Genomic DNA, 144,179 nt, shown 5'->3' with positions numbered 1-144,179 from the left:
CCCTGGCAAAAGTAACGATGTTTCTCGTAAGATACACAACTAGTGGCGTATCGCTTCAGGCACACTGGAAACAGTATCTAAAAAATGTGTATTTTGGTGAGCAACTGGCACGAAACACTGTGTCTCTCTTAGGGTAACCAATAGCTCGTCACCAGTATAATCACATCTTCAAAGTCAAGAAACCGCTGGCAAGAGTAACGATGTTTCTCTTAAGATACACAACTAGTGGCGTATTGCTTCAGGCAGACTGGCCACAGTATCTCAAAATGTGTATTTGGGTGAGCAACTGGCAGGAAGCACTATGACTCTCTTAAGGTAGCCAATGCCTCGTCACCAACATAATCCCATCACCAACTTCAAGAAACCGCTTGCAAATGTAACGAAGCTTCTCATAAGATACACAGCTAGTGGGGTGTCACTTGAGGCAGACTGGCCAAAGTATCAAAAAAATGTGTATTTGGGTGAGCAACTAGCAGGAATCACTATGACACTCATAGGGTAGCCAATGCCTCGTCACCAGCATAATCTCATCAGCAACTTAAAGAAACCGCTTGCAAATGTAACGAAGCTTCTCATAAGATACACAGCTAGTGGGGTGTCACTTGAGGCAGACTGGCCACAGTATCAAAAAAATGTGTATTTGGGTGAGCAACTAGCAGGAATCACTATGACATTCATAGGGTAGCCAATGCCTCGTCACCAGCATAATCACATCAGCAACTTCAAGAAACCCCTGGCAAAAGTTACAATGACTCTTAAGATACACAACTAGTGGCGTAGCTATCAGGCAGACTGGAAAGAGAACCAAAAAAATGTGTATTTGGGTGAAGAACTGGCAGGAATCTCTATGACTCTCTTGAGGTAGCCAATGCCTCGTCACCAGCAGAATCAAATCAGCAACTTCTAGAAACCCCTGGCAAAAGTAACGATGTTTCTCTTAAGATACACAACTAGTGGCGTATCGCTTCAGGCACACTGGAAACAGTATCTAAAAAATGTGTATTTTGGTGAGCAACTGGCACGAAACACTGTGTCTCTCTTAGGGTAACCAATAGCTCGTCACCAGTATAATCACATCTTCAAAGTCAAGAAACCGCTGGCAAGAGTAACGATGTTTCTCTTAAGATACACAACTAGTGGCGTATTGCTTCAGGCAGACTGGCCACAGTATCTCAAAATGTGTATTTGGGTGAGCAACTGGCAGGAAGCACTATGACTCTCTTAAGGTAGCCAATGCCTCGTCACCAACATAATCCCATCACCAACTTCAAGAAACCGCTTGCAAAGGTAACGAAGCTTCTCATAAGATACACAGCTAGTGGGGTGTCACTTGAGGCAGACTGGCCAAAGTATCAAAAAAATGTGTATTTGGGTGAGCAACTAGCAGGAATCACTATGACACTCATAGGGTAGCCAATGCCTCGTGACCAGCATAATCACATCAGCAACTTCAAGAAACCCCCGGCAAAAGTTACAATGACTCTTAAGATACACAACTAGTGGCGTAGCTATCAGGCAGACTGGAAAGAGTATCTAAAAAATGTGTATTTGGGTGAAGAACTGGTAGGAATCTCTATGACTCTCTTGAGGTAGCCAATGCCTCGTCACCAGCAGAATCAAATCAGCAACTTCTAGAAACCCCTGGCAAAAGTAACGATGTTTCTCTTAAGATACACAACTAGTGGCGTATCGCTTCAGGCACACTGGAAACAGTATCTAAAAAATGTGTATTTGGGTGAGCAACTGGCACGAAACACTGTGACTCTCTTAGGGTAGCCAATATCTCGTCTCCAGTGTAATCACATCTTCAAAGTCAAGAAACCGCTGGCAAGAGTAACGATGTTTCTCTTAAGATACACAACTAGTGGCGTATCGCTTCAGGCAGACTGGCCACAGTATCTCAAAATGTGTATTTGGGTGAGCAACTGGCAGGAAGCACTATGACTCTCTTAAGGTAGCCAATGCCTCGTCACCAACATAATCCCATCACCAACTTCAAGAAACCGCTTGCAAATGTAACGAAGCTTCTCATAAGATACACAGCTAGTGGGGTGTCACTTGAGGCAGACTGGCCAAAGTATCAAAAAAATGTGTATTTGGGTGAGCAACTAGCAGGAATCACTATGACACTCATAGGGTAGCCAATGCCTCGTCACCAGCATAATCTCATCAGCAACTTAAAGAAACCGCTTGCAAATGTAACGAAGCTTCTCATAAGATACACAGCTAGTGGGGTGTCACTTGAGGCAGACTGGCCACAGTATCAAAAAAATGTGTATTTGGGTGAGCAACTAGCAGGAATCACTATGACATTCATAGGGTAGCCAATGCCTCGTCACCAGCATAATCACATCAGCAACTTCAAGAAACCCCTGGCAAAAGTTACAATGACTCTTAAGATACACAACTAGTGGCGTAGCTATCAGGCAGACTGGAAAGAGAACCAAAAAAATGTGTATTTGGGTGAAGAACTGGCAGGAATCTCTATGACTCTCTTGAGGTAGCCAATGCCTCGTCACCAGCAGAATCAAATCAGCAACTTCTAGAAACCCCTGGCAAAAGTAACGATGTTTCTCTTAAGATACACAACTAGTGGCGTATCGCTTCAGGCACACTGGAAACAGTATCTAAAAAATGTGTATTTTGGTGAGCAACTGGCACGAAACACTGTGTCTCTCTTAGGGTAACCAATAGCTCGTCACCAGTATAATCACATCTTCAAAGTCAAGAAACCGCTGGCAAGAGTAACGATGATTCTCTTAAGATACACAACTAGTGGCGTATTGCTTCAGGCAGACTGGCCACAGTATCTCAAAATGTGTATTTGGGTGAGCAACTGGCAGGAAGCACTATGACTCTCTTAAGGTAGCCAATGCCTCATCACCAACATAATCCCATCACCAACTTCAAGAAACCGCTTGCAAAGGTAACGAAGCTTCTCATAAGATACACAGCAAGTGGGGTGTCACTTGAGGCAGACTGGCCACAGTATCTCAAAATGTGTATTTGGGTGAGCAACTGGCAGGAATCACTATGACACTCATAGGGTAGCCAATGCCTCGTCACCAGCATAATCACATCAGCAACTTCAAGAAACCCCTGGAAAAAGTTACAGTGACTCTTAAGATACACAACTAGTGGCGTAGCTATCAGGCAGACTGGAAAGGGTATCTAAAAAATGTGTATTTGGGTGAAGAACTGGCAGGAATCTCTATGACTCTCTTGAGGTAGCCAATGCCTCGTCACCAGCAGAATCAAATCAGCAACTTCTAGAAACCCCTGGCAAAAGTAACGATGTTTCTCTTAAGATACACAACTAGTGGCGTATCGCTTTCTGGCACACTGGAACAGTATCTAAAAAATGTGTATTTGGGTGAGCAACTGGCACGAAACACTGTGACTCTATTAGGGTAGCCAATATCTCGTCACCAGTATAATCACAGCTTCAAAGTCAAGAAACCGCTGGCAAGAGTAACGATGTTTCTCTTAAGATACACAACTAGTGGCGTATCGCTTCAGGCAGACTGGCCACAGTATCTCAAAATGTGTATTTGGGTGAGCAATTGGCAGGAAGCACTATGACTCTCTTAAGGTAGCCAATGCCTCGTCACCAACATAATCCCATCACCAACTTCAAGAAAACGCTTGCAAAGGTAACGAAGCTTCTCATAAGATACACAGCTAGTGGGGTGTCACTTGAGGCAGACTGGCCAAAGTATCAAAAAAATGTGTATTTGGGTGAGCAACTAGCAGGAATCACTATGACACTCTTAGGGTAGCCAATGCCTCGTCACCAGCATAATCACATCAGCAACTTCAAGAAACCCCTGGCAAAAGTTACAATGACTCTTAAGATACACAACTAGTGGCGTAGCTATCAGGCAGACTGGAAAGAGTATCTAAAAAATGTGTATTTGGGTGAAGAACTGGCAGGAATCTCTATGACTCTCTTGAGGTAGCCAATGCCTCGTCACCAGCAGAATCAAATCAGCAACTTCTAGAAACCCCTGGCAAAAGTAACGATGTTTCTCTTAAGATACACAACTAGTGGCGTGTCGCTTCAGGCACACTGGAAACAGTATCTAAAAAATGTGTATTTGGGTGAGCAACTGGCACGAAACACTGTGACTCTCTTAGGGTAACCAATATCTCGTCACCAGTATAATCACATCTTCAAAGTCAAGAAACCGCTGGCAAGAGTAACGATGTTTCTCTTAAGATACACAACTAGTGGCGTGTGGCTTCAGGCAGACTGGCCACAGTATCTCAAAATGTGTATTTGGGTGAGCAACTGGCAGGAAGCACTATGACTCTCTTATGGTAGCCAATGCCTCGTTACCAACATAATCCCATCGCCAACTTCAAGAAACCGCTTGCAAATGTAACGAAGCTTCTCATAAGATACATAGCTAGTGGGGTGTCACTTGAGGCAGACTGGCCAAAGTATCAAAAAAATGTGTATTTGGGTGAGCAACTAGCAGGAATCACTATGACACTCATAGGGTAGCCAATGCCTCGTCACCAGCATAATCACATCAGCAACTTCAAGAAACCCCTGGCAAAAGTTACAATGACTCTTAAGATACACAACTAGTGGCGTAGCTATCCGGCAGACTGGGAAGAGTATCTAAAAAATGTGTATTTGGGTGAAGAACTGGCAGGAATCTCTATGACTCTCTTGAGGTAGCCAATGCCTCGTCATCAGCTGAATCAAATCAGCAACTTCTAGAAACCCCTTTCAAAAGTAACGATGTTTCTCTTAAGATACACAACTAGTGGCGTATCGCTTCAGGCACACTGGAAACAGTATCTAAAAAATGTGTATTTGGGTGAGCAACTGGCACGAAATACTGTGACTCTCTTAGGGTAACCAATATCTCGTCACCAGTATAATCACAGCTTCAAAGTCAAGAAACCGCTGGCAAGAGTTACGATGTTTCTCTTAAGATACACAACTAGTGGCGTATGGCTTCAGGCAGACTGGCCACAGTATCTCAAAATGTGTATTTGGGTGAGCAACTGGCAGGAAGCACTATGACTCTCTTAAGGTAGCCAATGCCTCGTCACCAACATAATCCCATCACCAACTTCAAGAAACCGCTTGCAAAGGTAACGAAGCTTCTCATAAGATACACAGCTAGTGGGGTGTCACTTGAGGCAGACTGGCCAAAGTATCAAAAAAATGTGTATTTGGGTGAGCAACTAGCAGGAATCACTATGACACTCTTAGGGTAGCCAATGCCTCGTCACCAGCATAATCACATCAGCAACTTCAAGAAACCCCTGGCAAAAGTTACAATGACTCTTAAGATACACAACTAGTGGCGTAGCTATCAGGCAGACTGGAAAGAGTATCTAAAAAATGTGTATTTGGGTGAAGAACTGGCAGGAATCTCTATGACTCTATTGAGGTAGCCAATGCCTCGTCACCAGCAGAATCAAATCAGCAATTTCTAGAAACCCCTGGCAAAAGTAACGATGTTTCTCTTAAGATACACAACTAGTGGCGTATCGCTTCAGGCACACTGGAAACAGTATCTAAAAAATGTGTATTTGGGTGAGCAACCTGCACGAAACACTGTGACTCTCTTAGGGTAACCAATATCTCGTCACCAGTATAATCACATCTTCAAAGTCAAGAAACCGCTAGCAAGAGTAACGATGTTTCTCTTAAGATACACAGCTAGTGGCGTATCGCTTCAGGCAGACTGGCCACAGTATCTCAAAATGTGTATTTGGGTGAGCAACTAGCAGGAATCACTATGACACTCATAGGGTAGCCAATGCCTCGTCACCAGCATAATCACATCAGCAACTTCAAGAAACCCCTGGCAAAAGTTACAATGACTCTTAAGATACACAACTAGTGGCGTAGCTATCCGGCAGACTGGAAAGAGTATCTAAAAAATGTGTATTTGGGTGAAGAACCGGCAACAATCTCTATGACTCTCTTGAGGTAGCCAATGCCTCGTCACCAGCAGAATCAAATCAGCAACTTCTAGAAACCCCTGGCAAAAGTAACGATGTTTCTCTTAAGATACACAACTAGTGGCGTATCGCTTCAGGCACACTGGAAACAGTATCTAAAAAATGTGTATTTGGGTGAGCAACTGGCACGAAACACTGTGACTCTCTTAGGGTAACCAATATCTCGTCACCAGTATAATCACATCTTTAAAGTCAAGAAACCGCTGGCAAGAGTAACGATGTTTCTCTTAAGATACACAACTAGTGGCGTATCGCTTTCAGGCAGACTGGCCACAGTATCTCAAAATGTGTATTAGGGTGAGCAACTGGCAGGAAGCACTATGACTCTCTTAAGGTAGCCAATGCCTCGTCACCAACATAATCCCATCACCAACTTCAAGAAACCGCTTGCAAATGTAACGAAGCTTCTCATAAGATACACAGCTAGTGGGGTGTCACTTGAGGCAGACTGGCCAAAGTATCAAAAAAATGTGTATTTGGGTGAGCAACTAGCAGGAATCACTATGACACTCATAGGTAGCCAATGCCTCGTCACCAGCATAATCACATCAGCAACTTCAAGAAACCCCTGGCAAAAGTTACAATGACTCTTAAGATACACAACTAGTGGCGTAGCTATCAGGCAGACTGGAAAGAGTATCTACAAAATGTGTATTTGGGTGAAGAACTGGCAGGAATCTCTATGACTCTCTTGAGGTAGCCAATGCCTCGTCATCAGCAGAATCAAATCAGCAACTTCTAGAAACCCCTGGCAAAAGTAACAATGATTCTCTTAAGATACACAACTAGTGGCGTATCGCTTCAGGCACACTGGAAACAGTATCTAAAAAATGTGTATTTGGGTGAGCAACTGGCACGAAACACTGTGACTCTCTTAGGGTAACCAATATCTCGTCACCAGTATAATCACATCTTCAAAGTCAAGAAACCGCTGGCAAGAGTAACGATGTTTCTCTTAAGATACACAACTAGTGGCGTATCGCTTCAGGCAGACTGGCCACAGTATCTCAAAATGTGTATTTGGGTGAGCAACTGGCAGGAAGCACTATGACTCTCTTAAGGTATCCAATGCCTCGTCACCAACATAATCCCATCATCAACTTCAAGAAACCGGTTGCAAATGTAACGAAGCTTCTCATAAGATACACAGCTAGTGGGGTGTCACTTGAGGCAGACTGGCCAAAGTATCAAAAAAATGTGTATTTGGGTGAGCAACTAACAGGAATCACTATGACACTCATAGGGTAGCCAATGCCTCGTCACCAGCATAATCACATCAGCAACTTCAAGAAACCCCTGGCAAAAGTTACAATGACTCTTAAGATACACAACTAGTGGCGTAGCTATCCGGCAGACTGGAAAGAGTATCTAAAAAATGTGTATTTGGGTGAAGAACTGGCAACAATCTCTATGACTCTCTTGAGGTAGCCAATGCCTCGTCACCAGCAGAATCAAATCAGCAACTTCTAGAAACCCCTGGCAAAAGTAACGATGTTTCTCTTAAGATACACAACTAGTGGCGTATCGCTTCAGGCACACTGGAAACAGTATCAAAAAAATGTGTATTTGGGTGAGCAACTGGCACGAAACACTGTGACTCTCTTAGGGTAACCAATATCTCGTCACCAGTATAATCACATCTTCAAAGTCAAGAAACCGCTGGCAAGAGTAACGATGTTTCTCTTAAGATACACAACTAGTGGCGTATCGCTTTCAGGCAGACTGGCCACAGTATCTCAAAATGTGTATTTGGGTGAGCAACTGGCAGGAAGCACTATGACTCTCTTAAGGTAGCCAATGCCTCGTCACCAACATAATCCCATCACCAACTTCAAGAAACCGCTTGCAAATGTAACGAAGCTTCTCATAAGATAATAGCTAGTGGGGTGTCACTTGAGGCAGACTGGCCAAAGTATCAAAAAAATGTGTATTTGGGTGAGCAACTAGCAGGAATCACTATGACACTCATAGGGTAGCCAATGCCTCGTCACCAGCATAATCACATCGGCAACTTCAAGAAACCCCTGGCAAAAGTTACAATGACTCTTAAGATACACAACTAGTGGCGTAGCTATCAGGCAGACTGGAAAGAGTATCTAAAAAATGTGTATTTGGGTGAAGAACTGGCAGGATTCTCTATGACTCTCTTGAGGTAGCCAATGCCTCGTCATCAGCAGAATCAAATCAGCAACTTCTAGAAACCCCTGGCAAAAGTAACAATGTTTCTCTTAAGATACACAACTAGTGGCGTATCGCTTCAGGCACACTGGAAACAGTATCTAAAAAATGTGTATTTGGGTGAGCAACTGGCACGAAACACTGTGACTCTCTTAGGGTAACCAATATCTCGTCACCAGTATAATCACATCTTCAAAGTCAAGAAACCGCTGGCAAGAGTAACGATGTTTCTCTTAAGATACACAACTAGTGGCGTATCGCTTCAGGCAGACTGGCCACAGTATCTCAAAATGTGTATTTGGGTGAGCAACTGGCAGGAAGCACTATGACTCTCTTAAGGTAGCCAATGCATCGTCACCAACATAATCCCATCGCCAACTTCAAGAAACCGCTTGCAAATGTAACGAAGCTTCTCATAAGATACACAGCTAGTTGGGTGTCACTTGAGGCAGACTGGCCAAAGTATCAAAAAAATGTGTATTTGGGTGAGCAACTAGCAGGAATCACTATGACACTCATAGGGTAGCCAATGACTCGTCACCAGCATAATCACATCAGCAACTTCAAGAAACCCCTGGCAAAAGTTACAATGACTCTTAAGATACACAACTAGTGGCGTAGCTATCCGGCAGACTGGAAAGAGTATCTAAAAAATGTGTATTTGGGTGAAGAACTGACAACAATCTCTATGACTCTCTTGAGGTAGCCAATGCCTCGTCACCAGCAGAATCAAATCAGCAACTTCTAGAAACCCCTGGCAAAAGTAACGATGTTTCTCTTAAGATACACAACTAGTGGCGTATCGCTTCAGGCACACTGGAAACAGTATCTAAAAAATGTGTATTTGGGTGAGCAACTGGCACGAAACACTGTGACTCTCTTAGGGTAACCAATATCTCGTCACCAGTATAATCACATCTTCAAAGTCAAGAAACCGCTGGCAAGAGTAACGATGTTTCTCTTAAGATACACAACTAGTGGCGTGTGGCTTCAGGCAGACTGGCCACAGTATCTCAAAATGTGTATTTGGGTGAGCAACTGGCAGGAAGCACTATGACTCTCTTAAGGTAGCCAATGCCTCGTTACCAACATAATCCCATCGCCAACTTCAAGAAACCGCTTGCAAATGTAACGAAGCTTCTCATAAGATACACAGCTAGTGGGGTGTCACTTGAGGCAGACTGGCCAAAGTATCAAAAAAATGTGTATTTGGGTGAGCAACTAGCAGGAATCACTATGACACTCATAGGGTAGCCAATGCCTCGTCACCAGCATAATCACATCAGCAACTTCAAGAAACCCCTGGCAAAAGTTACAATGACTCTTAAGATACACAACTAGTGGCGTAGCTATCCGGCAGACTGGAAAGAGTATCTAAAAAATGTGTATTTGGGTGAAGAACTGGCAACAATCTCTATGACTCTCTTGAGGTAGCCAATGCCTCGTCACCAGCAGAATCAAATCAGCAACTTCTAGAAACCCCTGGCAAAAGTAACGATGTTTCTCTTAAGATACACAACTAGTGGCGTATCGCTTCAGGCACACTGGAAACAGTATCAAAAAAATGTGTATTTGGGTGAGCAACTGGCACGAAACACTGTGACTCTCTTAGGGTAACCAATATCTCGTCACCAGTATAATCACATCTTCAAAGTCAAGAAACCGCTGGCAAGAGTAACGATGTTTCTCTTAAGATACACAACTAGTGGCGTATCGCTTTCAGGCAGACTGGCCACAGTATCTCAAAATGTGTATTTGGGTGAGCAACTGGCAGGAAGCACTATGACTCTCTTAAGGTAGCCAATGCCTCGTCACCAACATAATCCCATCACCAACTTCAAGAAACCGCTTGCAAATGTAACGAAGCTTCTCATAAGATAATAGCTAGTGGGGTGTCACTTGAGGCAGACTGGCCAAAGTATCAAAAAAATGTGTATTTGGGTGAGCAACTAGCAGGAATCACTATGACACTCATAGGGTAGCCAATGCCTCGTCACCAGCATAATCACATCGGCAACTTCAAGAAACCCCTGGCAAAAGTTACAATGACTCTTAAGATACACAACTAGTGGCGTAGCTATCAGGCAGACTGGAAAGAGTATCTAAAAAATGTGTATTTGGGTGAAGAACTGGCAGGATTCTCTATGACTCTCTTGAGGTAGCCAATGCCTCGTCATCAGCAGAATCAAATCAGCAACTTCTAGAAACCCCTGGCAAAAGTAACAATGTTTCTCTTAAGATACACAACTAGTGGCGTATCGCTTCAGGCACACTGGAAACAGTATCTAAAAAATGTGTATTTGGGTGAGCAACTGGCACGAAACACTGTGACTCTCTTAGGGTAACCAATATCTCGTCACCAGTATAATCACATCTTCAAAGTCAAGAAACCGCTGGCAAGAGTAACGATGTTTCTCTTAAGATACACAACTAGTGGCGTATCGCTTCAGGCAGACTGGCCACAGTATCTCAAAATGTGTATTTGGGTGAGCAACTGGCAGGAAGCACTATGACTCTCTTAAGGTAGCCAATGCATCGTCACCAACATAATCCCATCGCCAACTTCAAGAAACCGCTTGCAAATGTAACGAAGCTTCTCATAAGATACACAGCTAGTTGGGTGTCACTTGAGGCAGACTGGCCAAAGTATCAAAAAAATGTGTATTTGGGTGAGCAACTAGCAGGAATCACTATGACACTCATAGGGTAGCCAATGACTCGTCACCAGCATAATCACATCAGCAACTTCAAGAAACCCCTGGCAAAAGTTACAATGACTCTTAAGATACACAACTAGTGGCGTAGCTATCCGGCAGACTGGAAAGAGTATCTAAAAAATAGTATTTGGGTGAAGAACTGGCAACAATCTCTATGACTCTCTTGAGGTAGCCAATGCCTCGTCACCAGCAGAATCAAATCAGCAACTTCTAGAAACCCCTGGCAAAAGTAACGATGTTTCTCTTAAGATACACAACTAGTGGCGTATCGCTTCAGGCACACTGGAAACAGTATCTAAAAAATGTGTATTTGGGTGAGCAACTGGCACGAAACACTGTGACTCTCTTAGGGTAACCAATATCTCGTCACCAGTATAATCACATCTTCAAAGTCAAGAAACCGCTGGCAAGAGTAACGATGTTTCTCTTAAGATACACAACTAGTGGCGTGTGGCTTCAGGCAGACTGGCCACAGTATCTCAAAATGTGTATTTGGGTGAGCAACTGGCAGGAAGCACTATGACTCTCTTAAGGTAGCCAATGCCTCGTTACCAACATAATCCCATCGCCAACTTCAAGAAACCGCTTGCAAATGTAACGAAGCTTCTCATAAGATACACAGCTAGTGGGGTGTCACTTGAGGCAGACTGGCCAAAGTATCAAAAAAATGTGTATTTGGGTGAGCAACTAGCAGGAATCACTATGACACTCATAGGGTAGCCAATGCCTCGTCACCAGCATAATCACATCAGCAACTTCAAGAAACCCCTGGCAAAAGTTACAATGACTCTTAAGATACACAACTAGTGGCGTAGCTATCCGGCAGACTGGAAAGAGTATCTAAAAAATGTGTATTTGGGTGAAGAACTGGCAGCAATCTCTATGACTCTCTTGAGGTAGCCAATGCCTCGTCACCAGCAGAATCAAATCAGCAACTTCTAGAAACCCCTGGCAAAAGTAACGATGTTTCTCTTAAGATACACAACTAGTGGCGTATCGCTTCAGGCACACTGGAAACAGTATCTAAAAAATGTGTATTTTGGTGAGCAACTGGCACGAAACACTGTGTCTCTCTTAGGGTAACCAATAGCTCGTCACCAGTATAATCACATCTTCAAAGTCAAGAAACCGCTGGCAAGAGTAACGATGTCTCTCTTAAGATACACAACTAGTGGCGTATCGCTTTCAGGCAGACTGGCCACAGTATCTCAAAATGTGTATTTGGGTGAGCAACTGGCAGGAAGCACTATGACTCTCTTAAGGTAGCCAATGCCTCGTTACCAACATAATCCCATCGCCAACTTCAAGAAACCGCTTGCAAATGTAACGAAGCTTCTCATAAGATACACAGCTAGTGGGGTGTCACTTGAGGCAGACTGGCCAAAGTATCAAAAAAATGTGTATTTGGGTGAGCAACTAGCAGGAATCACTATGACACTCATAGGGTAGCCAATGCCTCGTCACCAGCATAATCACATCAGCAACTTCAAGAAACCCCTGGCAAAAGTTACAATGACTCTTAAGATACACAACTAGTGGCGTAGCTATCCGGCAGACTGGAAAGAGTATCTAAAAAATGTGTATTTGGGTGAAGAACTGGCAGCAATCTCTATGACTCTCTTGAGGTAGCCAATGCCTCGTCACCAGCAGAATCAAATCAGCAACTTCTAGAAACCCCTGGCAAAAGTAACGATGTTTCTCTTAAGATACACAACTAGTGGCGTATCGCTTCAGGCACACTGGAAACAGTATCTAAAAAATGTGTATTTTGGTGAGCAACTGGCACGAAACACTGTGTCTCTCTTAGGGTAACCAATAGCTCGTCACCAGTATAATCACATCTTCAAAGTCAAGAAACCGCTGGCATGAGTAACGATGTTTCTCTTAAGATACACAACTAGTGGCGTATTGCTTCAGGCAGACTGGCCACAGTATCTCAAAATGTGTATTTGGGTGAGCAACTGGCAGGAAGCACTATGACTCTCTTAAGGTAGCCAATGCCTCGTCACCAACATAATCCCATCACCAACTTCAAGAAACCGCTTGCAAAGGTAACGAAGCTTCTCATAAGATACACAGCTAGTGGGGTGTCACTTGAGGCAGACTGGCCAAAGTATGAAAAAAATGTGTATTTGGGTGAGCAACTAGCAGGAATCACTATGACACTCATAGGGTAGCCAATGCCTCGTCACCAGCATAATCACATCAGCAACTTCAAGAAACCCCTGGCAAAAGTTACAATGACTCTTAAGATACACAACTAGTGGCGTAGCTATCCGGCAGACTGGAAAGAGTATCTAAAAAATGTGTATTTGGGTGAAGAACTGGCAGCAATCTCTATGACTCTCTTGAGGTAGCCAATGCCTCGTCACCAGCAGAATCAAATCAGCAACTTCTAGAAACCCCTGGCAAAAGTAACGATGTTTCTCTTAAGATACACAACTAGTGGCGTATCGCTTCAGGCACACTGGAAACAGTATCTAAAAAATGTGTATTTTGGTGAGCAACTGGCACGAAACACTGTGTCTCTCTTAGGGTAACCAATAGCTCGTCACCAGTATAATCACATCTTCAAAGTCAAGAAACCGCTGGCATGAGTAACGATGTTTCTCTTAAGATACACAACTAGTGGCGTATTGCTTCAGGCAGACTGGCCACAGTATCTCAAAATGTGTATTTGGGTGAGCAACTGGCAGGAAGCACTATGACTCTCTTAAGGTAGCCAATGCCTCGTCACCAACATAATCCCATCACCAACTTCAAGAAACCGCTTGCAAAGGTAACGAAGCTTCTCATAAGATACACAGCTAGTGGGGTGTCACTTGAGGCAGACTGGCCAAAGTATGAAAAAAATGTGTATTTGGGTGAGCAACTAGCAGGAATCACTATGACACTCATAGGGTAGCCAATGCCTCGTCACCAGCATAATCACATCAGCAACTTTAAGAAACGCCTGGCAAAAGTTACAATGACTCTTAAGATACACAACTAGTGGCGTAGCTATCAGGCAGACTGGAAAGAGTATCTAAAAAATGTGTATTTGGGTGAAGAACTGGCAGGATCTCTATGACTCTCTTGAGGTAGCCAATGCCTCGTCACCAGCAGAATCAAATCAGCAACTTCTAGAAACCCCTGGCAAAAGTAACGATGTTTCTCTTAAGATACACAACTAGTGGCGTATCGCTTCAGGCACACTGGAAACAGTATCTAAAAAATGTGTATTTGGGTGAGCAACTGGCACGAAACACTGTGACTCTCTTAGGGTAACCAATATCTCGTCACCAGTATAATCACATCTTCAAAGTCAAGAAACCGCTGGCAAGAGTAACGATGTTTCTCTTAAGATACACAGCTAGTGGCGTATCGCTTCAGGCAGACTGGCCACAGTATCTCAAAATGTGTATTTGGGTGAGCAACTGGCAGGAATCACTATGACACTCATAGGGTAGCCAATGCCTCGTCACCAGCATAATCACATCAGCAACTTCAAGAAACCCCTGGAAAAAGTTACAGTGACTCTTAAGATACACAACTAGTGGCGTAGCTATCAGGCAGACTGGAAAGGGTATCTAAAAAATGTGTATTTGGGTGAAGAACTGGCAGGAATCTCTATGACTCTCTTGAGGTAGCCAATGCCTCGTCACCAGCAGAATCAAATCAGCAACTTCTAGAAACCCCTGGCAAAAGTAACGATGTTTCTCTTAAGATACACAACTAGTGGCGTATCGCTTTCTGGCACACTGGAAACAGTATCTAAAAAATGTGTATTTGGGTGAGCAACTGGCACGAAACACTGTGACTCTCTTAGGGTAGCCAATATCTCGTCACCAGTATAATCACAGCTTCAAAGTCAAGAAACCGCTGGCAAGAGTAACGATGTTTCTCTTAAGATACACAACTAGTGGCGTATCGCTTCAGGCAGACTGGCCACAGTATCTCAAAATGTGTATTTGGGTGAGCAATTGGCAGGAAGCACTATGACTCTCTTAAGGTAGCCAATGCCTCGTCACCAACATAATCCCATCACCAACTTCAAGAAAACGCTTGCAAAGGTAACGAAGCTTCTCATAAGATACACAGCTAGTGGGGTGTCACTTGAGGCAGACTGGCCAAAGTATCAAAAAAATGTGTATTTGGGTGAGCAACTAGCAGGAATCACTATGACACTCATAGGGTAGCCAATGCCTCGTCACCAGCATAATCACATCAGCAACTTCAAGAAACCCCTGGCAAAAGTTACAATGACTCTTAAGATACACAACTAGTGGCGTAGCTATCCGGCAGACTGGAAAGAGTATCTAAAAAATGTGTATTTGGGTGAAGAACTGGCAGCAATCTCTATGACTCTCTTGAGGTAGCCAATGCCTCGTCACCAGCAGAATCAAATCAGCAACTTCTAGAAACCCCTGGAAAAAGTAACGATGTTTCTCTTAAGATACACAACTAGTGGCGTATCGCTTCAGGCACACTGGAAACAGTATCTAAAAAATGTGTATTTGGGTGAGCAACTGGCACGAAACACTGTGACTCTCTTAGGGTAACCAATATCTCGTCACCAGTATAATCACATCTTCAAAGTCAAGAAACCGCTGGCAAGAGTAACGATGTCTCTCTTAAGATACACAACTAGTGGCGTATCGCTTCAGGCAGACTGGCCACAGTATCTCAAAATGTGTATTTGGGTGAGCAACTGGCAGGAAGCACTATGACTCTCTTAAGGTAGCCAATGCCTCGTCACCAACATAATCCTATCACCAACTTCAAGAAACCGCTTGCAAATGTAACGAAGCTTCTCATAAGATACATAGCTAGTGGGGTGTCACTTGAGGCAGACTGGCCAAAGTATCAAAAAAATGTGTATTTGGGTGAGCAACTAGCAGGAATCACTATGACACTCATAGGGTAGCCAATGCCTCGTCACCAGCATAATCACATCAGCAACTTCAAGAAACCCCTGGCAAAAGTTACAATGACTCTTAAGATACACAACTAGTGGCGTAGCTATCAGGCAGACTGGAAAGAGTATCTAAAAAATGTGTATTTGGGTGAAGAACTGGCAGGAATCTCTATGACTCTCTTGAGGTAGCCAATGCCTCGTCATCAGCAAAATCAAATCAGCAACTTCTAGAAACCCCTTTCAAAAGTAACGATGTTTCTCTTAAGATACACAACTAGTGGCGTATCGCTTCAGGCACACTGGAAACAGTATCTAAAAAATGTGTATTTGGGTGAGCAACTGGCACGAAATACTGTGACTCTCTTAGGGTAACCAATATCTCGTCACCAGTATAATCACAGCTTCAAAGTCAAGAAACCGCTGGCAAGAGTTACGATGTTTCTCTTAAGATACACAACTAGTGGCGTATGGCTTCAGGCAGACTGGCCACAGTATCTCAAAATGTGTATTTGGGTGAGCAACTGGCAGGAAGCACTATGACTCTCTTAAGGTAGCCAATGCCTCGCCACCAACATAATCCCATCACCAACTTCAAGAAACCGCTAGCAAAGGTAACGAAGCTTCTCATAAGATACACAGCTAGTGGGGTGTCACTTGAGGCAGACTGGCCAAAGTATCAAAAAAATGTGTATTTGGGTGAGCAACTAGCAGGAATCACTATGACACTCTTAGGGTAGCCAATGCCTCGTCACCAGCATAATCACATCAGCAACTTCAAGAAACCCCTGGCAAAAGTTAAAATGACTCTTAAGATACACAACTAGTGGCGTAGCTATCAGGCAGACTGGAAAGAGTATCTAAAAAATGTGTATTTGGGTGAAGAACTGGCAGGAATCTCTATGACTCTCTTGAGGTAGCCAATGCCTCGTCACCAGCAGAATCAAATCAGCAATTTCTAGAAACCCCTGGCAAAAGTAACGATGTTTCTCTTAAGATTCACAACTAGTGGCGTATCGCTTCAGGCACACTGGAAACAGTATCTAAAAAATGTGTATTTGGGTGACCAACCTGCACGAAACACTGTGACTCTCTTAGGGTAACCAATATCTCGTCACGAGTATAATCACATCTTCAAAGTCAAGAAACCGCTGGCAAGAGTAACGATGTTTCTCTTAAGATACACAGCTAGTGGCGTATCGCTTCAGGCAGACTGGCCACAGTATCTCAAAATGTGTATTTGGGTGAGCAACTAGCAGGAATCACTATGACACTCATAGGGTAGCCAATGCCTCGTCACCAGCATAATCACATCAGCAACTTCAAGAAACCCCTGGCAAAAGTTACAGTGACTCTTAAGATACACAACTAGTGGCGTAGCTATCAGGCAGACTGGAAAGAGTATCTAAAAAATGTGTATTTGGGTGAAGAACTGGCAGCAATCTCTATGACTCTCTTGAGGTAGCCAATGCCTCGTCACCAGCAGAATCAAATCAGCAACTTCTGGAAACCCCTGGCAAAAGTAACGATGTTTCTCTTAAGATACACCACTAGTGGCGTATCGCTTCAGGCACACTGGAAACAGTATCTAAAAAATGTGTATTTGGGTGAGCAACTAGCACGAAACACTGTGACTCTCTTAGGGTAACCAATATCTCGTCACCAGTATAATCACATCTTCAAAGTCAAGAAACCGCTGGCAAGAGTAACGATGTTTCTCTTAAGATACACAACTAGTGGCGTATCGCTTCAGGCAGACTGGCCACAGTATCTCAAAATGTGTATTTGGGTGAGCAACTGGCAGGAAGCACTATGACTCTCTTAAGGTAGCCAATGCCTCGTCACCAACATAATCCCATCACCAACTTCAAGAAACCGCTTGCAAATGTAACGAAGCTTCTCATAAGATACACAGCTAGTTGGGTGTCACTTGAGGCAGACTGGCCAAAGTATCAAAAAAATGTGTATTTGGGTGAGCAACTAGCAGGAATCACTATGACACTCATAGGGTAGCCAATGCCTCGTCACCAGCATAATCACATCAGCAACTTCAAGAAACCCCTGGCAAAAGTTACAATGACTCTTAAGATACACAACTAGTGGCGTAGCTATCCGGCAGACTGGAAAGAGTATCTAAAAAATGTGTATTTGGGTGAAGAACTGGCAGCAATCTCTATGACTCTCTTGAGGTAGCCAATGCCTCGTCACCAGCAGAATCAAATCAGCAACTTCTAGAAACCCCTGGAAAAAGTAACGATGTTTCTCTTAAGATACACAACTAGTGGCGTATCGCTTCAGGCACACTGGAAACAGTATCTAAAAAATGTGTATTTGGGTGAGCAACTGGCACGAAACACTGTGACTCTCTTAGGGTAACCAATATCTCGTCACCAGTATAATCACATCTTCAAAGTCAAGAAACCGCTGGCAAGAGTAACGATGTCTCTCTTAAGATACACAACTAGTGGCGTATCGCTTCAGGCAGACTGGCCACAGTATCTCAAAATGTGTATTTGGGTGAGCAACTGGCAGGAAGCACTATGACTCTCTTAAGGTAGCCAATGCCTCGTCACCAACATAATCCTATCACCAACTTCAAGAAACCGCTTGCAAATGTAACGAAGCTTCTCATAAGATACATAGCTAGTGGGGTGTCACTTGAGGCAGACTGGCCAAAGTATCAAAAAAATGTGTATTTGGGTGAGCAACTAGCAGGAATCACTATGACACTCATAGGGTAGCCAATGCCTCGTCACCAGCATAATCACATCAGCAACTTCAAGAAACCCCTGGCAAAAGTTACAATGACTCTTAAGATACACAACTAGTGGCGTAGCTATCAGGCAGACTGGAAAGAGTATCTAAAAAATGTGTATTTGGGTGAAGAACTGGCAGGAATCTCTATGACTCTCTTGAGGTAGCCAATGCCTCGTCATCAGCAAAATCAAATCAGCAACTTCTAGAAACCCCTTTCAAAAGTAACGATGTTTCTCTTAAGATACACAACTAGTGGCGTATCGCTTCAGGCACACTGGAAACAGTATCTAAAAAATGTGTATTTGGGTGAGCAACTGGCACGAAATACTGTGACTCTCTTAGGGTAACCAATATCTCGTCACCAGTATAATCACAGCTTCAAAGTCAAGAAACCGCTGGCAAGAGTTACGATGTTTCTCTTAAGATACACAACTAGTGGCGTATGGCTTCAGGCAGACTGGCCACAGTATCTCAAAATGTGTATTTGGGTGAGCAACTGGCAGGAAGCACTATGACTCTCTTAAGGTAGCCAATGCCTCGCCACCAACATAATCCCATCACCAACTTCAAGAAACCGCTAGCAAAGGTAACGAAGCTTCTCATAAGATACACAGCTAGTGGGGTGTCACTTGAGGCAGACTGGCCAAAGTATCAAAAAAATGTGTATTTGGGTGAGCAACTAGCAGGAATCACTATGACACTCTTAGGGTAGCCAATGCCTCGTCACCAGCATAATCACATCAGCAACTTCAAGAAACCCCTGGCAAAAGTTAAAATGACTCTTAAGATACACAACTAGTGGCGTAGCTATCAGGCAGACTGGAAAGAGTATCTAAAAAATGTGTATTTGGGTGAAGAACTGGCAGGAATCTCTATGACTCTCTTGAGGTAGCCAATGCCTCGTCACCAGCAGAATCAAATCAGCAATTTCTAGAAACCCCTGGCAAAAGTAACGATGTTTCTCTTAAGATTCACAACTAGTGGCGTATCGCTTCAGGCACACTGGAAACAGTATCTAAAAAATGTGTATTTGGGTGACCAACCTGCACGAAACACTGTGACTCTCTTAGGGTAACCAATATCTCGTCACCAGTATAATCACATCTTCAAAGTCAAGAAACCGCTGGCAAGAGTAACGATGTTTCTCTTAAGATACACAGCTAGTGGCGTATCGCTTCAGGCAGACTGGCCACAGTATCTCAAAATGTGTATTTGGGTGAGCAACTAGCAGGAATCACTATGACACTCATAGGGTAGCCAATGCCTCGTCACCAGCATAATCACATCAGCAACTTCAAGAAACCCCTGGCAAAAGTTACAGTGACTCTTAAGATACACAACTAGTGGCGTAGCTATCAGGCAGACTGGAAAGAGTATCTAAAAAATGTGTATTTGGGTGAAGAACTGGCAGCAATCTCTATGACTCTCTTGAGGTAGCCAATGCCTCGTCACCAGCAGAATCAAATCAGCAACTTCTGGAAACCCCTGGCAAAAGTAACGATGTTTCTCTTAAGATACACCACTAGTGGCGTATCGCTTCAGGCACACTGGAAACAGTATCTAAAAAATGTGTATTTGGGTGAGCAACTAGCACGAAACACTGTGACTCTCTTAGGGTAACCAATATCTCGTCACCAGTATAATCACATCTTCAAAGTCAAGAAACCGCTGGCAAGAGTAACGATGTTTCTCTTAAGATACACAACTAGTGGCGTATCGCTTCAGGCAGACTGGCCACAGTATCTCAAAATGTGTATTTGGGTGAGCAACTGGCAGGAAGCACTATGACTCTCTTAAGGTAGCCAATGCCTCGTCACCAACATAATCCCATCACCAACTTCAAGAAACCGCTTGCAAATGTAACGAAGCTTCTCATAAGATACACAGCTAGTTGGGTGTCACTTGAGGCAGACTGGCCAAAGTATCAAAAAAATGTGTATTTGGGTGAGCAACTAGCAGGAATCACTATGACACTCATAGGGTAGCCAATGCCTCGTCACCAGCATAATCACATCAGCAACTTCAAGAAACCCCTGGCAAAAGTTACAATGACTCTTAAGATACACAACTAGTGGCGTAGCTATCCGGCAGACTGGAAAGAGTATCTAAAAAATGTGTATTTGGGTGAAGAACCGGCAACAATCTCTATGACTCTCTTGAGGTAGCCAATGCCTCGTCACCAGCAGAATCAAATCAGCAACTTCTAGAAACCCCTGGCAAAAGTAACGATGTTTCTCTTAAGATACACAACTAGTGGCGTATCGCTTCAGGTACACTGGAAACAGTATCTAAAAAATGTGTATTTGGGTGAGCAACTGGCACGAAACACTGTGACTCTCTTAGGGTAACCAATATCTCGTCACCAGTATAATCACATCTTCAAAGTCAAGAAACCGCTGGCAAGAGTAACGATGTTTCTCTTAAGATACACAACTAGTGGCGTATCGCTTTCAGGCAGACTGGCCACAGTATCTCAAAATGTGTATTAGGGTGAGCAACTGGCAGGAAGCACTATGACTCTCTTAAGGTAGCCAATGCCTCGTCACCAACATAATCCCATCACCAACTTCAAGAAACCGCTTGCAAATGTAACGAAGCTTCTCATAAGATACACAGCTAGTGGGGTGTCACTTGAGGCAGACTGGCCAAAGTATCAAAAAAATGTGTATTTGGGTGAGCAACTAGCAGGAATCACTATGACACTCATAGGTAGCCAATGCCTCGTCACCAGCATAATCACATCAGCAACTTCAAGAAACCCCTTGCAAAAGTTACAATGACTCTTAAGATACACAACTAGTGGCGTAGCTATCAGGCAGACTGGAAAGAGTATCTACAAAATGTGTATTTGGGTGAAGAACTGGCAGGAATCTCTATGACTCTCTTGAGGTAGCCAATGCCTCGTCATCAGCAGAATCAAATCAGCAACTTCTAGAAACCCCTATCAAAAGTAACAATGTTTCTCTTAAGATACACAACTAGTGGCGTATCGCTTCAGGCACACTGGAAACAGTATCTAAAAAATGTGTATTTGGGTGAGCAACTGGCACGAAACACTGTGACTCTCTTAGGGTAACAAATATCTCGTCACCAGTATAATCACATCTTCAAAGTCAAGAAACCGCTGGCAAGAGTAACGATGTTTCTCTTAAGATACACAACTAGTGGCGTATCGCTTTCAGGCAGACTGGCCACAGTATCTCAAAATGTGTATTTGGGTGAGCAACTGGCAGGAAGCACTATGACTCTCTTAAGGTAGCCAATGCCTCGTCACCAACATAATCCCATCACCAACTTCAAGAAACCGCTTGCAAATGTAACGAAGCTTCTCATAAGATAATAGCTAGTGGGGTGTCACTTGAGGCAGACTGGCCAAAGTATCAAAAAAATGTGTATTTGGGTGAGCAACTAGCAGGAATCACTATGACACTCATAGGGTAGCCAATGCCTCGTCACCAGCATAATCACATCGGCAACTTCAAGAAACCCCTGGCAAAAGTTACAATGACTCTTAAGATACACAACTAGTGGCGTAGCTATCAGGCAGACTGGAAAGAGTATCTAAAAAATGTGTATTTGGGTGAAGAACTGGCAGGATTCTCTATGACTCTCTTGAGGTAGCCAATGCCTCGTCATCAGCAGAATCAAATCAGCAACTTCTAGAAACCCCTGGCAAAAGTAACAATGTTTCTCTTAAGATACACAACTAGTGGCGTATCGCTTCAGGCACACTGGAAACAGTATCTAAAAAATGTGTATTTGGGTGAGCAACTGGCACGAAACACTGTGACTCTCTTAGGGTAACCAATATCTCGTCACCAGTATAATCACATCTTCAAAGTCAAGAAACCGCTGGCAAGAGTAACGATGTTTCTCTTAAGATACACAACTAGTGGCGTATCGCTTCAGGCAGACTGGCCACAGTATCTCAAAATGTGTATTTGGGTGAGCAACTGGCAGGAAGCACTATGACTCTCTTAAGGTAGCCAATGCATCGTCACCAACATAATCCCATCGCCAACTTCAAGAAACCGCTTGCAAATGTAACGAAGCTTCTCATAAGATACACAGCTAGTGGGGTGTCACTTGAGGCAGACTGGCCAAAGTATCAAAAAAATGTGTATTTGGGTGAGCAACTAGCAGGAATCACTATGACACTCATAGGGTAGCCAATGACTCGTCACCAGCATAATCACATCAGCAACTTCAAGAAACCCCTGGCAAAAGTTACAATGACTCTTAAGATACACAACTAGTGGCGTAGCTATCCGGCAGACTGGAAAGAGTATCTAAAAAATGTGTATTTGGGTGAAGAACTGGCAACAATCTCTATGACTCTCTTGAGGTAGCCAATGCCTCGTCACCAGCAGAATCAAATCAGCAACTTCTAGAAACCCCTGGCAAAAGTAACGATGTTTCTCTTAAGATACACAACTAGTGGCGTATCGCTTCAGGCACACTGGAAACAGTATCTAAAAAATGTGTATTTGGGTGAGCAACTGGCACGAAACACTGTGACTCTCTTAGGGTAACCAATATCTCGTCACCAGTATAATCACATCTTCAAAGTCAAGAAACCGCTGGCAAGAGTAACGATGTTTCTCTTAAGATACACAACTAGTGGCGTATCGCTTTCAGGCAGACTGGCCACAGTATCTCAAAATGTGTATTTGGGTGAGCAACTGGCAGGAAGCACTATGACTCCCTTAAGGTAGCCAATGCCGCGTCACCAACATAATCCCATCACCAACTTCAAGAAACCGCTTGCAAATGTAACGAAGCTTCTCATAAGATAATAGCTAGTGGGGTGTCACTTGAGGCAGACTGGCCAAAGTATCAAAAAAATGTGTATTTGGGTGAGCAACTAGCAGGAATCACTATGACACTCATAGGGTAGCCAATGCCTCGTCACCAGCATAATCACATCAGCAACTTCAAGAAACCCCTGGCAAAAGTAACAATGTTTCTCTTAAGATACACAACTAGTGGCGTATCGCTTCAGGCACACTGGAAACAGTATCTAAAAAATGTGTATTTGGGTGAGCAACTGGCACGAAACACTGTGACTCTCTTAGGGTAACCAATATCTCGTCACCAGTATAATCACATCTTCAAAGTCAAGAAACCGCTGGCAAGAGTAACGATGTTTCTCTTAAGATACACAACTAGTGGCGTATGGCTTCAGGCAGACTGGCCACAGTATCTCAAAATGTGTATTTGGGTGAGCAACTGGCAGGAAGCACTATGACTCTCTTAAGGTAGCCAATGCCTCGTCACCAACATAATCCCGTCTCCACCTTCAGGAAACCGCTTGCAAAGGTAACGAAGCTTCTCATAAGATACACAGCTAGTGGGGTGTCACTTGAGGTAGACTGGCCAAAGTATCAAAAAAATGTGTATTTGGGTGAGCAACTAGCAGGAATCACTATGACACTCATAGGGTAACCAATGCCTCGTCACCAGCGTAATCACATCAGCAACTTCAAGAAACCCCTGGCAAAAGTTACAATGACTCTTAAGATACACAACTAGTGGCGTAGCTATCAGGCAGACTGGAAAGAGTATATAAAAAATGTGTATTTGGGTGAAGAACTGGCAGGAATCTCTGTGACTCTCTTGAGGTAGCCAATTACTCGTCACCAGCAGAATAAAATCAGCAACTTCTAGAAACCCCTGGCAAAAGTAACGATGTTTCTCTTAAGATACACAACTAGTGGCGTATCGCTTCAGGCACACTGGAAACAGTATCTAAAAAATGTGTATTTTGGTGAGCAACTGGCACGAAACACTGTGACTCTCTTAGGGTAACCAATATCTCGTCACCAGTATAATCACATCTTCAAAGTCAAGAAACCGCTGGCAAGAGTAACGATGTTTCTCTTAAGATACACAACTAGTGGCGTATGGCTTCAGGCAGACTGGCCACAGTATCTCAAAATGTGTATTTGGGTGAGCAACTGGCAGGAAGCACTATGACTCTCTTAAGGTAGCCAATGCCTCGTCACCAACATAATCCCCTCACGAACTTCAGGAAACCGCTTGCAAAGGTAACGAAGCTTCTCATAAGATACACAGCTAGTGGGGTGTCACTTGAGGCAGACTGGCCAAAGTATCAAAAAAATGTGTATTTGGGTGAGCAACTAGCAGGAATCACTATGACACTCGTAGGGTAGCCAATGCCTCGTCACCAGCATAATCACATCAGCAACTTCAAGAAACCCCTGGCAAAAGTTACAATGACTCTTAAGATACACAACTAGTGGCGTAGCTATCAGGCAGACTGTAAAGAGTATCTAAAAAATGTGTATTTGGGTGAAGAACTGGCAGGAAACTCTGTGACTCTCTTGAGGTAGCCAATTACTCGTCACCAGCAGAATCAAATCAGCAACTTCTAGAAACCCCTGGCAAAAGTAACGATGTTTCTCTTAAGATACACAACTAGTGGCGTATCGCTTCAGGCACACTGGAAACAGTTTCTAAAAAATGTGTATTTTGGTGAGCAACTGGCACGAAACACTGTGACTCTCTTAGGGTAACCAATATCTCGTCACCAGTATAATCACATCTTCAAAGTCAAGAAACCGCTGGCAAGAGTAACGATGTTTCTCTTAAGATACACAACTAGTGGCGTATGGCTTCAGGCAGACTGGCCACACTATCTCAAAATGTGTATTTAGGTGAGCAACTGGAAGGAAGCACTATGACTCTCTTAAGGTAGCCAATGCCTCGTCACCAACATAATCCCGTCACAAACTTCAGGAAACCGCTTGCAAAGGTAACGAAGCTTCTCATAAGATACACAGCTAGTGGGGTGTCACTTGAGGCAGACTGGCCAAAGTATCAAAAAAATGTGTATTTGGGTGAGCAACTAGCAGGAATCACTATGACACTCATAGGGTAGCCAATGCCTCGTCACCAGCATAATCACATCAGCAACTTCAAGAAATCCCTGGCAAAAGTTACAATGACTCTTAAGATACACAACTAGTGGCGTAGCTATCAGGCAGACTGGAAAGAGTATCTAAAAAATGTGTATTTGGGTGAAGAACTGGCATGAATCTCTGTGACTCTCTTGAGGTAGCCAATGCCTCGTCACCAGCAGAATCAAATCAGCAACTTCTAGAAACCCCTGGCAAAAGTAACGATGTTTCTCTTAAGATACACAACTAGTGGCGTATCGCTTCAGGCACACTGGAAAAAGTATCTAAAAAATGTGTACTTTGGTGAGCAACTGGCACGAAACACTGTGACTCTCTTAGGGTAACCAATATCTCGTCACCAGTATAATCACATCTTCAGAGTCAAGAAACCGCTGGCAAGAGTAACGATGTTTCTCTTAAGATACACAACTAGTGGCGTATGGCTTCAGGCAGACTGGCCACAGTATCTCAAAATGTGTATTTGGGTGAGCAACTGGCAGGAAGCACTATGTCTCTCTTAAGGTAGCCAATGCCTCGTCACCAACATAATCCCGTCACGAACTTCAGGAAACCGCTTGCAAAGGTAACGAAGCTTCTCATAAGATACACAGCTAGTGGGGTGTCACTTGAGGCAGACTGGCCAAAGTATCAAAAAAATGTGTATTTGGGTGAGCAACTAGCAGGAATCACTATGACACTCATAGGGTAGCCAATGCCTCGTCACCAGCATAATCACATCAGCAACTTCAAGAAACCCCTGGTAAAAGTTACAATGACTCTTAAGATACACAACTAGTGGCGTAGCTATCAGGCAGACTGGAAAGAGTATCTAAAAAATGTGTATTTGGGTGTAGAACTGGCAGGAATCTCTGTGACTCTCTTGAGGTAGCCAATGACTCGTCACCAGCAGAATCAAATCAGCAACTTCTAGAAGCCCCTGGCAAAAGTAACGATGTTTCTCTTAAGATACACAACTAGTGGCGTATCGCTTCAGGCACACTGGAAACAGTATCTAAAAAATGTGTATTTGGGTGAGCAACTGGCACGAAACACTGTGACTCTCTTAGGGTAACCAATATCTCGTCACCAGTATAATCACATCTACAAAGTCAAGAAACCGCTGGCAAGAGTAACGATGTTTCTCTTAAGATACACAACTAGTGGCGTATCGCTTTCAGGCAGACTGGCCACAGTATCTCAAAATGTGTATTTGGGTGAGCAACTGGCAGGAAGCACTATGACTCTCTTAAGGTAGGCAATGCCTCGTCACCAACATAATCCCATCACCAACTTCAAGAAACCGCTTGCAAATGTAACGAAGCTTCTCATAAGATACACAGCTAGTGGGGTGTCACTTGAGGCAGACTGGCCAAAGTATCAAAAAAATGTGTATTTGGCTCAGCAACTAGCAGGAATCACTATGAAACTCATAGGGTAGCCAATGAATCGTCACCAGCATAATCACATCAGCAACTTCAAGAAACCCCTGGCAAAAGTTACAATGACTCTTACGATACACAACTAGTGGCGTAGCTATCAGGCAGACTGGAAAGAGTATCTAAAAAATGTGTATTTGGGTGAAGAACTGGCAGGAATCTCTATGACTCTCTTGAGGTAGCCAATGCTTCGTCACCAGCAGAATCAAATCAGCAACTTCTAGAAACCCCTTTCAAATGTAACGATGTTTCTCTTAAGATACACAACTAGTGGCGTATCGCTTCAGGCACACTGGAAACAGTATCTAAAAAATGTGTATTTGGGTGAGCAACTGGCACGAAACACTGTGACTCCCTTAGGGTAGCCAATATCTCGTCACCAGTATAATCACATCTTCAAAGTCAAGAAACCGCTGGCAAGAGTAACGATGTTTCTCTTAAGATACACAACTAGTGGCGTATCGCTTTCAGGCAGACTGGCCACAGTATCTCAAAATGTGTATTTGGGTGAGCAACTGGCAGGAAGCACTATGACTCTCTTAAGGTAGCCAATGCCTCGTCATTAACATAATCCCATCACCAACTTCAAGAAACCGCTTGCAAATGTAACGAAGCTTCTCATAAGATACATAGCTAGTGGGTTGTCACTTGAGGCAGACTGGCCAAAGTATCAAAAAAAATGTGTATTTGGGTGAGCAACTAGCAGGAATCACTATGACACTCATAGGGTAGCCAATGCCTCGTCACCAGCATAATCACATCAGCAACTTCAAGAAACCCCTGGCAAAAGTTACAATGACTCTTAAGATACACAACTAGTGGCGTAGCTATCAGGCAGACTGGAAAGAGTATCTAAAAAATGTGTATTTGGGTGAAGAACTGGCAGGTATCTCTATGACTCTCTTGAGGTAGCCAATGCCTCGTCACCAGCAGAATCTAATCAGCAACTTCTAGAAAGCCCTGGCAAAAGTAACGATGTTTCTCTTAAGATACACAACTGGTGGCGTATCGCTTCAGGCACACTGGAAACAGTATCTAAAAATGTGTATTTGGGTGAGCAACTGGCACGAAACACTGTGACTCTCTTAGGGTAACCAATATCTCGTCACCAGTATAATCACATCTTCAAAGTCAAGAAACTGCTGGCAAGAGTAACGATGTTTCTCTTAAGATACACAACTAGTGGCGTATGGCTTCAGACAGACTGGCCACAGTATCTCAAAATGTGTATTTGGGTGAGCAACTGGCAGGAAGCACTATGACTCTCTTAAGGTAGCCAATGCCTCGTCACCAACATAATCCCATCACCAACTTCCGGAAACCGCTTGCAAAGGTAACGAAGCTTCTCATAAGATACACAGCTAGTGGGGTGTCACTTGAGGCAGACTGGCCAAAGTATCAAAAAAATGTGTATTTGGGTGAGCAACTAGCAGGAATCACTATGACACTCATAGGGTAGCCAATGCCTCGTCACCAGCATAATCACATCAACAACTTCAAGAAACCCCTGGCAAAAGTTACAATGACTCTTAAGATACACAACTAGTGGCGTAGCTATCAGGCAGACTGGAAAGAGTATCTAAAAAATGTGTATTTGGATGAGCAACTGGCAGGAATCTCTGTGACTCTCTTGAGGTAGCCAATGCCTCGTCACCAGCAGAATCAAATCAGCAACTTCTAGAAACCCCTGGAAAAAGTAACGATGTTTCTCTTAAGATACACAACTAGTGGCGTATCGCTTCAGGCACACTGGAAACAGTATCTAAAAAATGTGTATTTGGGTGAGCAACTGGCACGAAACACTGTGACTCTCTTAGGGTAACCAATATCTCGTCACCAGTATAATCACATCTTCAAAGTCAAGAAACCGCTGGCAAGAGTAACGATGTTTCTCTTAAGATACACAACTAGTGGCGTATCGCTTCAGGCAGACTGGCCACAGTATCTCAAAATGTGTATTTGGGTGAGCAACTGGCAGGAAGCACTATGACTCTCTTAAGGTAGCCAATGCATCGTCACCAACATAATCCCGTCTCCACCTTCAGGAAACCGCTTGCAAAGGTAACGAAGCTTCTCATAAGATACACAGCTAGTGGGGTGTCACTTGAGGTAGACTGGCCAAAGTATCAAAAAAATGTGTATTTGGGTGAGCAACTAGCAGGAATCACTATGACACTCATAGGGTAACCAATGCCTCGTCACCAGCATAATCACATCAGCAACTTCAAGAAACCCCTGGCAAAAGTTACAATGACTCTTAAGATACACAACTAGTGGCGTAGCTATCAGGCAGACTGGAAAGAGTATATAAAAAATGTGTATTTGGGTGAGGAACTGGCAGGAATCTCTGTGACTCTCTTGAGGTAGCCAATTACTCGTCACCAGCAGAATAAAATCAGCAGCTTCTAGAAACCCCTGGCAAAAGGAACGATGTTTCTCTTAAGATACACAACTAGTGGCGTATCGCTTCAGGCACACTGGAAACAGTATCTAAAAAATGTGTATTTTGGTGAGCAACTGGCACGAAACACTGTGACTCTCTTAGGGTAACCAATATCTCGTCACCAGTATAATCACATCTTCAAAGTCAAGAAACCGCTGGCAAGAGTAACGATGTTTCTCTTAAGATACACAACTAGTGGCGTATGGCTTCAGGCAGACTGGCCACAGTATCTCAAAATGTGTATTTGGGTGAGCAACTGGCAGGAAGCACTATGACTCTCTTAAGGTAGCCAATGCCTCGTCACCAACATAATCCCCTCACGAACTTCAGGAAACCGCTTGCAAAGGTAACGAAGCTTCTCATAAGATACACAGCTAGTGGGGTGTCACTTGAGGCAGACTGGCCAAAGTATCAAAAAAATGTGTATTTGGGTGAGCAACTAGCAGGAATCACTATGACACTCATAGGGTAGCCAATGCCTCGTCACCAGCATAATCACATCAGCAACTTCAAGAAACCCCTGGCAAAAGTTACAATGACTCTTAAGATACACAACTAGTGGCGTAGCTATCAGGCAGACTGTAAAGAGTATCTAAAAAATGTGTATTTGGGTGAAGAACTGGCAGGAATCTCTGTGACTCTGTTGAGGTAGCCAATTACTCGTCACCAGCAGAATCATATCAGCAACTTCTAGAAACCCCTGGAAAAAGTAACGATGTTTCTCTTAAGATACACAACTAGTGGCGTATCGCTTCAGGCACACTGGAAACAGTATCTAAAAAATGTGTATTTGGGTGAGCAACTGGCACGAAACACTGTGACTCTCTTAGGGTAACCAATATTTCGTCACCAGTATAATCACATCTACAAAGTCAAGAAACCGCTGGCAAGAGTAACGATGTTTCTCTTAAGATACACAACTAGTGGCGTATCGCTTTCAGGCAGACTGGCCACAGTATCTCAAAATGTGTATTTGGGTGAGCAACTGGCAGGAAGCACTATGACTCTCTTAAGGTAGGCAATGCCTCGTCACCAACATAATCCCATCACCAACTTCAAGAAACCGCTTGCAAATGTAACGAAGCTTCTCATAAGATACACAGCTAGTGGGGTGTCACTTGAGGCAGACTGGCCAAAGTATCAAAAAAATGTGTATTTGGGTCAGCAACTAGCAGGAATCACTATGAAACTCATAGGGTAGCCAATGAATCGTCACCAGCATAATCACATCAGCAACTTCAAGAAACCCCTGGCAAAAGTTACAATGACTCTTACGATACACAACTAGTGGCGTAGCTATCAGGCAGACTGGAAAGAGTATCTAAAAAATGTGTATTTGGGTGAAGAACTGGCAGGAATCTCTATGACTCTCTTGAGGTAGCCAATGCTTCGTCACCAGCAGAATCAAATCAGCAACTTCTAGAAACCCCTTTCAAATGTAACGATGTTTCTCTTAAGATACACAACTAGTGGCGTATCGCTTCAGGCACACTGGAAACAGTATCTAAAAAATGTGTATTTGGGTGAGCAACTGGCACGAAACACTGTGACTCCCTTAGGGTAGCCAATATCTCGTCACCAGTATAATCACATCTTCAAAGTCAAGAAACCGCTGGCAAGAGTAACGATGTTTCTCTTAAGATACACAACTAGTGGCGTATCGCTTTCAGGCAGACTGGCCACAGTATCTCAAAATGTGTATTTGGGTGAGCAACTGGCAGGAAGCACTATGACGCTCTTAAGGTAGCCAATGCCTCGTCACCAACATAATCCCATCACCAACTTCAAGAAACCGCTTGCAAATGTAACGAAGCTTCTCATAAGATACATAGCTAGTGGGGTGTCACTTGAGGCAGACTGGCCAAAGTATCAAAAAAAATGTGTATTTGGGTGAGCAACTAGCAGGAATCACTATGACACTCATAGGGTAGCCAATGCCTCGTCACCAGCATAATCACATCAGCAACTTCAAGAAACCCCTGGCAAAAGTTACAATGACTCTTAAGATACACAACTAGTGGCGTAGCTATCAGGCAGACTGGAAAGAGTATCTATAAAATGTGTATTTGGGTGAAGAACTGGCAGGTATCTCTATGACTCTCTTGAGGTAGCCAATGCCTCGTCACCAGCAGAATCAAATCAGCAACTTCTAGAAAGCCCTGGCAAAAGTAACGATGTTTCTCTTAAGATACACAACTGGTGGCGTATCGCTTCAGGCACACTGGAAACAGTATCTAAAAATGTGTATTTGGGTGAGCAACTGGCACGAAACACTGTGACTCTCTTAGGGTAACCAATATCTCGTCACCAGTATAATCACATCTTCAAAGTCAAGAAACTGCTGGCAAGAGTAACGATGTTTCTCTTAAGATACACAACTAGTGGCGTATGGCTTCAGACAGACTGGCCACAGTATCTCAAAATGTGTATTTGGGTGAGCAACTGGCAGGAAGCACTATGACTCTCTTAAGGTAGCCAATGCCTCGTCACCAACATAATCCCATCACCAACTTCCGGAAACCGCTTGCAAAGGTAACGAAGCTTCTCATAAGATACACAGCTAGTGGGGTGTCACTTGAGGCAGACTGGCCAAAGTATCAAAAAAATGTGTATTTGGGTGAGCAACTAGCAGGAATCACTATGACACTCATAGGGTAGCCAATGCCTCGTCACCAGCATAATCACATCAACAACTTCAAGAAACCCCTGGCAAAAGTTACAATGACTCTTAAGATACACAACTAGTGGCGTAGCTATCAGGCAGACTGGAAAGAGTATCTAAAAAATGTGTATTTGGATGAGCAACTGGCAGGAATCTCTGTGACTCTCTTGAGGTAGCCAATGCCTCGTCACCAGCAGAATCAAATCAGCAACTTCTAGAAACCCCTGGAAAAAGTAACGATCTTTCTCTTAAGATACACAACTAGTGGCGTATCGCTTCAGGCACACTGGAAACAGTATCTAAAAAATGTGTATTTGGGTGAGCAACTGGCACGAAACACTGTGACTCCCTTAGGGTAGCCAATATCTCGTCACCAGTATAATCACATCTTCAAAGTCAAGAAACCGCTGGCAAGAGTAACGATGTTTCTCTTAAGATACACAACTCGTGGCGTATCGCTTCAGGCAGACTGGCCACAGTATCTCAAAATGTGTATTTGGGTGAGCAACTGGCAGGAAGCACTATGACTCTCTTAAGGTAGCCAATGCCTCGTCACCAACGTAATCCCATCACCAACTTCAAGAAACCGCTTGCAAATGTAACGAAGCTTCTCATAAGATACACAGCTAGTGGGGTGTCACTTGAGGCAGACTGGCCAAAGTATCAAAAAAATGTGTATTTCGGTGAGCAACTAGCAGGAATAACTATGACACTCATAGGGTAGCCAATGCCTCGTCACCAGCATAATCACATCAGCAACTTCAAGAAACCCCTGGCAAAAGTTGCAATGACTCTTAAGATACACAACTAGTGGCGTAGCTATCAGGCAGACTTGAAAGAGTATCTAAAAAATGTGTATTTGGGTGAAGAACTGGCAGGAATCTCTATGACACTCTTGAGGTAGCCATTGCTTCGTCACCAGCAGAATCAAATCAGCAACTTCTAGAAACCCCTTTCAAAAGTAACGATGTTTCTCTTAAGATACACAACTAGTGGCGTATCGCTTCTGGCACACTGGAAACAGTATCTAAAAAATGTGTATTTGGGTGAGCAACTGGCACGAAACACTGTGACTCTCTTAGGGTAGCCAATATCTCGTCACCAGTATAATCACATCTTCAAAGTCAAGAAACTGCTGGCAAGAGTAACGATGTTTCTCTTAAGATACACAACTAGTGGCGTATGGCTTCAGACAGACTGGCCACAGTATCTCAAAATGTGTATTTGGGTGAGCAACTGGCAGGAAGCACTATGACTCTCTTGAGGTAGCCAATGCCTCGTCACCAGCAGAATCAAATCAGCAACTTCTAGAAAGCCCTGGCAAAAGTAACGATGTTTCTCTTAAGATACACAACTGGTGGCGTATCGCTTCAGGCACACTGGAAACAGTATCTAAAAATGTGTATTTGGGTGAGCAACTGGCACGAAACACTGTGACTCTCTTAGGGTAACCAATATCTCGTCACCAGTATAATCACATCTTCAAAGTCAAGAAACTGCTGGCAAGAGTAACGATGTTTCTCTTAAGATACACAACTAGTGGCGTATGGCTTCAGACAGACTGGCCACAGTATCTCAAAATGTGTATTTGGGTGAGCAACTGGCAGGAAGCACTATGACTCTCTTAAGGTAGCCAATGCCTCGTCACCAACATAATCCCATCACCAACTTCCGGAAACCGCTTGCAAAGGTAACGAAGCTTCTCATAAGATACACAGCTAGTGGGGTGTCACTTGAGGCAGACTGGCCAAAGTATCAAAAAAATGTGTATTTGGGTGAGCAACTAGCAGGAATCACTATGACACTCATAGGGTAGCCAATGCCTCGTCACCAGCATAATCACATCAACAACTTCAAGAAACCACTGGCAAAAGTTACAATGACTCTTAAGATACACAACTAGTGGCGTAGCTATCAGGCAGACTGTAAAGAGTATCTAAAAAATGTGTATTTGGATGAGCAACTGGCAGGAATCTCTGTGACTCTCTTGAGGTAGCCAATGCCTCGTCACCAGCAGAATCAAATCAGCAACTTCTAGAAACCCCTGGAAAAAGTAACGATGTTTCTCTTAAGATACACAACTAGTGGCGTATCGCTTCAGGCACACTGGAAACAGTATCTAAAAAATGTGTATTTGGGTGAGCAACTGGCACGAAACACTGTGACTCTCTTAGGGTAACCAATATCTCGTCACCAGTATAATCACATCTTCAAAGTCAAGAAACGGCTGGCAAGAGTAACGATGTTTCTCTTAAGATACACAACTAGTGGCGTATCGCTTTCAGGCAGACTGGCCACAGTATCTCAAAATGTGTATTTGGGTGAGCAACTGGCAGGAAGCACTATGACTCTCTTAAGGTAGGCAATGCCTCGTCACCAACATAATCCCATCACCAACTTCAAGAAACCGCTTGCAAATGTAACGAAGCTTCTCATAAGATACACAGCTAGTGGGGTGTCACTTGAGGCAGACTGGCCAAAGTATCAAAAAAATGTGTATTTGGGTCAGCAACTAGCAGGGATCACTATGAAACTCATAGGGTAGCCAATGAATCGTCACCAGCATAATCACATCAGCAACTTCAAGAAACCCCATGGCAAAAGTTACAATGACTCTTACGATACACAACTAGTGGCGTAGCTATCAGGCAGACTGGAAAGAGTATCTAAAAAATGTGTATTTGGGTGAAGAACTGGCAGGAATCTCTATGACTCTCTTGAGGTAGCCAATGCTTCGTCACCAGCAGAATCAAATCAGCAACTTCTAGAAACCCCTTTCAAATGTAACGATGTTTCTCTTAAGATACACAACTAGTGGCGTATCGCTTCAGGCACACTGGAAACAGTATCTAAAAAATGTGTATTTGGGTGAGCAACTGGCACGAAACACTGTGACTCCCTTAGGGTAGCCAATATCTCGTCACCAGTATAATCACATCTTCAAAGTCAAGAAACCGCTGGCAAGAGTAACGATGTTTCTCTTAAGATACACAACTCGTGGCGTATCGCTTCAGGCAGACTGGCCACAGTATCTCAAAATGTGTATTTGGGTGAGCAACTGGCAGGAAGCACTATGACTCTCTTAAGGTAGCCAATGCCTCGTCACCAACGTAATCCCATCACCAACTTCAAGAAACCGCTTGCAAATGTAACGAAGCTTCTCATAAGATACACAGCTAGTGGGGTGTCACTTGAGGCAGACTGGCCAAAGTATCAAAAAAATGTGTATTTGGGTGAGCAACTAGCAGGAATAACTATGACACTCATAGGGTAGCCAATGCCTCGTCACCAGCATAATCACATCAGCAACTTCAAGAAACCCCTGGCAAAAGTTGCAATGACTCTTAAGATACACAACTAGTGGCGTAGCTATCAGGCAGACTTGAAAGAGTATCTAAAAAATGTGTATTTGGGTGAAGAACTGGCAGGAATCTCTATGACACTCTTGAGGTAGCCATTGCTTCGTCACCAGCAGAATCAAATCAGCAACTTCTAGAAACCCCTTTCAAAAGTAACGATGTTTCTCTTAAGATACACAACTTGTGGCGTATCGCTTCAGGCACACTGGAAACAGTATCTAAAAAATGTGTATTTGGGTGAGCAACTGGCACGAAACACTGTGACTCTCTTAGGGTAGCCAATATCTCGTCACCAGTATAATCACATCTTCAAAGTCAAGAAACCGCTGGCAAGAGTAACGATGTTTCTCTTAAGATACACAACTAGTGGCGTATCGCTTTCAGGCAGACTGGCCACAGTATCTCAAAATGTGTATTTGGGTGAGCAACTGGCAGGAAGCACTATGACTCTCTTAAGGTGGCCAATGCCTCGTCACCATAATAATCCCATCACCAACTTCAAGAAACCGCTTGCAAATGTAACGAAGCTTCTCATAAGATACATAGCTAGTGGGGTGTCACTTGAGGCAGACTGGCCAAAGTATCAAAAAAATGTGTATTTGGGTGAGCAGCTAGCAGGAATCACTATGACACTCATAGGGTAGCCAATGCCTCGTCACCAGCATCATCACATCAGCAACTTCAAGAAACCCCTGGCAAAAGTTACAATGACTCTTAAGATACACAACTATTGGCGTAGCTATCAGGCCGACTGGAAAGAGTATCTAAAAAATGTGTATTTGGGTGAAGACCTGGCAGGAATCTCTATGACTCTCTTGAGGTAGCCAATGCCTCGTCACCAGCAGAATCAAATCAGCAACTTCTAGAAACCCCTTTCAAAAGTAACGATGTTTCTCTTAAGATACACAACTAGTGGCGTATGGCTTCAGGCAGACTGGCCACAGTATCTCAAAATGTGTATTTGGGTGAGCAACTGGCAGGAAGCACTATGACTCTCATAAGGTAGCCAATGCCTCGTCACCAAGATAATCCCATCACCAACTTCAGGAAACCGCTTGCAAAGGTAACGAAGCTTCTCATAAGATACACAGCTAGTGGGGTGTCACTTGAGGCAGATTGGCCAAAGTATCAAAAAAATGTGTATTTGGGTGAGCAACTAGCAGGAATCACTATGACACTCATAGGGTAGCCAATGCCTCGTCACCAGCATAATCACATCAGCAACTTCAAGAAACCCCTGGCAAAAGTTACAATGACTCTTAAGATACACAACTAGTGGCGTAGCTATCAGGCAGACTGGAAAGAGTATCTAAAAAATGGGTATTTGTGTGAAGAACTGGCAGGAATCTCTATTACTCTCTTGAGGTAGCCAATGCCTCGTCATCAGCAGAATCAAATCAGCAACTTCTAGAAACCCCTGGCAAAAGTAACGATGTTTCTCTTAAGATACACAACTAGTGGCGTATCGCTTCAGGCACACTGGAAACAGTATCTAAAAAATGTGTATTTGGGTGAGCAACTGGCACGAAACACTGTGACTCTCTTAGGGTAACCAATATCTCGTCACCAGTATAATCACATCTTCAAAGTCAAGAAACCGCTGGCAAGAGTAACGATGTTTCTCTTAAGATACACAACTAGTGGCGTATCGCTTCAGGCAGACTGGCCACAGTATCTCAAAAAGTGTATTTGGGTGAGCAACTGGCAGGAAGCACTATGACTCTCTTAAGGTAGCCAATGCCTCGTCACCAACATAATCCCATCACCAACTTCAAGAAACCGCTTGCAAATGTAACGAAGCTCCTCATAAGATAATAGCTAGTGGGGTGTCACTTGAGGCAGACTGGCCAAAGTATCAAAAAAATGTGTATTTGGGTGAGCAACTAGCAGGAATCACTATGACACTCATAGGGTAGCCAATGCCTCGTCACCAGCATAATCACATCAGCAACTTCAAGAAACCCCTGGCAAAAGTTGCAATGACTCTTAAGATACACAACTAGTGGCGTAGCTATCAGGCAGACTGGAAAGAGTATCTAAAAAATGTGTATTTGGGTGAAGAACTGGCAGGAATCTCTATGACACACTTGAGGTAGCCAATGCTTCGTCACCAGCAGAATCAAATCAGCAACTTCTAGAAACCCCTTTCAAAAGTAACGATGTTTCTCTTAAGATACACAACTAGTGGCGTATCGCTTCAGGCACACTGGATACAGTATCTAAAAAATGTGTATTTGGGTGAGCAACTGGCACGAAACACTGTGACTCTCTTAGGGTAACCAATATCTCGTCACCAGTATAATCACATCTTCAAAGTCAAGAAACCGCTGGCAAGATTAACGATGTTTCCCTTAAGATACACAACTAGTGGCGTATCGCTTTCAGGCAGACTGGCCACAGTATCTCAAAATGTGTATTTGGGTGAGCAACTGGCAGGAAGCACTATGACTCTCTTAAGGTAGCCAATGCCTCGTCACCAACATAATCCCATCACCAACTTCAAGAAACAGCTTTCAAAGGTAACGAAGCTTCTCATAAGATACACAGCTAGTGGGGTGTCACTTGAGGCAGACTGGCCAAAGTATCAGAAAAATGTGTATTTGGGTGAGCAACTAGCAGGAATCACTATGACACTCATAGGGTAGCCAATGCCTCGTCACCAGCATAATCACATCAGCTACTTCAAGAAACCCCTGGGAAAAGTTACAATGACTCTTAAGATACACAACTAGTGGCGTAGCTATCAGGCAGACTGGAAAGAGTATCTAAAAAATGGGTATTTGTGTGAAGAACTGGCAGGAACCTCTATTACTCTCTTGAGGTAGCCAATGCATCGTCATCAGCAGAATCAAATCAGCAACTTCTAGAAACCCCTGGCAAAAGTAACGATGTTTCTCTTAAGATACACAACTAGTGGCGTATCGCTTCAGGCACACTGGAAACAGTATCTAAAAAATGTGTATTTGGGTGAGCAACTGGCACGAAACGCTGTGACTCTCTTAGGGTAACCAATATCTCGTCACCAGTATAATCACATCTTCAAACTCAAGAAACCGCTGGCAAGAGTAACGATGTTTCTCTTAAGATACACAACTAGTGGCGTATCGCTTCAGGCAGACTGGCCACAGTATCACAAAATGTGTATTTGGGTGAGCAACTGGCAGGAAGCACTATGACTCTCTTAAGGTAGCCAATGCCTTGTCACCAACATAATCCCATCACCAACTTCAAGAAACCGCTTGCAAATGTAACGAAGCTTCTCATAAGATACACAGCTAGTGGGGTGTCACTTGAGGCAGACTGGCCAAAGTATCAAAAAAATGTGTATTTGGGTGAGCAACTAGCAGGAATCACTATGACACTCATAGGGTAGCCAATGCCTCGTCACCAGCATAATCACATCAGCAACTTCAAGAAACCCCTGGCAAAAGTTACAATGACTCTTAAGATACACAACTAGTGGCGTAGCTATCAGGCAGACTGGAAAGAGTATCTAAAAAATGTGTATTTGTGTGAAGAACTGGCAGGAATCTCTGTGACTCTCTTGAGGTAGCCAATGCCTCGTCACCAGCAGAATCAAATCAGCAACTTCTAGAAACCCCTGGCAAAAGTAACGATGTTTCTCTTAAGATACACAACTAGTGGCGTATCGCTTCAGGCACACTGGAAACAGTATCTAAAAAATGTGTATTTGGGTGAGCAACTGGCACGAAACACTGTGACTCTCTTTGGGTAACCAATATCTCGTCACCAGTATAATCACATCTTCAAAGTCAAGAAACCGCTGGCAAGAGTAACGATGTTTCTCTTAAGATACACAACTAGTGGCGTATCGCTTCAGGCAGACTGGCCACAGTATCTCAAAATGTGTATTTGGGTGAGCAACTGGCAGGAAGCACTATGACTCTCTTAAGGTAGCCAGTGCATCGTCACCAACATAATCCCATCACCAACTTCAAGAAACCGCTTGCAAATGTAACGAAGCTTCTCATAAGATACACAGCTAGTGGGGTGTCACTTGAGGCAGACTGGCCAAAGTATCAAAAAAATGTGTATTTGGATGAGCAACTGGCACGAAACACTGTGACTCTCTTAGGGTAGCCAATATCTCGTCACCAGTATAATCACAGCTTCAAAGTCAAGAAACCGCTGGCAAGAGTAACGATGTTTCTCTTAAGATACACAACTAGTGGCGTATCGCTTCAGGCAGACTGGAAACAGTATCTAAAAAATGTGTATTTGTGTGAAGACCTGGCAGGAATCTCTATGACTCTCTTGAGGTAGCCAATGCCTCGTCACCAACATAATCCCATCACCAACTTCAAGAAACCGCTTGCAAATATAACGAAGCTTCTCATAAGATACACAGCTAGTCGGGTGTCACTTGAGGCAGACTGGCCAAAGTATCAAAAAAATGTGTATTTGGGTGAGGAACTAGCAGGAATCACTGTGACACTCATAGGGTAGCCAATGCCTCGTCACCAGCATAATCACATCAGCAACTTCAAGAAACCCCTGGCAAAAGTTACAATGACTCTTAAGATACACAACTAGTGGCGTAGCTATCAGGCAGACTGGAAAGAGTATCTAAAAAATGTGTATTTGGATGAAGACCTGGCAGGAATCTGTATGACTCTCTTGAGGTAGCCAATGCCTCGTCACCAGCAGAATCAAATCACCAACTTCTAGAAACCCCTGGCAAAAGTAACGATGTTTCTCTTAAGATACACAACTAGTGGCGTATCGCTTCAGGCACACTGGAAACAGTATCTAAAAAATGTGTATTTGGGTGAGCAACTGGCACGAAACACTGTGACTCTCTTAGGGTAACCAATATCTCGTCACCAGTATAATCACATCTTCAAAGTCAAGAAACCGCTGGCAAGAGTAACGATGTTTCTCTTAAGATACACAACTAGTGGCGTATCGCTTCAGGCAGACTGGCCACAGTATCTCAAAATGTGTATTTGGGTGAGCAACTGGCAGGAAGCACTATGACTCTCTTAAGGTAGCCAATGCCTCGTCACCAACATAATCCCATCACCAACTTCAAGAAACCGCTTGCAAATGTAACGAAGCTTCTCATAAGATACACAGCTAGTCGGGTGTCACTTGAGGCAGACTGGCCAAAGTATCAAAAAAATGTGTATTTGGGTGAGCCACTAGCAGGAATCACTGTGACACTCATAGGGTAGCCAATGCCTCGTCACCAGCATAATCACATCAGCAACTTCAAGAAACCCCTGGCAAAAGTTACAATGACTCTTAAGATACACAACTAGTGGCGTAGCTATCAGGCAGACTGGAAAGAGTATCTAAAAAATGTGTATTTGGGTGAAGACCTGGCAGGAATCTCTATGACTCTCTTGAGGTAGCCAATGCCCCGTCACCAGCAGAATCAAATAAGCAACTTCTTGAAACCCCTGGCAAAAGTAACGATGTTTATCTTAAGATACACAACTAGTGGCGTATCGCTTCAGGCGCACTGGAAACAGTATCTAAAAAATGTGTATTTGGGTGAGCAACTGGCACGAAACACTGTGACTCTCTTAGGGTAACCAATATCTCGTCACCAGTATAATCACATTTTCAAAGTCAAGAAACTGCTGGCAAGAGTAACGATGTTTCTCTTAAGATACACAACTAGTGGCGTATGGCTTCAGGCAGACTGGCCACAGTATCTCAAAATGTGTATTTGGGTGAGCAACTGGCAGGAAGCACTATGACTCTCTTAAGGTAGCCAACGCCTCGTCACCAACATAATCCCATCACCAACTTCAAGAAACCGCTTGCAAATGTAACGAAGCTTCTCATAAGATACACAGCTAGTCGGGTGTCACTTGAGGCAGACTGGCCAAAGTATCAAAAAAATGTGTATTTGGGTGAGCAACTAGCAGGAATCACTATGACACTCATAGGGTAGCCAATGCCTCGTCACCAGCATAATCACATCAGCAACTTCAAGAAACCCCTGGCAAAAGTTACAATGACTCTTAAGATACACAACTAGTGGCGTAGCTATCAGGCAGACTGGAAAGAGTATCTAAAAATGTGTATTTGTGTGAAGAACTGGCAGGAATCTCTGTGACTCTCTTGAGGTAGCCAATGCCTCGTCACCAGCAGAATCAAATCAGCAACTTCTAGAAACCCCTGGCAAAAGTAACGATGTTTCTCCTAAGATACACAACTAGTGGCGTATCGCTTCAGGCACACTGGAAACAGTATCTAAAAAATGTGTATTTGGGTGAGCAACTGGCACGAAACACTGTGACTCTCTTAGGGTAACCAATATCTCGTCACCAGTATAATCACATCTTCAAAGTCAAGAAACCGCTGGCAAGAGTAACGATGTTTCTCTTAAGATACACAACTAGTGGCGTATCGCTTCAGGCAGACTGGCCACAGTATCTCAAAATGTGTATTTGGGTGAGCAACTGGCAGGAAGCACTATGACTCTCTTAAGGTAGCCAATGCCTCGTCACCAACGTAATCCCATCACCAACTTCAAGAAACCGCTTGCAAATGTATCGAAGCTTCTCATAAGATACACAGCTAGTGGGGTGTCACTTGACGCAGACTGGCCAAAGTATCAAAAAAATGTGTATTTGGGTGAGCAACTGGCACGAAACACTGTGACTCTCTTAGGGTAGCCAATATCTCGTCACCAGTATAATCACAGCTTCAAAGTCAAGAAACCGCTGGCAAGAGTAACGATGTTTCTCTTAAGATACACAACTAGTGGCGTATCGCTTCAGGCAGACTGAAAACAGTATCTAAAAAATGTGTATTTGTGTGAAGACCTGGCAGGAATCTCTATTACTCTCTTGAGGTAGCCAATGCCTCGTCACCAACATAATCCCATCACCAACTTCAAGAAACCGCTTGCAAATATAACGAAGCTTCTCATAAGATACACAGCTAGTCGGGTGTCACTTGAGGCAGACTGGCCAAAGTATCAAAAAAATGTGTATTTGGGTGAGGAACTAGCAGGAATCACTGTGACACTCATAGGGTAGCCAATGCCTCGTCACCAGCATAATCACATCAGCAACTTCAAGAAACCCCTGGCAAAAGTTACAATGACTCTTAAGATACACAACTAGTGGCGTAGCTATCAGGCAGACTGGAAAGAGTATCTAAAAAATGTGTATTTGGGTGAAGACCTGGCAGGAATCTGTAAGACTCTCTTGAGGTAGCCAATGCCTCGTCACCAGCAGAATCAAATAAGCAACTTCTTGAAACCCCTGGCAAAAGTAGCGATGTTTCTCTTAAGATACACAACTAGTGGCGTATCGCTTCAGGCGCACTGGAAACAGTATCTAAAAAATGTGTATTTGGGTGAGCAACTGGCACGAAACACTGTGACTCTCTTAGGGTAGCCAATATCTCGTCACCAGTATAATCACAGCTTCAAAGTCAAGAAACCGCTGGCAAGAGTAACGATGTTTCTCTTAAGATACACAACTAGTGGCGTATCGCTTCAGGCAGACTGGCCACAGTATCTCAAAATGTGTATTTGGGTGAGCAACTGGCAGGAAGCACTATGACTCTCTTAAGGTAGCCAATGCCTCGTCACCAGCATAATCACATCAGCAACTTCAAGAAACCCATGGCAAAAGTTACAATGACTCTTAAGATACACAACTAGTGGCGTAGCTATCAGGCAGACTGGAAAGAGTATCTAAAAAATGGGTATTTGTGTGAAGAACTGGCAGGAATCTCTATTACTCTCTTGAGGTAGCCAATGCCTCGTCATCAGCAGAATCAAATCAGCTACTTCTAGAAACCCCTGGCAAAAGTAACGATGTTTCTCTTAAGATACACAACTAGTGGCGTATCGCTTCAGGCACACTGGAAACAGTATCTAAAAAATGTGTATTTGGGTGAGCAACTGGCACGAAACACTGTGACTCTCTTAGGGTAACCAATATCTCGTCACCAGTATAATCACATGTTCAAAGTCAAGAAACCGCTGGCAAGAGTAACGATGTTTCTCTTAAGATACACAACTAGTGGCGTATCGCTTCAGGCAGACTGGCCACAGTATCTCAAAATGTGTATTTGGGTGAGCAACTGGCAGGAAGCACTATGACTCTCTTAAGGTAGCCAGTGCATCGTCACCAACATAATCCCATCACCAACTTCAAGAAACCGCTTGCAAATGTAACGAAGCTTCTCATAAGATACACAGCTAGTCGGGTGTCACTTGAGGCAGACTGGCCAAAGTATCAAAAAAATGTGTATTTGTGTGAGCAACTAGCAGGAATCACTATGACACTCATAGGATAGCCAATGCCTCGTCACCAGCATAATCACATCAGCAACTTCAAGAAACCCCTGGCAAAAGTTACAATGACTCTTAAGATACACAACTAGTGGCGTAGCTATCAGGCAGACTGGAAAGAGTATCTAAAAAATGTGTATTTGGGTGAAGACCTGGCAGGAATCTCTATGACTCTCTTGAGGTAGCCAATGCCTCGTCACCAGCAGAATCAAATCAGCAACTTCTAGAAACCCCTGGCAAAAGTAACGATGTTTCTCTTAAGATACACAACTAGTGGCGTATCGCTTCAGGCACACTGGAAACAGTATCTAAAAAATGTGTATTTGGGTGAGCAACTGGCACGAAACACTGTGACTCTCTTAGGGTAACCAATATCTCGTCACCAGTATAATCACATCTTCAAAGTCAAGAAACCGCTCGCAAGAGTAACGATGTTTCTCTTAAGATACACAACTAGTGGCGTATCGCTTCAGGCAGACTGGCCACAGTATCTCAAAATGTGTATTTGGGTGAGCAACTGGCAGGAAGCACTATGACTCTCTTAAGGTAGCCAATCACTCGTCACCAACGTAATCCCATCACCAACTTCAAGAAACCGCTTGCAAATGTAACGAAGCTTCTCATAAGATACACAGCTAGTGGGGTGTCACTTGACGCAGACTGGCCAAAGTATCAAAAAAATGTGTATTTGGGTGAGCAACTGGCACGAAACACTGTGACTCTCTTAGGGTAGCCAATATCTCGTCACCAGTATAATCACAGCTTCAAAGTCAAGAAACCGCTGGCAAGAGTAACGATGTTTCTCTTAAGATACACAACTAGTGGCGTATCGCTTCAGGCAGACTGGAAACAGTATCTAAAAAATGTGTATTTGTGTGAAGACCTGGCAGGAATCTCTATGACTCTCTTGAGGTAGCCAATGCCTCGTCACCAACATAATCCCATCACCAACTTCAAGAAACCGCTTGCAAATATAACGAAGCTTCTCATAAGATACACAGCTAGTCGGGTGTCACTTGAGGCAGACTGGCCAAAGTATCAAAAAAATGTGTATTTGGGTGAGGAACTAGCAGGAATCACTGTGACACTCATAGGGTAGCCAATGCCTCGTCACCAGCATAATCACATCAGCAACTTCAAGAAACCCCTGGCAAAAGTTACAATGACTCTTAAGATACACAACTAGTGGCGTAGCTATCAGGCATACTAGAAAGAGTATCTAAAAAATGTGTATTTGGGTGAAGACCTGGCAGGAATCTGTAAGACTCTCTTGAGGTAGCCAATGCCTCGTCACCAGCAGAATCAAATCAGCAACTTCTAGAAACCCCTGGCAAAAGTAACGATGTTTCTCTTAAGATACACAACTAGTGGCGTATCGCTTCAGGCACACTGGAAACAGTATCTAAAAAATTTGTATTTGGGTGAGCAACTGGCACGAAACACTGTGACTCTCTTAGGGTAACCAATATCTCGTCACCAGTATAATCACATCTTCAAAGTCAAGAAACCGCTGGCAAGAGTAACGATGTTTCTCTTAAGATACACAACTAGTGGCGTATTGCTTCAGGCAGACTGGCCACAGTATCTCAAAATGTGTATTTGGGTGAGCAACTGGCAGGAAGCACTATGACTCTCTTAAGGTAGCCAATGCCTCGTCACCAACATAATCCCATCACCAACTTCAAGAAACCGCTTGCAAATGTAACGAAGCTTCTCATAAGATACACAGCTAGTCGGGTGTCACTTGAGGCAGACTGGCCAAAGTATCAAAAACATGTGTATTTGGGTGAGCCACTAGCAGGAATCACTGTGACACTCATAGGGTAGCCAATGCCTCGTCACCAGCATAATCACATCAGCAACTTCAAGAAACCCCTGGCAAAAGTTACAATGACTCTTAAGATACACAACTAGTGGCGTAGCTATCAGGCAGACTGGAAAGAGTATCTAAAAAATGTGTATTTGGGTGAAGACCTGGCAGGAATCCCTATGACTCTCTTGAGGTAGCCAATGCCTCGTCACCAGCAGAATCAAATAAGCAACTTCTTGAAACCCCTGGCAAAAGTAACGATGTTTCTCTTAACATACACAACTAGTGGCGTATCGCTTCAGGCACACTGGAAACAGTATCTAAAAAATGTGTATTTGGGTGAGCAACTGGAACGAAACACTGTGACTCTCTTAGGGTAACCAATATCTCGTCACAAGTATAATCACATCTTCAAAGTCAAGAAACCGCTGGAAAGAGTAACGATGTTTCTCTTAAGATACACAACTAGTGGCGTATGGCTTCAGGCAGACTGGCCACAGTATCTCAAAATGTGTATTTGGGTGAGCAACTGGCAGGAAGCACTATGACTCTCTTAAGGTAGCCAACGCCTCGTCACCAACATAATCCCATCACCAACTTCAAGAAACCGCTTGCAAATGTAACGAAGCTTCTCATAAGATACACAGCTAGTCGGGTGTCACTTGAGGCAGACTGGCCAAAGTATCAAAAAAATGTGTATTTGGGTGAGCAACTAGCAGGAATCACTATGACACTCATAGGGTAGCCAATGCCTCGTCACCAGCATAATCACATCAGCAACTTCAAGAAACCCCTGGCAAAAGTTACAATGACTCTTAAGATACGCAACTAGTGGCGTAGCTATCAGGCAGACTGGAAAGAGTATCTAAAAATGTGTATTTGTGTGAAGAACTGGCAGGAATCTCTGTGACTCTCTTGAGGTAGCCAATGCCTCGTCACCAGCAGAATCAATTCAGCAACTTCTAGAAACCCCTGGCAAAAGTAACGATGTTTCTCTTAAGATACACAACTAGTGGCGTATCGCTTCAGGCACACTGGAAACAGTATCTAAAAAATGTGTATTTGGGTGAGCAACTGGCACGAAACACTGTGACTCTCTTAGGGTAACCCATATCTCGTCACCAGTATAATCACATCTTCAAAGTCAAGAAACCGCTGGCAAGAGTAACGATGTTTCTCTTAAGATACACAACTAGTGGCGTATCGCTTCAGGCAGACTGGCCACAGTATCTCAAAATGTGTATTTGGGTGAGCAACTGGCAGGAAGCACTATGACTCTCTTAAGGTAGCCAATGCCTCGTCACCAACGTAATCCCATCACCAACTTCAAGAAACCGCTTGCAAATGTATCGAAGCTTCTCATAAGATACACAGCTAGTGGGGTGTCACTTGACGCAGACTGGCCAAAGTATCAAAAAAATGTGTATTTGGGTGAGCAACTGGCACGAAACACTGTGACTCTCTTAGGGTAGCCAATATCTCGTCACCAGTATAATCACAGCTTCAAAGTCAAGAAACCGCTGGCAAGAGTAACGATGTTTCTCTTAAGATACACAACTAGTGGCGTATCGCTTCAGGCAGACTGGCCACAGTATCTCAAAATGTGTATTTGGGTGAGCAACTGGCAGGAAGCACTATGACTCTCTTAAGGTTGCCAATGCCTCGTCACCAACATAATCCCATCACCAACTTCAAGAAACCGCTTGCAAAGGTAACGAAGCATCTCATAAGATACACAGCTAGTGGGGTGTCACTTGAGGCAGACTGACCAAAGTATCAGAAAAATGTGTATTTGGGTGAGCAACTAGCAGGAATCACTATGACACTCATAGGGTAGCCAATGCCTCGTCACCAGCATAATCACATCAGCAACTTCAAGAAACCCATGGCAAAAGTTACAATGACTCTTAAGATACACAACTAGTGGCGTAGCTATCAGGCAGACTGGAAAGAGTATCTAAAAAATGGGTATTTGTGTGAAGAACTGGCAGGAATCTCTATTACTCTCTTGAGGTAGCCAATGCCTCGTCATCAGCAGAATCAAATCAGCAACTTCTAGAAACCCCTGGCAAAAGTAACTATGTTTCTCTTAAGATACACAACTAGTGGCGTATCGCTTCAGGCACACTGGAAACAGTATCTAAAAAATGTGTATTTGGGTGAGCAACTGGCACGAAACACTGTGACTCTCTTAGGGTAACCAATATCTCGTCACCAGTATAATCACATCTTCAAAGTCAAGAAACCGCTGGCAAGAGTAACGATGTTTCTCTTAAGATACACAACTAGTGGCGTATCGCTTCAGGCAGACTGGCCACAGTATCTCAAAATGTGTATTTGGGTGAGCAACTGGCAGGAAGCACTATGACTCTCTTAAGGTAGCCAGTGCATCGTCACCAACATAATCCCATCACCAACTTCAAGAAACCGCTTGCAAATGTAACGAAGCTTCTCATAAGATACACAGCTAGTGGGGTGTCACTTGAGGCAGACTGGCCAAAGTATCAAAAAAATGTGTATTTGTGTGAGCAACTAGCAGGAATCACTATGACACTCATAGGATAGCCAATGCCTCGCCACCAGCATAATCACATCAGCAACTTCAAGAAACCCCTGGCAAAAGTTACAATGACTCTTAAGATACACAACTAGTGGCGTAGCTATCAGGCAGACTGGAAAGAGTATCTAAAAAATGTGTATTTGGGTGAAGACCTGGCAGGAATCTCTATGACTCTCTTGAGGTAGCCAATGCCTCGTCACCAGCAGAATCAAATCAGCAACTTCTAGAAACCCCTGGCAAAAGTAACGATGTTTCTCTTAAGATACACAACTAGTGGCGTATCGCTTCAGGCACACTGGAAACAGTATCTAAAAAATGTGTATTTGGGTGAGCAACTGGCACGAAACACTGTGACTCTCTTAGGGTAACCAATATCTCGTCACCAGTAAAATCACATCTTCAAAGTCACGAAACCGCTCGCAAGAGTAACGATGTTTCTCTTAAGATACACAACTAGTGGCGTATCGCTTCAGGCAGACTGTCCACAGTATCTCAAAATGTGTATTTGGGTGAGCAACTGGCAGGAAGCACTATGACTCTCTTAAGGTAGCCAATGCCTCGTCACCAACGTAATCCCATCACCAACTTCAAGAAACCGCTTGCAAATGTAACGAAGCTTCTCATAAGATACACAGCTAGTGGGGTGTCACTTGACGCAGACTGGCCAAAGTATCAAAAAAATGTGTATTTGGGTGAGCAACTGGCACGAAACACTGTGACTCTCTTAGGGTAGCCAATATCTCGTCACCAGTATAATCACAGCTTCAAAGTCAAGAAACCGCTGGCAAGAGTAACGATGTTTCTCTTAAGATACACAACTAGTGGCGTATCGCTTCAGGCAGACTGGAAACAGTATCTAAAAAATGTGTATTTGTGTGAAGACCTGGCAGGAATCTCTATGACTCTCTTGAGGTAGCCAATGCCTCGTCACCAACATAATCCCATCACCAACTTCAAGAAACCGCTTGCAAATATAACGAAGCTTCTCATAAGATACACAGCTAGTCGGGTGTCACTTGAGGCAGACTGGCCAAAGTATCAAAAACATGTGTATTTGGGTGAGCCACTAGCAGGAATCACTGTGACACTCATAGGGTAGCCAATGCCTCGTCACCAGCATAATCACATCAGCAACTTCAAGAAACCCCTGGCAAAAGTTACAATGACTCTTAAGATACACAACTAGTGGCGTAGCTATCAGGCAGACTGGAAAGAGTATCTAAAAAATGTGTATTTGGGTGAAGACCTGGCAGGAATCTGTAAGACTCTCTTGAGGTAGCCAATGCCTCGTCACCAGCAGAATCAAATCAGCAACTTCTAGAAACCCCTGGCAAAAGTAACGATGTTTCTCTTAAGATACACAACTAGTGGCGTATCGCTTCAGGCACACTGGAAACAGTATCTAAAAAATTTGTATTTGGGTGAGCAACTGGCACGAAACACTGTGACTCTCTTAGGGTAACCAATATCTCGTCACCAGTATAATCACATCTTCAAAGTCAAGAAACCGCTGGCAAGAGTAACGATGTTTCTCTTAAGATACACAACTAGTGGCGTATTGCTTCAGGCAGACTGGCCACAGTATCTCAAAATGTGTATTTGGGTGAGCAACTGGCAGGAAGCACTATGACTCTCTTAAGGTAGCCAATGCCTCGTCACCAACATAATCCCATCACCAACTTCAAGAAACCGCTTGCAAATGTAACGAAGCTTCTCATAAGATACACAGCTAGTCGGGTGTCACTTGAGGCAGACTGGCCAAAGTATCAAAAACATGTGTATTTGGGTGAGCCACTAGCAGGAATCACTGTGACACTCATAGGGTAGCCAATGCCTCGTCACCAGCATAATCACATCAGCAACTTCAAGAAACCCCTGGCAAAAGTTACAATGACTCTTAAGATACACAACTAGTGGCGTAGCTATCAGGCAGACTGGAAAGAGTATCTAAAAAATGTGTATTTGGGTGAAGACCTGGCAGGAATCTCTATGACTCTCTTGAGGTAGCCAATGCCTCGTCACCAGCAGAATCAAATAAGCAACTTCTTGAAACCCCTGGCAAAAGTAACGATGTTTCTCTTAAGATACACAACTAGTGGCGTATCGCTTCAGGCGCACTGGAAACAGTATCTAAAAAATGTGTATTTGGGTGAGCAACTGGCACGAAACACTGTGACTCTCTTAGGGTAACCAATATCTCGTCACCAGTATAATCACATCTTCAAAGTCAAGAAACTGCTGGCAAGAGTAACGATGTTTCTCTTAAGATACACAACTAGTGGCGTATGGCTTCAGGCAGACTGGCCACAGTATCTCAAAATGTGTATTTGGGTGAGCAACTGGCAGGAAGCACTATGACTCTCTTAAGGTAGCCAACGCCTCGTCACCAACATAATCCCATCACCAACTTCAAGAAACAGCTTGCAAATGTAACGAAGCTTCTCATAAGATACACAGCTAGTCGGGTGTCACTTGAGGCAGACTGGCCAAAGTATCCAAAAAATGTGTATTTGGGTGAGCAACTAGCAGGAATCACTATGACACTCATAGGGTAGCCAATGCCTCGTCACCAGCATAATCACATCAGCAACTTCAAGAAACCCCTGGCAAAAGTTACAATGACTCTTAAGATACACAACTAGTGGCGTAGCTATCAGGCAGACTGGAAAGAGTATCTAAAAATGTGTATTTGTGTGAAGAACTGGCAGGAATCTCTGTGACTCTCTTGAGGTAGCCAATGCCTCGTCACCAGCAGAATCAAATCAGCAACTTCTAGAAACCCCTGGCAAAAGTAACGATGTTTCTCTTAAGATACACAACTAGTGGCGTATCGCTTCAGGCACACTGGAAACAGTATCTAAAAAATGTGTATTTGGGTGAGCAACTGGAACGAAACACTGTGACTCTCTTAGGGTAACCAATATCTCGTCACCAGTATAATCACATCTTCAAAGTCAAGAAACCGCTGGCAAGAGTAACGATGTTTCTCTTAAGATACACAACTAGTGGCGTATCGCTTCAGGCAGACTGGCCACAGTATCTCAAAATGTGTATTTGGGTGAGCAACTGGCAGGAAGCACTATGACTCTCTTAAGGTAGCCAATGCCTCGTCACCAACGTAATCCCATCACCAACTTCAAGAAACCGCTTGCAAATGTAACGAAGCTTCTCATAAGATACACAGCTAGTGGGGTGTCACTTGACGCAGACTGGCCAAAGTATCAAAAAAATGTGTATTTGGGTGAGTAACTGGCACGAAACACTGTGACTCTCTTAGGGTAGCCAATATCTCGTCACTAGTATAATCACAGCTTCAAAGTCAAGAAACCACTGGCAAGAGTAACGATGTTTCTCTTAAGATACACAACTAGTGGCGTATCGCTTCAGGCAGACTGGCCACAGTATCTCAAAATGTGTATTTGGGTGAGCAACTGGCAGGAAGCACTATGACTCTCTTAAGGTAGCCAATGCCTCGTCACCAACATAATCCCATCACCAACTTCAAGAAACCGCTTGCAAAGGTAACGAAGCTTCTCATAAGATACACAGCTAGTGGGGTGTCACTTGAGGCAGACTGGCCAAAGTATCAGAAAAATGTGTATTTGGGTGAGCAACTAGCAGGAATCACTATGACACTCATAGGGTAGCCAATGCCTCGTCTCCAGCATAATCACATCAGCAACTTCAAGAAACCCCTGGCAAAAGTTACAATGACTCTTAAGATACACAACTAGTGGCGTAGCTATCAGGCAGACTGGAAAGAGTATCTAAAAAATGGGTATTTGTGTGAAGAACTGGCAGGAATCTCTATTACTCTCTTGAGGTAGCCAATGCCTCGTCACCAGCAGAATCAAATCAGCAACTTCTAGAAACCCCTGGCAAAAGTAACGATGTTTCTCTTAAGATAGACAACTAGTGGCGTATCGCTTCAGGCACACTGGAAACAGTATCTAAAAAATGTGTATTTGGGTGAGCAACTGGCACGAAACACTGTGACTCTCTTAGGGTAACCAATATCTCGTCACCAGTATAATCACATCTTCAAAGTCAAGAAACCGCTGGCAAGAGTAACGATGTTTCTCTTAAGATACACAACTAGTGGCGTATCGCTTCAGGCAGACTGGCCACAGTATCTCAAAATGTGTATTTGGGTGAGCAACTGGCAGGAAGCACTATGACTCTCTTAAGGTAGCCAATGCCTCGTCACCAACATAATCCCATCACCAACTTCAAGAAACCGCTTGCAAAGGTAACGAAGCTTCTCACAAGATACACAGCTAGTGGGGTGTCACTTGAGGCAGACTGGCCAAAGTATCAGAAAAATGTGTATTTGGGTGAGCAACTAGCAGGAATCACTATGACACTCATAGGGTAGCCAATGCCTCGTCTCCAGCATAATCACATCAGCAACTTCAAGAAACCCCTGGCAAAATTTACAATGACTCTTAAGATACACAACTAGTGGCGTAGCTATCAGGCAGACTGGAAAGAGTATCTAAAAAATGGGTATTTGAGTGAAGAACTGGCAGGAATCTCTATTACTCTCTTGAGGTAGCCAATGCCTCGTCATCAGCAGAATCAAATCAGCAACTTCTAGAAACCCCTGGCAAAAGTAACGATGTTTCTCTTAAGATACACAACTAGTGGCGTATCGCTTCAGGCACACTGGAAACAGTATCTAAAAAATGTGTATTTGGGTGAGCAACTGGCACGAAACACTGTGACTCTCTTAGGGTAACCAATATCTCGTCACCAGTATAATCACATCTTCAAAGTCAAGAAACCGCTGGCAAGAGTAACGATGTTTCTCTTAAGATACACAACTAGTGGCGTATCGCTTCAGGCAGACTGGCCACAGTATCTCAAAATGTGTATTTGGGTGAGCAACTGGCAGGAAGCACTATGACTCTCTTAAGGAAGCCAATGCCTCGTCACCAACATAATCCCATCACCAACTTCAAGAAACCGCTTGCAAAGGTAACGAAGCTTCTCACAAGATACACAGCTAGTCGGGTGTCACTTGAGGCAGACTGGCCAAAGTATCAGAAAAATGTGTATTTGGGTGAGCAACTAGCAGGAATCACTATGACACTCATAGGGTAGCCAATGCCTCGTCTCCAGCATAATCACATCAGCAACTTCAAGAAACCCCTGGCAAAAGTTACAATGACTCTTAAGATACACAACTAGTGGCGTAGCTATCAGGCAGACTGGAAAGAGTATCTAAAAAATGGGTATTTGAGTGAAGAACTGGCAGGAATCTCTATTACTCTCTTGAGGTAGCCAATGCCTCGTCATCAGCAGAATCAAATCAGCAACTTCTAGAAACCCCTGGCAAAAGTAACGATGTTTCTCTTAAGATACACAACTAGTGGCGTATCGCTTCAGGCACACTGGAAACAGTATCTAAAAAATGTGTATTTGGGTGAGCAACTGGCACGAAACACTGTGACTCTCTTAGGGTAACCAATATCTCGTCACCAGTATAATCACATCTTCAAAGTCAAGAAACTGCTGGCAAGAGTAACGATGTTTCTCTTAAGATACACAACTAGTGGCGTATGGCTTCAGGCAGGCTGGCCACAGTATCTCAAAATGTGTATTTGGGTGAGCAACTGGCAGGAAGCACTATGACTCTCTTAAGATAGCCAATGCCTCGTCACCAACATAATCCCATCACCAACTTCAGGAAACCGCTTGCAAAGGTAACGAAGCTTCTCATAAGATACACAGCTAGTGGGGTGTCACTTGAGGCAGACTGGCCAAAGTATCAAAAAAATGTGTATTTGGGTGAGCAACTAGCAGGAATCACTATGACACTCATAGGGTAGCCAATGCCTCCTCACCAGCATAATCACATCAGCAACTTCAAGAAACCCCTGGCAAAAGTTACAATGACTCTTAAGATACACAACTAGTGGCGTAGCTATCAGGCAGACTGGAAAGAGTATCTAAAAATGTGTATTTGTGTGAAGAACTGGCAGGAATCTCTGTGACTCTCTTGAGGTAGCCAATGCCTCGTCACCAGCAGAATCAAATCAGCAACTTCTAGAAACCCCTGGCAAAAGTAACGATGTTTCTCTTAAGATACACAACTAGTGGCGTATCGCTTCAGGCACACTGGAAACAGTATCTAAAAAATGTGTATTTGGGTGAGCAACTGGCACGAAACACTGTGACTCTCTTAGGGTAACCAATATCTCGTCACCAGTATAATCACATCTTCAAAGTCAAGAAACCGCTGGCAAGAGTAACGATGTTTCTCTTAAGATACACAACTAGTGGCGTATCGCTTCAGGCAGACTGGCCACAGTATCTCAAAATGTGTATTTGGGTGAGCAACTGGCAGGAAGCACTATGACTCTCTTAAGGTAGCCAATGCCTCGTCACCAACATAATCCCATCACCAACTTCAAGAAACCGCTTGCAAAGGTAACGAAGCTTCTCACAAGATACACAGCTAGTGGGGTGTCACTTGAGGCAGACTGGCCAAAGTATCAGAAAAATGTGTATTTGGGTGAGCAACTAGCAGGAATCACTATGACACTCATAGGGTAGCCAATGCCTCGTCTCCAGCATAATCACATCAGCAACTTCAAGAAACCCCTGGCAAAAGTTACAATGACTCTTAAGATACACAACTAGTGGCGTAGCTATCAGGCAGACTGGAAAGAGTATCTAAAAAATGGGTATTTGAGTGAAGAACTGGCAGGAATCTCTATTACTCTCTTGAGGTAGCCAATGCCTCGTCATCAGCAGAATCAAATCAGCAACTTCTAGAAACCCCTGGCAAAAGTAACGATGTTTCTCTTAAGATACACAACTAGTGGCGTATCGCTTCAGGCACACTGGAAACAGTATCTAAAAAATGTGTATTTGGGTGAGCAACTGGCACGAAACACTGTGACTCTCTTAGGGTAACCAATATCTCGTCACCAGTATAATCACATCTTCAAAGTCAAGAAACCGCTGGCAAGAGTAACGATGTTTCTCTTAAGATACACAACTAGTGGCGTATCGCTTCAGGCAGACTGGCCACAGTATCTCAAAATGTGTATTTGGGTGAGCAACTGGCAGGAAGCACTATGACTCTCTTAAGGTAGCCAATGCCTCGTCACCAACATAATCCCATCACCAACTTCAAGAAACCGCTTGCAAAGGTAACGAAGCTTCTCACAAGATACACAGCTAGTGGGGTGTCACTTGAGGCAGACTGGCCAAAGTATCAGAAAAATGTGTATTTGGGTGAGCAACTAGCAGGAATCACTATGACACTCATAGGGTAGCCAATGCCTCGTCTCCAGCATAATCACATCAGCAACTTCAAGAAACCCCTGGCAAAAGTTACAATGACTCTTAAGATACACAACTAGTGGCGTAGCTATCAGGCAGACTGGAAAGAGTATCTAAAAAATGGGTATTTGAGTGAAGAACTGGCAGGAATCTCTATTACTCTCTTGAGGTAGCCAATGCCTCGTCATCAGCAGAATCAAATCAGCAACTTCTAGAAACCCCTGGCAAAAGTAACGATGTTTCTCTTAAGATACACAACTAGTGGCGTATCGCTTCAGGCACACTGGAAACAGTATCTAAAAAATGTGTATTTGGGTGAGCAACTGGCACGAAACACTGTGACTCTCTTAGGGTAACCAATATCTCGTCACCAGTATAATCACATCTTCAAAGTCAAGAAACGGCTCGCAAGAGTAACGATGTTTCTCTTAAGATACACAACTAGTGGCGTATGGCTTCAGGCAGGCTGGCCACAGTATCTCAAAATGTGTATTTGGGTGAGCAACTGGCAGGAAGCACTATGACTCTCTTAAGATAGCCAATGCCTCGTCACCAACATAATCCCATCACCAACTTCAGGAAACCGCTTGCAAAGGTAACGAAGCTTCTCATAAGATACACAGCTAGTGGGGTGTCACTTGAGGCAGACTGGCCAAAGTATCAAAAAAATGTGTATTTGGGTGAGCAACTAGCAGGAATCACTATGACACTCATAGGGTAGCCAATGCCTCCTCACCAGCATAATCACATCAGCAACTTCAAGAAACCCCTGGCAAAAGTTACAATGACTCTTAAGATACACAACTAGTGGCGTAGCTATCAGTCAGACTGGAAAGAGTATCTAAAAATGTGTATTTGTGTGAAGAACTGGCAGGAATCTCTGTGACTCTCTTGAGGTAGCCAATGCCTCGTCACCAGCAGAATCAAATCAGCAACTTCTAGAAACCCCTGGCAAAAGTAACGATGTTTCTCTTAAGATACACAACTAGTGGCGTATCGCTTCAGGCACACTGGAAACAGTATCTAAAAAATGTGTATTTGGGTGAGCAACTGGCACGAAACACTGTGACTCTCTTAGGGTAACCAATATCTCGTCACCAGTATAATCACATCTTCAAAGTCAAGAAACCGCTGGCAAGAGTAACGATGTTTCTCTTAAGATACACAACTAGTGGCGTATCGCTTCAGGCAGACTGGCCACAGTATCTCAAAATGTGTATTTGGGTGAGCAACTGGCAGGAAGCACTATGACTCTCTTAAGGTAGCCAATGCCTCGTCACCAACATAATCCCATCACCAACTTCAAGAAACCGCTTGCAAAGGTAACGAAGCTTCTCACAAGATACACAGCTAGTGGGGTGTCACTTGAGGCAGACTGGCCAAAGTATCAGAAAAATGTGTATTTGGGTGAGCAACTAGCAGGAATCACTATGACACTCATAGGGTAGCCAATGCCTCGTCTCCAGCATAATCACATCAGCAACTTCAAGAAACCCCTGGCAAAAGTTACAATGACTCTTAAGATACACAACTAGTGGCGTAGCTATCAGGCAGACTGGAAAGAGTATCTAAAAAATGGGTATTTGAGTGAAGAACTGGCAGGAATCTCTATTACTCTCTTGAGGTAGCCAATGCCTCGTCATCAGCAGAATCAAATCAGCAACTTCTAGAAACCCCTGGCAAAAGTAACGATGTTTCTCTTAAGATACACAACTAGTGGCGTATCGCTTCAGGCACACTGGAAACAGTATCTAAAAAATGTGTATTTGGGTGAGCAACTGGCACGAAACACTGTGACTCTCTTAGGGTAACCAATATCTCGTCACCAGTATAATCACATCTTCAAAGTCAAGAAACTGCTGGCAAGAGTAACGATGTTTCTCTTAAGATACACAACTAGTGGCGTATGGCTTCAGGCAGGCTGGCCACAGTATCTCAAAATGTGTATTTGGGTGAGCAACTGGCAGGAAGCACTATGACTCTCTTAAGATAGCCAATGCCTCGTCACCAACATAATCCCATCACCAACTTCAGGAAACCGCTTGCAAAGGTAACGAAGCTTCTCATAAGATACACAGCTAGTGGGGTGTCACTTGAGGCAGACTGGCCAAAGTATCAAAAAAATGTGTATTTGGGTGAGCAACTAGCAGGAATCACTATGACACTCATAGGGTAGCCAATGCCTCCTCACCAGCATAATCACATCAGCAACTTCAAGAAACCCCTGGCAAAAGTTACAATGACTCTTAAGATACACAACTAGTAGCGTAGCTATCAGGCAGACTGGAAAGAGTATCTAAAAATGTGTATTTGTGTGAAGAACTGGCAGGAATCTCTGTGACTCTCTTGAGGTAGCCAATGCCTCGTCACCAGCAGAATCAAATCAGCAACTTCTAGAAACCCCTGGCAAAAGTAACGATGTTTCTCTTAAGATACACAACTAGTGGCGTATCGCTTCAGGCACACTGGAAACAGTATCTAAAAAATGTGTATTTGGGTGAGCAACTGGCACGAAACACTGTGACTCTCTTAGGGTAACCAATATCTCGTCACCAGTATAATCACATCTTCAAAGTCAAGAAACCGCTGGCAAGAGTAACGATGTTTCTCTTAAGATACACAACTAGTGGCGTATCGCTTCAGGCAGACTGGCCACAGTATCTCAAAATGTGTATTTGGGTGAGCAACTGGCAGGAAGCACTATGACTCTCTTAAGGTAGCCAATGCCTCGTCACCAACATAATCCCATCACCAACTTCAAGAAACCGCTTGCAAAGGTAACGAAGCTTCTCACAAGATACACAGCTAGTGGGGTGTCACTTGAGGCAGACTGGCCAAAGTATCAGAAAAATGTGTATTTGGGTGAGCAACTAGCAGGAATCACTGTGACACTCATAGGGTAGCCAATGCCTCGTCACCAGCATAATCACATCAGCAACTTCAAGAAACCCCTGGCAAAAGTTACAATGACTCTTAAGATACACAACTAGTGGCGTAGCTATCAGGCAGACTGGAAAGAGTATCTAAAAAATGTGTATTTGGGTGAAGACCTGGCAGGAATCTGTATGACTCTCTTGAGGTAGCCAATGCCTCGTCACCAGCAGAATCAAATCAGCAACTTCTAGAAACCCCTGGCAAAAGTAACGATGTTTCTCTTAAGATACACAACTAGTGGCGTATCCCTTCAGGCACACTGGAAACAGTATCTAAAAAATGTGTATTTGGGTGAGCAACTGGCACGAAACACTGTGACTCTCTTAGGGTAACCAATATCTCGTCACCAGTATAATCACATCTTCAAAGTCAAGAAACCGCTGGCAAGAGTAACGATGTTTCTCTTAAGATACCCAACTAGTGGCGTATCGCTTCAGGCAGACTGGCCACAGTATCTCAAAATGTGTATTTGGGTGAGCAACTGGCAGGAAGCACTATGACTCTCTTAAGGTAGCCAATGCCTCGTCACCAACATAATCCCATCACCAACTTCAAGAAACCGCTTGCAAATGTAACGAAGCTTCTCATAAGATACACAGCTAGTGGGGTGTCACTTGAGGCAGACTGGCCAAAGTATCATAAAAAAGGGTAATTTGGGTGAGCAACTAGCAGGAATCACTGTGACACTCATAGGGTAGCCAATGCCTCGTCACCAGCATAATCACATCAGCAACTTCAAGAAACCCCTGGCAAAAGTTACAATGACTCTTAAGATACACAACTAGTGGCGTAGCTATCAGGCAGACTGGAAAGAGTATCTAAAAAATGTGTATTTGGGTGAAGACCTGGCAGGAATCTCTATGACTCTCTTGAGGTAGCCAATGCCTCGTCACCAGCAGAATCAAATAAGCAACTTCTTGAAACCCCTGGCAAAAGTAACGATGTTTCTCTTAAGATACACAACTAGTGGCGTATCGCTTCAGGCGCACTGGAAACAGTATCTAAAAAATATGTATTTGGGTGAGCAACTGGCACGAAACACTGTGACTCTCTTAGGGTAACCAATATCTCGTCACCAGTATAATCACATCTTCAAAGTCAAGAAACTGCTGGCAAGAGTAACGATGTTTCTCTTAAGATACACAACTAGTGGCGTATGGCTTCAGGCAGACTGGCCACAGTATCTCAAAATGTGTATTTGGGTGAGCAACTGGCAGGAAGCACTATGACTCTCTTAAGGTAGCCAATGCCTCGTCACCAACATAATCCCATCACCAACTTCAAGAAACCGCTTGCAAATGTAACGAAGCTTCTCATAAGATACACAGCTAGTGGGGTGTCACTTGAGGCAGACTGGCCAAAGTATCAAAAAAATGTGTATTTGGGTGAGCAACTAGCAGGAATCACTATGACACTCATAGGGTAGCCAATGCCTCGTCACCAGCATAATCACATCAGCAACTTCAAGAAACCCCTGGCAAAAGTTACAATGACTCTTAAGATACACAACTAGTGGCGTAGCTATCAGGCAGACTGGAAAGAGTATCTAAAAATATGTATTTGTGTGAAGAACTGGCAGGAATCTCTGTGACTCTCTTGAGGTAGCCAATGCCTCGTCACCAGCAGAATCAAATCAGCAACTTCTAGAAACCCCTGGCAAAAGTAACGATGTTTCTCTTAAGATACACAACTAGTGGCGTATCGCTTCAGGCACACTGGAAACAGTAACTAAAAAATGTGTATTTGGGTGAGCAACGGGCACGAAACACTGTGACTCTCTTAGGGTAACCAATATCTCGTCACCAGTATAATCACATCTTCAAAGTCAAGAAACCGCTGGCAAGAGTAACGATGTTTCTCTTAAGATACACAACTAGTGGCGTATCGCTTCAGGCAGACTGGCCACAGTATCTCAAAATGTGTATTTGGGTGAGCAACTGGCAGGAAGCACTATGACTCTCTTAAGGTAGCCAATGCCTCGTCACCAACGTAATCCCATCACCAACTTCAAGAAACCGCTTGCAAATGTAACGAAGCTTCTCATAAGATACACAGCTAGTGGGGTGTCACTTGACGCAGACTGGCCAAAGTATCAAAAAAATGTGTATTTGGGTGAGCAACTGGCACGAAACACTGTGACTCTCTTAGGGTAGCCAATATCTCGTCACTAGTATAATCACAGCTTCAAAGTCAAGAAACCGCTGGCAAGAGTAACGATCTTTCTCTTAAGATACACAACTAGTGGCGTATCGCTTCAGGCAGACTGGCCACAGTATCTCAAAATGTGTATTTGGGTGAGCAACTGGCAGGAAGCACTATGACTCTCTTAAGGTAGCCAATGCCTCGTCACCAACATAATCCCATCACCAACTTCAAGAAACCGCTTGCAAAGGTAACGAAGCTTCTCATAAGATACACAGCTAGTGGGGTGTTACTTGAGGCAGACTGGCCAAAGTATCAGAAAAATGTGTATTTGGGTGAGCAACTAGCAGGAATCACTATGACACTCATAGGGTAGCCAATGCCTCGTCTCCAGCATAATCACATCAGCAACTTCAAGAAACCCCTGGCAAAAGTTACAATGACTCTTAAGATACACAACTAGTGGCGTAGCTATCAGGCAGACTGGAAAGAGTATCTAAAAAATGGGTATTTGTGTGAAGAACTGGCAGGAATCTCTATTACTCTCTTGAGGTAGCCAATGCCTCGTCATCAGCAGAATCAAATCAGCAACTTCTAGAAACCCCTGGCAAAAGTAACGATGTTTCTCTTAAGATACACAACTAGTGGCGTATCGCTTCAGGCACACTGGAAACAGTATCTAAAAAATGTGTATTTGGGTGAGCAACTGGCACGAAACACTGTGACTCTCTTAGGGTAACCAATATCTCGTCACCAGTATAATCACATCTTCAAAGTCAAGAAACCGCTGGCAAGAGTAACGATGTTTCTCTTAAGATACACAACTAGTGGCGTATGGCTTCAGGCAGACTGGCCACAGTATCTCAAAATGTGTATTTGGGTGAGCAACTGGCAGGAAGCACTATGACTCTCTTAAGGTAGCCAATGCCTCGTCACCAACATAATCCCATCACCAACTTCAAGAAACCGCTTGCAAATGTAACGAAGCTTCTCATAAGATACACAGCTAGTGGGGTGTCACTTGAGGCAGACTGGCCAAAGTATCAAAAAAATGTGTATTTGGGTGAGCAACTAGCAGGAATCACTATGACACTCATAGGGTAGCCAATGCCTCGTCACCAGCATAATCACATCAGCAACTTCAAGAAACCCCTGGCAAAAGTTACAATGACTCTTAAGATACACAACTAGTGGCGTAGCTATCAGGCAGACTGGAAAGAGTATCTAAAAAATGTGTATTTGGGTGAAGACCTGGCAGGAATCTCTATGACTCTCTTGAGGTAGGCAATGCCTCGTCACCAGCAGAATCAAATCAGCAACTTTTAGAAACCCCTGGCAAAAGTAACGATGTTTCTCTTAAGATACACAACTAGTGGCGTATCGCTTCAGGCACACTGGAAACAGTATCTAAAAAATGTGTATTTGGGTGAGCAACTGGCACGAAACACTGTGACTCTCTTAGGGTAACCAATATCTCGTCACCAGTATAATCGCATCTTTAAAGTCAAGAAACTGCTGGCAAGAGTAACGATGTTTCTCTTAAGATACACAACTAGTGGCGTATGGCTTCAGGCAGACTGGCCACAGTATCTCAAAATGTGTATTTGGGTGAGCAACTGGCAGGAAGCACTATGACTCTCTTAAGGTAGCCAATGCCTCGTCACCAACATAATCCCATCACCAACTTCAAGAAACCGCTTGCAAATGTAACGAAGCTTCTCATAAGATACACAGCTAGTGGGGTGTCACTTGAGGCAGACTGGCCAAAGTATCAAAAAAATGTGTATTTGGGTGAGCAACTAGCAGGAATCACTATGACACTCATAGGGTAGCCAATGCCTCGTCACCAGCATAATCACATCAGCAACTTCAAGAAACCCCTGGCAAAAGTTACAATGACTCTTAAGATACACAACTAGTGGCGTAGCTATCAGGCAGACTGGAAAGAGTATCTAAAAATATGTATTTGTGTGAAGAACTGGCAGGAATCTCTGTGACTCTCTTGAGGTAGCCAATGCCTCGTCACCAGCAGAATCAAATCAGCAACTTCTAGAAACCCCTGGCAAAAGTAACGATGTTTCTCTTAAGATACACAACTAGTGGCGTATCGCTTCAGGCACACTGGAAACAGTAACTAAAAAATGTGTATTTGGGTGAGCAACGGGCACGAAACACTGTGACTCTCTTAGGGTAACCAATATCTCGTCACCAGTATAATCACATCTTCAAAGTCAAGAAACCGCTGGCAAGAGTAACGATGTTTCTCTTAAGATACACAACTAGTGGCGTATCGCTTCAGGCAGACTGGCCACAGTATCTCAAAATGTGTATTTGGGTGAGCAACTGGCAGGAAGCACTATGACTCTCTTAAGGTAGCCAATGCCTCGTCACCAACGTAATCCCATCACCAACTTCAAGAAACCGCTTGCAAATGTAACGAAGCTTCTCATAAGATACACAGCTAGTGGGGTGTCACTTGACGCAGACTGGCCAAAGTATCAAAAAAATGTGTATTTGGGTGAGCAACTGGCACGAAACACTGTGACTCTCTTAGGGTAGCCAATATCTCGTCACTAGTATAATCACAGCTTCAAAGTCAAGAAACCGCTGGCAAGAGTAACGATCTTTCTCTTAAGATACACAACTAGTGGCGTATCGCTTCAGGCAGACTGGCCACAGTATCTCAAAATGTGTATTTGGGTGAGCAACTGGCAGGAAGCACTATGACTCTCTTAAGGTAGCCAATGCCTCGTCACCAACATAATCCCATCACCAACTTCAAGAAACCGCTTGCAAAGGTAACGAAGCTTCTCATAAGATACACAGCTAGTGGGGTGTTACTTGAGGCAGACTGGCCAAAGTATCAGAAAAATGTGTATTTGGGTGAGCAACTAGCAGGAATCACTATGACACTCATAGGGTAGCCAATGCCTCGTCTCCAGCATAATCACATCAGCAACTTCAAGAAACCCCTGGCAAAAGTTACAATGACTCTTAAGATACACAACTAGTGGCGTAGCTATCAGGCAGACTGGAAAGAGTATCTAAAAAATGGGTATTTGTGTGAAGAACTGGCAGGAATCTCTATTACTCTCTTGAGGTAGCCAATGCCTCGTCATCAGCAGAATCAAATCAGCAACTTCTAGAAACCCCTGGCAAAAGTAACGATGTTTCTCTTAAGATACACAACTAGTGGCGTATCGCTTCAGGCACACTGGAAACAGTATCTAAAAAATGTGTATTTGGGTGAGCAACTGGCACGAAACACTGTGACTCTCTTAGGGTAACCAATATCTTGTCACCAGTATAATCACATCTTCAAAGTCAAGAAACCGCTGGCAAGAGTAACGATGTTTCTCTTAAGATACACAACTAGTGGCGTATGGCTTCAGGCAGACTGGCCACAGTATCTCAAAATGTGTATTTGGGTGAGCAACTGGCAGGAAGCACTATGACTCTCTTAAGGTAGCCAATGCCTCGTCACCAACATAATCCCATCACCAACTTCAAGAAACCGCTTGCAAATGTAACGAAGCTTCTCATAAGATACACAGCTAGTGGGGTGTCACTTGAGGCAGACTGGCCAAAGTATCAAAAAAATGTGTATTTGGGTGAGCAACTAGCAGGAATCACTATGACACTCATAGGGTAGCCAATGCCTCGTCACCAGCATAATCACATCAGCAACTTCAAGAAACCCCTGGCAAAAGTTACAATGACTCTTAAGATACACAACTAGTGGCGTAGCTATCAGGCAGACTGGAAAGAGTATCTAAAAAATGTGTATTTGGGTGAAGACCTGGCAGGAATCTCTATGACTCTCTTGAGGTAGGCAATGCCTCGTCACCAGCAGAATCAAATCAGCAACTTTTAGAAACCCCTGGCAAAAGTAACGATGTTTCTCTTAAGATACACAACTAGTGGCGTATCGCTTCAGGCACACTGGAAACAGTATCTAAAAAATGTGTATTTGGGTGAGCAACTGGCACGAAACACTGTGACTCTCTTAGGGTAACCAATATCTCGTCACCAGTATAATCGCATCTTTAAAGTCAAGAAACTGCTGGCAAGAGTAACGATGTTTCTCTTAAGATACACAACTAGTGGCGTATGGCTTCAGGCAGACTGGCCACAGTATCTCAAAATGTGTATTTGGGTGAGCAACTGGCAGGAAGCACTATGACTCTCTTAAGGTAGCCAATGCCTCGTCACCAACATAATCCCATCACCAACTTCAAGAAACCGCTTGCAAATGTAACGAAGCTTCTCATAAGATACACAGCTAGTGGGGTGTCACTTGAGGCAGACTGGCCAAAGTATCAAAAAAATGTGTATTTGGGTGAGCAACTAGCAGGAATCACTATGACACTCATAGGGTAGCCAATGCCTCGTCACCAGCATAATCACATCAGCAACTTCAAGAAACCCCTGGCAAAAGTTACAATGACTCTTAAGATACACAACTAGTGGCGTAGCTATCAGGCAGACTGGAAAGAGTATCTAAAAATATGTATTTGTGTGAAGAACTGGCAGGAATCTCTGTGACTCTCTTGAGGTAGCCAATGCCTCGTCACCAGCAGAATCAAATCAGCAACTTCTAGAAACCCCTGGCAAAAGTAACGATGTTTCTCTTAAGATACACAACTAGTGGCGTATCGCTTCAGGCACACTGGAAACAGTAACTAAAAAATGTGTATTTGGGTGAGCAACGGGCACGAAACACTGTGACTCTCTTAGGGTAACCAATATCTCGTCACCAGTATAATCACATCTTCAAAGTCAAGAAACCGCTGGCAAGAGTAACGATGTTTCTCTTAAGATACACAACTAGTGGCGTATCGCTTCAGGCAGACTGGCCACAGTATCTCAAAATGTGTATTTGGGTGAGCAACTGGCAGGAAGCACTATGACTCTCTTAAGGTAGCCAATGCCTCGTCACCAACGTAATCCCATCACCAACTTCAAGAAACCGCTTGCAAATGTAACGAAGCTTCTCATAAGATACACAGCTAGTGGGGTGTCACTTGACGCAGACTGGCCAAAGTATCAAAAAAATGTGTATTTGGGTGAGCAACTGGCACGAAACACTGTGACTCTCTTAGGGTAGCCAATATCTCGTCACTAGTATAATCACAGCTTCAAAGTCAAGAAACCGCTGGCAAGAGTAACGATCTTTCTCTTAAGATACACAACTAGTGGCGTATCGCTTCAGGCAGACTGGCCACAGTATCTCAAAATGTGTATTTGGGTGAGCAACTGGCAGGAAGCACTATGACTCTCTTAAGGTAGCCAATGCCTCGTCACCAACATAATCCCATCACCAACTTCAAGAAACCGCTTGCAAAGGTAACGAAGCTTCTCATAAGATACACAGCTAGTGGGGTGTTACTTGAGGCAGACTGGCCAAAGTATCAGAAAAATGTGTATTTGGGTGAGCAACTAGCAGGAATCACTATGACACTCATAGGGTAGCCAATGCCTCGTCTCCAGCATAATCACATCAGCAACTTCAAGAAACCCCTGGCAAAAGTTACAATGACTCTTAAGATACACAACTAGTGGCGTAGCTATCAGGCAGACTGGAAAGAGTATCTAAAAAATGGGTATTTGTGTGAAGAACTGGCAGGAATCTCTATTACTCTCTTGAGGTAGCCAATGCCTCGTCATCAGCAGAATCAAATCAGCAACTTCTAGAAACCCCTGGCAAAAGTAACGATGTTTCTCTTAAGATACACAACTAGTGGCGTATCGCTTCAGGCACACTGGAAACAGTATCTAAAAAATGTGTATTTGGGTGAGCAACTGGCACGAAACACTGTGACTCTCTTAGGGTAACCAATATCTCGTCACCAGTATAATCACATCTTCAAAGTCAAGAAACCGCTGGCAAGAGTAACGATGTATCTCTTAAGATACACAACTAGTGGCGTATGGCTTCAGGCAGACTGGCCACAGTATCTCAAAATGTGTATTTGGGTGAGCAACTGGCAGGAAGCACTATGACTCTCTTAAGGTAGCCAATGCCTCGTCACCAACATAATCCCATCACCAACTTCAAGAAACCGCTTGCAAATGTAACGAAGCTTCTCATAAGATACACAGCTAGTGGGGTGTCACTTGAGGCAGACTGGCCAAAGTATCAAAAAAATGTGTATTTGGGTGAGCAACTAGCAGGAATCACTATGACACTCATAGGGTAGCCAATGCCTCGTCACCAGCATAATCACATCAGCAACTTCAAGAAACCCCTGGCAAAAGTTACAATGACTCTTAAGATACACAACTAGTGGCGTAGCTATCAGGCAGACTGGAAAGAGTATCTAAAAAATGTGTATTTGGGTGAAGACCTGGCAGGAATCTCTATGACTCTCTTGAGGTAGGCAATGCCTCGTCACCAGCAGAATCAAATCAGCAACTTTTAGAAACCCCTGGCAAAAGTAACGATGTTTCTCTTAAGATACACAACTAGTGGCGTATCGCTTCAGGCACACTGGAAACAGTATCTAAAAAATGTGTATTTGGGTGAGCAACTGGCACGAAACACTGTGACTCTCTTAGGGTAACCAATATCTCGTCACCAGTATAATCACATCTTTAAAGTCAAGAAACTGCTGGCAAGAGTAACGATGTTTCTCTTAAGATACACAACTAGTGGCGTATGGCTTCAGGCAGACTGGCCACAGTATCTCAAAATGTGTATTTGGGTGAGCAACTGGCAGGAAGCACTATGACTCTCTTAAGGTAGCCAATGCCTCGTCACCAACATAATCCCATCACCAACTTCAGGAAACCGCTTGCAAAGGTAACGAAGCTTCTCATAAGATACACAGCTAGTGGGGTGTCACTTGAGGCAGACTGGCCAAAGTATCAAAAAATGTGTATTTGGGTGAGCAACTAGCAGGAATCACTATGACACTCATAGGGTAGCCAATGCCTCGTCACCAGCATAATCACATCAGCAACTTCAAGAAACCCCTGGCAAAAGTTACAATGACTCTTAAGATACACAACTAGTGGCGTAGCTATCAGGCAGACTGGAAAGAGTATCTAAAAATGTGTATTTGTGTGAAGAACTGGCAGGAATCTCTGTGACTCTCTTGAGGTAGCCAATGCCTCGTCACCAGCAGAATCAAATCAGCAACTTCTAGAAACCCCTGGCAAAAGTAACGATGTTTCTCTTAAGATACACAACTAGTGGCGTATCGCTTCAGGCACACTGGAAACAGTATCTAAAAAATGTGTATTTGGGTGAGCAACTGGCACGAAACACTGTGACTCTCTTAGGGTAACCAATATCTCGTCACCAGTATAATCACATCTTCAAAGTCAAGAAACCGCTGGCAAGAGTAACGATGTTTCTCTTAAGATACACAACTAGTGGCGTATCGCTTCAGGCAGACTGGCCACAGTATCTCAAAATGTGTATTTGGGTGAGCAACTGGCAGGAAGCACTATGACTCTCTTAAGGTAGCCAATGCCTCGTCACCAACATAATCCCATCACCAACTTCAAGAAACCGCTTGCAAATGTAACGAAGCTTCTCATAAGATACACAGCTAGTGGGGTGTCACTTGAGGCAGACTGGCCAAAGTATCAGAAAAATGTGTATTTGGGTGAGCAACTAGCAGGAATCACTATGACACTCATAGGGTAGCCAATGCCTCGTCTCCAGCATAATCACATCAGCAACTTCAAGAAACCCCTGGCAAAAGTTACAATGACTCTTAAGATACACAACTAGTGGCGTACCTATCAGGCAGACTGGAAAGAGTATCTAAAAAATGGGTATTTGTGTGAAGAACTGGCAGGAATCTCTATTACTCTCTTGAGGTAGCCAATGCCTCGTCATCAGCAGAATCAAATCAGCAACTTCTAGAAACCCCTGGCAAAAGTAACGATGTTTCTCTTAAGATACACAACTAGTGGCGTATCGCTTCAGGCACACTGGAAACAGTATCTAAAAAATGTGTATTTGGGTGAGCAACTGGCACGAAACACTGTGACTCTCTTAGGGTAACCAATATCTCGTCACCAGTATAGTCACATCTTCAAAGTCAAGAAACCGCTGGCAAGAGTAACGATGTTTCTCTTAAGATACACAACTAGTGGCGTATCGGCTCAGGCAGACTGGCCACAGTATCTCAAAATGTGTATTTGGGTGAGCAACTGGCAGGAAGCACTATGACTCTCTTAAGGTAGCCAATGCCTCGTCACCAACATAATCCCATCACCAACTTCAAGAAACCGCTTGCAAATGTAACGAAGCTTCTCATAAGATACACAGCTAGTGGGGTGTCACTTGAGCCAGACTGGCCAAAGTATCAAAAAAATGTGTATTTGGGTGAGCAACTAGCAGGAATCACTATGACACTCATAGGGTAGCCAATGCCTCGTCACCAGCATAATCACATCAGCAACTTCAAGAAACCCCTGGCAAAAGTTACAATGACTCTTAAGATACACAACTAGTGGCGTAGCTATCAGGCAGACTGGAAAGAGTATCTAAAAAATGTGTATTTGGGTGAAGACCTGGCAGGAATCTCTATGACTCTCTTGAGGTAGCCAATGCCTCGTCACCAGCAGAATCAAATCAGCAACTTTTAGAAACCCCTGGCAAAAGTAACGATGTTTCTCTTAAGATACACAACTAGTGGCGTATCGCTTCAGGCACACTGGAAACAGTATCTAAAAAATGTGTATTTGGGTGAGCAACTGGCACGAAACACTGTGACTCTCTTAGGGTAACCAATATCTCGTCACCAGTATAATCACATCTTCAAAGTCAAGAAACTGCTGGCAAGAGTAACGATGTTTCTCTTAAGATACACAACTAGTGGCGTATGGCTTCAGGCAGACTGGCCACAGTATCTCAAAATGTGTATTTGGGTGAGCAACTGGCAGGAAGCACTATGACTCTCTTAAGGTAGCCAATGCCTCGTCACCAACATAATCCCATCACCAACTTCAGGAAACCGCTTGCAAAGGTAACGAAGCTTCTCATAAGATACACAGCTAGTGGGGTGTCACTTGAGGCAGACTGGCCAAAGTATCAAAAAATGTGTATTTGGGTGAGCAACTAGCAGGAATCACTATGACACTCATAGGGTAGCCAATGCCTCGTCACCAGCATAATCACATCAGCAACTTCAAGAAACCCCTGGCAAAAGTTACAATGACTCTTAAGATACACAACTAGTGGCGTAGCTATCAGGCAGACTGGAAAGAGTATCTAAAAATGTGTATTTGTGTGAAGAACTGGCAGGAATCTCTGTGACTCTCTTGAGGTAGCCAATGCCTCGTCACCAGCAGAATCAAATCAGCAACTTCTAGAAACCCCTGGCAAAAGTAACGATGTTTCTCTTAAGATACACAACTAGTGGCGTATCGCTTCAGGCACACTGGAAACAGTATCTAAAAAATGTGTATTTGGGTGAGCAACTGGCACGAAACACTGTGACTCTCTTAGGGTAACCAATATCTCGTCACCAGTATAATCACATCTTCAAAGTCAAGAAACCGCTGGCAAGAGTAACGATGTTTCTCTTAAGATACACAACTAGTGGCGTATCGCTTCAGGCAGACTGGCCACAGTATCTCAAAATGTGTATTTGGGTGAGCAACTGGCAGGAAGCACTATGACTCTCTTAAGGTAGCCAATGCCTCGTCACCAACATAATCCCATCACCAACTTCAAGAAACCGCTTGCAAAGGTAACGAAGCTTCTCATAAGATACACAGCTAGTGGGGTGTCACTTGAGGCAGACTGGCCAAAGTATCAGAAAAATGTGTATTTGGGTGAGCAACTAGCAGGAATCACTATGACACTCATAGGGTAGCCAATGCCTCGTCTCCAGCATAATCACATCAGCAACTTCAAGAAACCCCTGGCAAAAGTTACAATGACTCTTAAGATACACAACTAGTGGCGTACCTATCAGGCAGACTGGAAAGAGTATCTAAAAAATGGGTATTTGTGTGAAGAACTGGCAGGAATCTCTATTACTCTCTTGAGGTAGCCAATGCCTCGTCATCAGCAGAATCAAATCAGCAACTTCTAGAAACCCCTGGCAAAAGTAACGATGTTTCTCTTAAGATACACAACTAGTGGCGTATCGCTTCAGGCACACTGGAAACAGTATCTAAAAAATGTGTATTTGGGTGAGCAACTGGCACGAAACACTGTGACTCTCTTAGGGTAACCAATATCTCGTCACCAGTATAATCACATCTTCAAAGTCAAAAAACCGCTGGCAAGAGTAACGATGTTTCTCTTAAGATACACAACTAGTGGCGTATCGCTTCAGGCAGACTTGCCACAGTATCTCAAAATGTGTATTTGGGTGAGCAACTGGCAGGAAGCACTATGACTCTCTTAAGGTAGCCAATGCCTCGTCACCAACATAATCCCATCACCAACTTCAAGAAACCGCTTGCAAATGTAACGAAGCTTCTCATAAGATACACAGCTAGTGGGGTGTCACTTGAGGCAGACTCGCCAAAGTATCAAAAAAATGTGTATTTGGGTGAGCAACTAACAGGAATCACTATGACACTCATAGGGTAGCCAATGCCTCGTCACCAGCATAATCACATCAGCAACTTCAAGAAACCCCTGGCAAAAGTTACAATGACTCTTAAGATACACAACTAGTGGCGTAGCTATCAGGCAGACTGGAAAGAGTATCTAAAAAATGTGTATTTGGGTGAAGACCTGGCAGGAATCTCTATGACTCTCTTGAGGTAGCCAATGCCTCGTCACCAGCAGAATCAAATCAGCAACTTTTAGAAACCCCTGGCAAAAGTAACGATGTTTCTCTTAAGATACACAACTAGTGGCGTATCGCTTCAGGCACACTGGAAACAGTATCTAAAAAATGTGTATTTGGGTGAGCAACTGGCACGAAACACTGTGACTCTCTTAGGGTAACCAATATCTCGTCACCAGTATAATCACATCTTCAAAGTCAAGAAACTGCTGGCAAGAGTAACGATGTTTCTCTTAAGATACACAACTAGTGGCGTATGGCTTCAGGCAGACTGGCCACAGTATCTCAAAATGTGTATTTGGGTGAGCAACTGGCAGGAAGCACTATGACTCTCTTAAGGTAGCCAATGCCTCGTCACCAACATAATCCCATCACCAACTTCAGGAAACCGCTTGCAAAGGTAACGAAGCTTCTCATAAGATACGCAGCTAGTGGGGTGTCACTTGAGGCAGACTGGCCAAAGTATCAAAAAATGTGTATTTGGGTGAGCAACTAGCAGGAATCACTATGACACTCATAGGGTAGCCAATGCCTCGTCACCAGCATAATCACATCATCAACTTCAAGAAACCCCTGGCAAAAGTTACAATGACTCTTAAGATACACAACTAGTGGCGTAGCTATCAGGCAGACTGGAAAGAGTATCTAAAAATATGTATTTGTGTGAAGAACTGGCAGGAATCTCTGTGACTCTCTTGAGGTAGCCAATGCCTCGTCACCAGCAGAATCAAATCAGCAACTTCTAGAAACCCCTGGCAAAAGTAACGATGTTTCTCTTAAGATACACAACTAGTGGCGTATCGCTTCAGGCACACTGGAAACAGTAACTAAAAAATGTGTATTTGGGTGAGCAACGGGCACGAAACACTGTGACTCTCTTAGGGTAACCAATATCTCGTCACCAGTATAATCACATCTTCAAAGTCAAGAAACCGCTGGCAAGAGTAACGATGTTTCTCTTAAGATACACAACTAGTGGCGTATCGCTTCAGGCAGACTGGCCACAGTATCTCAAAATGTGTATTTGGGTGAGCAACTGGCAGGAAGCACTATGACTCTCTTAAGGTAGCCAATGCCTCGTCACCAACGTAATCCCATCACCAACTTCAAGAAACCGCTTGCAAATGTAACGAAGCTTCTCATAAGATACACAGCTAGTGGGGTGTCACTTGACGCAGACTGGCCAAAGTATCAAAAAAATGTGTATTTGGGTGAGCAACTGGCACGAAACACTGTGACTCTCTTAGGGTAGCCAATATCTCGTCACTAGTATAATCACATCAGCAACTTCAAGAAATCCCTGGCAAAAGTTACAATGACTCTTAAGATACACAACTAGTGGCGTAGCTATCAGGCAGACTGGAAAGAGTATCTAAAAAATGTGTATTTGGGTGAAGACCTGGCAGGAATCTCTATGACTCTCTTGAGGTAGGCAATGCCTCGTCACCAGCAGAATCAAATCAGCAACTTTTAGAAACCCCTGGCAAAAGTAACGATGTTTCTCTTAAGATACACAACTAGTGGCGTATCGCTTCAGGCACACTGGAAACAGTATCTAAAAAATGTGTATTTGGGTGAGCAACTGGCACGAAACACTGTGACTCTCTTAGGGTAACCAATATCTCGTCACCAGTATAATCACATCTTTAAAGTCAAGAAACTGCTGGCAAGAGTAACGATGTTTCTCTTAAGATACACAACTAGTGGCGTATGGCTTCAGGCAGACTGGCCACAGTATCTCAAAATGTGTATTTGGGTGAGCAACTGGCAGGAAGCACTATGACTCTCTTAAGGTAGCCAATGCCTCGTCACCAACATAATCCCATCACCAACTTCAGGAAACCGCTTGCAAAGGTAACGAAGCTTCTCATAAGATACACAGCTAGTGGGGTGTCACTTGAGGCAGACTGGCCAAAGTATCAAAAAATGTGTATTTGGGTGAGCAACTAGCAGGAATCACTATGACACTCATAGGGTAGCCAATGCCTCGTCACCAGCATAATCACATCAGCAACTTCAAGAAACCCCTGGCAAAAGTTACAATGACTCTTAAGATACACAACTAGTGGCGTAGCTATCAGGCAGACTGGAAAGAGTATCTAAAAATGTGTATTTGTGTGAAGAACTGGCAGGAATCTCTGTGACTCTCTTGAGGTAGCCAATGCCTCGTCACCAGCACAATCAAATCAGCAACTTCTAGAAACCCCTGGCAAAAGTAACGATGTTTCTCTTAAGATACACAACTAGTGGCGTATCGCTTCAGGCACACTGGAAACAGTATCTAAAAAATGTGTATTTGGGTGAGCAACTGGCACGAAACACTGTGACTCTCTTAGGGTAACCAATATCTCGTCACCAGTATAATCACATCTTCAAAGTCAAGAAACCGCTGGCAAGAGTAACGATGTTTCTCTTAAGATACACAACTAGTGGCGTATCGCTTCAGGCAGACTGGCCACAGTATCTCAAAATGTGTATTTGGGTGAGCAACTGGCAGGAAGCACTATGACTCTCTTAAGGTAGCCAATGCCTCATCACCAACATAATCCCATCACCAACTTCAAGAAACCGCTTGCAAATGTAACGAAGCTTCTCATAAGATACACAGCTAGTGGGGTGTCACTTGAGCCAGACTGGCCAAAGTATCAAAAAAATGTGTATTTGGGTGAGCAACTAGCAGGAATCACTATGACACTCATAGGGTAGCCAATGCCTCGTCACCAGCATAATCACATCAGCAACTTCAAGAAACCCCTGGCAAAAGTTACAATGACTCTTAAGATACACAACTAGTGGCGTAGCTATCAGGCAGACTGGAAAGAGTATCTAAAAAATGTGTATTTGGGTGAAGACCTGGCAGGAATCTCTATGACTCTCTTGAGGTAGCCAATGCCTCGTCACCAGCAGAATCAAATCAGCAACTTTTAGAAACCCCTGGCAAAAGTAACGATGTTTCTCTTAAGATACACAACTAGTGGCGTATCGCTTCAGGCACACTGGAAACAGTATCTAAAAAATGTGTATTTGGGTGAGCAACTGGCACGAAACACTGTGACTCTCTTAGGGTAACCAATATCTCGTCACCAGTATAATCACATCTTCAAAGTCAAGAAACTGCTGGCAAGAGTAACGATGTTTCTCTTAAGATACACAACTAGTGGCGTATGGCTTCAGGCAGACTGGCCACAGTATCTCAAAATGTGTATTTGGGTGAGCAACTGGCAGGAAGCACTATGACTCTCTTAAGGTAGCCAATGCCTCGTCACCAACATAATCCCATCACCAACTTCAGGAAACCGCTTGCAAAGGTAACGAAGCTTCTCATAAGATACACAGCTAGTGGGGTGTCACTTGAGGCAGACTGGCCAAAGTATCAAAAAATGTGTATTTGGGTGAGCAACTAGCAGGAATCACTATGACACTCATAGGGTAGCCAATGCCTCGTCACCAGCATAATCACATCAGCAACTTCAAGAAACCCCTGGCAAAAGTTACAATGACTCTTAAGATACACAACTAGTGGCGTAGCTATCAGGCAGACTGGAAAGAGTATCTAAAAATGTGTATTTGTGTGAAGAACTGGCAGGAATATCTGTGACTCTCTTGAGGTAGCCAATGCCTCGTCACCAGCAGAATCAAATCAGCAACTTCTAGAAACCCCTGGCAAAAGTAACGATGTTTCTCTTAAGATACACAACTAGTGGCGTATCGCTTCAGGCACACTGGAAACAGTATCTAAAAAATGTGTATTTGGGTGAGCAACTGGCACGAAACACTGTGACTCTCTTAGGGTAACCAATATCTCGTCACCAGTATAATCACATCTTCAAAGTCAAGAAACCGCTGGCAAGAGTAACGATGTTTCTCTTAAGATACACAACTAGTGGCGTATCGCTTCAGGCAGACTGGCCACAGTATCTCAAAATGTGTATTTGGGTGAGCAACTGGCAGGAAGCACTATGACTCTCTTAAGGTAGCCACTGCCTCGTCACCAACATAATCCCATCACCAACTTCAAGAAACCGCTTGCAAAGGTAACGAAGCTTCTCATAAGATACACAGCTAGTGGGGTGTCACTTGAGGCAGACTGGCCAAAGTATCAGAAAAATGTGTATTTGGGTGAGCAACTAGCAGGAATCACTATGACACTCATAGGGTAGCCAATGCCTCGTCTCCAGCATAATCACATCAGCAACTTCAAGAAACCCCTGGCAAAAGTTACAATGACTCTTAAGATACACAACTAGTGGCGTACCTATCAGGCAGACTGGAAAGAGTATCTAAAAAATGGGTATTTGTGTGAAGAACTGGCAGGAATCTCTATTACTCTCTTGAGGTAGCCAATGCCTCGTCATCAGCAGAATCAAATCAGCAACTTCTAGAAACCCCTGGCAAAAGTAACGATGTTTCTCTTAAGATACACAACTAGTGGCGTATCGCTTCAGGCACACTGGAAACAGTATCTAAAAAATGTGTATTTGGGTGAGCAACTGGCACGAAACACTGTGACTCTCTTAGGGTAACCAATATCTCGTCACCAGTATAATCACATCTTCAAAGTCAAAAAACCGCTGGCAAGAGTAACGATGTTTCTCTTAAGATACACAACTAGTGGCGTATCGCTTCAGGCAGACTTGCCACAGTATCTCAAAATGTGTATTTGGGTGAGCAACTGGCAGGAAGCACTATGACTCTCTTAAGGTAGCCAATGCCTCGTCACCAACATAATCCCATCACCAACTTCAAGAAACCGCTTGCAAATGTAACGAAGCTTCTCATAAGATACACAGCTAGTGGGGTGTCACTTGAGGCAGACTCGCCAAAGTATCAAAAAAATGTGTATTTGGGTGAGCAACTAACAGGAATCACTATGACACTCATAGGGTAGCCAATGCCTCGTCACCAGCATAATCACATCAGCAACTTCAAGAAACCCCTGGCAAAAGTTACAATGACTCTTAAGATACACAACTAGTGGCGTAGCTATCAGGCAGACTGGAAAGAGTATCTAAAAAATGTGTATTTGGGTGAAGACCTGGCAGGAATCTCTATGACTCTCTTGAGGTAGCCAATGCCTCGTCACCAGCAGAATCAAATCAGCAACTTTTAGAAACCCCTGGCAAAAGTAACGATGTTTCTCTTAAGATACACAACTAGTGGCGTATCGCTTCAGGCACACTGGAAACAGTATCTAAAAAATGTGTATTTGGGTGAGCAACTGGCACGAAACACTGTGACTCTCTTAGGGTAACCAATATCTCGTCACCAGTATAATCACATCTTCAAAGTCAAGAAACTGCTGGCAAGAGTAACGATGTTTCTCTTAAGATACACAACTAGTGGCGTATGGCTTCAGGCAGACTGGCCACAGTATCTCAAAATGTGTATTTGGGTGAGCAACTGGCAGGAAGCACTATGACTCTCTTAAGGTAGCCAATGCCTCGTCACCAACATAATCCCATCACCAACTTCAGGAAACCGCTTGCAAAGGTAACGAAGCTTCTCATAAGATACGCAGCTAGTGGGGTGTCACTTGAGGCAAACTGGCCAAAGTATCAAAAAATGTGTATTTGGGTGAGCAACTAGCAGGAATCACTATGACACTCATAGGGTAGCCAATGCCTCGTCACCAGCATAATCACATCAGCAACTTCAAGAAACCCCTGGCAAAAGTTACAATGACTCTTAAGATACACAACTAGTGGCGTAGCTATCAGGCAGACTGGAAAGAGTATCTAAAAATGTGTATTTGTGTGAAGAACTGGCAGGAATCTCTGTGACTCTCTTGAGGTAGCCAATGCCTCGTCACCAGCAGAATCAAATCAGCAACTTCTAGAAACCCCTGGCAAAAGTAACGATGTTTCTCTTAAGATACACAACTAGTGGCGTATCGCTTCAGGCACACTGGAAACAGTATCTAAAAAATGTGTATTTGGGTGAGCAACAGGCACGAAACACTGTGACTCTCTTAGGGTAACCAATATCTCGTCACCAGTATAATCACATCTTCAAAGTCAAGATACCGCTGGCAAGAGTAACGATGTTTCTCTTAAGATACACAACTAGTGGCGTATCGCTTCAGGCAGACTGGCCACAGTATCTCAAAATGTGTATTTGGGTGAGCAACTGGCAGGAAGCACTATGACTCTCTTAAGGTAGCCAATGCCTCGTCACCAACATAATCCCATCACCAACTTCAAGAAACCGCTTGCAAAGGTAACGAAGCTTCTCATAAGATACACAGCTAGTGGGGTGTCACTTGAGGCAGACTGGCCAAAGTATCAGAAAAATGTGTATTTGGGTGAGCAACTAGCAGGAATCACTATGACACTCATAGGGTAGCCAATGCCTCGTCTCCAGCATAATCACATCAGCAACTTCAAGAAACCCCTGGCAAAAGTTACAATGACTCTTAAGATACACAACTAGTGGCGTACCTATCAGGCAGACTGGAAAGAGTATCTAAAAAATGGGTATTTGTGTGAAGAACTGGCAGGAATCTCTATTACTCTCTTGAGGTAGCCAATGCCTCGTCATCAGCAGAATCAAATCAGCAACTTCTAGAAACCCCTGGCAAAAGTAACGATGTTTCTCTTAAGATACACAACTAGTGGCGTATCGCTTCAGGCACACTGGAAACAGTATCTAAAAAATGTGTATTTGGGTGAGCAACTGGCACGAAACACTGTGACTCTCTTAGGGTAACCAATATCTCGTCACCAGTATAATCACATCTTCAAAGTCAAGAAACCGCTGGCAAGAGTAACGATGTTTCTCTTAAGATACACAACTAGTGGCGTATCGCTTCAGGCAGACTGGCCACAGTATCTCAAAATGTGTATTTGGGTGAGCAACTGGCAGGAAGCACTATGACTCTCTTAAGGTTGCCAATGCCTCGTCACCAACATAATCCCATCACCAACTTCAAGAAACCGCTTGCAAATGTAACGAAGCTTCTCATAAGATACACAGCTAGTGGGGTGTCACTTGAGCCAGACTGGCCAAAGTATCAACAAAATGTGTATTTGGGTGAGCAACTAGCAGGAATCACTATGACACTCATAGGGTAGCCAATGCCTCGTCACCAGCATAATCACATCAGCAACTTCAAGAAACCCCTGGCAAAAGTTACAATGACTCTTAAGATACACAACTAGTGGCGTAGCTATCAGGCAGACTGGAAAGAGTATCTAAAAAATGTGTATTTGTGTGAAGACCTGGCAGGAATCTCTATTACTCTCTTGAGGTAGCCAATGCCTCGTCACCAGCAGAATCAAATCAGCAACTTTTAGAAACCCCTGGCAAAAGTAACGATGTTTCTCTTAAGATACACAACTAGTGGCGTATCGCTTCAGGCACACTGGAAACAGTATCTAAAAAATGTGTATTTGGGTGAGCAACTGGCACGAAACACTGTGACTCTCTTAGGGTAACCAATATCTCGTCACCAGTATAATCACATCTTCAAAGTCAAGAAACTGCTGGCAAGAGTAACGATGTTTCTCTTAAGATACACAACTAGTGGCGTATGGCTTCAGGCAGACTGGCCACAGTATCTCAAAATGTGTATTTGGGTGAGCAACTGGCAGGAAGCACTATGACTCCCTTAAGGTAGCCAATGCCTCGTCACCAACATAATCCCATCACCAACTTCAGGAAACCGCTTGCAAAGGTAACGAAGCTTCTCATAAGATACACAGCTAGTGGGGTGTCACTTGAGGCAGACTGGCCAAAGTATCAAAAAATGTGTATTTGGGTGAGCAACTAGCAGGAATCACTATGACACTCATAGGGTAGCCAATGCCTCGTCACCAGCATAATCACATCAGCAACTTCAAGAAACCCCTGGCAAAAGTTACAATGACTCTTAAGATACACAACTAGTGGCGTAGCTATCAGGCAGACTGGAAAGAGTATCTAAAAATGTGTATTTGTGTGAAGAACTGGCAGGAATCTCTGTGACTCTCTTGAGGTAGCCAATGCCTCGTCACCAGCAGAATCAAATCAGCAACTTCTAGAAACCCCTGGCAAAAGTAACGATGTTTCTCTTAAGATACACAACTAGTGGCGTATCGCTTCAGGCACACTGGAAACAGTATCTAAAAAATGTGTATTTGGGTGAGCAACTGGCACGAAACACTGTGACTCTCTTAGGGTAACCAATATCTCGTCACCAGTATAATCACATCTTCAAAGTCAAGAAACCGCTGGCAAGAGTAACGATGTTTCTCTTAAGATACACAACTAGTGGCGTATCGCTTCAGGCAGACTGGCCACAGTATCTCACAATGTGTATTTGGGTGAGCAACTGGCAGGAAGCACTATGACTCTCTTAAGGTAGCCACTGCCTCGTCACCAACATAATCCCATCACCAACTTCAAGAAACCGCTTGCAAAGGTAACGAAGCTTCTCATAAGATACACAGCTAGTGGGGTGTCACTTGAGGCAGACTGGCCAAAGTATCAGAAAAATGTGTATTTGGGTGAGCAACTAGCAGGAATCACTATGACACTCATAGGGTAGCCAATGCCTCGTCTCCAGCATAATCACATCAGCAACTTCAAGAAACCCCTGGCAAAAGTTACAATGACTCTTAAGATACACAACTAGTGGCGTACCTATCAGGCAGACTGGAAAGAGTATCTAAAAAATGGGTATTTGTGTGAAGAACTGGCAGGAATCTCTATTACTCTCTTGAGGTAGCCAATGCCTCGTCATCAGCAGAATCAAATCAGCAACTTCTAGAAACCCCTGGCAAAAGTAACGATGTTTCTCTTAAGATACACAACTAGTGGCGTATCGCTTCAGCCACACTGGAAACAGTATCTAAAAAATGTGTATTTGGGTGAGCAACTGGCACGAAACACTGTGACTCTCTTAGGGTAACCAATATCTCGTCACCAGTATAATCACATCTTCAAAGTCAAGAAACCGCTGGCAAGAGTAACGATGTTTCTCTTAAGATACACAACTAGTGGCGTATCGCTTCAGGCAGACTGGCCACAGTATCTCAAAATGTGTATTTGGGTGAGCAACTGGCAGGAAGCACTATGACTCTCTTAAGGTAGCCAATGCCTCGTCACCAACATAATCCCATCACCAACTTCAAGAAACCGCTTGCAAATGTAACGAAGCTTCTCATAAGATACACAGCTAGTGGGGTGTCACTTGAGCCAGACTGGCCAAAGTATCAAAAAAATGTGTATTTGGGTGAGCAACTAGCAGGAATCACTATGACACTCATAGGGTAGCCAATGCCTCGTCACCAGCATAATCACATCAGCAACTTCAAGAAACCCCTGGCAAAAGTTACAATGACTCTTAAGATACACAACTAGTGACGTAGCTATCAGGCAGACTGGAAAGAGTATCTAAAAAATGTGTATTTGAGTGAAGACCTGGCAGGAATCTCTATTACTCTCTTGAGGTAGCCAATGCCTCGTCACCAGCAGAATCAAATCAGCAACTTTTAGAAACCCCTGGCAAAAGTAACGATGTTTCTCTTAAGATACACAACTAGTGGCGTATCGCTTCAGGCACACTGGAAACAGTATCTAAAAAATGTGTATTTGGGTGAGCAACTGGCACGAAACACTGTGACTCTCTTAGGGTAACCAATATCTCGTCACCAGTATAATCACATCTTCAAAGTCAAGAAACTGCTGGCAAGAGTAACGATGTTTCTCTTAAGATACACAACTAGTGGCGTATGGCTTCAGGCAGACTGGCCACAGTATCTCAAAATGTGTATTTGGGTGAGCAACTGGCAGGAAGCACTATGACTCTCTTAAGGTAGCCAATGCCTCGTCACCAACATAATCCCATCACCAACTTCAGGAAACCGCTTGCAAAGGTAACGAAGCTTCTCATAAGATACACAGCTAGTGGGGTGTCACTTGAGGCAGACTGGCCAAAGTATCAAAAAATGTGTATTTGGGTGAGCAACTAGCAGGAATCACTATGACACTCATAGGGTAGCCAATGCCTCGTCACCAGCATAAACACATCAGCAACTTCAAGAAACCCCTGGCAAAAGTTACAATGACTCTTAAGATACACAACTAGTGGCGTAGCTATCAGGCAGACTGGAAAGAGTATCTAAAAATGTGTATTTGTGTGAAGAACTGGCAGGAATCTCTGTGACTCTCTTGAGGTAGCCAATGCCTCGTCACCAGCAGAATCAAATCAGCAACTTCTAGAAACCCCTGGCAAAAGTAACGATGTTTCTCTTAAGATACACAACTAGTGGCGTATCGCTTCAGGCACACTGGAAACAGTATCTAAAAAATGTGTATTTGGGTGAGCAACTGGCACGAAACACTGTGACTCTCTTAGGGTAACCAATATCTCGTCACCAGTATAATCACATCTTCAAAGTCAAGAAACCGCTGGCAAGAGTAACGATGTTTCTCTTAAGATACACAACTAGTGGCGTATCGCTTCAGGCAGACTGGCCACAGTATCTCAAAATGTGTATTTGGGTGAGCAACTGGCAGGAAGCAGTATGACTCTCTTAAGGTAGCCACTGCCTCGTCACCAACATAATCCCATCACCAACTTCAAGAAACCGCTTGCAAAGGTAACGAAGCTTCTCATAAGATACACAGCTAGTGGGGTGTCACTTGAGGCAGACTGGCCAAAGTATCAGAAAAATGTGTATTTGGGTGAGCAACTAGCAGGAATCACTATGACACTCATAGGGTAGCCAATGCCTCGTCTCCAGCATAATCACATCAGCAACTTCAAGAAACCCCTGGCAAAAGTTACAATGACTCTTAAGATACACAACTAATGGCGTACCTATCAGGCAGACTGGAAAGAGTATCTAAAAAATGGGTATTTGTGTGAAGAACTGGCAGGAATCTCTATTACTCTCTTGAGGTAGCCAATGCCTCGTCATCAGCAGAATCAAATCAGCAACTTCTAGAAACCCCTGGCAAAAGTAACGATGTTTCTCTTAAGATACACAACTAGTGGCGTATCGCTTCAGGCACACTGGAAACAGTATCTAAAAAATGTGTATTTGGGTGAGCAACTGGCACGAAACACTGTGACTCTCTTAGGGTAACCAATATCTCGTCACCAGTATAATCACATCTTCAAAGTCAAGAAACCGCTGGCAAGAGTAACGATGTTTCTCTTAAGATACACAACTAGTGGCGTATCGCTTCAGGCAGACTGGCCACAGTATCTCAAAATGTGTATTTGGGTGAGCAACTGGCAGGAAGCACTATGACTCTCTTAAGGTAGCCAATGCCTCGTCACCAACATAATCCCATCACCAACTTCAAGAAACCGCTTGCAAATGTAACGAAGCTTCTCATAAGATACACAGCTAGTGGGGTGTCACTTGAGCCAGACTGGCCAAAGTATCAAAAAAATGTGTATTTGGGTGAGCAACTAGCAGGAATCACTATGACACTCATAGGGTAGCCAATGCCTCGTCACCAGCATAATCACATCAGCAACTTCAAGAAACCCCTGGCAAAAGTTACAATGACTCTTAAGATACACAACTAGTGGCGTAGCTATCAGGCAGACTGGAAAGAGTATCTAAAAAATGTGTATTTGTGTGAAGACCTGGCAGGAATCTCTATTACTCTCTTGAGGTAGCCAATGCCTCGTCACCAGCAGAATCAAATCAGCAACTTTTAGAAACCCCTGGCAAAAGTAACGATGTTTCTCTTAAGATACACAACTAGTGGCGTATCGCTTCAGGCACACTGGAAACAGTATCTAAAAAATGTGTATTTGGGTGAGCAACTGGCACGAAACACTGTGACTCTCTTAGGGTAACCAATATCTCGTCACCAGTATAATCACATCTTCAAAGTCAAGAAACTGCTGGCAAGAGTAACGATGTTTCTCTTAAGATACACAACTAGTGGCGTATGGCTTCAGGCAGACTGGCCACAGTATCTCAAAATGTGTATTTGGGTGAGCAACTGGCAGGAAGCACTATGACTCTCTTAAGGTAGCCAATGCCTCGTCACCAACATAATCCCATCACCAACTTCAAGAAACCGCTTGCAAATGTAACGAAGCTTCTCATAAGATACACAGCTAGTGGGGTGTCACTTGAGCCAGACTGGCCAAAGTATCAAAAAAATGTGTATTTGGGTGAGCAACTAGCAGGAATCACTATGACACTCATAGGGTAGCCAATGCCTCGTCACCAGCATAATCACATCAGCAACTTCAAGAAACCCCTGGCAAAAGTTACAATGACTCTTAAGATACACAACTAGTGGCGTAGCTAAAAGGCAGACTGGAAAGAGTATCTAAAAAATGTGTATTTGTGTGAAGACCTGGCAGGAATCTCTATTACTCTCTTGAGGTAGCCAATGCCTCGTCACCAGCAGAATCAAATCAGCAACTTTTAGAAACCCCTGGCAAAAGTAACGATGTTTCTCTTAAGATACACAACTAGTGGCGTATCGCTTCAGGCACACTGGAAACAGTATCTAAAAAATGTGTATTTGGGTGAGCAACTGGCACGAAACACTGTGACTCTCTTAGGGTAACCAATATCTCGTCACCAGTATAATCACATCTTCAAAGTCAAGAAACTGCTGGCAAGAGTAACGATGTTTCTCTTAAGATACACAACTAGTGGCGTATGGCTTCAGGCAGACTGGCCACAGTATCTCAAAATGTGTATTTGGGTGAGCAACTGGCAGGAAGCACTATGACTCTCTTAAGGTAGCCAATGCCTCGTCACCAACATAATCCCATCACCAACTTCAGGAAACCGCTTGCAAAGGTAACGAAGCTTCTCATAAGATACACAGCTAGTGGGGTGTCACTTGAGGCAGACTGGCCAAAGTATCAAAAAATGTGTATTTGGGTGAGCAACTAGCAGGAATCACTATGACACTCATAGGGTAGCCAATGCCTCGTCACCAGCATAATCACATCAGCAACTTCAAGAAACCCCTGGCAAAAGTTACAATGACTCTTAAGATACACAACTAGTGGCGTAGCTATCAGGCAGACTGGAAAGAGTATCTAAAAATGTGTATTTGTGTGAAGAACTGGCAGGAATCTCTGTGACTCTCTTGAGGTAGCCAATGCCTCGTCACCAGCAGAATCAAATCAGCAACTTCTAGAAACCCCTGGCAAAAGTAACGATGTTTCTCTTAAGATACACAACTAGTGGCGTATCGCTTCAGGCACACTGGAAACAGTATCTAAAAAATGTGTATTTGGGTGAGCAACTGGCACGAAACACTGTGACTCTCTTAGGGTAACCAATATCTCGTCACCAGTATAATCACATCTTCAAAGTCAAGAAACCGCTGGCAAGAGTAACGATGTTTCTCTTAAGATACACAACTAGTGGCGTATCGCTTCAGGCAGACTGGCCACAGTATCTCAAAATGTGTATTTGGGTGAGCAACTGGCAGGAAGCACTATGACTCTCTTAAGGTAGCCACTGCCTCGTCACCAACATAATCCCATCACCAACTTCAAGAAACCGCTTGCAAAGGTAACGAAGCTTCTCATAAGATACACAGCTAGTGGGGTGTCACTTGAGGCAGACTGGCCAAAGTATCAAAAAAATGTGTATTTGGGTGAGCAACTAGCAGGAATCACTATGACACTCATAGGGTAGCCAATGCCTCGTCACCAGCATAATCACATCAGCAACTTCAAGAAACCCCTGGCAAAAGTTACAATGACTCTTAAGATACACAACTAGTGGCGTACCTATCAGGCAGACTGGAAAGAGTATCTAAAAAATGGGTATTTGTGTGAAGAACTGGCAGGAATCTCTATTACTCTCTTGAGGTAGCCAATGCCTCGTCATCAGCAGAATCAAATCAGCAACTTCTAGAAACCCCTGGCAAAAGTAACGATGTTTCTCTTAAGATACACAACTAGTGGCGTATCGCTTCAGGCACACTGGAAACAGTATCTAAAAAATGTGTATTTGGGTGAGCAACTGGCACGAAACACTGTGACTCTCTTAGGGTAACCAATATCTCGTCACCAGTATAATCACATCTTCAAAGTCAAGAAACCGCTGGCAAGAGTAACGATGTTTCTCTTAAGATACACAACTAGTGGCGTATCGCTTCAGGCAGACTGGCCACAGTATCTCAAAATGTGTATTTGGGTGAGCAACTGGCAGGAAGCACTATGACTCTCTTAAGGTAGCCAATGCCTCGTCACCAACATAATCCCATCACCAACTTCAAGAAACCGCTTGCAAATGTAACGAAGCTTCTCATAAGATACACAGCTAGTGGGGTGTCACTTGAGGCAGACTGGCCAAAGTATCAAAAAAATGTGTATTTGGGTGAGCAACTAGCAGGAATCACTATGACACTCATAGGGTAGCCAATGCCTCGTCACCAGCATAATCACATCAGCAACTTCAAGAAACCCCTGGCAAAAGTTACAATGACTCTTAAGATACACAACTAGTGGCGTAGCTATCAGGCAGACTGGAAAGAGTATCTAAAAAATGTGTATTTGTGTGAAGACCTGGCAGGAATCTCTATTACTCTCTTGAGGTAGCCAATGCCTCGTCACCAGCAGAATCAAATCAGCAACTTTTAGAAACCCCTGGCAAAAGTAACGATGTTTCTCTTAAGATACACAACTAGTGGCGTATCGCTTCAGGCACACTGGAAACAGTATCTAAAAAATGTGTATTTGGGTGAGCAACTGGCACGAAACACTGTGACTCTCTTAGGGTAACCAATATCTCGTCACCAGTATAATCACATCTTCAAAGTCAAGAAACTGCTGGCAAGAGTAACGATGTTTCTCTTAAGATACACAACTAGTGGCGTATGGCTTCAGGCAGACTGGCCACAGTATCTCAAAATGTGTATTTGGGTGAGCAACTGGCAGGAAGCACTATGACTCTCTTAAGGTAGCCAATGCCTCGTCACCAACATAATCCCATCACCAACTTCAGGAAACCGCTTGCAAAGGTAACGAAGCTTCTCATAAGATACACAGCTAGTGGGGTGTCACTTGAGGCAGACTGGCCAAAGTATCAAAAAATGTGTATTTGGGTGAGCAACTAGCAGGAATCACTATGACACTCATAGGGTAGCCAATGCCTCGTCACCAGCATAATCACATCAGCAACTTCAAGAAACCCCTGGCAAAAGTTACAATGACTCTTAAGATACACAACTAGTGGCGTAGCTATCAGGCAGACTGGAAAGAGTATCTAAAAATGTGTATTTGTGTGAAGAACTGGCAGGAATCTCTGTGACTCTCTTGAGGTAGCCAATGCCTCGTCACCAGCAGAATCAAATCAGCAACTTCTAGAAACCCCTGGCAAAAGTAACGATGTTTCTCTTAAGATACACAACTAGTGGCGTATCGCTTCAAGCACACTGGAAACAGTATCTAAAAGATGTGTATTTGGGTGAGCAACTGGCACGAAACACTGTGACTCTCTTAGGGTAACCAATATCTCGTCACCAGTATAATCACATCTTCAAAGTCAAGAAACCGCTGGCAAGAGTAACGATGTTTCTCTTAAGATACACAACTAGTGGCGTATCGCTTCAGGCAGACTGGCCACAGTATCTCAAAATGTGTATTTGGGTGAGCAACTGGCAGGAAGCACTATGACTCTCTTAAGGTAGCCACTGCCTCGTCACCAACATAATCCCATCACCAACTTCAAGAAACCGCTTGCAAAGGTAACGAAGCTTCTCATAAGATACACAGCTAGTGGGGTGTCACTTGAGGCAGACTGGCCAAAGTATCAAAAAAATGTGTATTTGGGTGAGGAACTAGCAGGAATCACTATGACACTCATGGGGTAGCCAATGCCTCGTCACCAGCATAATCACATCAGCAACTTCAAGAAACCCCTGGCAAAAGTTACAATGACTCTTAAGATACACAACTAGTGGCGTACCTATCAGGCAGACTGGAAAGAGTATCTAAAAAATGGGTATTTGTGTGAAGAACTGGCAGGAATCTCTATTACTCTCTTGAGGTAGCCAATGCCTCGTCATCAGCAGAATCAAATCAGCAACTTCTAGAAACCCCTGGCAAAAGTAACGATGTTTCTCTTAAGATACACAACTAGTGGCGTATCGCTTCAGGCACACTGGAAACAGTATCTAAAAAATGTGTATTTGGGTGAGCAACTGGCACGAAACACTGTGACTCTCTTAGGGTAACCAATATCTCGTCACCAGTATAATCACATCTTCAAAGTCAAGAAACCGCTGGCAAGAGTAACGATGTTTCTCTTAAGATACACAACTAGTGGCGTATCGCTTCAGGCAGACTGGCCACAGTATCTCAAAATGTGTATTTGGGTGAGCAACTGGCAGGAAGCACTATGACTCTCTTAAGGTAGCCAATGCCTCGTCACCAACATAATCCCATCACCAACTTCAAGAAACCGCTTGCAAATGTAACGAAGCTTCTCATAAGATACACAGCTAGTGGGGTGTCACTTGAGGCAGACTGGCCAAAGTATCAAAAAAATGTGTATTTGGGTGAGCAACTAGCAGGAATCACTATGACACTCATAGGGTAGCCAATGCCTCGTCACCAGCATAATCACATCAGCAACTTCAAGAAACCCCTGGCAAAAGTTACAATGACTCTTAAGATACACAACTAGTGGCGTAGCTATCAGGCAGACTGGAAAGAGTATCTAAAAAATGTGTATTTGGGTGAAGACCTGGCAGGAATCTCTATGACTCTCTTGAGGTAGCCAATGCCTCGTCACCAGCAGAATCAAATCAGCAACTTTTAGAAACCCCTGGCAAAAGTAACGATGTTTCTCTTAAGATACACAACTAGTGGCGTATCGCTTCAGGCACATTGGAAACAGTATCTAAAAAATGTGTATTTGGGTGAGCAACTGGCACGAAACACTGTGACTCTCTTAGGGTAACCAATATCTCGTCACCAGTATAATCACATCTTCAAAGTCAAGAAACTGCTGGCAAGAGTAACGATGTTTCTCTTAAGATACACAACTAGTGGCGTATGGCTTCAGGCAGACTGGCCACAGTATCTCAAAATGTGTATTTGGGTGAGCAACTGGCAGGAAGCACTATGACTCTCTTAAGGTAGCCAATGCCTCCTCACCAACATAATCCCATCACCAACTTCAGGAAACGGCTTGCAAAGGTAACGAAGCTTCTCATAAGATACACAGCTAGTGGGGTGTCACTTGAGGCAGACTGGCCAAAGTATCAAAAAATGTGTATTTGGGTGAGCAACTAGCAGGAATCACTATGACACTCATAGGGTAGCCAATGCCTCGTCACCAGCATAATCACATCAGCAACTTCAAGAAACCCCTGGCAAAAGTTACAATGACTCTTAAGATACACAACTAGTGGCGTAGCTATCAGGCAGACTGGAAAGAGTATCTAAAAATGTGTATTTGTGTGAAGAACTGGCAGGAATCTCTATTACTCTCTTGAGGTAGCCAATGCCTCGTCATCAGCAGAATCAAATCAGCAACTTCTAGAGACCCCTGGCAAAAGTAACGATGTTTCTCTTAAGATACACAACTAGTGGCGTATCGCTTCAGGCACACTGGAAACAGTATCTAAAAAATGTGTATTTGGGTGAGCAACTGGCACGAAACAGTGTGGCTCTCTTAGGGTAACCAATATCTCGTCACCAGTATAATCACATCTTCAAAGTCAAGAAACTGCTGGCAAGAGTAACGATGTTTCTCTTAAGATACACAACTAGTGGCGTATGGCTTCAGGCAGACTGGCCACAGTATCTCAAAATGTGTATTTGGGTGAGCAACTGGCAGGAAGCACTATGACCCTCTTAAGGTAGCCAATGCCTCGTCACCAACATAATCCCATCACCAACTTCAGGAAACCGCTTGCAAAGGTAACGAAGCTTCTCATAAGATACACAGCTAGTGGGGTGTCACTTGAGGCACACTGGCCAAAGTATCAAAAAAATGTGTATTTGGGTGAGCAACTAGCAGGAATCACTATGACACTCATAGGGTAGCCAATGCCTCGTCACCAGCATAATCACATCAGCAACTTCAAGAAACCCCCGGCAAAAGTTACAATGACTCTTAAGATACACTACTAGTGGCGTAGCTATCAGGCAGACTGGAAAGAGTATCTAAAAATGTGTATTTGTGTGAAGAACTGGCAGGAATCTCTGTGACTCTCTTGAGGTAGCCAATGCCTCGTCACCAGCAGAATCAAATCAGCAACTTCTAGAAACCCCTGGCAAAAGTAACGATGTTTCTCTTAAGATACACAACTAGTGGCGTATCGCTTCGGGCACACTGGAAACAGTATCTAAAAAATGTGTATTTGGGTGAGCAACTGGCACGAAACACTGTGACTCTCTTAGGGTAACCAATATCTCGTCACCAGTATAATCACAGCTTCAAAGTCAAGAAACCGCTGGCAAGAGTAACGATGTTTCTCTTAAGATACACAACTAGTGGCGTATCGCTTCAGGCAGACTGGCCACAGTATCTCAAAATGTGTATTTGGGTGAGCAACTGGCAGGAAGCACTATGACTCTCTTAAGGTAGCCAATGCCTTGTCACTAACGTAATCCCATCACCAACTTCAAGAAACCGCTTGCAAATGTAACGAAGCTTCTCATAAGATACACAGCTAGTGGGGTGTCACTTGAGGCAGACTGGCCAAAGTATCAAAAAAATGTGTATTTGGGTGAGCAACTGGCACGAAACACTGTGACTCTCTTAGGGTAGCCAATATCTCGTCACTAGTATAATCACAGCTTCAAAGTCAAGAAACCGCTGGCAAGAGTAACGATGTTTCTCTTAAGATACACAACTAGTGGCGTATCGCTTCAGGCAGAACGGCCACAGTATCTCAAAATGTGTATTTGGGTGAGCAACTGGCAGGAAGCACTATGACTCTCTTAAGGTAGCCAATGCCTCGTCACCAACATAATCCCATCACCAACTTCAGGAAACGGCTTGCAAAGGTAACGAAGCTTCTCATAAGATACACAGCTAGTGGGGTGTCACTTGAGGCAGACTGGCCAAAGTATCAGGAAAATGTGTATTTGGGTAAGCAACTAGCAGGAATCACTATGACACTCATAGGGGAGCCAATGCCTCGTCTCCAGCATAATCACATCAGCAACTTCAAGAAACCCCTGGCAAAAGTTGCAATGACTCTTAAGATACACAACTAGTGGCGTAGCTATCAGGCAGACTGGAAAGAGTATCTAAAAAATGGGTATTTGTGTGGAGAACTGGCAGGAATCTCTATTACTCTCTTGAGGTAGCCAATGCCTCGTCATCAGCAGAATCAAATCAGCAACTTCTAGTAACCCCTGGCAAAAGTAACGATGTTTCTCTTAAGATACACAACTAGTGGCGTATCGCTTCAGGCACACTGGAAACAGTATCTAAAGAATGTGTATTTGGGTGAGCAACTGGCACGAAACACTGTGACTCTCTTAGGGTAACCAATATCTCGTCACCAGTATAATCACATCTTCAAAGTCAAGAAACCGCTGGCAAGAGTAACGATGTTTCTCTTAAGATACACAACTAGTGGCGTATCGCTTCAGGCAGACTGGCCACAGTATCTCAAAATGTGTATTTGGGTGAGCAACTGGCAGGAAGCACTATGACTCTCTTAAGGTAGCCAATGCCTCGTCACCAACATAATCCCATCACCAACTTCAGGAAACCGCTTGCAAAGGTAACGAAGCTTCTCATAATATAACCAGCTAGTGGGGTGTCACTTGAGGCAGACTGGCCAAAGTATAAGAAAAATGTGTATTTGGGTGAGCAACTAGCAGGAATCACTATGACACTCATAGGGTAGCCAATTCCTCGTCTCCAGCATAATCACATCAGCAACTTCAAGAAACCCCTGGCAAAAGTTACAATGACTCTTAAGATACACAACTAGTGGCGTAGCTATCAGGCAGACTGGAAAGAGTATCTAAAAAATGGGTATTTGTGTGAAGAACTGGCAGGAATCTCTATTACTCTCTTGAGGTAGCCAATGCCTCGTCATCAGCAGAATCAAATCAGCAACTTCTAGAAACCCCTGGCAAAAGTAACGATGTTTCTCTTAAGATACACAACTAGTGGCGTATCGCTTCAGGCACACTGGAAACAGTATCTAAAAAATGTGTATTTGGGTGAGCAACTGGCACGAAACACTGTGACTCTCTTAGGGTAACCAATATCTCGTCACCAGTATAATCACATCTTCAAAGTCAAGAAACCGCTGGCAAGAGTAACGATGTTTCTCTTAAGATACACAACTAGTGGCGTATCGCTTCAGGCAGACTGGCCACAGTATCTCAAAATGTGTATTTGGGTGAGCAACTGGCAGGAAGCACTATGACTCTCTTAAGGTAGCCAATGCCTCGTCACCAACATAATCCCATCACCAACTTCAAGAAACCGCTTGCAAATGTAACGAAGCTTCTCATAAGATACACAGCTAGTGGGGTGTCACTTGAGGCAGACTGGCCAAAGTATCAAAAAAATGTGTATTTGGGTGAGCAACTAGCAGGAATCACTATGACACTCATAGGGTAGCCAATGCCTCGTCACCAGCATAATCACATCAGCAACTTCAAGAAACCCCTGGCAAAAGTTACAATGACTCTTAATATACACAACTAGTGGCGTAGCTATCAGGCAGACTGGAAAGAGTATCTAAAAAATGGGTATTTGTGTGAAGAACTGGCAGGAATCTCTATTACTCTCTTGAGGTATCCAATGCCTCGTCATCAGCAGAATCAAATCAGCAACTTCTAGAAACCCCTGGCAAAAGTAACGATGTTTCTCTTAAGATACACAACTAGTGGCGTATCGCTTCAGGCACACTGGAAACAGTATCTAAAAAATGTGTATTTGGGTGAGCAACTGGCACGAAACACTGTGACTCTCTTAGGGTAACCAATATCTCGTCACCAGTATAATCACATCTTCAAAGTCAAGAAACTGCTGGCAAGAGTAACGATGTTTCTCTTAAGATACACAACTAGTGGCGTATGGCTTCAGGCAGACTGGCCACAGTATCTCAAAATGTGTATTTGGGTGAGCAACTGGCAGGAAGCACTATGACTCTCTTAAGGTAGCCAATGCCTTGTCACTAACGTAATCCCATCACCAACTTCAAGAAACCGCTTGCAAATGTAACGAAGCTTCTCATAAGATACACAGCTAGTGGGGTTTCACTTGAGGCAGACTGGCCAAAGTATCAAAAAAATGTGTATTTGGGTGAGCAACTGGCACGAAACACTGTGACTCTCTTAGGGTAGCCAATATCTCGTCACTAGTATAATCACAGCTTCAAAGTCAAGAAACCGCTGGCAAGAGTAACGATGTTTCTCTTAAGATACACAACTAGTGGCGTATCGCTTCAGGCAGACTGGCCACAGTATCTCAAAATGTGTATTTGGGTGAGCAACTGGCAGGAAGCACTATGACTCTCTTAAGGTAGCCAATGCCTCGTCACCAACATAATCCCATCACCAACTTCAAGAAACCGCTTGCAAAGGTAACGAAGCTTCTCGTAAGATACACAGTTAGTGGGGTGTCACTTGAGGCAGACTGGCCAAAGTATCAGGAAAATGTGTATTTGGGTGAGCAACTAGCAGGAATCACTATGACACTCATAGGGTAGCCAATGCCTCGTCTCCAGCATAATCACATCAGCAACTTCAAGAAACCCCTGGCAAAAGTTGCAATGACTCTTAAGATACAAAACTAGTGGCGTAGCTATCAGGCAGACTGGAAAGAGTATCTAAAAAATGGGTATTTGTGTGGAGAACTGGCAGGAATCTCTATTACTCTCTTGAGGTAGCCAATGCCTCGTCATCAGCAGAATCAAATCAGCAACTTCTAGTAACCCCTGGCAAAAGTAACGATGTTTCTCTTAAGATACACAACTAGTGGCGTATCGCTTCAGGCACACTGGAAACAGTATCTAAAAAATGTGTATTTGGGTGAGCAACTGGCACGAAACACTGTGACTCTCTTAGGGTAACCAATATCTCGTCACCAGTATAATCACATCTTCAAAGTCAAGAAACCGCTGGCAAGAGTAACGATGTTTCTCTTAAGATACACAACTAGTGGCGTATCGCTTCAGGCAGACTGGCCACAGTATCTCAAAATGTGTATTTGGGTGAGCAACTGGCAGGAAGCACTATGACTCTCTTAAGGTAGCCAATGCCTCGTCACCAACATAATCCCATCACCAACTTCAAGAAACCGCTTGCAAAGGTAACGAAGCTTCTCATAAGATACACAGCTAGTGGGGTGTCACTTGAGGCAGACTGGCCAAAGTATAAGAAAAATGTGTATTTGGGTGAGCAACTAGCAGGAATCACTATGACACTCATAGGGTAGCCAATGCCTCGTCTCCAGCATAATCACATCAGCAACTTCAAGAAACCCCTGGCAAAAGTTACAATGACTCTTAAGATACACAACTAGTGGCGTAGCTATCAGGCAGACTGGAAAGAGTATCTAAAAAATGGGTATTTGTGTGAAGAACTGGCAGGAATCTCTATTACTCTCTTGAGGTAGCCAATGCCTCGTCATCAGCAGAATCAAATCAGCAACTTCTAGAAACCCCTGGCAAAAGTAACGATGTTTCTCTTAAGATACACAACTAGTGGCGTATCGCTTCAGGCACACTGGAAACAGTATCTAAAAAATGTGTATTTGGGTGAGCAACTGGCACGAAACACTGTGACTCTCTTAGGGTAACCAATATCTCGTCACCAGTATAATCACATCTTCAAAGTCAAGAAACCGCTGGCAAGAGTAACGATGTTTCTCTTAAGATACACAACTAGTGGCGTATCGCTTCAGGCAGACTGGCCACAGTATCTCAAAATGTGTATTTGGGTGAGCAACTGGCAGGAAGCACTATGACTCTCTTAAGGTAGCCAATGCCTCGTCACCAACATAATCCCATCACCAACTTCAAGAAACCGCTTGCAAATGTAACGAAGCTTCTCATAAGATACACAGCTAGTGGGGTGTCACTTGAGGCAGACTGGCCAAAGTATCAAAAAAATGTGTATTTGGGTGAGCAACTAGCAGGAATCACTATGACACTCATAGGGTAGCCAATGCCTCGTCTCCAGCATAATCACATCAGCAACTTCAAGAAACCCCTGGCAAAAGTTACAATGACTCTTAAGATACACAACTAGTGGCGTAGCTATCAGGCAGACTGGAAAGAGTATCTAAAAAATGTGTATTTGGGTGAAGACCTGGCAGGAATCTCTATTACTCTCTTGAGGTAGCCAATGCCTCGTCACCAGCAGAATCAAATCAGCAACTTCTAGAAACCCCTGGCAAAAGTAACGATGTTTCTCTTAATATACACAACTAGTGGCGTATCGCTTCAGGCACACTGGAAACAGTATCTAAAAAATGTGTATTTGGGTGAGCAACTGGCACGAAACACTGTGACTCTCTTAGGGTAACCAATATCTCGTCACCAGTATAATCACATCTTCAAAGTCAAGAAACTGCTGGCAAGAGTAACGATGTTTCTCTTAAGATACACAACTAGTGGCGTATGGCTTCAGGCAGACTGGCCACAGTATCTCAAAATGTGTATTTGGGTGAGCAACTGGCAGGAAGCACTATGACCCTCTTAAGGTAGCCAATGCCTCATCACCAACATAATCCCATCACCAACTTCAGGAAACCGCTTGCAAAGGTAACGAAGCTTCTCATAAGATACACAGCTAGTGGGGTGTCACTTGAGGCAGACTGCCCAAAGTATCAAAAAATGTGTATTTGGGTGAGCAACTAGCAGGAATCACTATGACACTCATAGGGTAGCCAATGCCTCGTCACCAGCATAATCACATCAGCAACTTCAAGAAGCCCCCGGCAAAAGTTACAATGACTCTTAAGATACACTACTAGTGGCGTAGCTATCAGGCAGACTGGAAAGAGTATCTAAAAATGTGTATTTGAGTGAAGAACTGGCAGGAATCTCTGTGACTCTCTTGAGGTAGCCAATGCCTCGTCACCAGCAGAATCAAATCAGCAACTTCTAGAAACCCCTGGCTAAAGTAACGATGTTTCTCTTAAGATACACAACTAGTGGCGTATCGCTTCAGGCACACTGGAAACAGTATCTAAAAAATGTGTATTTGGGTGAGCAACTGGCACGAAACACTGTGACTCTCTTAGGGTAACCAATATCTCGTCACCAGTATAATCACATCTTCAAAGTCAAGAAACCGCTGGCAAGAGTAACGATGTTTCTCTTAAGATACACAACTAGTGGCGTATCGCTTAAGGCAGACTGGCCACAGTATCTCAAAATGTGTATTTGGGTGAGCAACTGGCAGGAAGCACTATGACTCTCTTAAGGTAGCCAATACCTTGTCACTAACGTAATCCCATCATCAACTTCAAGAAACCGCTTGCAAATGTAACGAAGCTTCTCGTAAGATACACAGCTAGTGGGGTGTCACTTGAGGCAGACTGGCCAAAGTATCAAAAAAATGTGTATTTGGGTGAGCAACTGGCACGAAACACTGTGACTCTCTTAGGGTAGCCAATATCTCGTCACTAGTATAATCACAGCTTCAAAGTCAAGAAACCGCTGGCAAGAGTAACGATGTTTCTCTTAAGATACACAACTAGTGGCGTATCGCTTCAGGCAGACTGGCCACAGTATCTCAAAATGTGTATTTGGGTGAGCAACTGGCAGGAAGCACTATGACTCTCTTAAGGTAGCCAATGCCTCGTCACCAACATAATCCCATCACCAACTTCAAGAAACCGCTTGCAAAGGTAACGAAGCTTCTCGTAAGATACACAGTTAGTGGGGTGTCACTTGAGGCAGACTGGCCAAAGTATCAGGAAAATGTGTATTTGGGTGAGCAACTAGCAGGAATCACTATGACACTCATAGGGTAGCCAATGCCTCGTCTCCAGCATAATCACCTCAGCAACTTCAAGAAACCCCTGGCAAAAGTTGCAATGACTCTTAAGATACACAACTAGTGGCGTAGCTATCAGGCAGACTGGAAAGAGTATCAAAAAAATGGGTATTGGTGTGAAGAACTGGCAGGAATCTCTATTACTCTCTTGAGGTACCCAATGCCTCGTCATCAGCAGAATCAAATCAGCAACTTCTAGAAACCCCTGGCAAAAGTAACGATGTTTCTCTTAAGATACACAACTAGTGGCGTATCGCTTCAGGCACACTGGAAACTGTATCTAAGAAACGTGTATTTGGGTGAGCAACTGGCACGAAACGCTCTGACTCTCTTAGGGTAGCCAATATCTCGTCACTAGTATAATCACATCTTCAAAGTCAAGAAACCGCTGGCAAGAGTAACGACGTTTCTCCTAAGATACACAACTAGTGGCATATCGCTTCAGGCAGACTGGCCACAGTATCTCAAAATGTGTATTTGGGTGAGCAACTGGCAGGAGGCACTATGACTCTCTTAAGGTAGCCAATGCCTCGTCACCAACATAATCCCATCACCAACTTCAAGAAACCGCTTGCAAATGTAACGAAGCTTCTCATAAGATACACAGCTAGTGGGGTGTCACTTGAGGCAGACTGGCCAAAGTATCAAAAAAATGTGTATTTGGGTGAGCAACTAGCAGGAATCACTATGACACTGATAGGGTAGCCAATGCCTCGTCACCAGCATAATCTCATCAGCAACTTCAAGAAACCCCTGGCAAAAGTTACACTGACTCTTAAGATACACAACTAGTGGCGTAGCTATCAGGCAGACTGGAAAGAGTATCTAAAAAATGTGTATTTGGGTGAAGACCTGGCAGGAATCTCTATGACTCTCTTGAGGTAGCCAATGCCTCGTCACCAGCAGAATCAAATCAGCAACTTCTAGAAACCCCTGGCAAAAGTAACGATGTTTCTCTTAAGATACACAACTAGTGGCGTATCGCTTCAGGCACCCTGGAAACAGTATCTAAAAAATGTGTATTTGGTTGAGCAACTGGCACGAAACACTGTGACTCTCTTAGGGTAACCAATATCTCGTCACCAGTATAATCACATCTTCAAAGTCAAGAAACTGCTGGCAAGAGTAACGATGTTTCTCTTAAAATACACAACTAGTGGCGTATGGCTTCAGGCAGACTGGCCACAGTATCTCAAAATGTGTATTTGGGTGAGCAACTGGCAGGAAGCACTATGACTCTCTTAAGGTAGCCAATGCCTCGTCACCAACATAATCCCATCACCAACTTCAGGAAACCGCTTGCAAAGGTAACGAAGCTTCTCATAAGATACACAGCTAGTGGGGTGTCACTTGAGGCAGACTGGCCAAAGTATCAAAAAAATGTGTATTTGGGTGGGCAACTAGCAGGAATCACTATGACACTCATAGGGTAGCCAATGCCTCGTCACCAGCATAATCACATCAGCAACTTCAAGAAACCCCTGGCAAAAGTTACAATGACTCTTAAGATACACAACTAGTGGCGTAGCTATCAGGCAGACTGGAAAGAGTATCTAAAAATGTGTATTTGTGTGAAGAACTGGCAGGAATCTCTGTGACTCTCTTGAGGTAGCCAATGCCTCGTCACCAGCAGAATCAAATGAGCAACTTCTAGAAACCCCTGGCAAAAGTAACGATGTTTCTCTTAAGATACACAACTAGTGGCGTATCGCTTCAGGCACACTGGAAACAGTATCTAAAAAATGTGTATTTGGGTGAGCAACTGGCACGAAACACTGTGACTCTCTTAGGGTAACCAATATCTCGTCACCAGTATAATCACATCTTCAAAGTCAAGAAACCGCTGGCAAGAGTAACGATGTTTCTCTTAAGATACACAACTAGTGGCGTATCGCTTCAGGCAGACTGGCCACAGTATCTCAAAATGTGTATTTGGGTGAGCAACTGGCAGGAAGCACTATGACTCTCTTAAGGTAGCCAATGCCTAGTCACCAACGTAATCCCATCACCAACTTCAAGAAACCGCTTGCAAATGTAAAGAAGCTTCTCATAAGATACACAGCTAGTGGGGTGTCACTTGACGCAGACTGGCCAAAGTATCAAAAAAATGTGTATTTGGGTGAGCAACTGGCACGAAACACTGTGACTCTCTTAGGGTAGCCAATATCTCGTCACTAGTATAATCACAGCTTCAAAGTCAAGAAACCGCTGGCAAGAGTAACGATGTTTCTCTTAAGATACACAACTAGTGGCGTATCGCTTCAGGCAGACTGGCCACAGTATCTCAAAATGTGTATTTGGGTGAGCAACTGGCAGGAAGCACTATGACTCTCTTAAGGTAGCCAATGCCTCGTCACCAACATAATCCCATCACCAACTTCAAGAAACCGCTTGCAAATGTAACGAAGCTTCTCATAAGATACACAGCTAGTGGGGTGTCACTTGAGGCAGACTGGCCAAAGTATCAAAAAAATGTGTATTTGGGTGAGCAACTAGCAGGAATCACTATGACACTCATAGGGTAGCCAATGCCTCGTCACCAGCATAATCACATCAGCAACTTCAAGAAACCCCTGGCAAAAGTTACAATGACTCTTAAGATACACAACTAGTGGCGTAGCTATCAGGCAGACTGGAAAGAGTATCTAAAAAATGGGTATTTGTGTGAAGAACTGGCAGGAATCTCTATTACTCTCTTGAGGTAGCCAATGCCTCGTCATCAGCAGAATCAAATCAGCAACTTCTAGAAACCCCTGGCAAAAGTAACGATGTTTCTCTTAAGATACACAACTAGTGGCGTATCGCTTCAGGCACACTGGAAACTGTATCTAAGAAACGTGTATTTGGGTGAGCAACTGGCACGAAACGCTCTGACTCTCTTAGGGTAGCCAATATCTCGTCACTAGTATAATCACATCTTCAAAGTCAAGAAACCGCTGGCAAGAGTAACGACGTTTCTCCTAAGATACACAACTAGTGGCATATCGCTTCAGGCAGACTGGCCACAGTATCTCAAAATGTGTATTTGGGTGAGCAACTGGCAGGAGGCACTATGACTCTCTTAAGGTAGCCAATGCCTCGTCACCAACATAATCCCATCACCAACTTCAAGAAACCGCTTGCAAATGTAACGAAGCTTCTCATAAGATACACAGCTAGTGGGGTGTCACTTGAGGCAGACTGGCCAAAGTATCAAAAAAATGTGTATTTGGGTGAGCAACTAGCAGGAATCACTATGACACTGATAGGGTAGCCAATGCCTCGTCACCAGCATAATCTCATCAGCAACTTCAAGAAACCCCTGGCAAAAGTTACACTGACTCTTAAGATACACAACTAGTGGCGTAGCTATCAGGCAGACTGGAAAGAGTATCTAAAAAATGTGTATTTGGGTGAAGACCTGGCAGGAATCTCTATGACTCTCTTGAGGTAGCCAATGCCTCGTCACCAGCAGAATCAAATCAGCAACTTCTAGAAACCCCTGGCAAAAGTAACGATGTTTCTCTTAAGATACACAACTAGTGGCGTATCGCTTCAGGCACCCTGGAAACAGTATCTAAAAAATGTGTATTTGGTTGAGCAACTGGCACGAAACACTGTGACTCTCTTAGGGTAACCAATATCTCGTCACCAGTATAATCACATCTTCAAAGTCAAGAAACTGCTGGCAAGAGTAACGATGTTTCTCTTAAAATACACAACTAGTGGCGTATGGCTTCAGGCAGACTGGCCACAGTATCTCAAAATGTGTATTTGGGTGAGCAACTGGCAGGAAGCACTATGACTCTCTTAAGGTAGCCAATGCCTCGTCACCAACATAATCCCATCACCAACTTCAGGAAACCGCTTGCAAAGGTAACGAAGCTTCTCATAAGATACACAGCTAGTGGGGTGTCACTTGAGGCAGACTGGCCAAAGTATCAAAAAAATGTGTATTTGGGTGGGCAACTAGCAGGAATCACTATGACACTCATAGGGTAGCCAATGCCTCGTCACCAGCATAATCACATCAGCAACTTCAAGAAACCCCTGGCAAAAGTTACAATGACTCTTAAGATACACAACTAGTGGCGTAGCTATCAGGCAGACTGGAAAGAGTATCTAAAAATGTGTATTTGTGTGAAGAACTGGCAGGAATCTCTGTGACTCTCTTGAGGTAGCCAATGCCTCGTCACCAGCAGAATCAAATGAGCAACTTCTAGAAACCCCTGGCAAAAGTAACGATGTTTCTCTTAAGATACACAACTAGTGGCGTATCGCTTCAGGCACACTGGAAGCAGTATCTAAAAAATGTGTATTTGGGTGAGCAACTGGCACGAAACACTGTGACTCTCTTAGGGTAACCAATATCTCGTCACCAGTATAATCACATCTTCAAAGTCAAGAAACCGCTGGCAAGAGTAACGATGTTTCTCTTAAGATACACAACTAGTGGCGTATCGCTTCAGGCAGACTGGCCACAGTATCTCAAAATGTGTATTTGGGTGAGCAACTGGCAGGAAGCACTATGACTCTCTTAAGGTAGCCAATGCCTAGTCACCAACGTAATCCCATCACCAACTTCAAGAAACCGCTTGCAAATGTAAAGAAGCTTCTCATAAGATACACAGCTAGTGGGGTGTCACTTGACGCAGACTGGCCAAAGTATCAAAAAAATGTGTATTTGGGTGAGCAACTGGCACGAAACACTGTGACTCTCTTAGGGTAGCCAATATCTCGTCACTAGTATAATCACAGCTTCAAAGTCAAGAAACCGCTGGCAAGAGTAACGATGTTTCTCTTAAGATACACAACTAGTGGCGTATCGCTTCAGGCAGACTGGCCACAGTATCTCAAAATGTGTATTTGGGTGAGCAACTGGCAGGAAGCACTATGACTCTCTTAAGGTAGCCAATGCCTCGTCACCAACATAATCCCATCACCAACTTCAAGAAACCGCTTGCAAATGTAACGAAGCTTCTCATAAGATACACAGCTAGTGGGGTGTCACTTGAGGCAGACTGGCCAAAGTATCAAAAAAATGTGTATTTGGGTGAGCAACTAGCAGGAATCACTATGACACTCATAGGGTAGCCAATGCCTCGTCACCAGCATAATCACATCAGCAACTTCAAGAAACCCCTGGCAAAAGTTACAATGACTCTTAAGATACACAACTAGTGGCGTAGCTATCAGGCAGACTGGAAAGAGTATCTAAAAAATGGGTATTTGTGTGAAGAACTGGCAGGAATCTCTATTACTCTCTTGAGGTAGCCAATGCCTCGTCATCAGCAGAATCAAATCAGCAACTTCTAGAAACCCCTGGCAAAAGTAACGATGTTTCTCTTAAGATACACAACTAGTGGCGTATCGCTTCAGGCACACTGGAAACAGTATCTAAAAAATGTGTATTTGGGTGAGCAACTGGCACGAAACACTGTGACTCTCTTAGGGTAACCAATATCTCGTCACCAGTATAATCACATCTTCAAAGTCAAGAAACTGCTGGCAAGAGTAACGATGTTTCTCTTAAGATACACAACTAGTGGCGTATGGCTTCAGGCAGACTGGCCACAGTATCTCAAAATGTGTATTTGGGTGAGCAACTGGCAGGAAGCACTATGACACTCTTAAGGTAGCCAATGCCTCGTCACCAACATAATCCCATCACCAACTTCAGGAAACCGCTTGCAAAGGTAACGAAGCTTCTCATAAGATACACAGCTAGTGGGGTGTCACTTGAGGCAGACTGGCCAAAGTATCAAAAAAATGTGTATTTGGGTGAGCAACTAGCAGGAATCACTATGACACTCATAGGGTAGCCAATGCCTCGTCACCAGCATAATCACATCAGCACCTTCAAGAAACCCCCGGCAAAAGTTACAATGACTCTTAAGATACACTACTAGTGGCGTAGCTATCAGGCAGACTGGAAAGAGTATCTAAAAATGTGTATTTGTGTGAAGAACTGGCAGGAATCTCTGTGACTCTCTTGAGGTAGCCAATGCCTTGTCACCAGCAGAATCAAATCAGCAACTTCTAGAAACCCCTGGCAAAAGTAACGATGTTTCTCTTAAGATACACAACTAGTGGCGTATCGCTTCAGGCACACTGGAAACAGTATCTAAAAAATGTGTATTTGGGTGAGCAACTGGCACGAAACACTGTGACTCTCTTAGGGTAACCAATATCTCGTCACCAGTATAATCACATCTTCAAAGTCAAGAAACCGCTGGCAAGAGTAACGATGTTTCTCTTAAGATACACAACTAGTGGCGTATCGCTTCAGGCAGACTGGCCACAGTATCTCAAAATGTGTATTTGGGTGAGCAACTGGCAGGAAGCACTATGACTCTCTTAAGGTAGCCAATGCCTTGTCACTAACGTAATCCCATCACCAACTTCAAGAAACCGCTTGCAAATGTAACGAAGCTTCTCATAAGATACACAGCTAGTGGGGTGTCACTTGAGGCAGACTGGCCAAAGTATCAAAAAAATGTGTATTTGGGTGAGCAACTGGCACGAAACACTGTGACTCTCTTAGGGTAGCCAATATCTCGTCACTAGTATAATCACAGCTTCAAAGTCAAGAAACCGCTGGCAAGAGTAACGATGTTTCTCTTAAGATACACAACTAGTGGCGTATCGCTTCAGGCAGACTGGCCACAGTATCTCAAAATGTGTATTAGGGTGAGCAACTGGCAGGAAGCTCTATGACTCTCTTAAGGTAGCCAATGCCTCGTCACCAACATAATCCCATCACCAACTTCAAGAAACCGCTTGCAAATGTAACGAAGCTTCTCATAAGATACACAGCTAGTGGGGTGTCACTTGAGGCAGACTGGCCAAGGTATCAAAAAAATGTGTATTTGGGTGAGCAACTAGCAGGAATCACTATGACACTCATAGGGTAGCCAATGCCTCGTCACCAGCATAATCACATCAGCAACTTCAAGAAACCCCTGGCAAAAGTTACAATGACTCTTAAGATACACAACTAGTGGCGTAGCTATCAGGCAGACTGGAAAGAGTATCTAAAAAATGTGTATTTGGGTGAAGACCTGGCAGGAATCTCTATGACTCTCTTGAGGTAGCCAATGCCTCGTCACCAGCAGAATCAAATCAGCAACTTCTAGAAACCCCTGGCAAAAGTAACGATGTTTCTCTTAAGATACACAACTAGTGGCGTATCGCTTCAGGCACACTGGAAACTGTATCTAAGAAACGTGTATTTGGGTGAGCAACTGGCACGAAACGCTCTGACTCTCTTAGGGTAGCCAATATCTCGTCACTAGTATAATCACATCTTCAAAGTCAAGAAACCGCTGGCAAGAGTAACGACGTTTCTCCTAAGATACACAACTAGTGGCATATCGCTTCAGGCAGACTGGCCACAGTATCTCAAAATGTGTATTTGGGTGAGCAACTGGCAGGAGGCACTATGACTCTCTTAAGGTAGCCAATGCCTCGTCACCAACATAATCCCATCACCAACTTCAAGAAACCGCTTGCAAATGTAACGAAGCTTCTCATAAGATACACAGCTAGTGGGGTGTCACTTGAGGCAGACTGGCCAAAGTATCAAAAAAATGTGTATTTGGGTGAGCAACTAGCAGGAATCACTATGACACTGATAGGGTAGCCAATGCCTCGTCACCAGCATAATCTCATCAGCAACTTCAAGAAACCCCTGGCAAAAGTTACACTGACTCTTAAGATACACAACTAGTGGCGTAGCTATCAGGCAGACTGGAAAGAGTATCTAAAAAATGTGTATTTGGGTGAAGACCTGGCAGGAATCTCTATGACTCTCTTGAGGTAGCCAATGCCTCGTCACCAGCAGAATCAAATCAGCAACTTCTAGAAACCCCTGGCAAAAGTAACGATGTTTCTCTTAAGATACACAACTAGTGGCGTATCGCTTCAGGCACCCTGGAAACAGTATCTAAAAAATGTGTATTTGGTTGAGCAACTGGCACGAAACACTGTGACTCTCTTAGGGTAACCAATATCTCGTCACCAGTATAATCACATCTTCAAAGTCAAGAAACTGCTGGCAAGAGTAACGATGTTTCTCTTAAAATACACAACTAGTGGCGTATGGCTTCAGGCAGACTGGCCACAGTATCTCAAAATGTGTATTTGGGTGAGCAACTGGCAGGAAGCACTATGACTCTCTTAAGGTAGCCAATGCCTCGTCACCAACATAATCCCATCACCAACTTCAGGAAACCGCTTGCAAAGGTAACGAAGCTTCTCATAAGATACACAGCTAGTGGGGTGTCACTTGAGGCAGACTGGCCAAAGTATCAAAAAAATGTGTATTTGGGTGGGCAACTAGCAGGAATCACTATGACACTCATAGGGTAGCCAATGCCTCGTCACCAGCATAATCACATCAGCAACTTCAAGAAACCCCTGGCAAAAGTTACAATGACTCTTAAGATACACAACTAGTGGCGTAGCTATCAGGCAGACTGGAAAGAGTATCTAAAAATGTGTATTTGTGTGAAGAACTGGCAGGAATCTCTGTGACTCTCTTGAGGTAGCCAATGCCTCGTCACCAGCAGAATCAAATGAGCAACTTCTAGAAACCCCTGGCAAAAGTAACGATGTTTCTCTTAAGATACACAACTAGTGGCGTATCGCTTCAGGCACACTGGAAACAGTATCTAAAAAATGTGTATTTGGGTGAGCAACTGGCACGAAACACTGTGACTCTCTTAGGGTAACCAATATCTCGTCACCAGTATAATCACATCTTCAAAGTCAAGAAACCGCTGGCAAGAGTAACGATGTTTCTCTTAAGATACACAACTAGTGGCGTATCGCTTCAGGCAGACTGGCCACAGTATCTCAAAATGTGTATTTGGGTGAGCAACTGGCAGGAAGCACTATGACTCTCTTAAGGTAGCCAATGCCTAGTCACCAACGTAATCCCATCACCAACTTCAAGAAACCGCTTGCAAATGTAAAGAAGCTTCTCATAAGATACACAGCTAGTGGGGTGTCACTTGACGCAGACTGGCCAAAGTATCAAAAAAATGTGTATTTGGGTGAGCAACTGGCACGAAACACTGTGACTCTCTTAGGGTAGCCAATATCTCGTCACTAGTATAATCACAGCTTCAAAGTCAAGAAACCGCTGGCAAGAGTAACGATGTTTCTCTTAAGATACACAACTAGTGGCGTATCGCTTCAGGCAGACTGGCCACAGTATCTCAAAATGTGTATTTGGGTGAGCAACTGGCAGGAAGCACTATGACTCTCTTAAGGTAGCCAATGCCTCGTCACCAACATAATCCCATCACCAACTTCAAGAAACCGCTTGCAAATGTAACGAAGCTTCTCATAAGATACACAGCTAGTGGGGTGTCACTTGAGGCAGACTGGCCAAAGTATCAAAAAAATGTGTATTTGGGTGAGCAACTAGCAGGAATCACTATGACACTCATAGGGTAGCCAATGCCTCGTCACCAGCATAATCACATCAGCAACTTCAAGAAACCCCTGGCAAAAGTTACAATGACTCTTAAGATACACAACTAGTGGCGTAGCTATCAGGCAGACTGGAAAGAGTATCTAAAAAATGGGTATTTGTGTGAAGAACTGGCAGGAATCTCTATTACTCTCTTGAGGTAGCCAATGCCTCGTCATCAGCAGAATCAAATCAGCAACTTCTAGAAACCCCTGGCAAAAGTAACGATGTTTCTCTTAAGATACACAACTAGTGGCGTATCGCTTCAGGCACACTGGAAACTGTATCTAAGAAACGTGTATTTGGGTGAGCAACTGGCACGAAACGCTCTGACTCTCTTAGGGTAGCCAATATCTCGTCACTAGTATAATCACATCTTCAAAGTCAAGAAACCGCTGGCAAGAGTAACGACGTTTCTCCTAAGATACACAACTAGTGGCATATCGCTTCAGGCAGACTGGCCACAGTATCTCAAAATGTGTATTTGGGTGAGCAACTGGCAGGAGGCACTATGACTCTCTTAAGGTAGCCAATGCCTCGTCACCAACATAATCCCATCACCAACTTCAAGAAACCGCTTGCAAATGTAACGAAGCTTCTCATAAGATACACAGCTAGTGGGGTGTCACTTGAGGCAGACTGGCCAAAGTATCAAAAAAATGTGTATTTGGGTGAGCAACTAGCAGGAATCACTATGACACTGATAGGGTAGCCAATGCCTCGTCACCAGCATAATCTCATCAGCAACTTCAAGAAACCCCTGGCAAAAGTTACACTGACTCTTAAGATACACAACTAGTGGCGTAGCTATCAGGCAGACTGGAAAGAGTATCTAAAAAATGTGTATTTGGGTGAAGACCTGGCAGGAATCTCTATGACTCTCTTGAGGTAGCCAATGCCTCGTCACCAGCAGAATCAAATCAGCAACTTCTAGAAACCCCTGGCAAAAGTAACGATGTTTCTCTTAAGATACACAACTAGTGGCGTATCGCTTCAGGCACCCTGGAAACAGTATCTAAAAAATGTGTATTTGGTTGAGCAACTGGCACGAAACACTGTGACTCTCTTAGGGTAACCAATATCTCGTCACCAGTATAATCACATCTTCAAAGTCAAGAAACTGCTGGCAAGAGTAACGATGTTTCTCTTAAAATACACAACTAGTGGCGTATGGCTTCAGGCAGACTGGCCACAGTATCTCAAAATGTGTATTTGGGTGAGCAACTGGCAGGAAGCACTATGACTCTCTTAAGGTAGCCAATGCCTCGTCACCAACATAATCCCATCACCAACTTCAGGAAACCGCTTGCAAAGGTAACGAAGCTTCTCATAAGATACACAGCTAGTGGGGTGTCACTTGAGGCAGACTGGCCAAAGTATCAAAAAAATGTGTATTTGGGTGGGCAACTAGCAGGAATCACTATGACACTCATAGGGTAGCCAATGCCTCGTCACCAGCATAATCACATCAGCAACTTCAAGAAACCCCTGGCAAAAGTTACAATGACTCTTAAGATACACAACTAGTGGCGTAGCTATCAGGCAGACTGGAAAGAGTATCTAAAAATGTGTATTTGTGTGAAGAACTGGCAGGAATCTCTGTGACTCTCTTGAGGTAGCCAATGCCTCGTCACCAGCAGAATCAAATGAGCAACTTCTAGAAACCCCTGGCAAAAGTAACGATGTTTCTCTTAAGATACACAACTAGTGGCGTATCGCTTCAGGCACACTGGAAACAGTATCTAAAAAATGTGTATTTGGGTGAGCAACTGGCACGAAACACTGTGACTCTCTTAGGGTAACCAATATCTCGTCACCAGTATAATCACATCTTCAAAGTCAAGAAACCGCTGGCAAGAGTAACGATGTTTCTCTTAAGATACACAACTAGTGGCGTATCGCTTCAGGCAGACTGGCCACAGTATCTCAAAATGTGTATTTGGGTGAGCAACTGGCAGGAAGCACTATGACTCTCTTAAGGTAGCCAATGCCTAGTCACCAACGTAATCCCATCACCAACTTCAAGAAACCGCTTGCAAATGTAAAGAAGCTTCTCATAAGATACACAGCTAGTGGGGTGTCACTTGACGCAGACTGGCCAAAGTATCAAAAAAATGTGTATTTGGGTGAGCAACTGGCACGAAACACTGTGACTCTCTTAGGGTAGCCAATATCTCGTCACTAGTATAATCACAGCTTCAAAGTCAAGAAACCGCTGGCAAGAGTAACGATGTTTCTCTTAAGATACACAACTAGTGGCGTATCGCTTCAGGCAGACTGGCCACAGTATCTCAAAATGTGTATTTGGGTGAGCAACTGGCAGGAAGCACTATGACTCTCTTAAGGTAGCCAATGCCTCGTCACCAACATAATCCCATCACCAACTTCAAGAAACCGCTTGCAAATGTAACGAAGCTTCTCATAAGATACACAGCTAGTGGGGTGTCACTTGAGGCAGACTGGCCAAAGTATCAAAAAAATGTGTATTTGGGTGAGCAACTAGCAGGAATCACTATGACACTCATAGGGTAGCCAATGCCTCGTCACCAGCATAATCACATCAGCAACTTCAAGAAACCCCTGGCAAAAGTTACAATGACTCTTAAGATACACAACTAGTGGCGTAGCTATCAGGCAGACTGGAAAGAGTATCTAAAAAATGGGTATTTGTGTGAAGAACTGGCAGGAATCTCTATTACTCTCTTGAGGTAGCCAATGCCTCGTCATCAGCAGAATCAAATCAGCAACTTCTAGAAACCCCTGGCAAAAGTAACGATGTTTCTCTTAAGATACACAACTAGTGGCGTATCGCTTCAGGCACACTGGAAACAGTATCTAAAAAATGTGTATTTGGGTGAGCAACTGGCACGAAACACTGTGACTCTCTTAGGGTAACCAATATCTCGTCACCAGTATAATCACATCTTCAAAGTCAAGAAACTGCTGGCAAGAGTAACGATGTTTCTCTTAAGATACACAACTAGTGGCGTATGGCTTCAGGCAGACTGGCCACAGTATCTCAAAATGTGTATTTGGGTGAGCAACTGGCAGGAAGCACTATGACACTCTTAAGGTAGCCAATGCCTCGTCACCAACATAATCCCATCACCAACTTCAGGAAACCGCTTGCAAAGGTAACGAAGCTTCTCATAAGATACACAGCTAGTGGGGTGTCACTTGAGGCAGACTGGCCAAAGTATCAAAAAAATGTGTATTTGGGTGAGCAACTAGCAGGAATCACTATGACACTCATAGGGTAGCCAATGCCTCGTCACCAGCATAATCACATCAGCACCTTCAAGAAACCCCCGGCAAAAGTTACAATGACTCTTAAGATACACTACTAGTGGCGTAGCTATCAGGCAGACTGGAAAGAGTATCTAAAAATGTGTATTTGTGTGAAGAACTGGCAGGAATCTCTGTGACTCTCTTGAGGTAGCCAATGCCTTGTCACCAGCAGAATCAAATCAGCAACTTCTAGAAACCCCTGGCAAAAGTAACGATGTTTCTCTTAAGATACACAACTAGTGGCGTATCGCTTCAGGCACACTGGAAACAGTATCTAAAAAATGTGTATTTGGGTGAGCAACTGGCACGAAACACTGTGACTCTCTTAGGGTAACCAATATCTCGTCACCAGTATAATCACATCTTCAAAGTCAAGAAACCGCTGGCAAGAGTAACGATGTTTCTCTTAAGATACACAACTAGTGGCGTATCGCTTCAGGCAGACTGGCCACAGTATCTCAAAATGTGTATTTGGGTGAGCAACTGGCAGGAAGCACTATGACTCTCTTAAGGTAGCCAATGCCTTGTCACTAACGTAATCCCATCACCAACTTCAAGAAACCGCTTGCAAATGTAACGAAGCTTCTCATAAGATACACAGCTAGTGGGGTGTCACTTGAGGCAGACTGGCCAAAGTATCAAAAAAATGTGTATTTGGGTGAGCAACTGGCACGAAACACTGTGACTCTCTTAGGGTAGCCAATATCTCGTCACTAGTATAATCACAGCTTCAAAGTCAAGAAACCGCTGGCAAGAGTAACGATGTTTCTCTTAAGATACACAACTAGTGGCGTATCGCTTCAGGCAGACTGGCCACAGTATCTCAAAATGTGTATTAGGGTGAGCAACTGGCAGGAAGCTCTATGACTCTCTTAAGGTAGCCAATGCCTCGTCACCAACATAATCCCATCACCAACTTCAAGAAACCGCTTGCAAATGTAACGAAGCTTCTCATAAGATACACAGCTAGTGGGGTGTCACTTGAGGCAGACTGGCCAAAGTATCAAAAAAATGTGTATTTGGGTGAGCAACTAGCAGGAATCACTATGACACTCATAGGGTAGCCAATGCCTCGTCACCAGCATAATCACATCAGCAACTTCAAGAAACCCCTGGCAAAAGTTACAATGACTCTTAAGATACACAACTAGTGGCGTAGCTATCAGGCAGACTGGAAAGAGTATCTAAAAAATGTGTATTTGGGTGAAGACCTGGCAGGAATCTCTATGACTCTCTTGAGGTAGCCAATGCCTCGTCACCAGCAGAATCAAATCAGCAACTTCTAGAAACCCCTGGCAAAAGTAACGATGTTTCTCTTAAGATACACAACTAGTGGCGTATCGCTTCAGGCACACTGGAAACAGTATCTAAAAAATGTGTATTTGGGTGAGCAACTGGCACGAAACACTGTGACTCTCTTAGGGTAACCAATATCTCGTCACCAGTATAATCACATCTTCAAAGTCAAGAAACTGCTGGCAAGAGTAACGATGTTTCTCTTAAGATACACAACTAGTGGCGTATGGCTTCAGGCAGACTGGCCACAGTATCTCAAAATGTGTATTTGGGTGAGCAACTGGCAGGAAGCACTATGACCCTCTTAAGGTAGCCAATGCCTCGTCACCAACATAATCCCATCACCAACTTCAGGAAACCGCTTGCAAAGGTAACGAAGCTTCTCATAAGATACACAGCTAGTGGGGTGTCACTTGAGGCAGACTGGCCAAAGTATCAAAAAAATGTGTATTTGGGTGAGCAACTAGCAGGAATCACTATGACACTCATAGGGTAGCCAATGCCTCGTCACCAGCATAATCACATCAGCAACTTCAAGAAACCCCCGGCAAAAGTTACAATAACTCTTAAGATACACTACTAGTGGCGTAGCTATCAGGCAGACTGGAAAGAGTATCTAAAAATGTGTATTTGTGTGAAGAACTGGCAGGAATCTCTGTGACTCTCTTGAGGTAGCCAATGCCTCGTCACCAGCAGAATCAAATCAGCAACTTCTAGAAACCCCTGGCAAAAGTAACGATGTTTCTCTTAAGATACACAACTAGTGGCGTATCGCTTCGGGCACACTGGAAACAGTATCTAAAAAATGTGTATTTGGGTGAGCAACTGGCACGAAACACTGTGACTCTCTTAGGGTAACCAATATCTCGTCACCAGTATAATCACAGCTTCAAAGTCAAGAAACCGCTGGCAAGAGTAACGATGTTTCTCTTAAGATACACAACTAGTGGCGTATCGCTTCAGGCAGACTGGCCACAGTATCTCAAAATGTGTATTTGGGTGAGCAACTGGCAGGAAGCACTATGACTCTCTTAAGGTAGCCAATGCCTTGTCACTAACGTAATCCCATCACCAACTTCAAGAAACCGCTTGCAAATGTAACGAAGCTTCTCATAAGATACACAGCTAGTGGGGTGTCACTTGAGGCAGACTGGCCAAAGTATCAAAAAAATGTGTATTTGGGTGAGCAACTGGCACGAAACACTGTGACTCTCTTAGGGTAGCCAATATCTCGTCACTAGTATAATCACAGCTTCAAAGTCAAGAAACCGCTGGCAAGAGTAACGATGTTTCTCTTAAGATACACAACTAGTGGCGTATCGCTTCAGGCAGAACGGCCACAGTATCTCAAAATGTGTATTTGGGTGAGCAACTGGCAGGAAGCACTATGACTCTCTTAAGGTAGCCAATGCCTCGTCACCAACATAATCCCATCACCAACTTCAAGAAACCGCTTGCAAAGGTAACGAAGCTTCTCGTAAGATACACAGTTAGTGGGTTGTCACTTGAGGCAGACTGGCCAAAGTATCAGGAAAATGTGTATTTGGGTGAGCAACTAGCAGGAATCACTATGACACTCATAGGGTAGCCAATGCCTCGTCTCCAGCATAATCACATCAGCAACTTCAAGAAACCCCTGGCAAAAGTTGCAATGACTCTTAAGATACACAACTAGTGGCGTAGCTATCAGGCAGACTGGAAAGAGTATCTAAAAAATGGGTATTTGTGTGGAGAACTGGCAGGAATCTCTATTACTCTCTTGAGGTAGCCAATGCCTCGTCATCAGCAGAATCAAATCAGCAACTTCTAGTAACCCCTGGCAAAAGTAACGATGTTTCTCTTAAGATACACAACTAGTGGCGTATCGCTTCAGGCACACTGGAAACAGTATCTAAAGAATGTGTATTTGGGTGAGCAACTGGCACGAAACACTGTGACTCTCTTAGGGTAACCAATATCTCGTCACCAGTATAATCACATCTTCAAAGTCAAGAAACCGCTGGCAAGAGTAACGATGTTTCTCTTAAGATACACAACTAGTGGCGTATCGCTTCAGGCAGACTGGCCACAGTATCTCAAAATGTGTATTTGGGTGAGCAACTGGCAGGAAGCACTATGACTCTCTTAAGGTAGCCAATGCCTCGTCACCAACATAATCCCATCACCAACTTCAAAAAACCGCTTGCAAAGGTAACGAAGCTTCTCATAATATAACCAGCTAGTGGGGTGTCACTTGAGGCAGACTGGCCAAAGTATAAGAAAAATGTGTATTTGGGTGAGCAACTAGCAGGAATCACTATGACACTCATAGGGTAGCCAATTCCTCGTCTCCAGCATAATCACATCAGCAACTTCAAGAAACCCCTGGCAAAAGTTACAATGACTCTTAAGATACACAACTAGTGGCGTAGCTATCAGGCAGACTGGAAAGAGTATCTAAAAAATGGGTATTTGTGTGAAGAACTGGCAGGAATCTCTATTACTCTCTTGAGGTAGCCAATGCCTCGTCATCAGCAGAATCAAATCAGCAACTTCTAGAAACCCCTGGCAAAAGTAACGATGTTTCTCTTAAGATACACAACTAGTGGCGTATCGCTTCAGGCACACTGGAAACAGTATCTAAAAAATGTGTATTTGGGTGAGCAACTGGCACGAAACACTGTGACTCTCTTAGGGTAACCAATATCTCGTCACCAGTATAATCACATCTTCAAAGTCAAGAAACCGCTGGCAAGAGTAACGATGTTTCTCTTAAGATACACAACTAGTGGCGTATCGCTTCAGGCAGACTGGCCACAGTATCTCAAAATGTGTATTTGGGTGAGCAACTGGCAGGAAGCACTATGACTCTCTTAAGGTAGCCAATGCCTCGTCACCAACATAATCCCATCACCAACTTCAAGAAACCGCTTGCAAATGTAACGAAGCTTCTCATAAGATACACAGCTAGTGGGGTGTCACTTGAGGCAGACTGGCCAAAGTATCAAAAAAATGTGTATTTGGGTGAGCAACTAGCAGGAATCACTATGACACTCATAGGGTAGCCAATGCCTCGTCACCAGCATAATCACATCAGCAACTTCAAGAAACCCCTGGCAAAAGTTACAATGACTCTTAAGATACACAACTAGTGGCGTAGCTATCAGGCAGACTGGAAAGAGTATCTAAAAAATGGGTATTTGTGTGAAGAACTGGCAGGAATCTCTATTACTCTCTTGAGGTATCCAATGCCTCGTCATCAGCAGAATCAAATCAGCAACTTCTAGAAACCCCTGGCAAAAGTAACGATGTTTCTCTTAAGATACACAACTAGTGGCGTATCGCTTCAGGCACACTGGAAACAGTATCTAAAAAATGTGTATTTGGGTGAGCAACTGGCACGAAACACTGTGACTCTCTTAGGGTAACCAATATCTCGTCACCAGTATAATCACATCTTCAAAGTCAAGAAACTGCTGGCAAGAGTAACGATGTTTCTCTTAAGATACACAACTAGTGGCGTATGGCTTCAGGCAGACTGGCCACAGTATCTCAAAATGTGTATTTGGGTGAGCAACTGGCAGGAAGCACTATGACTCTCTTAAGGTAGCCAATGCCTTGTCACTAACGTAATCCCATCACCAACTTCAAGAAACCGCTTGCAAATGTAACGAAGCTTCTCATAAGATACACAGCTAGTGGGGTTTCACTTGAGGCAGACTGGCCAAAGTATCAAAAAAATGTGTATTTGGGTGAGCAACTGGCACGAAACACTGTGACTCTCTTAGGGTAGCCAATATCTCGTCACTAGTATAATCACAGCTTCAAAGTCAAGAAACCGCTGGCAAGAGTAACGATGTTTCTCTTAAGATACACAACTAGTGGCGTATCGCTTCAGGCAGACTGGCCACAGTATCTCAAAATGTGTATTTGGGTGAGCAACTGGCAGGAAGCACTATGACTCTCTTAAGGTAGCCAATGCCTCGTCACCAACATAATCCCATCACCAACTTCAAGAAACCGCTTGCAAAGGTAACGAAGCTTCTCGTAAGATACACAGTTAGTGGGGTGTCACTTGAGGCAGACTGGCCAAAGTATCAGGAAAATGTGTATTTGGGTGAGCAACTAGCAGGAATCACTATGACACTCATAGGGTAGCCAATGCCTCGTCTCCAGCATAATCACATCAGCAACTTCAAGAAACCCCTGGCAAAAGTTGCAATGACTCTTAAGATACAAAACTAGTGGCGTAGCTATCAGGCAGACTGGAAAGAGTATCTAAAAAATGGGTATTTGTGTGGAGAACTGGCAGGAATCTCTATTACTCTCTTGAGGTAGCCAATGCCTCGTCATCAGCAGAATCAAATCAGCAACTTCTAGTAACCCCTGGCAAAAGTAAAGATGTTTCTCTTAAGATACACAACTAGTGGCGTATCGCTTCAGGCACACTGGAAACAGTATCTAAAAAATGTGTATTTGGGTGAGCAACTGGCACGAAACACTGTGACTCTCTTAGGGTAACCAATATCTCGTCACCAGTATAATCACATCTTCAAAGTCAAGAAACCGCTGGCAAGAGTAACGATGTTTCTCTTAAGATACACAACTAGTGGCGTATCGCTTCAGGCAGACTGGCCACAGTATCTCAAAATGTGTATTTGGGTGAGCAACTGGCAGGAAGCACTATGACTCTCTTAAGGTAGCCAATGCCTCGTCACCAACATAATCCCATCACCAACTTCAAGAAACCGCTTGCAAAGGTAACGAAGCTTCTCATAAGATACACAGCTAGTGGGGTGTCACTTGAGGCAGACTGGCCAAAGTATAAGAAAAATGTGTATTTGGGTGAGCAACTAGCAGGAATCACTATGACACTCATAGGGTAGCCAATGCCTCGTCTCCAGCATAATCACATCAGCAACTTCAAGAAACCCCTGGCAAAAGTTACAATGACTCTTAAGATACACAACTAGTGGCGTAGCTATCAGGCAGACTGGAAAGAGTATCTAAAAAATGGGTATTTGTGTGAAGAACTGGCAGGAATCTCTATTACTCTCTTGAGGTAGCCAATGCCTCGTCATCAGCAGAATCAAATCAGCAACTTCTAGAAACCCCTGGCAAAAGTAACGATGTTTCTCTTAAGATACACAACTAGTGGCGTATCGCTTCAGGCACACTGGAAACAGTATCTAAAAAATGTGTATTTGGGTGAGCAACTGGCACGAAACACTGTGACTCTCTTAGGGTAACCAATATCTCGTCACCAGTATAATCACATCTTCAAAGTCAAGAAACCGCTGGCAAGAGTAACGATGTTTCTCTTAAGATACACAACTAGTGGCGTATCGCTTCAGGCAGACTGGCCACAGTATCTCAAAATGTGTATTTGGGTGAGCAACTGGCAGGAAGCACTATGACTCTCTTAAGGTAGCCAATGATTCGTCACCAACATAATCCCATCACCAACTTCAAGAAACCGCTTGCAAATGTAACGAAGCTTCTCATAAGATACACAGCTAGTGGGGTGTCACTTGAGGCAGACTGGCCAAAGTATCAAAAAAATGTGTATTTGGGTGAGCAACTAGCAGGAATCACTATGACACTCATAGGGTAGCCAATGCCTCGTCTCCAGCATAATCACATCAGCAACTTCAAGAAACCCCTGGCAAAAGTTACAATGACTCTTAAGATACACAACTAGTGGCGTAGCTATCAGGCAGACTGGAAAGAGTATCTAAAAAATGTGTATTTGGGTGAAGACCTGGCAGGAATCTCTATTACTCTCTTGAGGTAGCCAATGCCTCGTCACCAGCAGAATCAAATCAGCAACTTCTAGAAACCCCTGGCAAAAGTAACGATGTTTCTCTTAAGATACACAACTAGTGGCGTATCGCTTCAGGCACACTGGAAACAGTATCTAAAAAATGTGTATTTGGGTGAGCAACTGGCACGAAACACTGTGACTCTCTTAGGGTAACCAATATCTCGTCACCAGTATAATCACATCTTCAAAGTCAAGAAACTGCTGGCAAGAGTAACGATGTTTCTCTTAAGATACACAACTAGTGGCGTATGGCTTCAGGCAGACTGGCCACAGTATCTCAAAATGTGTATTTGGGTGAGCAACTGGCAGGAAGCACTATGACCCTCTTAAGGTAGCCAATGCCTCATCACCAACATAATCCCATCACCAACTTCAGGAAACCGCTTGCAAAGGTAACGAAGCTTCTCATAAGATACACAGCTAGTGGGGTGTCACTTGAGGCAGACTGCCCAAAGTATCAAAAAATGTGTATTTGGGTGAGCAACTAGCAGGAATCACTATGACACTCATAGGGTAGCCAATGCCTCGTCACCAGCATAATCACATCAGCAACTTCAAGAAGCCCCCGGCAAAAGTTACAATGACTCTTAAGATACACTACTAGTGGCGTAGCTATCAGGCAGACTGGAAAGAGTATCTAAAAATGTGTATTTGAGTGAAGAACTGGCAGGAATCTCTGTGACTCTCTTGAGGTAGCCAATGCCTCGTCACCAGCAGAATCAAATCAGCAACTTCTAGAAACCCCTGGCTAAAGTAACGATGTTTCTCTTAAGATACACAACTAGTGGCGTATCGCTTCAGGCACACTGGAAACAGTATCTAAAAATGTGTATTTGGGTGAGCAACTGGCACGAAACACTGTGACTCTCTTAGGGTAACCAATATCTCGTCACCAGTATAATCACATCTTCAAAGTCAAGAAACCGCTGGCAAGAGTAACGATGTTTCTCTTAAGATACACAACTAGTGGCGTATCGCTTAAGGCAGACTGGCCACAGTATCTCAAAATGTGTATTTGGGTGAGCAACTGGCAGGAAGCACTATGACTCTCTTAAGGTAGCCAATACCTTGTCACTAACGTAATCCCATCATCAACTTCAAGAAACCGCTTGCAAATGTAACGAAGCTTCTCGTAAGATACACAGCTAGTGGGGTGTCACTTGAGGCAGACTGGCCAAAGTATCAAAAAAATGTGTATTTGGGTGAGCAACTGGCACGAAACACTGTGACTCTCTTAGGGTAGCCAATATCTCGTCACTAGTATAATCACAGCTTCAAAGTCAAGAAACCGCTGGCAAGAGTAACGATGTTTCTCTTAAGATACACAACTAGTGGCGTATCGCTTAAGGCAGACTGGCCACAGTATCTCAAAATGTGTATTTGGGTGAGCAACTGGCAGGAAGCACTATGACTCTCTTAAGGTAGCCAATGCCTCGTCACCAACATTATCCCATCACCAACTTCAAGAAACCGCTTGCAAAGGTAACGAAGCTTCTCGTAAGATACACAGTTAGTGGGGTGTCACTTGAGGCAGACTGGCCAAAGTATCAGGAAAATGTGTATTTGGGTGAGCAACTAGCAGGAATCACTATGACACTCATAGGGTAGCCAATGCCTCGTCTCCAGCATAATCACCTCAGCAACTTCAAGAAACCCCTGGCAAAAGTTGCAATGACTCTTAAGATACACAACTAGTGGCGTAGCTATCAGGCAGACTGGAAAGAGTATCTAAAAAATGGGTATTGGTGTGAAGAACTGGCAGGAATCTCTATTACTCTCTTGAGGTACCCAATACCTCGTCATCAGCAGAATCAAATCAGCAACTTCTAGAAACCCCTGGCAAAAGTAACGATGTTTCTCTTAAGATACACAACTAGTGGCGTATCGCTTCAGGCACACTGGAAACTGTATCTAAGAAACGTGTATTTGGGTGAGCAACTGGCACGAAACGCTCTGACTCTCTTAGGGTAGCCAATATCTCGTCACTAGTATAATCACATCTTCAAAGTCAAGAAACCGCTGGCAAGAGTAACGACGTTTCTCCTAAGATACACAACTAGTGGCATATCGCTTCAGGCAGACTGGCCACAGTATCTCAAAATGTGTATTTGGGTGAGCAACTGGCAGGAGGCACTATGACTCTCTTAAGGTAGCCAATGCCTCGTCACCAACATAATCCCATCACCAACTTCAAGAAACCGCTTGCAAATGTAACGAAGCTTCTCATAAGATACACAGCTAGTGGGGTGTCACTTGAGGCAGACTGGCCAAAGTATCAAAAAAATGTGTATTTGGGTGAGCAACTAGCAGGAATCACTATGACACTGATAGGGTAGCCAATGCCTCGTCACCAGCATAATCTCATCAGCAACTTCAAGAAACCCCTGGCAAAAGTTACACTGACTCTTAAGATACACAACTAGTGGCGTAGCTATCAGGCAGACTGGAAAGAGTATCTAAAAAATGTGTATTTGGGTGAAGACCTGGCAGGAATCTCTATGACTCTCTTGAGGTAGCCAATGCCTCGTCACCAGCAGAATCAAATCAGCAACTTCTAGAAACCCCTGGCAAAAGTAACGATGTTTCTCTTAAGATACACAACTAGTGGCGTATCGCTTCAGGCACCCTGGAAACAGTATCTAAAAAATGTGTATTTGGTTGAGCAACTGGCACGAAACACTGTGACTCTCTTAGGGTAACCAATATCTCGTCACCAGTATAATCACATCTTCAAAGTCAAGAAACTGCTGGCAAGAGTAACGATGTTTCTCTTAAAATACACAACTAGTGGCGTATGGCTTCAGGCAGACTGGCCACAGTATCTCAAAATGTGTATTTGGGTGAGCAACTGGCAGGAAGCACTATGACTCTCTTAAGGTAGCCAATGCCTCGTCACCAACATAATCCCATCACCAACTTCAGGAAACCGCTTGCAAAGGTAACGAAGCTTCTCATAAGATACACAGCTAGTGGGGTGTCACTTGAGGCAGACTGGCCAAAGTATCAAAAAAATGTGTATTTGGGTGGGCAACTAGCAGGAATCACTATGACACTCATAGGGTAGCCAATGCCTCGTCACCAGCATAATCACATCAGCAACTTCAAGAAACCCCTGGCAAAAGTTACAATGACTCTTAAGATACACAACTAGTGGCGTAGCTATCAGGCAGACTGGAAAGAGTATCTAAAAATGTGTATTTGTGTGAAGAACTGGCAGGAATCTCTGTGACTCTCTTGAGGTAGCCAATGCCTCGTCACCAGCAGAATCAAATCAGCAACTTCTAGAAACCCCTGGCAAAAGTAACGATGTTTCTCTTAAGATACACAACTAGTGGCGTATCGCTTCAGGCACACTGGAAACAGTATCTAAAAAATGTGTATTTGGGTGAGCAACTGGCACGAAACACTGTGACTCTCTTAGGGTAACCAATATCTCGTCACCAGTATAATCACATCTTCAAAGTCAAGAAACCGCTGGCAAGAGTAACGATGTTTCTCTTAAGATACACAACTAGTGGCGTATCGCTTCAGGCAGACTGGCCACAGTATCTCAAAATGTGTATTTGGGTGAGCAACTGGCAGGAAGCACTATGACTCTCTTAAGGTAGCCAATGCCTAGTCACCAACGTAATCCCATCACCAACTTCAAGAAACCGCTTGCAAATGTAAAGAAGCTTCTCATAAGATACACAGCTAGTGGGGTGTCACTTGACGCAGACTGGCCAAAGTATCAAAAAAATGTGTATTTGGGTGAGCAACTGGCACGAAACACTGTGACTCTCTTAGGGTAGCCAATATCTCGTCACTAGTATAATCACAGCTTCAAAGTCAAGAAACCGCTGGCAAGAGTAACGATGTTTCTCTTAAGATACACAACTAGTGGCGTATCGCTTCAGGCAGACTGGCCACAGTATCTCAAAATGTGTATTTGGGTGAGCAACTGGCAGGAAGCACTATGACTCTCTTAAGGTAGCCAATGCCTCGTCACCAACATAATCCCATCACCAACTTCAAGAAACCGCTTGCAAATGTAACGAAGCTTCTCATAAGATACACAGCTAGTGGGGTGTCACTTGAGGCAGACTGGCCAAAGTATCAAAAAAATGTGTATTTGGGTGAGCAACTAGCAGGAATCACTATGACACTCATAGGGTAGCCAATGCCTCGTCACCAGCATAATCACATCAGCAACTTCAAGAAACCCCTGGCAAAAGTTACAATGACTCTTAAGATACACAACTAGTGGCGTAGCTATCAGGCAGACTGGAAAGAGTATCTAAAAAATGGGTATTTGTGTGAAGAACTGGCAGGAATCTCTATTACTCTCTTGAGGTAGCCAATGCCTCGTCATCAGCAGAATCAAATCAGCAACTTCTAGAAACCCCTGGCAAAAGTAACGATGTTTCTCTTAAGATACACAACTAGTGGCGTATCGCTTCAGGCACACTGGAAACAGTATCTAAAAAATGTGTATTTGGGTGAGCAACTGGCACGAAACACTGTGACTCTCTTAGGGTAACCAATATCTCGTCACCAGTATAATCACATCTTCAAAGTCAAGAAACTGCTGGCAAGAGTAACGATGTTTCTCTTAAGATACACAACTAGTGGCGTATGGCTTCAGGCAGACTGGCCACAGTATCTCAAAATGTGTATTTGGGTGAGCAACTGGCAGGAAGCACTATGACACTCTTAAGGTAGCCAATGCCTCGTCACCAACATAATCCCATCACCAACTTCAGGAAACCGCTTGCAAAGGTAACGAAGCTTCTCATAAGATACACAGCTAGTGGGGTGTCACTTGAGGCAGACTGGCCAAAGTATCAAAAAAATGTGTATTTGGGTCAGCAACTAGCAGGAATCACTATGACACTCATAGGGTAGCCAATGCCTCGTCACCAGCATAATCACATCAGCACCTTCAAGAAACCCCCGGCAAAAGTTACAATGACTCTTAAGATACACTACTAGTGGCGTAGCTATCAGGCAGACTGGAAAGAGTATCTAAAAATGTGTATTTGTGTGAAGAACTGGCAGGAATCTCTGTGACTCTCTTGAGGTAGCCAATGCCTTGTCACCAGCAGAATCAAATCAGCAACTTCTAGAAACCCCTGGCAAAAGTAACGATGTTTCTCTTAAGATACACAACTAGTGGCGTATCGCTTCAGGCACACTGGAAACAGTATCTAAAAAATGTGTATTTGGGTGAGCAACTGGCACGAAACACTGTGACTCTCTTAGGGTAACCAATATCTCGTCACCAGTATAATCACATCTTCAAAGTCAAGAAACTGCTGGCAAGAGTAACGATGTTTCTCTTAAGATACACAACTAGTGGCGTATCGCTTCAGGCACACTGGAAACAGTATCTAAAAAATGTGTATTTGGGTGAGCAACTGGCACGAAACACTGTGACTCTCTTAGGGTAACCAATATCTCGTCACCAGTATAATCACATCTTCAAAGTCAAGAAACTGCTGGCAAGAGTAACGATGTTTCTCTTAAGATACACAACTAGTGGCGTATCGCTTCAGGCACACTGGAAACAGTATCTAAAAAATGTGTATTTGGGTGAGCAACTGGCACGAAACACTGTGACTCTCTTAGGGTAACCAATATCTCGTCACCAGTATAATCACATCTTCAAAGTCAAGAAACTGCTGGCAAGAGTAACGATGTTTCTCTTAAGATACACAACTAGTGGCGTATGGCTTCAGGCAGACTGGCCACAGTATCTCAAAATGTGTATTTGGGTGAGCAACTGGCAGGAAGCACTATGACCCTCTTAAGGTAGCCAATGCCTCGTCACCAACATAATCCCATCACCAACTTCAGGAAACCGCTTGCAAAGGTAACGAAGCTTCTCATTAGATACACAGCTAGTGGGGTGTCACTTGAGGCAGACTGGCCAAAGTATCAAAAAAATGTGTATTTGGGTGAGCAACTAGCAGGAATCACTATGACACTCATAGGGTAGCCAATGCCTTGTCACCAGCATAATCACATCAGCAACTTCAAGAAACCCCCGGCAAAAGTTACAATGACTCTTAAGATACACTACTAGTGGCGTAGCTATCAGGCAGACTGGAAAGAGTATCTAAAAATGTGTATTTGTGTGAAGAACTGGCAGGAATCTCTGTGACTCTCTTGAGGTAGCCAATGCCTCGTCACCAGCAGAATCAAATCAGCAACTTCTAGAAACCCCTGGCAAAAGTAACGATGTTTCTCTTAAGATACACAACTAGTGGCGTATCGCTTCAGGCACACTGGAAACAGTATCTAAAAAATGTGTATTTGGGTGAGCGACTGGCACGAAACACTGTGACTCTCTTAGGGTAACCAATATCTCGTCACCAGTATAATCACATCTTCAAAGTCAAGAAACCGCTGGCAAGAGTAACGATGTTTCTCTTAAGATACACAACTAGTGGCGTATCGCTTCAGGCAGACTGGCCACAGTATCTCAAAATGTGTATTTGGGTGAGCAACTGGCAGGAAGCACTATGACCCTCTTAAGGTAGCCAATGCCTTGTCACTAACGTAATCCCATCACCAACTTCAAGAAACCGCTTGCAAATGTAACGAAGCTTCTCATAAGATACACAGCTAGTGGGGTGTCACTTGAGGCAGACTGGCCAAAGTATCAAAAAAATGTGTATTTGGGTGAGCAACTGGCACGAAACACTGTGACTCTCTTAGGGTAGCCAATATCTCGTCACTAGTATAATCACAGCTTCAAAGTCAAGAAACCGCTGGCAAGAGTAACGATGTTTCTCTTAAGATACACAACTACTGGCGTATCGCTTCAGGCAGACTGGCCACAGTATCTCAAAATGTGTATTTGGGTGAGCAACTGGCAGGAAGCACTATGACTCTCTTAAGGTAGCCAATGCCTCGTCACCAACATAATCCCATCACCAACTTCAAGAAACCGCTTGCAAAGGTAACGAAGCTTCTCGTAAGATACACAGTTAGTGGGGTGTCACTTGAGGCAGACTGGCCAAAGTATCAGGAAAATGTGTATTTGGGTGAGCAACTAGCAGGAATCACTATGACACTCATAGGGTAGCCAATGCCTCGTCTCCAGCATAATCACATCAGCAACTTCAAGAAACCCCTGGCAAAAGTTGCAATGACTCTTAAGATACACAACTAGTGGCGTAGCTATCAGGCAGACTGGAAAGAGTATCTAAAAAATGGGTATTTGTGTGGAGAACTGGCAGGAATCTCTATTACTCTCTTGAGGTAGCCAATGCCTCGTCATCAGCAGAATCAAATCAGCAACTTCTAGTAACCCCTGGCAAAAGTAACGATGTTTCTCTTAAGATACACAACTAGTGGCGTATCGCTTCAGGCACACTGGAAACAGTATCTAAAAAATGTGTATTTGGGTGAGCAACTGGCACGAAACACTGTGACTCTCTTAGGGTAACCAATATCTCGTCACCAGTATAATCACATCTTCAAAGTCAAGAAACCGCTGGCAAGAGTAACGATGTTTCTCTTAAGATACACAACTAGTGGCGTATCGCTTCAGGCAGACTGGCCACAGTATCTCAAAATGTGTATTTGGGTGAGCAACTGGCAGGAAGCACTATGACTCTCTTAAGGTAGCCAATGCCTCGTCACCAACATAATCCCATCACCAACTTCAAGAAACCGCTTGCAAAGGTAACAAAGCTTCTCACAAGATACACAGCTAGTGGGGTGTCACTTGAGGCAGACTGGCCAAAGTATAAGAAAAATGTGTATTTGGGTGAGCAACTAGCAGGAATCACTATGACACTCATAGGGTAGCCAATGCCTCGTCTCCAGCATAATCACATCAGCAACTTCAAGAAACCCCTGGCAAAAGTTACAATGACTCTTAAGATACACAACTAGTGGCGTAGCTATCAGGCAGACTGGAAAGAGTATCTAAAAAATGGGTATTTGTGTGAAGAACTGGCAGGAATCTCTATTACTCTCTTGAGGTAGCCAATGCCTCGTCATCAGCAGAATCAAATCAGCAACTTCTAGAAACCCCTGGCAAAAGTAACGATGTTTCTCTTAAGATACACAACTAGTGGCGTATCGCTTCAGGCACACTGGAAACAGTATCTAAAAAATGTGTATTTGGGTGAGCAACTGGCACGAAACACTGTGACTCTCTTAGGGTAACCAATATCTCGTCACCAGTATAATCACATCTTCAAAGTCAAGAAACCGCTGGCAAGAGTAACGATGTTTCTCTTAAGATACACAACTAGTGGCGTATCGCTTCAGGCAGACTGGCCACAGTATCTCAAAATGTGTATTTGGGTGAGCAACTGGCAGGAAGCACTATGACTCTCTTAAGGTAGCCAATGCCTCGTCACCAACATAATCCCATCACCAACTTCAAGAAACCGCTTGCAAATGTAACGAAGCTTCTCATAAGATACACAGCTAGTGGGGTGTCACTTGAGGCAGACTGGCCAAAGTATCAAAAAAATGTGTATTTGGGTGAGCAACTAGCAGGAATCACTATGACACTCATAGGGTAGCCAATGCCTCGTCACCAGCATAATCACATCAGCAACTTCAAGAAACCCCTGGCAAAAGTTACAATGACTCTTAAGATACACAACTAGTGGCGTAGCTATCAGGCAGACTGGAAAGAGTATCTAAAAAATGTGTATTTGGGTGAAGACCTGGCAGGAATCTCTATTACTCTCTTGAGGTAGCCAATGCCTCGTCACCAGCAGAATCAAATCAGCAACTTCTAGAAACCCCTGGCAAAAGTAACGATGTTTCTCTTAAGATACACAACTAGTGGCGTATCGCTTCAGGCACACTGGAAACAGTATCTAAAAAATGTGTATTTGGGTGAGCAACTGGCACGAAACACTGTGACTCTCTTAGGGTAACCAATATCTCGTCACCAGTATAATCACATCTTCAAAGTCAAGAAACTGCTGGCAAGAGTAACGATGTTTCTCTTAAGATACACAACTAGTGGCGTATGGCTTCAGACAGACTGGCCACAGTATCTCAAAATGTGTATTTGGGTGAGCAACTGGCAGGAAGCACTATGACCCTCTTAAGGTAGCCAATGCCTCGTCACCAACATAATCCCATCACCAACTTCAGGAAACCGCTTGCAAAGGTAACGAAGCTTCTCATAAGATACACAGCTAGTGGGGTGTCACTTGAGGCAGACTGGCCAAAGTATCAAAAAAATGTGTATTTGGGTGAGCAACTAGCAGGAATCACTATGACACTCATAGGGTAGCCAATGCCTCGTCACCAGCATAATCACATCAGCAACTTCAAGAAACCCCCGGCAAAAGTTACAATGACTCTTAAGATACACTACTAGTGGCGTAGCTATCAGGCAGACTGGAAAGAGTATCTAAAAATGTGTATTTGTGTGAAGAACTGGCAGGAATCTCTGTGACTCTCTTGAGGTAGCCAATGCCTCATCACCAGCAGAATCAAATCAGCAACTTCTAGAAACCCCTGGCAAAAGTAACGATGTTTCTCTTAAGATACACAACTAGTGGCGTATCGCTTCAGGCACACTGGAAACAGTATCTAAAAAATGTGTATTTGGGTGAGCAACTGGCACGAAACACTGTGACTCTCTTAGGGTAGCCAATATCTCGTCACTAGTATAATCACAGCTTCAAAGTCAAGAAACCGCTGGCAAGAGTAACGATGTTTCTCTTAAGATACACAACTAGTGGCGTATCGCTTCAGGCAGACTGGCCACAGTATCTCAAAATGTGTATTTGGGTGAGCAACTGGCAGGAAGCACTATGACTCTCTTAAGGTAGCCAATGCCTCGTCACCAACATAATCCCATCACCAACTTCAAGAAACCGCTTGCAAAGGTAACGAAGCTTCTCGTAAGATACACAGTTAGTGGGGTGTCACTTGAGGCAGACTGGCCAAAGTATCAGGAAAATGTGTATTTGGGTGAGCAACTAGCAGGAATCACTATGACACTCATAGGGTAGCCAATGCCTCGTCTCCAGCATAATCACCTCAGCAACTTCAAGAAACCCCTGGCAAAAGTTGCAATGACTCTTAAGATACACAACTAGTGGCGTAGCTATCAGGCAGACTGGAAAGAGTATCTAAAAAATGTGTATTTTGGTGAAGAACTGGCAGGAATCTCTATTACTCTCTTGAGGTACCCAATGCCTCGTCATCAGCAGAATCAAATCAGAAACTTCTAGAAACCCCTGGCAAAAGTAACGATGTTTCTCTTAAGATACACAACTAGTGGCGTATGGCTTCAGGCAGACTGGCCACAGTATCTCAAAATGTGTATTTGGGTGAGCAACTGGCAGGAAGCACTATGACTCTCTTAAGGTAGCCAATGCCTCGTCACCAACATAATCCCATCACCAACTTCAGGAAACCGCTTGCAAAGGTAACGAAGCTTCTCATAAGATACACAGCTAGTGGAGTGTCACTTGAGGCAGACTGGCCAAAGTATCAAAAAAATGTGTATTTGGGTGGGCAACTAGCAGGAATCACTATGACACTCATAGGGTAGCCAATGCCTCGTCACCAGCATAATCACATCAGCAACTTCAAGAAACCCCTGGCAAAAGTTACAATGACTCTTAAGATACACAACTAGTGGCGTAGCTATCAGGCAGACTGGAAAGAGTATCTAAAAATGTGTATTTGTGTGAAGAACTGGCAGGAATCTCTGTGACTCTCTTGAGGTAGCCAATGCCTCGTCACCAGCAGAATCAAATCAGCAACTTCTAGAAACCCCTGGTAAAAGTAACGATGTTTCTCTTAAGATACACAACTAGTGGCGTATCGCTTCAGGCACACTGGAAACAGTATCTAAAAAATGTGTATTTGGGTGAGCAACTGGCACGAAACACTGTGACTCTCTTAGGGTAACCAATATCTCGTCACCAGTATAATCACATCTTCAAAGTCAAGAAACCGCTGGCAAGAGTAACGATGTTTCTCTTAAGATACACAACTAGTGGCGTATCGCTTCAGGCAGACTGGCCACAGTATCTCAAAATGTGTATTTGGGTGAGCAACTGGCAGGAAGCACTATGACTCTCTTAAGGTAGCCAATGCCTAGTCACCAACGTAATCCCATCACCAACTTCAAGAAACCGCTTGCAAATGTAAAGAAGCTTCTCATAAGATACACAGCTAGTGGGGTGTCACTTGACGCAGACTGGCCAAAGTATCAAAAAAATGTGTATTTGGGTGAGCAACTGGCACGAAACACTGTGACTCTCTTAGGGTAGCCAATATCTCGTCACTAGTATAATCACAGCTTCAAAGTCAAGAAACCGCTGGCAAGAGTAACGATGTTTCTCTTAAGATACACAACTAGTGGCGTATCGCTTCAGGCAGACTGGCCACAGTATCTCAAAATGTGTATTTGGGTGAGCAACTGGCAGGAAGCACTATGACTCTCTTAAGGTAAACAATGCCTCGTCACCAACATAATCCCATCACCAACTTCAAGAAACCGCTTGCAAAGGTAACAAAGCTTCTCACAAGATACACAGCTAGTGGGGTGTCACTTGAGGCAGACTGGCCAAAGTATAAGAAAAATGTGTATTTGGGTGAGCAACTAGCAGGAATCACTATGACACTCATAGGGTAGCCAATGCCTCGTCTCCAGCATAATCACATCAGCAACTTCAAGAAACCCCTGGCAAAAGTTACAATGACTCTTAAGATACACAACTAGTGGCGTAGCTATCAGGCAGACTGGAAAGAGTATCTAAAAAATGGGTATTTGTGTGAAGAACTGGCAGGAATCTCTATTACTCTCTTGAGGTAGCCAATGCCTCGTCATCAGCAGAATCAAATCAGCAACTTCTAGAAACCCCTGGCAAAAGTAACGATGTTTCTCTTAAGATACACAACTAGTGGCGTATCGCTTCAGGCACACTGGAAACAGTATCTAAAAAATGTGTATTTGGGTGAGCAACTGGCACGAAACACTGTGACTCTCTTAGGGTAACCAATATCTCGTCACCAGTATAATCACATCTTCAAAGTCAAGAAACCGCTGGCAAGAGTAACGATGTTTCTCTTAAGATACACAACTAGTGGCGTATCGCTTCAGGCAGACTGGCCACAGTATCTCAAAATTTGTATTTGGGTGAGCAACTGGCAGGAAGCACTATGACTCTCTTAAGGTAGCCAATGCCTCGTCACCAACATAATCCCATCACCAACTTCAAGAAACCGCTTGCAAATGTAACGAAGCTTCTCGTAAGATACACAGCTAGTGGGGTGTCACTTGAGGCAGACTGGCCAAAGTATCAAAAAAATGTGTATTTGGGTGAGCAACTAGCAGGAATCACTATGACACTCATAGGGTAGCCAATGCCTCGTCACCAGCATAATCACATCAGCAACTTCAAGAAACCCCTGGCAAAAGTTACAATGACTCTTAAGATACACAACTAGTGGCGTAGCTATCAGGCAGACTGGAAAGAGTATCTAAAAAATGTGTATTTGGGTGAAGACCTGGCAGGAATCTCTATTACTCTCTTGAGGTAGCCAATGCCTCGTCACCAGCAGAATCAAATCAGCAACTTCTAGAAACCCCTGGCAAAAGTAACGATGTTTCTCTTAAGATACACAACTAGTGGCGTATCGCTTCAGGCACACTGGAAACAGTATCTAAAAAATGTGTATTTGGGTGAGCAACTGGCACGAAACACTGTGACTCTCTTAGGGTAACCAATATCTCGTCACCAGTATAATCACATCTTCAAAGTCAAGAAACTGCTGGCAAGAGTAACGATGTTTCTCTTAAGATACACAACTAGTGGCGTATGGCTTCAGGCAGACTGGCCACAGTATCTCAAAATGTGTATTTGGGTGAGCAACTGGCAGGAAGCACTATGACCCTCTTAAGGTAGCCAATGCCTCGTCACCAACATAATCCCATCACCAACTTCAGGAAACCGCTTGCAAAGGTAACGAAGCTTCTCATAAGATACACAGCTAGTGGGGTGTCACTTGAGGCAGACTGGCCAAAGTATCAAAAAAATGTGTATTTGGGTGAGCAACTAGCAGGAATCACTATGACACTCATAGGGTAGCCAATGCCTCGTCACCAGCATAATCACATCAGCACCTTCAAGAAACCCCCGGCAAAAGTTACAATGACTCTTAAGATACACTACTAGTGGCGTAGCTATCAGGCAGACTGGAAAGAGTATCTAAAAATGTGTATTTGTGTGAAGAACTGGCAGGAATCTCTGTGACTCTCTTGAGGTAGCCAATGCCTCATCACCAGCAGAATCAAATCAGCAACTTCTAGAAACCCCTGGCAAAAGTAACGATGTTTCTCTTAAGATACACAACTAGTGGCGTATCGCTTCAGGCACACTGGAAACAGTATCTAAAAAATGTGTATTTGGGTGAGCAACTGGCACGAAACACTGTGACTCTCTTAGGGTAGCCAATATCTCGTCACTAGTATAATCACAGCTTCAAAGTCAAGAAACCGCTGGCAAGAGTAACGATGTTTCTCTTAAGATACACAACTAGTGGCGTATCGCTTCAGGCAGACTGGCCACAGTATCTCAAAATGTGTATTTGGGTGAGCAACTGGCAGGAAGCACTATGACTCTCTTAAGGTAGCCAATGCCTCGTCACCAACATAATCCCATCACCAACTTCAAGAAACCGCTTGCAAAGGTAACGAAGCTTCTCGTAAGATACACAGTTAGTGGGGTGTCACTTGAGGCAGACTGGCCAAAGTATCAGGAAAATGTGTATTTGGGTGAGCAACTAGCAGGAATCACTATGACACTCATAGGGTAGCCAATGCCTCGTCTCCAGCATAATCACCTCAGCAACTTCAAGAAACCCCTGGCAAAAGTTGCAATGACTCTTAAGATACACAACTAGTGGCGTAGCTATCAGGCAGACTGGAAAGAGTATCTAAAAAATGGGTATTTGTGTGAAGAACTGGCAGGAATCTCTATTACTCTCTTGAGGTACCCAATGCCTCGTCATCAGCAGAATCAAATCAGCAACTTCTAGAAACCCCTGGCAAAAGTAACGATGTTTCTCTTAAGATACACAACTAGTGGCGTATGGCTTCAGGCAGACTGGCCACAGTATCTCAAAATGTGTATTTGGGTGAGCAACTGGCAGGAAGCACTATGACTCTCTTAAGGTAGCCAATGCCTCGTCACCAACATAATCCCATCACCAACTTCAGGAAACCGCTTGCAAAGGTAACGAAGCTTCTCATAAGATACACAGCTAGTGGGGTGTCACTTGAGGCAGACTGGCCAAAGTATCAAAAAAATGTGTATTTGGGTGGGCAACTAGCAGGAATCACTATGACACTCATAGGGTAGCCAATGCCTCGTCACCAGCATAATCACATCAGCAACTTCAAGAAACCCCTGGCAAAAGTTACAATGACTCTTAAGATACACAACTAGTGGCGTAGCTATCAGGCAGACTGGAAAGAGTATCTAAAAATGTGTATTTGTGTGAAGAACTGGCAGGAATCTCTGTGACTCTCTTGAGGTAGCCAATGCCTCGTCACCAGCAGAATCAAATCAGCAACTTCTAGAAACCCCTGGCAAAAGTAACGATGTTTCTCTTAAGATACACAACTAGTGGCGTATCGCTTCAGGCACACTGGAAACAGTATCTAAAAAATGTGTATTTGGGTGAGCAACTGGCACGAAACACTGTGACTCTCTTAGGGTAACCAATATCTCGTCACCAGTATAATCACATCTTCAAAGTCAAGAAACCGCTGGCAAGAGTAACGATGTTTCTCTTAAGATACACAACTAGTGGCGTATCGCTTCAGGCAGACTGGCCACAGTATCTCAAAATGTGTATTTGGGTGAGCAACTGGCAGGAAGCACTATGACTCTCTTAAGGTAGCCAATGCCTAGTCACCAACGTAATCCCATCACCAACTTCAAGAAACCGCTTGCAAATGTAAAGAAGCTTCTCATAAGATACACAGCTAGTGGGGTGTCACTTGACGCAGACTGGCCAAAGTATCAAAAAAATGTGTATTTGGGTGAGCAACTGGCACGAAACACTGTGACTCTCTTAGGGTAGCCAATATCTCGTCACTAGTATAATCACAGCTTCAAAGTCAAGAAACCGCTGGCAAGAGTAACGATGTTTCTCTTAAGATACACAACTAGTGGCGTATCGCTTCAGGCAGACTGGCCACAGTATCTCAAAATGTGTATTTGGGTGAGCAACTGGCAGGAAGCACTATGACTCTCTTAAGGTAGCCAATGCCTCGTCACCAACATAATCCCATCACCAACTTCAAGAAACCTCTTGCAAAGGTAACGAAGCTTCTCATAAGATACACAGCTAGTGGGGTGTCACTTGAGGCAGACTGGCCAAAGTATCAGGAAAATGTGTATTTGGGTGAGCAACTAGCAGGAATCACTATGACACTCATAGGGTAGCCAATGCCTCGTCTCCAGCATAATCACATCAGCAACTTCAAGAAACCCCTGGCAAAAGTTACAATGACTCTTAAGATACACAACTAGTGGCGTAGCTATCAGGCAGACTGAAAAAAGTATCTAAAAAATGGGTATTTGTGTGAAGAACTGGCAGGAATCTCTATTACTCTCTTGAGGTAGCCAATGCCTCGTCATCAGCAGAATCAAATCAGCAACTTCTAGAAACCCCTGGCAAAAGTAACGATGTTTCTCTTAAGATACACAACTAGTGGCGTATCGCTTCAGGCACACTGGAAACAGTATCTAAAAAATGTGTATTTGGGTGAGCAACTGGCACGAAACACTGTGACTCTCTTAGGGTAACCAATATCTCGTCACCAGTATAATCACATCTTCAAAGTCAAGAAACCGCTGGCAAGAGTAACGATGTTTCTCTTAAGATACACAACTAGTGGCGTATCGCTTCAGGCAGACTGGCCACAGTATCTCAAAATGTGTATTTGGGTGAGCAACTGGCAGGAAGCACTATGACTCTCTTAAGGTAGCCAATGCCTGGTCACCAACATAATCCCATCACCAACTTCAAGAAACCTCTTGCAAAGGTAACGAAGCTTCTCATAAGATACACAGCTAGTGGGGTGTCACTTGAGGCAGACTGGCCAAAGTATCAGAAAAATGTGTATTTGGGTGAGCAACTAGCAGGAATCACTATGACACTCATAGGGTAGCCAATGCCTCGTCACCAGCATAATCACATCAGCAACTTCAAGAAACCCCTGGCAAAAGTTACAATGACTCTTAAGATACACAACTAGTGGCGTAGCTATCAGGCAGACTGGAAAGAGTATCTAAAAAATGTGTATTTGGGTGAAGACCTGGCAGGAATCTCTATTACTCTCTTGAGGTAGCCAATGCCTCGTCACCAGCAGAATCAAATCAGCAACTTCTAGAAACCCCTGGCAAAAGTAACGATGTTTCTCTTAAGATACACAACTAGTGGCGTATCGCTTCAGGCACACTGGAAACAGTATCTAAAAAATGTGTATTTGGGTGAGCAACTGGCACGAAACACTGTGACTCTCTTAGGGTAACCAATATCTCGTCACCAGTATAATCACATCTTCAAAGTCAAGAAACTGCTGGCAAGAGTAACGATGTTTCTCTTAAGATACACAACTAGTGGCGTATGGCTTCAGGCAGACTGGCCACAGTATCTCAAAATGTGTATTTGGGTGAGCAACTGGCAGGAAGCACTATGACCCTCTTAAGGTAGCCAATGCCTCGTCACCAACATAATCCCATCACCAACTTCAGGAAACCGCTTGCAAAGGTAACGAAGCTTCTCATAAGATACACAGCTAGTGGGGTGTCACTTGAGGCAGACTGGCCAAAGTATCAAAAAAATGTGTATTTGGGTGAGCAACTAGCAGGAATCACTATGACACTCATAGGGTAGCCAATGCCTCGTCACCAGCATAATCACATCAGCAACTTCAAGAAACCCCCGGCAAAAGTTACAATGACTCTTAAGATACACTACTAGTGGCGTAGCTATCAGGCAGACTGGAAAGAGTATCTAAAAATGTGTATTTGTGTGAAGAACTGGCAGGAATCTCTGTGACTCTCTTGAGGTAGCCAATGCCTCATCACCAGCAGAATCAAATCAGCAACTTCTAGAAACCCCTGGCAAAAGTAACGATGTTTCTCTTAAGATACACAACTAGTGGCGTATCGCTTCAGGCACACTGGAAACAGTATCTAAAAAATGTGTATTTGGGTGAGCAACTGGCACGAAACACTGTGACTCTCTTAGGGTAGCCAATATCTCGTCACTAGTATAATCACAGCTTCAAAGTCAAGAAACCGCTGGCAAGAGTAACGATGTTTCTCTTAAGATACACAACTAGTGGCGTATCGCTTCAGGCAGACTGGCCACAGTATCTCAAAATGTGTATTTGGGTGAGCAACTGGCAGGAAGCACTATGACTCTCTTAAGGTAGCCAATGCCTCGTCACCAACATAATCCCATCACCAACTTCAAGAAACCGCTTGCAAAGGTAACGAAGCTTCTCGTAAGATACACAGTTAGTGGGGTGTCACTTGAGGCAGACTGGCCAAAGTATCAGGAAAATGTGTATTTGGGTGAGCAACTAGCAGGAATCACTATGACACTCATAGGGTAGCCAATGCCTCGTCTCCAGCATAATCACCTCAGCAACTTCAAGAAACCCCTGGCAAAAGTTGCAATGACTCTTAAGATACACAACTAGTGGCGTAGCTATCAGGCAGACTGGAAAGAGTATCTAAAAAATGGGTATTTGTGTGAAGAACTGGCAGGAATCTCTATTACTCTCTTGAGGTACCCAATGCCTCGTCATCAGCAGAATCAAATCAGCAACTTCTAGAAACCCCTGGCAAAAGTAACGATGTTTCTCTTAAGATACACAACTAGTGGCGTATGGCTTCAGGCAGACTGGCCACAGTATCTCAAAATGTGTATTTGGGTGAGCAACTGGCAGGAAGCACTATGACTCTCTTAAGGTAGCCAATGCCTCGTCACCAACATAATCCCATCACCAACTTCAGGAAACCGCTTGCAAAGGTAACGAAGCTTCTCATAAGATACACAGCTAGTGGGGTGTCACTTGAGGCAGACTGGCCAAAGTATCAAAAAAATGTGTATTTGGGTGAGCAACTGGCACGAAACACTGTGACTCTCTTAGGGTAGCCAATATCTCGTCACTAGTATAATCACAGCTTCAAAGTCAAGAAACCGCTGGCAAGAGTAACGATGTTTCTCTTAAGATACACAACTAGTGGCGTATCGCTTCAGGCAGACTGGCCACAGTATCTCAAAATGTGTATTTGGGTGAGCAACTGGCAGGAAGCACTATGACTCTCTTAAGGTAGCCAATGCCTCGTCACCAACATAATCCCATCACCAACTTCAAGAAACCTCTTGCAAAGGTAACGAAGCTTCTCATAAGATACACAGCTAGTGGGGTGTCACTTGAGGCAGACTGGCCAAAGTATCAGGAAAATGTGTATTTGGTTGAGCAACTAGCAGGAATCACTATGACACTCATAGGGTAGCCAATGCCTCGTCTCCAGCATAATCACATCAGCAACTTCAAGAAACCCCTGGCAAAAGTTACAATGACTCTTAAGATACACAACTAGTGGCGTCGCTATCAGGCAGACTGAAAAGAGTATCTAAAAAATGGGTATTTGTGTGAAGAACTGGCAGGAATCTCTATTACTCTCTTGAGGTAGCCAATGCCTCGTCATCAGCAGAATCAAATCAGCAACTTCTAGAAACCCCTGGCAAAAGTAACGATGTTTCTCTTAAGATACACAACTAGTGGCGTATCGCTTCAGGCACACTGGAAACAGTATCTAAAAAATGTGTATTTGGGTGAGCAACTGGCACGAAACACTGTGACTCTCTTAGGGTAGCCAATATCTCGTCACTAGTATAATCACATCTTCAAAGTCAAGAAACCGCTGGCAAGAGTAACGATGTTTCTCTTAAGATACACAACTAGTGGCGTATCGCTTCAGGCAGACTGGCCACAGTATCTCAAAATGTGTATTTGGGTGAGCAACTGGCAGGAAGCACTATGACTCTCTTAAGGTAGCCAATGCCTGGTCACCAACATAATCCCATCACCAACTTCAAGAAACCTCTTGCAAAGGTAACGAAGCTTCTCATAAGATACACAGCTAGTGGGGTGTCACTTGAGGCAGACTGGCCAAAGTATCAGAAAAATGTGTATTTGGGTGAGCAACTAGCAGGAATCACTATGACACTCATAGGGTAGCCAATGCCTCGTCACCAGCATAATCACATCAGCAACTTCAAGAAACCCCTGGCAAAAGTTACAATGACTCTTAAGATACACAACTATTGGCGTAGCTATCAGGCAGACTGGAAAGAGTATCTAAAAAATGTGTATTTGGGTGAAGACCTGGCAGGAATCTCAATGACTCTCTTGAGGTAGCCAATGCCTCGTCACCAGCAGAATCAAATCAGCAACTTCTAGAAACCCCTGGCAAAAGTAACGATGTTTCTCTTAAGATACACAACTAGTGGCGTATCGCTTCAGGCACACTGGAAACAGTATCTAAAAAATGTGTATTTGGGTGAGCAACTGGCACGAAACACTGTGACTCTCTTAGGGTAACCAATATCTCGTCACCAGTATAATCACATCTTCAAAGTCAAGAAACCGCTGGCAAGAGTAACGATGTTTCTCTTAAGATACACAACTAGTGGCGTATCGCTTCAGGCACACTGGAAACTGTATCTAAGAAACGTGTATTTGGGTGAGCAACTGGCACGAAACGCTCTGACTCTCTTAGGGTAGCCAATATCTCGTCACTAGTATAATCACATCTTCAAAGTCAAGAAACCGCTGGCAAGAGTAACGACGTTTCTCCTAAGATACACAACTAGTGGCATATCGCTTCAGGCAGACTGGCCACAGTATCTCAAAATGTGTATTTGGGTGAGCAACTGGCAGGAAGCACTATGACTCTCTTAAGGTAGCCAATGCCTCGTCACCAACATAATCCCATCACCAACTTCAAGAAACCGCTTGCAAATGTAACGAAGCTTCTCATAAGATACACAGCTAGTGGGGTGTCACTTGAGGCAGACTGGCCAAAGTATCAAAAAAATGTGTATTTGGGTGAGCAACTAGCAGGAATCACTATGACACTCATAGGGTAGCCAATGCCTCGTCACCAGCATAATCTCATCAGCAACTTCAAGAAACCCCTGGCAAAAGTTACACTGACTCTTAAGATACACAACTAGTGGCGTAAATATCAGGCAGACTGGAAAGAGTATCTAAAAAATGTGTATTTGGGTGAAGACCTGGCAGGAATCTCTATGACTCTCTTGAGGTAGCCAATGCCTCGTCACCAGCAGAATCAAATCAGCAACTTCTAGAAACCCCTGGCAAAAGTAACGATGTTTCTCTTAAGATACACAACTAGTGGCGTATCGCTTCAGGCACCCTGGAAACAGTATCTAAAAAATGTGTATTTGGGTGAGCAACTGGCACGAAACACTGTGACTCTCTTAGGGTAACCAATATCTCGTCACCAGTATAATCACATCTTCAAAGTCAAGAAACTGCTGGCAAGAGTAACGATGTTTCTCTTAAGATACACAACTAGTGGCGTATGGCTTCAGGCAGACTGGCCACAGTATCTCAAAATGTGTATTTGGGTGAGCAACTGGCAGGAAGCACTATGACTCTCTTAAGGTAGCCAATGCCTCGTCACCAACATAATCCCATCACCAACTTCAGGAAACCGCTTGCAAAGGTAACGAAGCTTCTCATAAGATACTCAGCTAGTGGGGTGTCACTTGAGGCAGACTGGCCAAAGTATCAAAAAAATGTGTATTTGGGTGGGCAACTAGCAGGAATCACTATGACACTCATAGGGTAGCCAATGCCTCGTCACCAGCATAATCACATCAGCAACTTCAAGAAACCCCTGGCAAAAGTTACAATGACTCTTAAGATACACAACTAGTGGCGTAGCTATCAGGCAGACTGGAAAGAGTATCTAAAAATGTGTATTTGTGTGAAGAACTGGCAGGAATCTCTGTGACTCTCTTGAGGTAGCCAATGCCTCGTCACCAGCAGAATCAAATCAGCAACTTCTAGAAACCCCTGGCAAAAGTAACGATGTTTCTCTTAAGATACACAACTAGTGGCGTATCGCTTCAGGCACACTGGAAACAGTATCTAAAAAATGTGTATTTGGGTGAGCAACTGGCACGAAACACTGTGACTCTCTTAGGGTAACCAATATCTCGTCACCAGTATAATCACATCTTCAAAGTCAAGAAACCGCTGGCAAGAGTAACGATGTTTCTCTTAAGATACACAACTAGTGGCGTATCGCTTCAGGCAGACTGGCCACAGTATCTCAAAATGTGTATTTGGGTGAGCAACTGGCAGCAAGCACTATGACTCTCTTAAGGTAGCCAATGCCTCGTCACCAACGTAATCCCATCACCAACTTCAAGAAACCGCTTGCAAATGTAAAGAAGCTTCTCATAAGATACACAGCTAGTGGGGTGTCACTTGACGCAGACTGGCCAAAGTATCAAAAAAATGTGTATTTGGGTGAGCAACTGGCACGAAACACTGTGACTCTCTTAGGGTAGCCAATATCTCGTCACTAGTATAATCACAGCTTCAAAGTCAAGAAACCGCTGGCAAGAGTAACGATGTTTCTCTTAAGATACACAACTAGTGGCGTATCGCTTCAGGCAGACTGGCCACAGTATCTCAAAATGTGTATTTGGGTGAGCAACTGGCAGGAAGCACTATGACTCTCTTAAGGTAGCCAATGCCTCGTCACCAACATAATCCCATCACCAACTTCAAGAAACCTCTTGCAAAGGTAACGAAGCTTCTCATAAGATACACAGCTAGTGGGGTGTCACTTGAGGCAGACTGGCCAAAGTATCAGAAAAATGTGTATTTGGGTGAGCAACTAGCAGGAATCACTATGACACTCATAGGGTAGCCAATGCCTCGTCTCCAGCATAATCACATCAGCAACTTCAAGAAACCCCTGGCAAAAGTTACAATGACTCTTAAGATACACAACTAGTGGCGTAGCTATCAGGCAGACTGGAAAGAGTATCTAAAAAATGGGTATTTGTGTGAAGAACTGGCAGGAAACTCTATTACTCTCTTGAGGTAGCCAATGCCTCGTCATCAGCAGAATCAAATCAGCAACTTCTAGAAACCCCTGGCAAAAGTAACGATGTTTCTCTTAAGATACACAACTAGTGGCGTATCGCTTCAGGCACACTGGAAACAGTATCTAAAAAATGTGTATTTGGGTGAGCAACTGGCACGAAACACTGTGACTCTCTTAGGGTAACCAATATCTCGTCACCAGTATAATCACATCTTCAAAGTCAAGAAACTGCTGGCAAGAGTAACGATGTTTCTCTTAAGATACACAACTAGTGGCGTATGGCTTCAGGCAGACTGGCCACAGTATCTCAAAATGTGTATTTGGGTGAGCAACTGGCAGGAAGCACTATGACTCTCTTAAGGTAGCCAATGCCTCGTCACCAACATAATCCCATCACCAACTTCAAGAAACCGCTTGCAAATGTAATGAAGCTTCTCATAAGATACACAGCTAGTGGGGTGTCACTTGAGGCAGACTGGCCAAAGTATCAAAAAAATGTGTATTTGGGTGAGCAACTAGCAGGAATCACTATGACACTCATAGGGTAGCCAATGCCTCGTCACCAGCATAATCGCATCAGCAACTTCAAGAAACCCCTGGCAAAAGTTATAATGACTCTTAAGATACACAACTAGTGGCGTAGCTATCAGGCAGACTGGAAAGAGTATCTAAAAAATGTGTATTTGGGTGAAGAACTGGCAGGAATCTCTATGACTCTCTTAAGGTAGCCAATGCTTCGTCACCAGCAGAATCAAATCAGCAACTTCTAGAAACCCCTTTCAAAAGTAACGATGTTTCTCTTAAGATACACAACTAGTGGCTTATCGCTTCAGGCACACTGGAAACAGTATCTAAAAAATGTGTATTTGGGTGAGCAACTGGCACGAAACACTGTGACTCTCTTAGGGTAGCCAATATCTCGTCACCAGTATAATCACAGCTTCAAAGTCAAGAAACCGCTGGCAAGAGTAACGATGTTTCTCTTAAGATACACAACTGGTGGCGTATCGCTTCAGGCAGACTGGCCACAGTATCTCAAAATGTGTATTTGGGTGAGCAACTGGCAGGAAGCACTATGACTCTCTTAAGGTAGCCAATGCCTCGTCACCGACATAATCCCATCACCAACTTCAAGAAACCGCTTGCAAAGGTAACGAAGCTTCTCATAAGATACACAGCTAGTGGGGTGTCACTTGAGGCAGACTGGCCAAAGTATCAAAAAAATGTGTATTTGGGTGAGCAACTAGCAGGAATCACTATGACACTCATAGGGTAGCCAATGCCTCGTCACCAGCATAATCACATCAGCAACTTCAAGAAACCCCTGGCAAAAGTTACAATGACTCTTAAGATACACAACTAGTGGCGTAGCTATCAGGCAGACTGGAAAGAGTATCTAAAAATGTGTATTTGTGTGAAGAACTGGCAGGAATCTCTGTGACTCTCTTGAGGTAGCCAATGCCTCGTCACCAGCAGAATCAAATCAGCAACTTCTAGAAACCCCTGGCAAAAGTAACGATGTTTCTCTTAAGATACACAACTAGTGGCGTATCGCTTCAGGCACACTGGAAACAGTATCTAAAAAATGTGTATTTGGGTGAGCAACTGGCACGAAACACTGTGACTCTCTTAGGGTAACCAATATCTCGTCACCAGTATAATCACATCTTCAAAGTCAAGAAACCGCTGGCAAGAGTAACGATGTTTCTCTTAAGATACACAACTAGTGGCGTATCGCTTCAGGCAGACTGGCCACAGTATCTCAAAATGTGTATTTGGGTGAGCAACTGGCAGCAAGCACTATGACTCTCTTAAGGTAGCCAATGCCTCGTCACCAACGTAATCCCATCACCAACTTCAAGAAACCGCTTGCAAATGTAAAGAAGCTTCTCATAAGATACACAGCTAGTGGGGTGTCACTTGACGCAGACTGGCCAAAGTATCAAAAAAATGTGTATTTGGGTGAGCAACTGGCACGAAACACTGTGACTCTCTTAGGGTAGCCAATATCTCGTCACTAGTATAATCACAGCTTCAAAGTCAAGAAACCGCTGGCAAGAGTAACGATGTTTCTCTTAAGATACACAACTAGTGGCGTATCGCTTCAGGCAGACTGGCCACAGTATCTCATAATGTGTATTTGGGTGAGCAACTGGCAGGAAGCACTATGACTCTCTTAAGGTAGCCAATGCCTCGTCACCAACATAATCCCATCACCAACTTCAAGAAACCTCTTGCAAAGGTAACGAAGCTTCTCATAAGATACACAGCTAGTGGGGTGTCACTTGAGGCAGACTGGCCAAAGTATCAGAAAAATGTGTATTTGGGTGAGCAACTAGCAGGAATCACTATGACACTCATAGGGTAGCCAATGCCTCGTCTCCAGCATAATCACATCAGCAACTTCAAGAAACCCCTGGCAAAAGTTACAATGACTCTTAAGATACACAACTAGTGGCGTAGCTATCAGGCAGACTGGAAAGAGTATCTAAAAAATGGGTATTTGTGTGAAGAACTGGCAGGAAACTCTATTACTCTCTTGAGGTAGCCAATGCCTCGTCATCAGCAGAATCAAATCAGCAACTTCTAGAAACCCCTGGCAAAAGTAACGATGTTTCTCTTAAGATACACAACTAGTGGCGTATCGCTTCAGGCACACTGGAAACAGTATCTAAAAAATGTGTATTTGGGTGAGCAACTGGCACGAAACACTGTGACTCTCTTAGGGTAACCAATATCTCGTCACCAGTATAATCACATCTTCAAAGTCAAGAAACTGCTGGCAAGAGTAACGATGTTTCTCTTAAGATACACAACTAGTGGCGTATGGCTTCAGGCAGACTGGCCACAGTATCTCAAAATGTGTATTTGGGTGAGCAACTGGCAGGAAGCACTATGACTCTCTTAAGGTAGCCAATGCCTCGTCACCAACATAATCCCATCACCAACTTCAAGAAACCGCTTGCAAATGTAATGAAGCTTCTCATAAGATACACAGCTAGTGGGGTGTCACTTGAGGCAGACTGGCCAAAGTATCAAAAAAATGTGTATTTGGGTGAGCAACTAGCAGGAATCACTATGACACTCATAGGGTAGCCAATGCCTCGTCACCAGCATAATCGCATCAGCAACTTCAAGAAACCCCTGGCAAAAGTTATAATGACTCTTAAGATACACAACTAGTGGCGTAGCTATCAGGCAGACTGGAAAGAGTATCTAAAAAATGTGTATTTGGGTGAAGAACTGGCAGGAATCTCTATGACTCTCTTAAGGTAGCCAATGCTTCGTCACCAGCAGAATCAAATCAGCAACTTCTAGAAACCCCTTTCAAAAGTAACGATGTTTCTCTTAAGATACACAACTAGTGGCTTATCGCTTCAGGCACACTGGAAACAGTATCTAAAAAATGTGTATTTGGGTGAGCAACTGGCACGAAACACTGTGACTCTCTTAGGGTAGCCAATATCTCGTCACCAGTATAATCACAGCTTCAAAGTCAAGAAACCGCTGGCAAGAGTAACGATGTTTCTCTTAAGATACACAACTGGTGGCGTATCGCTTCAGGCAGACTGGCCACAGTATCTCAAAATGTGTATTTGGGTGAGCAACTGGCAGGAAGCACTATGACTCTCTTAAGGTAGCCAATGCCTCGTCACCGACATAATCCCATCACCAACTTCAAGAAACCGCTTGCAAAGGTAACGAAGCTTCTCATAAGATACACAGCTAGTGGGGTGTCACTTGAGGCAGACTGGCCAAAGTATCAAAAAAATGTGTATTTGGGTGAGCAACTAGCAGGAATCACTATGACACTCATAGGGTAGCCAATGCCTCGTCACCAGCATAATCACATCAGCAACTTCAAGAAACCCCTGGCAAAAGTTACAATGACTCTTAAGATACACAACTAGTGGCGTAGCTATCAGGCAGACTGGAAAGAGTATCTAAAAATGTGTATTTGTGTGAAGAACTGGCAGGAATCTCTGTGACTCTCTTGAGGTAGCCAATGCCTCGTCACCAGCAGAATCAAATCAGCAACTTCTAGAAACCCCTGGCAAAAGTAACGATGTTTCTCTTAAGATACACAACTAGTGGCGTATCGCTTCAGGCACACTGGAAACAGTATCTAAAAAATGTGTATTTGGGTGAGCAACTGGCACGAAACACTGTGACTCTCTTAGGGTAACCAATATCTCGTCACCAGTATAATCACATCTTCAAAGTCAAGAAACCGCTGGCAAGAGTAACGATGTTTCTCTTAAGATACACAACTAGTGGCGTATCGCTTCAGGCAGACTGGCCACAGTATCTCAAAATGTGTATTTGGGTGAGCAACTGGCAGCAAGCACTATGACTCTCTTAAGGTAGCCAATGCCTCGTCACCAACGTAATCCCATCACCAACTTCAAGAAACCGCTTGCAAATGTAAAGAAGCTTCTCATAAGATACACAGCTAGTGGGGTGTCACTTGACGCAGACTGGCCAAAGTATCAAAAAAATGTGTATTTGGGTGAGCAACTGGCACGAAACACTGTGACTCTCTTAGGGTAGCCAATATCTCGTCACTAGTATAATCACAGCTTCAAAGTCAAGAAACCGCTGGCAAGAGTAACGATGTTTCTCTTAAGATACACAACTAGTGGCGTATCGCTTCAGGCAGACTGGCCACAGTATCTCAAAATGTGTATTTGGGTGAGCAACTGGCAGGAAGCACTATGACTCTCTTAAGGTAGCCAATGCCTCGTCACCAACATAATCCCATCACCAACTTCAAGAAACCTCTTGCAAAGGTAACGAAGCTTCTCATAAGATACACAGCTAGTGGGGTGTCACTTGAGGCAGACTGGCCAAAGTATCAGAAAAATGTGTATTTGGGTGAGCAACTAGCAGGAATCACTATGACACTCATAGGGTAGCCAATGCCTCGTCTCCAGCATAATCACATCAGCAACTTCAAGAAACCCCTGGCAAAAGTTACAATGACTCTTAAGATACACAACTAGTGGCGTAGCTATCAGGCAGACTGGAAAGAGTATCTAAAAAATGGGTATTTGTGTGAAGAACTGGCAGGAAACTCTATTACTCTCTTGAGGTAGCCAATGCCTCGTCATCAGCAGAATCAAATCAGCAACTTCTAGAAACCCCTGGCAAAAGTAACGATGTTTCTCTTAAGATACACAACTAGTGGCGTATCGCTTCAGGCACACTGGAAACAGTATCTAAAAAATGTGTATTTGGGTGAGCAACTGGCACGAAACACTGTGACTCTCTTAGGGTAGCCAATATCTCGTCACCAGTATAATCACAGCTTCAAAGTCAAGAAACCGCTGGCAAGAGTAACGATGTTTCTCTTAAGATACACAACTGGTGGCGTATCGCTTCAGGCGGACTGGCCACAGTATCTCAAAATGTGTATTTGGGTGAGCAACTGGCAGGAAGCACTATGACTCTCTTAAGCTAGCCAATGCCTCGTCACCGACATAATCCCATCACCAACTTCAAGAAACCGCTTGCAAAGGTAACGAAGCTTCTCATAAGATACACAGCTAGTGGGGTGTCACTTGAGGCAGACTGGCCAAAGTATCAAAAAAATGTGTATTTGGGTGAGCAACTAGCAGGAATCACTATGACACTCATAGGGTAGCCAATGCCTCGTCACCAGCATAATCACATCAGCAACTTCAAGAAACCCCTGGCAAAAGTTACAATGACTCTTAAGATACACAACTAGTGGCGTAGCTATCAGGCAGACTGGAAAGAGTATCTAAAAAATGGGTATTTGAGTGAAGAACTGGCAGGAATCTCTATGACTCTCTGGAGGTAGCCAATGCCTCGTCACCAGCAGAATCAAATCAGCAACTTCTAGAAACCCCTGGCAAAAGTAACGATGTTTCTCTTAAGATAAACAACTAGTGGCGTATCGCTTCAGGCACACTGGAAACAGTATCTAAAAAATGTATATTTGGGTGAGCAAAATGGCACGAAACACTGTGACTCTCTTAGGGTAACCAATATCTCGTCACCAGTATAATCACATCTTCAAAGTCAAGAAACCGCTGGCAAGAGTAACGATGTTTCTCTTAAGATACACAACTAGTGGCGTA

Source organism: Schistocerca nitens, chromosome 3 (assembly GCF_023898315.1).
Source record: "Schistocerca nitens isolate TAMUIC-IGC-003100 chromosome 3, iqSchNite1.1, whole genome shotgun sequence".
Classification (NCBI taxonomy): domain Eukaryota; kingdom Metazoa; phylum Arthropoda; class Insecta; order Orthoptera; family Acrididae; genus Schistocerca; species Schistocerca nitens.
Note: the sequence above shows the minus strand (reverse complement) of the source record.